At 44.2% G+C, this 144,179-nt stretch overlaps 2 protein-coding genes across 2 annotated transcripts; one reads left to right on the forward strand and one right to left on the reverse strand.

Annotated features, from left to right (window-relative positions):
• Positions 1-18,661: 18,661 nt before the first annotated feature.
• LOC141097517 (uncharacterized) lies at positions 18,662-107,502 on the forward strand. The gene is made up of 12 exons (XM_073584739.1): positions 18,662-18,853; positions 83,732-83,784; positions 85,573-85,725; positions 91,695-91,812; positions 92,347-92,397; positions 96,898-96,975; positions 100,071-100,127; positions 100,493-100,552; positions 100,634-100,698; positions 104,458-104,542; positions 105,730-105,797; positions 107,286-107,502. The coding sequence occupies exons 2-12, from the start codon at positions 83,741-83,743 to the stop codon at positions 107,500-107,502; spliced, it is 996 nt and encodes a 331-aa protein (XP_073440840.1). The 5' UTR covers positions 18,662-18,853; positions 83,732-83,740.
• Positions 107,503-136,513: 29,011 nt separating this feature from the next.
• LOC141097371 (endogenous retrovirus group PABLB member 1 Env polyprotein-like) lies at positions 136,514-141,938 on the reverse strand. The gene is made up of 2 exons (XM_073584491.1): positions 139,161-141,938; positions 136,514-138,550 (listed from the first exon to the last, which is right to left on the reverse strand). Exon 2 carries the CDS (start codon positions 138,206-138,208, stop codon positions 137,096-137,098), a length of 1,113 nt encoding a protein of 370 aa, XP_073440592.1. The 5' UTR covers positions 138,209-138,550; positions 139,161-141,938; the 3' UTR covers positions 136,514-137,095.
• Positions 141,939-144,179: the final 2,241 nt, after the last annotated feature.

The following is a 144,179-nucleotide window of genomic DNA, read 5'->3' on the forward strand; positions in this document are numbered from 1 at the left end:
TTTATGCGTACTCTGGGGAAACGTATCAAGGCAGCGAGTCTGGAGCACATCCCACTGAAACAGTCATTATACAAATTCAGGCGTAATTACCGCAATACGCCACACTCCACTACTAATGCTGCTCCAGCTCATTTAATGTTCAGCAGAACCCTGCGTATACGTCTCCCTGATGTGACCAGCCATCCCCGACCGAGTGACTCCTAAGTGAGATCCACAGATTTCTCCAACAAACAAGCCATGAAACGTTATGCAGACAGAAGGCGAAGGACACAGTCAAGTGCCATCAAAAGAGGGGATGTCGTGGTGGTACGTCAAAGACCAACCAACAAGACCTCACCTGTATATGGTCCTGCAAAATATTATGTTGCTAAAAGGAAAGGCAGCATGATCACAGCTGAACGAGATGGACACTCCATAACGCGAAATTCTTCATATTTTAAAGTCATACTGCAGAATGATGACAATGAACTCTCTTTGGTGGAAGATTTGGTATCCGATGGTGGAGAGGACCAACAAGAGGTAGCTGGTCCATCAATAATGAACCCTCTCAATGAGCCCAGACGTTATCCTACACGAGAGAGAAGAGCTCCATCGAGGCTTATTGAAGAAGTGTAACTACAGTTTTGTTTGTTTTGTTTTTTTTGTTTCTCTGGTTTTTGAATTGAACAAATAAGACAAAACGGACATATGATTTCTTTGGACGTTTTCATGTTGTTGCATTTATCAGTAATATGGGTTATTTATAGTAAAAAAAAAAAAAAAAAAAAAGGGGATGATGTAATGTATAATAATTAGATCTGTCTCTTTAAGCAAGCCAGACTTATGGGACTTGGGGGGTGGAGACAAGAAGGGTGAGAAGGGAAGTTTCACTTTCACTTCTGTGTAACATGGGAATGCAACTGTTATGCTGTGTGCTGGAGGACGAAGAATAAAACATATCTAAAGTTTAATACCTTGAATTCTTCATAACATGTGGATATTACAGTATTTGCCCAGGTTTTAGCTGAAAAATTCATAAATGACATAATTAGCCTCTCAAAAAATAACTATGAGCTCAATTTTTATAATACATGGAAATATTTAACAGTTACATTAAAATATGTGGAGAGCGGCACAAAAAATAAAGTTCATGAAAAACGCATCCGACATGCGGATAATATATGGGCAATATTATGCTCTGTGAAGAGTAGTTGGCTGTGTGTTGAAAGCGCAGTATTGAATAAGATAGATTCATTGAGAAAAGTATTCACCTACTAACTAGATTTATAAGGTATAACATATATAAATATCTCAGAAATAATTCAATGCAAGTTAGTACAAAAATACAATGTGTAAGAAGAGACTGATCAAGAGGTAAAGACTCCTGGACTCCAATGTACATTTCGCCTTGGCGTCTTCAAGGAGTTATCTCTCCAGACTCCCCCATGCTCAGAAACACTCGACTGAGAGCTCCCATCTTTTCTATGAGAAAGCCGCTGAAATCCTTATCTGGAGGACAATTATTCCCTGGTGAACAAAAGGATCAGTCATCAAAATTCCAATGGGTGGATCCTTCTATCTCCTGACATAATCAGTCCAGCGAGAGTCGGCAGTGGCACATCCTACACATATTAGAACCCTCCAAAACTGGTACTTTCTTACAATTTTTACCTAATATGTATGGAGGGCCTTTAGACAGACAAGTATATTCGGCATGTTGATGATTGGTAGATGATTATCAATGTACCACCATATGCAGGGGGCCAACATCAAATGAGATGTTTGAGCCTACAAATGTAATGGTCTATGCAATAAAAGATTGGTTGGGTGTGATCTTGGCATCCACATGGAATATCTAAATAAAAGTGATAGGGAGAGAGTTAAATTAACCCTTCACGGTTGAGCCAGTGATGTCCAGATTATTCCACAGAGTGTTGCTAGCAACTCAAATGACCAAACGGTGACGTGTCTCTGTATGGGACGATGCAAAGAGATCAGTAACCCGTTTATTGTAGTCACTTCTTTTAAAATATTTTGCTTAATTATGCAAAGTTCTCAACTACCAATAACATCATTTCACTTTATAAGCCAATAATATTGCAAGGAAACCGGAACTGCATATATGTCCGTACCTAGATAGCGTAGAAAGTAGTATAATGGCATATTCAGAGCAATACACCCCCCGAGCCCCTTATCTTTGTACCTGATGAAAACAGTCTGGTTTCATGACAGCCCATGCCAATTACAAAAATTTATCTTACAGCAACAAAAATGAAGAAACGAAACCTTCAGAGAAATGGAGAAGTGAAACTTCAGCTCTGATTTTAGTTTTAACCCTTCACAAAAGTGCTGTGTTGCATACAGGTCAATAGTTTTGGTATTGCAGTTGAATAGGCTGCAATACCAGACACAGCCACTACAGAATGCGTGGCGCTGTGCCTTGTAATCACTGGCGGGAAGGTGGAGATCACTGGTACCCTCAATCAGATGATCTCCCCACTGATCTAAAATTAATTAACGATCCCAAAGAGAAATTATCAATCCCGGAATATTTGGATATAATGCTTGCATATATTATTGGCTATTTTTTTGGCCCGTGTCAGTTTATTTTAGAATTTTTTAACAATAAATTGCCAGATTAACACAATTCTATAATATATTTTTTTAAATGATAGAGATTCTATAATTTAGTTCGCTCATATAACCTATTTAAATTCAAAAGTCAGAAATCATCGTTACATATCCAACTTTTTCTTAGGGCAAAGCTTTTCAAAAAATCAATAGTTTGTCAATTTGCCTAGACATTTGAATTGCAAAAATAATGGATTTCATCAGCAAACATCATCCGGGAGGCTTCAGCACATTTTCATGTAATTTTAATCGTGAAGCAGCAATATCTGATGCATTAGAACCGACAGATGAATATGCAATAATTTCTTATGGGACGTGGTGCGGAGTCTCAGTCCACGTACAGAATCTACGGAGAGACCCCTACTTCACACTTACAGTTAAGCCTCGCTTTCTGCCAGCAGTTTACCAAAGCACAGACAAAAATCAATTTTAATTAGTATTTTTGGCTTTAATGAAAAGTGATTATTGAATTGGCATTTTAGCTAATACCGTTGAGATTTATGGGAGGGTAATGTTAATTAATTTTCTTTTGGATTGCTATAAGCCATGAATAAGTGCGGGGAGATGGCACTTCTGCTGATACCAGGTCTATATCAGCACTTCCTAACAAAAGGAAGCTTAATGGGCTGCAGGTATATTTTCCATTAATTCTCATAAACTAAACATTATCATCTTTTTCATGAAATATATGTAAAAATAATGCCAAATGTGGAGAACTCATAATTATGCTAGCCGCATCACATATAAATTTCTGGCATGGGGAAATGAGAGATTTGTATCAAATGTCAAAATGGAAATCTGCTGAGTAAGGAATTCATCTAGAGACTTTTCAGGACAAATGGAGATAATATATGTAAAGGTGGAATATTAGTCTTTTTTTAGTTTTAAAGGAAATCTGTCACCATTTTTTGCCACCTAATCTGAGGGCAGAAAAAGATAGAGACCCTGATTCCAGCGATGTGTTGCTTACTGGGCTACTTGATGTACTTTTGAAAAAAACATAGTTTTAATCGCAGAAATCCTCCATATTCATGAGCTGTGTATAACTCCGCCCCCACCACTGATTGGCTGGCACTTTCTGCCTATGCACAGTGTACACAGAAAGCTGCTAGTCGATGTTGTGGGCGGGGTTATACAGAGCAGCATTCAGAGAATAGGGAGATCTGCAGTAGATGAAGCAGTGATTTTATCACATCTGCAGCAACTTAGCCCTGTAAGTGATACATCACTGGAATTAGGGTTTCTGCCCTTACCTCATACTGCTCTCAGACGAAGTAGCAAACACCAGGAGACAAATTCCTTTTAAAGAGGATATGTCAGCTATCTTCACATGTCTATTTTTTGTAATCTCCATGAAATAGAAAATTGTGAATTTCATGATTTATTCTGGAGAAGTTTATGTTTTCAGACAACTGATTCTTTCCCACATCAGTCATTTGCCTCAACACCAAAAACAAGACAAGTCGGTTTCCTTATGGTAAACTATCCCCAAGCACCTGACACCCAGGTCACATGTCCTATCAGTCCTCCTCTCAAATAATACCTGGAAAAATGAACCCTTGTAAGGCTGTGTGCCCACGATGCAGAAATGATGCGGAATTGTCCGCAGCATTTCCGCCACTCTCCGGCGCGGATAAACGCATGCGGAATTCGCATGCGTTTCTCCGCAAAACACAAGCGTTTTGCAAGCGTTTTTAGGTTGCAGAATGCTTGCGCTTTTCCAAGCGATTTGAAGCATCGCTTGGAAAAGTGATTGACAGGTTGGTGCATAGTGCTTGACAAGTGTGACCAACTTTTTACTATTGATGCTGCCTATGCGGCATCAATAGTAAAGGATACTGTAGAATGTTAAAAATAATAAAAATAAAATATATAGATATACTCACCTCCTGGTGGTCCCCGATCTCCTCAGCAGCGATCCCCGCCCTCATCGACACTGCCAGCAACTTCTATGAATGACCTCTGATGACGTAGCGGTCGTCATTCGCGCAATGCATCCATGGGAACGGAAGATGCTGGCAGCGTGACTGAGAGGCGGGAGGACTCCGGGGGCCAACAGAGGGTAAGTATATCCCTATTTTTTATTTTAATTCTGTTTTTACAGGAATATGGTACCCAGGGCATGGAGGAGGGTCTCCTCTCCTCCAGACCATGGGTACCATCCGCACATGAAGCGCTCACTTTACGCAAGGTGGGCATAGCAACATGCGTAAAGTGAGCATTTCAATGCAATTCCATGGCTGTGGAATCGCCGCAATTCCACAGAATTAATGGACATGCTGCGGATTTTACCGCTATGCGATTCCGCAGCAAGAAAATCCGCAGCATGGGCTCAGCAACTGCGGAATCTCATAGGATTGCATGGGAATGCGTTTTTTAAGCATTTCCGCCGTGTTTTTGCCGCTGCAGAAACGCTTAAAAAATGCAATGTGGGCACACAGCCTAAGAGGGTTTGAAAATACTTCCTTTAAAAAAAACAGAATGAGCATTACATAAATGCCACTTTCAGGTACTGAAGTGAGTGAATCACTTCTAAACAAATCCAAATAATTTTAGAATTTTTCAAAATTCATGGATTCATTTACATTTGAATTTGGGTCAATTCACTTCTTACAAATCCAGCAAAATAATGTCTGTCAGTTCCTCTCCACCCTGGTCCAGTCTTCAGGCATCTACCCTCTTCAACCTGGTCTAGTCTTCAGGCATTGTCCCTCTCCACCCTGATCCAGTCTTCAGGCATCTACTCTCTCCACCCTGGTCCAGTTTTCAGGCATCTTCCCTCTTCACCTTGGTCCAGTCTTCAGGCATCTTCCCTCTCCACCCTGATCCAGTCTTCAGGCATCTTCCCTCTCCACCCTGGTCCAGTCTTCAGGCATCTACCCTCTTCACCCTGGTCCAGTCTTCAGGCATCTACCCTCTCCACCCTGGTCCAGTCTTCAGGCATCTACCCCCTTCACCCTGGTCCAGTCTTCAGGCATCTTCCCTCTCCACCCTGGTCCAGTCTTCAGGCATCTACCCTCTCCACCCTGATCCAGTCTTCAGGCATCTACCCTCTCCACCCTGGTCCAGTCTATAGGCATCTACCCTCTTCACCCTGATCCAGTCTTCAGGCATCTACCCTCTCCACCCTGGTCCAGTCTTCAGGCATCTACCCTCTTCACCCTGGTCCAGTCTTCAGGCATCTTCCCTCTCCACCCTGGTCCAGTCTTCAGGCATGTACCCTCTCCACCCTGATCCAGTCTTCAGGCATCTACCCTCTCCACCCTGGTCCAGTCTATAGGCATCTACCCTCTTCACCCTGGACCAGTCTTCAGCCATCTACCCTCTCCACCCTGGTCCATTTTTCAGGCATCAACCCTCTCCACCATGATCCAGTCTTCAGGCATCTACCCTCCCCACCCTGGTCCAGTCTTCAGGCATCTACCCTCTCCACTCTGGTCCAGTCTTCAGGCATCTACCCTCCCCACTCTGGTCCAGTCTTCAGGCATCTACCCTCTCCACCCTGGTTCAGTCTTCAGGCATCTACCCTCTCCACCTTGACTAGACCTTATCAATTTCAAAGCGTTGCGGCAGCTCATGTAATGACATTGTGGGCAGTGTCACGATATTTTGAAATCTAATCAGTGTGTGGGGCTGAAGATTTCAGGATGTGGCGTCAGAAGATGCCTTAGGCCAGAGTCATGTGGCTTTGAATTCACTCATGTGAGAGAATCAGGCCGATTATGCATATGACAGTCAGCTCAAACTCAGTCAGACTTTAATCCCAGCGTCATCCTACTGTGATCCGATTCTCTCACATGAAAGAATTGCATTCCAGGTGCGAAGAAGACAGAACGTAATTTCTCCATCCTCTCTATTGTTTGTGTCCGCGGATGTCGGATTGCACTCAGATGACATCCAAGTGCTGTCCGATGTTTCTTACGCTCCCATAGACTTGCATGGGTGCGCGTGATCCAAGTATTGGAGCCACTCGTAGCATGCTGCAATTTTTTTCACATGCTGAATTGGCAAGAGAAGAAAAATAATCACAGATCCGCACTGTCTGGAGGGTGCCAGAGGGCGGTACTCATTGACGAGCAGCTGCTCCATGTCGCCCTGGTACTCTATAGGAAATGTGTGTCCCAGATCAAATGTGCTGTAGTGTGTGGGGTGCGTTGCACTCAATTGTATGCCGCAGACTTCAGCTGTCTCCAAATCTTCAATCTCAGGAGCTGCCACACATGAATCATGAGACACCTAGATTGTCTCATAACAAAGAAGTTTACTCAACAGTCCGTGTGCATCATGTTACAACTTGTAGTATCGGACATAACTCTAAGTTTTTTGTTTCAACAGCATAGTACACGTCCAGATTTTCTTTCCGTTCTACCTGGACTATCCCTACTTTCACTGGTTTTGTAAGTCCTAGGGATCCCCAGCCCAGTCCCGCAGTACGTCAGAGGTCCATTACTTTTCCCACCTGCGACTCCACATCAATCTTCCTCTGTATGGAAGGGATTAAAGTGCACACTGTAGCACCAGGATCAAGCCTAGTGCTCCAGACATTACAGGAGTGTATTCACCCAGAGAATTCTAATAAGGCCTCATGCTTCATAGAGCACTGTGTACTCTTTTGCTTTCAAGCCCTTGCTTCTTGTCCTAACACTAAACCCCTCCCACTATGGGTAAGTCCGAAACATTAACACTTACCTTACTCTAATGTCACTACCTAACTACAGTCAACTATTCCACACTACCTATCTTGTGTGCTACTCCGAAACTATGTCTTAGCCTTAGCCTTACCTTTACATTATTTATAGACTATACATTACTATATCACAATACACAATATGAACAAAAAGACGCAAAATATCATTTATATTACAATACAATGCGATTGTGTCTTCAGGAGTAGGAACACGATAGCCATTGTCCACCACCCTTATAGTCCCATAGTATAACAGTGGGCTGAGTGCTGGCCGATAAGGCATCGCATAGCACTCAGCCGTGTTATACACTCATGTGAGCGAGCCCTTAAGACCAGACTGGAGCAGAGTGGGGATGTGCAGCTGGACAAGTTGAGTATATCTATAGCGCCAACATATTCCGTAACACTTTACAATTGAGCTGTTACAAGTACAGACAATAAAGACATTACAGAGCAACACAGAGTTCAGCATTTAAAGGAGTGAGGGGGTGCACGCATGTGGGGGTGCACGCATCACAGAAGCAAAGCGTCACGAAGATAAGCGTCGGGATACAGCAGTTATTACATGGCAGTTAGTCAGGACAGGAGTCAAGTAACCCTCACTCTGCTGTCCCTTTTAACCATGTGCTTTATTCCTATCCTCCTATGTTCTCTTGCAATCCACTTTCACCGACCAATCCCCCCTCCATCACGACTCATATACATCAGCTCCTCTCTCTTTGCTTCTCCCATGTACAGCTCCCATGCACTTCTCACCTTCTTAAAAAGCCTCAGCCCATCTTGCCCAAACACACTGCACATAAAATCTTCATACAATTCCAAAAACTACTTGCTCTTTATCTTCCTGCTCCTACTGATTTCAGGGGACATCTCCCCCAACCCCGGTCCACCATCCCCCAACCTCAACCCCTACCCTACCTCACATCGAAACCTTAATAATCTTACTAATATCACTTGCACTCCTTCATCTCCTTCTTTCAATTGTGCCCTTTGGAATCCACGGTCTGTATGCAACAAGCTTCCTTTCCTACACAATTACTTTCTGAAAAACTCTCTGAATTTGTTGGCCCTCACGGAAACCTGGATTCAGGATTCTGACACTGTCTCTCCTGCTGCCATTTCCCATGGTGGCTTACAATTCTCCCATTCCCCGAGACCGACAAATAGACCTGGTGGTGGAGTCGGCATACTCCTGTCCCCACAATGCACTTTCCAGGTCATCCCCTCAGTTCCATCACTCTCGTTCCCTTCTTTTGAAGTCCACACCATCAGGCTCTTTCGTCCCCTCTCCCTCAGAGTAGCGGTCATATACCGGCCCCCAGGCTCACCCACCCACTTCCTGGACCATTTCTCTGCCTGGCTGCCGCACTTCATGTCCTCAGAACTACCAACCCTTATCCTGGGAGACTTCAACATCCCCATTAACAGCCCCACGTCCACATCTGCATCCCAGCTTCTATCACTAACCACTTCTCTAGGCTTCTCTCAGCTCTCAACCTCTGAAACACACAAAGACGGTAACACCCTGGACCTGGTTTTCGCCCGGCTCTGCTCAATCTCCTACCTAGATAACTCACCGCTTCCCCTCTCTGACCACAACATTCTCTCCTTTACACTCACAAATCCTCGCTCACCCCAGCACCCTCCTACCTACCATTCAGTCAGAAATCTACAAGCCATTAACCCTCATACACTTTCAGACTCCCTACACTCATCATTGTCCCCAATCTCTTCTTTGTCCTGTCCTGATCTGGCTGTACATCACTTCAATGACACTCTTAGAAGCACCCTTGACCAAGTAGCTCCCCTCACCCTCAGAACCTCCAAACACAGAGTGAAACAGCCCTGGCTCACATCGCAAACCCGATTTCTCCAGCGATGCTCTAGGTGTGCTGAACGCTTATGGAGGAAAACACACACACCAGAAGACTTCATACACTTCAAATTTATGTTAAGGACATATAACTCTGCCCTTCACCTCGCCAAACAGACCTACTTCACCACCCTGATCTCCTCACTATCCAACAACCCCAAGAAACTTTTTGACACCTTTCACTCCCTCCTCAGGCCAAAAGCACAAGCCCCTATCACAGACATTTGCGCTGATGACCTGGCCTCCCACTTTATAGAGAAAATAGACAATATCCGTCAGGAAATCCGCTCCCAATCACCAAGTTCAGTGACTCCCATCCCTCCCTGCATTTCCCCTGGCTCACTCTCCACATTTGCTCCCATCACAGAAGAAGAAGTCTCCAGGCTCCTCTCCTCTTCTCGTCCAACTACATGCACAACCGACCCCATTCCCTCACATCTCCTCCAGTCTCTCTCCCCAGTCGTCACAACTCACCTAACTACAATCTTTAATCTCTCCCTCTCCTCTGGCATTTTCCCCTCCTCCTTCAAACACTCTATCATTACTCCATTACTAAAGAAACCCACCCTTGACCCATCCTGCACAAACAACTACAGACCAGTCTCCAATCTCCCCTTCATCTCTAAACTCTTGGAGCGCCTGATATACTCACGCCTTACCCGTTACCTCTCCACTCACTCCCTCCTAGACCCTTCACAGTCCGGTTTCCGCCCCCTACATTCGACAGAAACTGCACTCATCAAAGTGACCAATGACCTTCTGACAGCAAAACGTAATGGTGACCATTCTCTGCTCATTCTTCTCGACCTTTCTGCAGCTTTCGACACTGTTGACCATCCTCTCCTACTCTCTAGGCTCCAGTCACTAGGCATTAAGGACACTGCTCTTTCCTGGTTCTCCTCCTATCTTTCCAACCGCTCCTTCAGTGTTCTGTTTTCTGGCTCCACTTCATCTCCTCTTCCTCTCACTGTTGGGGTACCTCAGGGCTCAGTCCTTGGCCCCCTTCTCTTCTCTCTCTATACAGCCCCAATTGGACAGACCATAAGCAGATTTGGCTTTCAGTACCATCTTTATGCTGATGACACACAACTGTACACATCATCCCCTGACCTTACCTCCGCTGTACTACAGAACGCCACTGACTGTCTGTCTGCAGTCTCCAACATCATGTCTGCTCTCTATCTGAAACTCAACCTCTCCAAAACTGAACTTCTTCTGCTCCCACCATCTACTAACCTCCCTAAATCTGACATTTCCCTCTCTGTGGGTGGCACCATAATAACACCCCGACAGCAGGTGCGCTGTCTGGGTGTTATGTTCGACTCCGATCTCTCCTTCACCTCCCATATACAATCTCTTGCCCGCTCATGCCGCTTACACCTAAAGAACATCTCTAGAATCCGCCCTTTTCTCACCATGGAAACAACAAAAACTCTCACTGTCGCCCTGATCCACTCCCGCCTAGACTACTGTAATGCTCTATTAATTGGCCTCCCTCTCACTCGACTCTCCCCTCTCCAGTCTATCCTTAATGCAGCAGCCAGGGTTGTCCATCTGGCTAATCGTTTCTCAGACGCGTCCGCTCTTTGCCAGTCGTTACACTGGCTGCCAATTCATTACAGGGTACAATTCAAAGTACTTGTTCTCACCCACAAAGCTCTCCACAGTGCGGCACCCCCTTACATCTCCTCCCTCATTTCTGTCTATCGGCCTAACCGACCGCTGCGCTCTGCAAATGACTTTCGACTAACCTCTGCCCTAATCCGTACCTCCCACTCCCGACTCCAAGACTTCTCCCGTGCTGCGCCAATCCTCTGGAATGCTCTACCCCAAAATATTAGGACCATCCACAATTTGCATAGTTTTAGGCGCTCGCTCAAAACACATTTGTTCAGAGCGGCCTATCACATTCAGTAATCAAAGTCATGTTTGTGTGTGTGTAGCCCATTCACTATCTCCATCTAACCCCCACCCCCTGAAGATGGCTGGACCGTCATTGTAAATACATCATTGTAAATACAAACCTGTGCTTTGTATCCCCCCCACCTCATTGTAGATTTTAAGCTCCACGAGCAGGGTCGTCTTATTTCGCTTTAATTATTGTATTGTTAACGTTGTTACTTATGACTGTTGTGTTTGAAACTGTTCAACTGTAAAGCGCTGCGGAATATGTTGGCGCTATATAAATAAAGATTATTATTATTATTATTATTGAGTGAGGGTCCTACTCACAATCTTACACTCTATAAGGAAATAGGGGACACATAATAGGTAAAAAGCGCTTGCCAGGTATGGCCCAGCAATCATGGTCCAGTATATATATTTTATTCTTGTTAACTCTACAATTATTATGTTCAAGTTCTGGAGGGATCTTAGGCTTTAACAATGCACAATCAATCCATGGCAAATAAATTTGATTTGCTCATCACTAGTACTGAACTATCAAATCCTTTAATGTTTTCTATGGGCTAAATGGGTTCTCCCACAAACAAAAGTTATTTTTTTTAATCATTAGATCTTGGAATTATAATAATTTCCACAATTGGATGTGTTTAAATAAAATGTTCCTGTGCTGAGATAATCTTATACATGTGCCCCTGCTGTGTACTGTGTAATGGCTGTGTCTGACCATGCAGGAATATGATCTGATCATACCACAGCTCCTGGGCAGGGGAGGAAGCAAAAGAGTGGATACAGACAGGGCAGCATGACATCACGGATGATTCTCTCTTTGAAGTAAAAAATTATTTAAAAACAGGCAGTGAAATGTTTTCCTCACAAAAAGAATAATCTGTGATCCCTGGCTGTCCGGTCTGTATATGCTCTTTTTCTCCTCCCCTGCCCAGGAGCTGTGGTATGATCAGACCATGTCCCTGCACGGTCAGACACGGCAATTACACAGTACACAGCAGGGGAACATTTATAAGATTTTCTCAGCACAGTAGCATTATTTTTTAACACATCCAATTGTGGAAGTTATCAGTCCAATATCTATTGATTAAAATGAACTTATGTATATCTAGGAGGAATAACAAAGGAACGGCACAATCTGGATATCCAAGTAAAGGAACGTTATTTATTGGGCAATAGAACTATCTACTTAAACACAAATGTCAGGAGAGCTGACTCTGCTATGCTTGTGCTAAGCAGTATATACATCAGCATCTTGGTATTAATACAGCAGTGCAGGGAATTTTTTCATATCTTACTATAAATCCGGGCAGTCAATAGCTCAGATGATACGTCTGGAGGCTCTGCCATCAGTTTATTGTTTTTCAAGGAAAAGAGCAACCTTGTCTATAGGCTGGTAGCGCTGTATATACTTTAACAGAGGTGTGCTGCATTATGAGGCGCTGCCTTTGGACAAGAGTTGGACTGTTCGTTGGGAAAAGCAAATTGTTTCGAATGCTATACAGTATGTCATGGTTTGAACAGGGTTCTTGCCCTGCACTCACAGGGTTAAGTGTTCGTGGCCTCTTTCTGGATCTGGGAGGGGTATTTATACTCACTCTTTACTAGGGTTCTCTGTCAGCTATACTGTTGTTCTGGTGTGTCTGACCCCTGGTGTGCGTGTATTCTGCGTTGCTTGTTTGCTTCCCGTGTATGACCCGGTCCGTTCCCTCACTCTGTACTCCGTCTCTCGTTTTGGTACTATTGTCTTTTCTGGTTCTGACCTCCTGGCTTGGCTATCGTTACTCTGTTACAGTTTGTCCCTATTGTACCGTCTATTGCCCGTTCTGGTTTTCTGATCTATTGCTACATCCTGACTATGCGCTCTGTCTAACCCTTTGGTACTGTATTGCTATCTCGTGCTTTGACCTGGCTTGATCTGGTTTCTGTCTCTGTCTATGCCCCTTGGTGGCATTGCCCTGTAGTTACCTTTCTAGGAGTTTCCCTGCAGCTCCTGGCTCTGTGGAGCTGAGGCCACGCCCCCAGCAGTCATGTGCTTCAGGTCCTGTGAGCTTGGAGCATGCATCGTCACCACTGAGACCCCGCTCCGCAGGTATCTTTGTGCACAGTCTTTGTACTCAGGACACGCACACTGGCTCAGTGAGCAAGTGCAGTGCGGGGTTCCTGACATTATAGCTGTCCATTTCAGCTTTTTTTTCCTCTGAAGAGAAAAAAAAAAAGTGTGTTATCCTCATGGATCCCATACAAGCTTTGGCTGATCAGGTCAAGCACCTGACCCAAATGTTCCACAAACTTAATGTGGAACAGCGCGCGATGGTCCATACCCAGCAACAGTTGGTGGATACTGTGCAGGGGGCTGTCGCTGCAGGGGCTCCTAGTGCTGGGGATAGAGATGTGTCATTGGCATCCCCTGAATCTCCAGTCAAATTGACAGACCCTTTCTCAGGGGATAAAAGGGAGTTCAGGTCTTTCAGAGAAGGATGCAAGCTTTTTTTTTTCTCTGAGGCCCCGCTCCTCCGGGGATGAGTTTCAGAGGGTGGGGGTCGTCATTTCCCTACTTCGGGGGGCTCCACAGGCATGGGCTTTCTCTCTCTCTTCCTCTGCTCCTGAACATATGTCTGTGAATTTGTCCTTTGAGGCTCTGGGGCACATTTATGATGAGCCTGATAGAGTGCGTCTGGCAGAGGATATGTTGATGAGTGTGACACAGGGGAGGCACTCTGCTGAATGGTTCTGCTCTGAGTTCAGACGCTGGGCAGCGGAGGTCTCCTGGGATGATGCTGCCCTCCGTGGTTTGTTCTGTAGAGGCCTGTTCGAACGTTTGAAAGATGCCCTAGCCCTTCATCCTCCACCGGATTAATTGGAGGATGCTATGATCCAGGCTGTCCGCATGGACCGTAGGCTGCGGGCAAGAGGGGTCATGCTGCAGGAGACCCCTTTATTCTCCAATCTGAGGGACTCTGCATCTAGTCCTGAGTCCATGGAGGTTGGTGCCATGTCATTGGAGGAAAAAGAGAGGAGAAGGCGTAGAAACAACCAATTGTGCTTTTACTGTGGATCCGCTGGACATTTGAGAAGGAACTGTCTGTCTTGCCCTTCTTCAGTGAAGCCGTCAGGAAAACGACTGAGTCTGGGTAACAATCGAGGAGGTTGCCCAGACTCCCAGGTACCCTTTTCCTCACTTACTAAAATTCTGCTTCCGGTGGAATTGGAACATACAGGCGGTCCGGTTGGGACTACCGCCTTTGTTGACTGTGGTTCTTCTATTAATCTGATCAATGCCAAAGTTGTGACTTTTCATAAGATAGGGACAGTCAGGTTAAAAGATCCTGTTAAAATTGTGGCAATTGATTCTTCTCCTATCACCCAGGAGGGAATTTGTTTCATGACTGATACCTTTTCGCTGAAAGTGGGTTCCACTCACGTGGAAAAATTAAGGTGTTTTGTTCTAAATAATCTGCCAGCTGGACTGGTACTGCGTATGCCTTGGCTTCAACGTCACAATCCTACTATTGACTGGGTCACGGGGGAGATCATTCAGTGGGGTTGTATGGCTAACGGTCTATATTGTAACTTGACAACTCTTGTCACCCCAGTAAAATCTGTGTCAGTGTCGTCTGTCGATCTGGAAGGTATTCCGGAGTACCTGAAATATTTTGAAGACGTATTTTCTGAAAGTGAGGCTGAGGCGCTACCACCACATAGACCCTTTGATTGTGCCATTAATCTAGTCCCTGGAGCCAAGTTACCCAAGGCTCGCCTGTTCAATTTGTCCAGGCCCGAACATCTAGCCATGAAGAAGTACATTACCGAGAGTCTCCGCAAAGGGCATATTAGGCCTTCTGTTTCACCTGTGGCGGTGGGCTTCTTTTTTGTTAAGAAAAAAGATGGTGGTTTGCGGCTGTGCCTCGACTTTCGGGAATTAAACAAAATTACTGTAAAAATACATACCCTCTCCCCCTAATTCGTGATCTATGTAACCAACTCACCGGGGCCAAGTGGTTCTCTAAACTTGATTTACTTGGGGCATACAACCTTATAAGAGTCCGGGAAGGGGACGAATGGAAGACAGCATTCCTGACGACTGAAGGGCTGTTCGAAAACTTGGTTATGCCCTTTGGTCTCACCAACGCTCCTGCTGTTTTTCAGAATTTTACTAATGTAATTTTCTCTGATTTAATTGGTCGTTTTGTGGTCATCTATTTGGATGACATTCTGGTGTACTCGGTGGACAGTCAATCTCACTTGCACCATTTGCAGATGGTTCTCCTGAGACTGAGGGAGAATCATTTGTATGCCAAGTTGGAAAAATGCTCATTTTTCATGCAAGAAGTATCCTTTCTGGGGTTAATTGTGTCAGGGGAGGGGTTCCGCATGGATCCTAGGAAGGTCCAGGCTGTTACAGATTGGGTGCAGCCTCATGACTTGAAAGGGTTGCAGCGATTTTTAGGCTTTGCTAACTTTTGTAGGAAATTTATTAAGGGTTTCTCGCAGGTGGTAAAGCCTCTAATGGACCTCACTCTCAAGGGAGCTGATGTAAAAAATTGGTCTGTAGCTGCAAAAAATTCTTTCATGACATTAAAAAAGTGCTTTTCTTCAGCCCCTGTATTGGTACAACCTGACCCGTCAAGACCTTTTATCGTGGAGGTTGACGCCTCGGAAGTAGGGGTGGGGGCAGCTTTGTCTCAGGGCCCTCCTACCCTTACTAATCTGAGGCCTTGCGCCTTCTTCTCTAAAAAATTTTCCTCTGCCGAGAGAAATTGCGATGTCTGCAATAGAGAGTTGTTGGCAGTAAAGTTGGCTTTTGAAGAATGGAGGCATTTCCTGGGGGGGGGCTATTCATCCCATTACAGTCATCACTGATCAAATTTGGCCTATATCGAGTTTGCCAAGAGATTGACCCCCAGACAGGCTCGGTGGGCGCTTTTTTTTTCTCGATTTCAGTTTACCATCACATTCCGCCCGGGATCTAAAAACATCAAGGCTGATGCATTATCCCAAAGCTTTGATTCGGTGTCCCCTCCAGAACCTCCCTCCTCCATTCTTCAGCCAGGAGTAGTAGTGGCCAAAATCTCATCTGAGTTACAGAGAGAGATTTTGGAGGCCCAGACTCGAGCTCCGGGTGGTAAACCCCCGGGTAAATTGTTTGTACCGGAACGTTTCCATCTCGGACTTATGCAGAAATTACACGATTCTTTGTTGAGTGCTCACCCTGGGATTGCAGCTACCCGGGGGGCAATTGTGAGGGGTTTCTTGGTGGCCCTCTATGGTAGATATTAAAAAGTTTGTGACTGCATGTGGGGTGTGCGCTCGTTCTAAAAGTTCTCAGGTCCGGCTGGCCGGGGAGTTGGTGCCTTTGCCAATTCCGGATAGACCATGGACTTTATCCATGGATTTTATCACAAATCTTCCTCCTTCCAGGGGCAACTCGTTGATATGGGTGGTGGTGGATAGGTTTTCAAAACGGGTCAGGTCCAGCATTTGCAGTAGGGGAGAAGGTGTGGCTATCCACCCGCAATATCAAGCTTAAGATTCCATCTATAAAGCTGGGCCCCAAGTTTATTGGCTCATACAAAGTTGTGAAGGTTGTTAACCCAGTAGCCTACTGACTGCAGCTGCCCACCTCCTTTAAAATTTCTGATGTCTTCCACAGGTCCCTGTTAAAGCCTGTGGGGATGGTGAGAGAGGATCCCTCATCAAATGCTCCGCCAGTGCTGGTAGAGGGGCAGCTGGAGTATGAAGTAGGGCGCATTGTCGACTCCCGGTGGGTGCGCCGGAGACTCCAGTATCTGATACACTGAAAGGGGTACTCTCTGGAGGATCGTCATGGGTTCCAGCCAGTTCGGTGCATGCCGATCGTCTGGCGCGGGCTTTTCACGCCAGATACCCAGACACGCCTGGGGGTCCAGTGGCCCCCCGTTAAGAGGGGGGTACTGTCATGGTTTGAACAGGGTTCTTGCCCTGCACTCACAGGGTTAAGTGTTCGTGGCCTCTTTCTGGATCTGGGAGGGGTATTTATACTCACTCTTTACCAGGGTTCTCTGTCAGCTATACTGTTGTTCTGGTGGGTCTGACCCCTGGTGTGCGTGTATTCTGCGTTGCTTGTTTGCTTCCCGTGTATGACCCGGTCCGTTCCCTCACTCTGTACTCTGTCTCTCATTTTGGTACTATTGTCTTTTCTGGTTCTGACCTCCTGGCTTGGCTATCGTTACTCCGTTACAGTTTGTCCCTATTGTACCGTCTATTGCCTGTTCTGGTTTTCTGATCTATTGCTACGTCCTGACTATCCGCTCTGTCTAACCCTTTGGTACTGTATTGCTATCTCGTGCTTTGACCTGGCTTGATCTGGTTTCTATCTCTGTCTATGCCCCTTGGTAACATTGCCCTGTAGTTACCTTTCTAGGAGTTTCCCTGCAGCTCCTGGCTCTGTGGAGCTGAGGCCACGCCCCCAGCAGTCACGTGCTTCAGGTCTTGTGAGCTTGGAGCATGCATCGTCACCACTGAGACCCCGCTCCGCAGGTATCTTTGTGCACAGTCTTTGTACTCAGGACACACGCACTGGCTCATTGAGCAAGTGCAGTGCGGTGTTCCTGACACTGTAGGGTTCAGCAAGAAGATCTTCAAGAGCCTCGTCCAGTGCTGAAATTAAGATGTTGCACCAGACCTACTACTTAGAGGAAGAGCCGGGCATGTTGCCAGCTAGGAGGAGGTTCACAGGGCTTTGGTTCAGTGGCCATTGACCACTGATGTGGTCACTGTACTTGGGTCCTGCTAAACCTTCTCCTCTACAGTTCCTTTAAAAATGAACCTCTCATCAGGATTTTACACCCCAAACTATTTATATATGTATATAGTGTAACACATGCACAGGGAACTGTCAGAGCATCTACCGGCATGACTCTAAGAAGAGTTTTGCAGTGGCTGTTAAACAGGGACCTACGGACACTAATCGTTTTTTTCCTGAGTGGCAAAAGACTACAACTCCCAGGGATCCTTGTTCCAGTGAGATGATAGAGGAAGGGAGGAGGAGGGACTTGGTGGAGGACGCTGAGGAGAAAGTGAAAGTAAAGAGAGAGAGGAGAGAAAACATGGCTGCTGCTGGTTATGAGAAACAGAGCGTTGTGGATCTTGATTCCCCTAAGTTGCAGAGTGTGGGGGACCCCACGGAGAAACCAGTGTTGCCAGAGAGAGCAAAGATCCAGAGAGTTCTGTCGGCACTCCCATCGGATAAAGGTCTAAATCCTGCAGCCCTCAGCTGGAGTCTAAAGAATCCCCCGATTGTTGGAGACACAGTGAGTGTTCTGCTGAGACTTGTGATTCTATCAGCGTGACTTACAGTGAGTACACTGCAACCGAGACTATTGACAGCAACATTCATTTAAGTGCACCTACGTTTTCTACTTTGCGCGCCAACCTTCCTTTGCACGCCAACATCCGCGGCAACTGGGCCCCAACGGTTGGACTGAGTAAATGCAAAAGAGGGGGAATTGGCCACGTTATATTTGCAGGGTTGGGGTTTAATTAGTCTGTGATGTGTATATGACTTTTATAGAGCACAGTTAATCGCATTGTATGTTTATTCCTGTAAATCCATTTTAATTCTGCTTCATAGCAATAAATCTGTTAAACTGTTTTACTCCTGCTTCCTGAGTGTGTACCGAGCTGTGGCAGGGGTTTCCCGAATCAGCCCCTGGCAGAAGATAACTGTCCTTCTGCAGCCCAGAGACAGAGCTCCAATCAAGATTCGGGTGGAGGCACTGCGTACAAAAGAGGTGAGACCCCCCATAACACCCAGTGTACATTGGTATCCATAAAGGGGTGTTACAATGGCTTTTGCACAGACTAGTCCAGCAATACCTTGACATGGCCATACCATTCCACCATTACTGAGAAGTCTGCGTTTGAATCACACTGAAGAGCTATTTGTAGATCAGAAGCCTCTGTCACTCCAACTCTATTCCCCGCATTCTCCTTTTTGATTGATGACTCCTTTGATTGTGGTCACACAATAGAGGCTCTCAGTCAAGTAGGAGAAGGCGGCGCTGGACCAGGAATAGACCTGGAGAGGCAGTGCCTTCAGATCTACCTTAGCTCTTCAGTCTCATTTGCATATTAATTAAAATGCTGATTTCTTGGTAAGGTAAGAATGGACTGACCATGTTAAGTATTGATGGTTTTGTCTTTAAAAGAGCTACATGCACATGAAAAAAATTCATTTTGGGGGAGAAATCCTGCCAACAGATTCCGCAATCTCCATGTATTTGTGTCCGTGCAAACTGAGTGCATTTCTTAATGTAAAAGCTTGATATGTTTATAAATGTTGTTTGCCTTTAAAATTCTGCTTTTTTTTTTTTTATTCGGCTTGAACGAAAATGAAGTCCAAATGTGAGAGAACATAATGCGGAGATTGAAAAAAAAAAATCTCATATATTGTTTAATAGCCATGGAGTAAAGCAATCCACTCGGATGGTATGGAGGCTCGTAATGAACATTAAGTGCCCGTGCAGTAATGCCGCTTCTGCAATCCATTTAACTGTTGCATTAGCTTCTTCGCTGGAAGATGCTTCATTTCATACACAGTTAATCCTTTTATTATTAGACCGGACTGATGGAAATAGGCCACAGTTCTCGTCTTTATGAAAAGCAATCCGTGTGGGAGTTTAAGTGATGGAAGAAACGTGCAAGGATGCTTTTAATAAAGATGGATCAAGTGATACATCTCAGCCTGAGACCTCTCACACACAATCATATTCTAGGAAGTCAGAATTCTCAGTTTTTATACACTACAGGTCCAGCATCAAAGTCTGTGCAAAGATTCAGTACTACTGCCCTTCTCACACGACTTTCTTAAAGGGAATGTGTGAAAAGAAAATGACCCTTTGTGTAAGCAAGGTTTTATTTTACATGGATTTATTTCCTTTTTTGGTAAGCTTTTTTTTTTTTCAATTTTCAAAAAGTGAAGTCCACAATGAGAAACCACAGAAAGAACTCATTTACTGCAGATTTCATGTGCAGATGAGATTCGACACTTTGGCGCTGTATTATGCTATTTATTGTCTTTCATAAAATCTTCACAAAAAATCCACTGCATGTGCATTTACCTTAGATCTTACTGATGATCTGTTCTGTATGTGCAATGATAGTAATAAAGATTAGGATGAAAGTGGATGTACACATACGGTGTACAGTGTAGGTGGAGGGTGGTCCACAGGATAATTTACTAAGTTCGTCCCAAGGAATCCAAGTCTGACACTGCCTGTGGACCTTCAGGGGATTCTACCAACTCTCTTAAACTCTCCAGATCTTTTCAAACCTGGATCTATAAGTATTGAAATTGGAAATGTCAGGGAAATAGTAAAGGTAGGTGTCAGAGCTGTAGCAAGGCAATATGGCTGGAACAGTGGTGGCAAATGTGGCAGAGCCGAAACACTGATGCAGCATAGTTGACTAAGGAATCGGCGAAGCAAAGCTGAATTTGGAAGGGAGACTCTATGTAGCAAAGCTGTCTCAGCGCTGAGTTTGAAATGTAGCGGAGTTGCCTCACCAAGGAGATATTGGTGTATCAGGGCTGACATTACAATAGAATTTCAATGTAATATAGAAATTTACCAGGATTTATTCAGTGAAGAGGAACTGGTATAGCAGAGCTGAGTTTGCAATGGAGACTTAAGCAGCTAGAGCCATGAAACGGCAGAGTTGTACAGCAAAGATTGATGTAGCCATGCTGAAATCATAAAATAGCAGATTTGTACAATCAAGATTTATGTAGTAGTGCCAGGGTTGCCACTAGAAATTTCAGGGCCCCATACTGGCAACATTTTCGGGCCCCCCTGAGACTCCGTCCAGGCTCCACCCCAGGTTCTCCTCCACCCCACAAACTTTCCACAGTCTCACTGACTACTCTTGGAAAATTCTACTTCTGCATCATGTTCTCACCAATCACACGTTAACAGTTCTCATAGAACACCATATCGCGTGCATAGCAGCTTTTGTTTTGGCCAAAAGATTTTTTAAGCCACCAGCATGACAAGATAGAATCTTTTGGCCAGGCCCTACTCTACTCTAACCTATTAGAAGTTGCTGAAATATCCAATATTCTTTTTAGGTATATTTTATTTATTTTTATTTAAGGGAATGTGTCACATACATTTTCTAAAATGACCAATAATACCACATACAAGGGACAAATACCGTCACATCATGGACGGACCACATACTACCACCAAATAGTGACCGAATAATATACCATACAAGGGACAAATACTGTCACACCATGAGCAGATCACATAAAACTACCACATAGTGACTGAGTACTACAATACTGATCATTAATAAAAAAACACAATACTAATATATTACCATAAGAACCATTATACACAGGAGCTCTGTACATAGTATACACTGTGAAAACCAAAAGCAAAACACAAAACAAATATCCTGGAATAAAAAAGTAAAAAAATATATTGCAAAAATTGCATGAAGGTAGTAATAATAGTAATAATAAGGGTATTTAGTTAACATAATTTTGATCAAAATAATGTAGAAGCCATCCCACCACGTCACGGCAACCCTTGTGGGACAGTCCTAACTCTTGTATTTAAAACCTTTCCACTTGTCAAGTGACGTAAATGTGAACAAGGACAGAGGGACTGAACCACCAGTAATAGTATAGGCCAGACAGGATGGATTTTCCAACTCAGAAACAGGGCGGTCACACCCTTATATGCGCAGAATGCACAATGAAACAAATGAGAAACTGGGTCTGAGCAGAAAAAGTAAATTAATGTGCATGCAAAATGTAATTGCATATGAACACATGACCTTTACACAGAGAAAACCAAAAGCAAAACACAAAACAAATATCCTGGAATAAAAAAGTAAAAAAATATATTGCAAAAATTGCATGAAGGTAGTAATAATAGTAATAATAAGGGTATTTAGTTAACATAATTTTGATCAAAATAATGTAGAAGCCATCCCGCCACGTCACGGCAACCCTTGTGGGACAGTCCTAACTCTTGTATTTAAAACCTTTCCACTTGTCAAGTGACGTAAATGTGAACAAGGACAGAGGGACTGAACCACCAGTAATAGTATAGGCCAGACAGGATGGATTTTCCAACTCAGAAACAGGGCGGTCACACCCTTATATGCGCAGAATGCACAATGAAACAAATGAGAAACTGGGTCTGCGCAGAAAAAGTAAATTAATGTGCATGCAAAATGTAATTGCATATGAACACATGACCTTTACACAGAGAAAACCAAAAGCAAAACACAAAACAAATATCCTGGAATAAAAAAGTAAAAAAATATATTGCAAAAATTGCATGAAGGTAGTAATAATAGTAATAATAAGGGTATTTAGTTAACATAATTTTGATCAAAATAATGTAGAAGCCATCCCGCCACGTCACGGCAACCCTTGTGGGACAGTCCTAACTCTTGTATTTAAAACCTTTCCACTTGTCAAGTGACGTAAATGTGAACAAGGACAGAGGGTCTGAACCACCAGTAATAGTATAGGCCAGATAGGATGGATTTTCCACACAGTATACACTGTGTAGTGTCAATGTACAGGTAATAGTGATTCACCAGTGACATTATACACAGGAGCCCTGTATATAGTGTAAATGTACAGGTAACACACTGAGTCACCAGTGACATCTCTAGTTGAAGATATTCACCTTTGCTTTGCTTCTTCATCCAGTGCAGACCGCCATCACTTCTTCCAGTCAGAATTAATCTGCAGAAAATAACAGTTATCTAGAGCAGTGGTCCCCAACCTTTTTTGCACCAGGGACCGGCTTCAAGCAAGACCATTCTTCCATGGCCCAGCAGGGCGGGGATGGAGGTGTGACAGGGGTGGGGCTTTGGTCATAAGGGGGCAGGGCTATGGACGGGGTTGTAGTTTAGTAGTGCATACTTATCATTTAATTATAACATTTATAATGTGAATAGGTTTTGAATGAGTGGGATCACCGGGCTTATTTCCCTGTATCAGTGGGAGCACTGGGCTTGTTTTACTGCAACAAGACGGTCCCATCTAGGGGTGACGGGAGACAGCGACACCCTTGTATGCATGGCTCTGCTCCCACCTTTGTATGCATGGCTCCGCTCCCACCCTTGTATGTATGGCTCCGCTCCCACCCCTGTTTGCATGGCTCCACTCCCACCCTTGTATACATGGCTCTGCTCCCACCCTTGTATGCATGGCTGGGCTCCCCCATCCTCCCCCATCCTCCCCCATCATACTTGCCCTCAGACTGTCGCTGAACTTCCCTGCATCTCTATCCTGGCGCATCAGCTTCTTTCTGTGCGGAGCGGCCACGTAGTACCGCTCATTAAGGTCATGAATATGGACGCCACATCTATGGGAGTGGAGTCGCGTCCATATTCATGACCTTATTGAGTGGTACTACGTGGCCGCTCAGCACTGGATGAAGCTGCCGTGCCCGACAGGGATGCAGGAACTGAGGGTGAATATCGATGTCTTCTGGAAGCCGGCGGTTGCAGCTGTCACTACAGTACTACAGCCACCGGCTCCCCTTGTGTCCAGCATTCTGAGCCGTGGCTCCGCGGACTGGCAACAGAACTGCAACGGTCCGGTCCTGGGCCGCGGACTGGTGGTTGAGGACCCCTGATCTAGAACACATTTCCTAATTTTTCCCTAACTTTTACACTACGCCAGATGAAGAAAAAAAGTGACAGTGTCACCCTGCATATTAACAGGAATCCCACTGAAATCAGTATCCTCACAGCTGTATTAATATCCCTTAATTAGCCCTTAAGGTAATAATGTCCTATATCCTGGCGCCTTCCCTTAATAACATCCCCCATCCTGGTCCCCATGTGTCTCATTCCTTGCCCCATGTGTCTCCATCCTGCTCCCACATGTCCTCCCATCATGGCCCCATGAATCTCCATCCTGGCTTTATATGTCCTCCCATCATGGTCCCATATATGTCCTCCTATCCTGGCACCATATTTCTCCATCCTGCCCCCCATATGTCCTCCCATTATGACCTCATATGTCTCCATCCTGGCCCCATGTTCTCCCATCCTAGCCCCATGTCCTACCATCCTGGTCCCATATATGTCCTCCCATCCTGGCCCCATATGTCTCAATCCTGCCCTTATATAGCTCCATCCTGCCCCCATATGTCTCCATTTTGTCCCCCCCATATGTCTCCCCATATTGCTGATTTCAGTTAAAAAAAGTTTATCTTATCTGGCTGCGATTTAGCAGTGTCCACTTCCTCAAACCGCGACATGTGCGCCAACATTAGCTGCCAGCCTCTTATTCGTTGGTGGCTCCTATTGCAGTGTAGGAAGCGGGCCCTGCATGGCAATAGATTTCAACTGAACGTTGGTCTGAGAACATACGTTCAGTTACTGAGCGAACGGCCAAAACCTGCCCCTGTGGCTCCATATGCCATTAATGTCCTAATGGTGATCCTGTGAAGTGCTGAAAGCAAGTTGTCTGGAATAGCAGAGTTGTACAGTGTAGCAGTGCTGGAACCACGGAATAGCAGAATTGTACAATGTAGGTCTGATTCCTTCCCCTGGGTCTGCTGATCTCTGGTGTGCTTCACATTGGGTTTTTAAAGTGGCCTGGTGTGCTCCCATGATATCATCTGCCTAGGCCTATTTAAGCATAGGAAATAGTAGAACCGCACCAGAGCAATAGCTTCAAGCACTGTTATAGATGTGGATCCCTTTAATAACAGAAATATTACAGCCTAAATTCAAACAATAGATGGTGCTTCAGCTGAAGAAAAATTCATATACATCCAAGATCAATGAAAAAGAAGAAAAACAGCGGCACTCATCAGTTTGAAAGCAAATATTCAGTCCTTCATTACACCCTTCACGGTTTGTTGAAGCTACATGTGGATGTGCAGGTTCAAAGAGGCATGCAGAGGGAGGAAAAGTGGACGAGAGCCGTTTTGTGACTGAACACTTCAACGGGTCCAGGTTTTCATTGATATAGGCGTATTTAAGGCCTACTAAGAAACACACCTGTGTCATGATATTAAGTGTCAGGACTCAAGCCCAGCAGCTCTTGTGCACCAGCTCTTCCCTCTGAGCTATTCAGCTGGCTGGACAGTTCCTTGCTAATCCAGATACTGTTACCTGTGTTGTTCCTGATTGTCTCCACCCTGAGTTCCTGATGGTCGCCACCCTGAGTTCGTGATTGTCTCCACCCTGAGTTCCTGATTGGCTTAACCCTGTGATCTCCTGATTGAACACCCTACTTAAACCTGGCACTGCTCTTCCTTCCTTGCTAGATTATTGAGCTCCCAGCCTTTAGTCTATCTTCTTTCCATCTGCTACTTATCCTCAAGACTCTACTGCTGCTACCGTGTTCTGACCTCTGGCTATTTCCTGATTACAATACCTGCTTATCCTCCCAACTATACTGCTGCACCGTGTACCAACATCTGACGATTCCCTGACTACGCTACCTGCTGGTTTTGCCCCTAGTGGTTTCAATATCACTACTCCAACTCAGGTCAGTCGATAACATTAAGACTTTTTGTCCAGTTTGTTTTGCTGTGTGCCGCTATCTGCTCCTGTCCTGCATCTGCGTGCAGTGGTTTGGACTTTCCTGGGTCTTCTCTGCACCCATCTGTCTGCGGTTTCTAGTGATCAAAGAAGCCCTGACTCTACAGGTGACTTTCTGCTGCTGCATCAACACCCAGGGTCAGTGTGCCTACTTGGACCGGGGCTTAGATGATGCACCTTACCATGGGAGCCCAACAGTAGCTTTATGTAGCAGTTCTGGAATTACTATGATCGAAATTAGAGATGAGCTTATGGTGGTGGTGCAATGTAGCGTCAGGAATGCCAACTACCTGAATCCTCAGGCAGTGTCCAGCTGTTTGTGTTATGTATAAATGTCTTGGGTGGATGATCTCCACTGAGTGCATCAAATTTCCATGGCAAACCAACATACAAAAGAAGAGACAGCGCTAGTCCGCAGTGCTCGACACTGGGACTAGAAATATAGAGTTGTTGCATCTGGGATTTGTTGGTGTCTGAGGATCTCAACAACCCCTCAGCCGCGTAAAAGGACACCAGTGTTAAAAATTGTTCATGGTGTATAGCGGGCTGTTACAGATTTTACAGTGGGGTTCAATAACTTTAAGTTGGGGAGCCAGAATACCTATGGTCTCTAATAAAGATTTTAACGGAAAGAAATAAAAAAGTCTCTGTTAAATTGTAAAGAATACAAGATTATCCATATGACAGTTTTCAATATGTGGACAATGGAGAAAAGAAATGCCCTAAATTCTATATCCAGCCCATTATTATCAAGACCAACACAAATGCCCTAAAGAAAGTTAGTAGCTAGAAAAATAAGATGAGATTCGGCCCATTAGCAGAGACGTGTACATGATACAAAATACCGAGTGCATCCATGTGTCGAAGAAATTGCTAACTCGGCTCAGTCATACTGCAGTCACCATCAATAAGGAAAGTGCTGCATTCCGGAGGGATGTCACTTTTCGCAGCCAGGTCATGCCATTAAAAAAATTGAAGTCATGATTCTGAGCTACATAAGAAAATGGATGTTTCACCTGAAAATCGAACTGAAATGTAAAAGGTGGAGAATGATCTGCTGGGTTTTACTCCATAAAGGGTTATTCTGCCAAATATTTGGATCAAAACACTGATGAAACTGAGACCAATTTTCTCATGTGAGAACATCACTGATGTCTGAATGAGCCCTTATGAAGAGGTAACGACAGTAGTGCTTTCGTGGCTCGCAGCTCACCCAAAACTATTTTTTAATGAAGTAATACGGAATCCTGTTGACATATGGACAAAGTGTATTGAAAAGAGGAGGAGATTATATTGACAAATGTCGTTTTGTTTTATCTGAAAAGTGGTTAAAATCTGAGTGTGGATTATATTTGATTTACTTTCACATCTTGAGAATGGAGGCTCATCTCATAGAGCTGCCTGTGGAGAAGTGGTCAGAGTTCCCATACAAATGAATGGGCCCCTTTCTTGCAATAGCTACAGGTCTCTTTCCTGGGGTTTTCAGCTCCTAGACGTTTATGACACAACCTGTGATTTTGCCTCAAATGTACAATATGAGATAGGAATATGTAGTCTTGGACTTGCCCACGTGAAGAGAAGGTGAATTTACCGGTGGGCTCCTGTGTACAGATGACACAGAAGTGCATTCAGCTATGGCACAGGATGAGCTCCACACCTTTCTACCTAAGCAGTAGTTGGAACAATCCACTTTATTTCCCTATGTGCACAAAACAAAGCATCATTCATTTACTGAACTACTCAACTAATGATTATACCGAAACAGAGGTACATTCGTGAAGGGTTAATGTAATATTTGCATCTTGCTGAACAGTGATCCGCAGAGCCAATGCTACTGGTAGGCCTTGACACCCCAGTCCAACAATGAAAATACCCATTTAATGGTAAATCTTCCTAGTTGTGCAGGGTTCATTTATTTGCTATTTAGGAGCCAGGGGAATCGTAGTGACAACCCTTGTGCTCAAACTTTTGGCCATAGTGGTTCTTTCTCTAATACCTAGAAATAACTAAACCGTAAGGCAAAAATTAACAGCTGATTGCTTTTCATTGTGTTAAAAGGGGAAATACAGCACAATTAACATACAGTAACCCAACATAACCTGACTTAAGGATGTGATGCCATAATGTTGCATTTGCATCTGCAGAATTGTGTCAGTGTTGTATGAGTAGAGTCTCCCAGTGGAGAAGATGATGATGTCAGGACGTCTTTTATATCATGAATCTTTGTTTTGTCAAGAAATAAGTGAGCAGAATATCTGGGAAGAATTGGACACATTTACCGGAACTCCATTGTGTTTTCTGTTGTGTTATTATAAATCACATTATACTGTAGGCAAGGAAGCAAAAAGCTGAGCCACGACCACGAGAAACTATGCAACCGCCGGCAGCTTTGGAAAGTAAAGTCACTAATTAATCATTTTCATCATTACACCAGATTTTAAGGATGGCCAGCTCCACTCATTATTGGCCTTGCAGATACTTAATTACAGTGTGTTTTTATACTAAATAAAATATACTAAATATCCACTTTCATTTTTTTTTTTAATTCTATGAAGAGCTTGTTGTATTTAATAAGTTAAAAAAAAGGTTTCTCTTTATTACTCACCTCTTGAGTGTTGGCATTTCATAAGGATATACTTTACAATTAGTGGTGATCCGATCTCTGAAACGCTCCCTGATCCTGAGAATGAAGGTGATGCTGCTCTGATGTAGTGCTGTGCCACCTTCACATTTGTTCCTCATGCACAACAAAGCTCCGATCATCCTGTGGTTGCAGAGAACTTCAGCATGGCCCCATTCAACCTCTGAGCCCTTGCTCTGATTAGAGTCAGTCTCACAACCTCATAGAATACTTGACCCCTGTGATTAAGACTACTAGGGTAGTGGAATCTGGGTATTCAGCTCTTAAAGGGCCTGACACACTAAGTGATATCTCTAGCAATATCGCTATAACTTGTGACGTTATAGCGATATTGCTAGCGATATCGCTGTGTGTGATACTTACCTACGACCGGATCCCCCGCTGGTTATCGCTGATCGCGCGAGAACGTCCTGGACTGTTTCTCGTCGTCAGCTTCCTGCGGCGCTTCCTGTGGAGAGACGAGCGACGAGCGTGGATCCGGGCGGGAGGACGCAGGATTGCCTAGTGTGACAGGTAAGTAGCGACCCCCGACCCCAGCGATGTCGCTGGTGAGATCTGCCTGTGTGGCAGCTCACTAGCGACCACTTAGAGATGCACCAGCGATCCTGACAGCGTCATATCGCTGGCCGGGATCGCTGGTGCATCGCTAAGTGTGAGAGTAGTGACACCAATGGTGTTAGTCAATTTGTGGTGCAATGGTATCCAAAAATTACAGGATTATTATGGTTTTCTGACAAATACAATTAAATATGTGAACTATGGGTGAACGAACGTGCTTGGTGCTAATCAGATATCACTTGAGTATCTGGGTGCTCGGATGTGCTCCGCACTCGGCAAGTATTAACTGGCGATCGAATTTGAAACTTGCATACCCACCCCACATGAGGTTATAAAAGGATCAGCACCGCTGCACTCAGCTCACTACTGCCATTGCCCAGCTCAGGTACAGTTCTTATTGGAGGGAGAGTGCTTGTCCAACCATGACGCTTACAGTTCTTCAAAGGAGTAATCTTGTGCTTTGCTATTTGTATCAAATATATTCTACATTTAATCTAAGGAGTGACAGTTGCAGGTGCACGAAGAGTGGCTGAACATAGTCTCTGGGCATGGCTTAAGGGCTTTGCAGTCCATTGCAAAATATATAGCTGCAACAGTTGACCACATTCTATTTTTTGAATTTATTGTCATCCATACAATATTAAATGCTTTGTGGTATATATTTCATTGTTATATAACACTCCCAAAAAGCACTGAATTTTTTTCTCTATTCAGTTACTCACCCATACAGTATTACTTGCTTTATGTTACATTTCAGTGGTGGTATATAACACTCCAAAGAAGCTTTGAAAAATATTTCTCTATTCAATTAGACATCAATAGAGAATTAGTTGCTTTCTGTTACATTTCGGTGTTACATAACACTCCAAAAAAGTGTTGAAAAATATTTCTGGATTTAATTACTCATCCATAGATTATTACATGCTTTCTGTTACATTTTGATGGTATATAACACTCCAAAAAAGCATTGATGTTTTTTTCTGGATTCTGTTAGTCATCCATAGAGTATTAGGTGCTTTCTGTTACATTCTGGTGGTATTTAACACTCCAAAAACAGAGTTGGAATAATTCTCTGGATTTAAATAGTCATCCATATAGTATAGACTCAAGAGGGAAATAATGAAGGAAGTTCAAAGCCAGACCAAACTGCAGCTACAACGTAGTGGACAGTAGCCTGTAGTTTTTTCCCAAAACCATCAAGACTCAAACCCATGTCGCTGCCTCACCGCTGGAGTTCTTGTGGACTGAAGACGGAAGAGCCAGGATCCAGCAACTAGTAAGCAGACTGTGAGGCCTAGGCTGATCAGGAGAGAGTAGGAGGTGGGCCCGCTAGCCACAAGAGACCGACAGTTGGCATTCTGGGGGGGGTCATTATGTATGATCGGCTGTGGATATTTGGGTCTATCAAAGAGTATGGTATTCGTCATCACATCTCATTCAACCAGCAGGCAGTAGAGACGGAACACTTACCTCTAAGGCTGCAAGAGCTGGAACCAGGGTCACTTTCCTCATAATTGGAGGGGCAACATCGCTGGTATGCGGTGGGTGTGATCCAGGAAGCAAGAGAGCAGGATAAATCCTTCTTAAGAAATGGGCTTGGGAGATCCTTGGGGATCCTGACGACTTATGCGGGAGTGGGTGATTTTACAGGTCTGTTGCCCATTTCTAAATGTTGGAGACTAGGGCACTATCCGAAGCTAAGTCACTTATAGCCCAGGTACCTGGAAACTGGGCTCCAGGAAAGAGGTGGAGGTAGTCTCCCCAGTCTTCTGTGGAAGGAGAAGATGAATTGGATACCTGAAGAGGATTACTGTATTAGCCTCCTTGTAATTTTTTCCTGGCTTTGCAAATTGGGCAAAGCCTTTATGAGTATAGGAGACTTGAGTACATCAATTACATTATTAAAATATTTGAATGAGGCTTGCCAGTTGTTGTCTTTCAGGAGTCTATGGATGACTGGATGACCCACCTTATAATTTTTCCTGGCTTTACACTTACTACTTCTATCAGGGAAGGTGGAAACTCTGCAGCACTACCTCAGTGAAGTGGCAACAGGTTCTGCTGAAGCAAACCACAGCAGACTTATTGTAAGGAATAACAGACCAGACAGATCTGTGGCTCTCGCCACTGAACCTCCAGCCAGGCAGGGTCATGTGTGATAATGGTCGTAACCTAGTGACAGCTGTGAAGCTTGGCAAGCTTACACACATACCATGCTTGGCCCTCATGCTCAACTTGTTTGTTCAGCAATTTCTAAAATGCAAACCCAGATTTGCCAGAGCTTCTGGTCAAGGTACGCTACGTCAGGGCCAATCTCCACAGGTAAGCTACAGTTGTCGCTGTTCTGGCAAAGATGCAGTAGCATGCATGTGCCAGATCACCGACTGGTGTGTGACGTTACCAAGTGCTGAAACTCCATACTGCACATGCTGGCAAGGATTTGTGAGCAGCAGAGGCCAGTTGTGGAATTCCAGCTCCAACACACATGCAGTATTTTGGTCAGTTTCTGCACATAACAACTGAAGAATGGGTGTGGGCATCTGACATTTGTTCAGTTCTCCAAGACTTTGAAGACTCCAAAAAGATGGTGAGTGGTGATAAAACCATAATCCGCTTAACAATCCATCTTCTGTGCTACTTGAACAATTACTGACAATTAAACATGAAGCTTTGCAAGCACACCAAGTGGAGATGGAGAAAGACATGAGACTGGGAGATACTACCCAGTCCAGCCTTATCTCACCTGCTCAGTGTGGATTGAGTAAAAATGAAGAGATGGAGGCTGAGGAGAAGGAGAAACAGGATCTGGCTGAACAGGAGCGTAATAGAGGCTAGTATCTACACAAGCTTCATCATGTCTTTCCTACGTGGGTGGGCTGATGAGGGGAATGTGGAGGAGGAGATGGAGGGTAATCATCATGGTGGAGACATGTAAGTGTTGGCTGTAGGGACCTTGGCACGTATGGCAGATTTTATGTACCGCTGTTTTTCCAATGACCTTCGTGCTACAGTCTTCTTGGCCAAAAAACAGTACTGGTTGTTCACCCTGCTAGACCCACGCTACAAGAATAACATTGCACTTCTTCTTAGGTGGAGAAGTCTACTAAAATGGTGCTCTAGCAAAAGGCCTTTGTGGAAAACACAGTGATAAGCAAAAGAATGATGATAAGCAAAAGCAAAATAATGTTGTGAACATTTGACTTTCAGGTTCCATATCTTATCATCAACTACAGTTTCGAACATAAGACTACCATCATTTTATAGACTATCATCTTGGCTATCTCATACATAAATGCTCTCGATCAGATTCAAGCATGTGTCAACCAAAATCTGATCCAGGTCTCTTCTACACAGTCCCAAAGTTGGTACATACTGGTCTATTCATTTGGGTATGTATACAGCTTTTTCTTCAACTGTATCCACAAGTGTTCCATTGGGTTGAGATCTGAAGACTGTTGGGTCAATCCAGCACTTCTACTTCATTGTCATTGAACTATTTCTTTGCCATTCTCGACATTTGCTTCAGGTCATTGTCCTGCTGGAACATTAAGTCATCCTTTTCATACCCATAGTACTTGAGGGTACGAAGTAACTGTTCTTGTAGGGTACTCACATATAGCTAAGCATTTACACCACCGTTGATCTTGGTCAAGTATCCAATGCCTTTGGCTTTGAAACCACCCCATATCATCAGGATTCCTAAACCGAACTTGACAGCTCCTTCGATTTATCGATCCATTAGCCTCTTTTTCCCTTGTTCTTCAAGACTCATTTACACCCATCAGAGCCTAGTCTATTGACTTTCATCTCATTGCTTCGAATCATCTGTTTCCAATCTTCTACTGTCCACTTTTTGTACTTTTTTGCAAACTCGAGCTGACGTTTCTTATAACGATATTGAAGTCGAGGCAACTTTACCTTTTTTTGGGCCACCATTCCAGGCTTGTGTAATGTGTGTCATATGGTGCTTGCATAGATGCTTGTGATCTCACTATTACGAAGTATGCGAGTCTCCTCCACTGCCGTGTTTTTCGAGCCAGAACAGATAGACCTTGTGATGACTCCGATATTTTGCCTGGACATCCACCTCTTGGTCTTTCAGTGGATGGATGGATTTCATTTTGTTTTCTTCCACCTGTCATGGCACTCACATAATGCAGATTGGCAATTTTCTTGGCTGATAGCCTGTTATCAATGAGCTGAATGATGCTGTTTTTCTTTTCTTGGGAAATCTTCCTCATGGCTGCTCCTCGATTCGAATCAGTGACCTTGCGCTTTGGAATCAACCCTTATAACACACTGAGCTATTAGGGGTTGTGAGAACAGGTTGTATTTTGTAGTATATAGAAAGAAAAAGATTTCTCCACCACCGCGAGCAAAACAGTAACAATGCAGTAACATGACAAGAATCGAATCTGCTTAACTAATCATATGCAAAATAGTTGCAAGTCAAATTTATGTAGGAGATAGCCAAGATGATTGTATATAAATTAATGGTAGTCACACGTTCAAAACTGTAATGGATGGTGAGATATGGAGTCTTAAAATCAAAAATTCAAAACATTGTTACCCTTTGCTTCTCACTGTCTGTTGAAAAAATTCCAGACAATGCTAGCGGCAGGGGGCAAGCTTGGTTGCTCAACCAAGGAGGAGAGGCAATGGAGACACACACCAGGAATAGCAGAGTCAGGGGTGCACTTGTGGCGCCCCTGAGGCTCAGTCGCCACAGAGGTACTGCACCTTCTCCTAAGGTGTAGTGCCCCACCGACTAGGTAAGTTGGGAACGCCTTTCCACACTCCAACACCTGCATCCCACACACAGGATAGTTCAGTAGGTCCACCTAGCAGCTTCAGGCTGGGGGTAGCAGAGCACCCTTCGTGGAACCCTGCTTCGTAACACGAGTTGTGCTGGGAGGTGGGTGGAGTTAGTATAAGAGAGGGGGGAAAGTAGAGAATTACAGGTCAGTCTGACAGAAGGTCAGTCTTGAGGAGAGAGCAGGCTGACAGGAGGTCAGTCGGAGGGGAGCTCAAGGCGGAGGAAGGCAGTCAGGAGAGGCTGAGGACTGGTCTTAGTGGAACGAGCTCCCTAGAAGAGAGATAGAAGAGAGAGTGCTGCAGCTGTCTCTGTGATCTGAGTCAGCTGGCACTAGGAAAGAAACAGAAGGAGAAAGACGTAGACCTGCAACCTAAGCTTCCATAAGAGAGAGAAGGAACAGCATGGAACGAAGGAGTAGGAGAACAGAGAGGAGTTGTGGGTTGGAAGAGGAACACTGCCTATAGGTTCTCAGCGAAAGGCCGGGGCACGGTCCCCGAGGTTGTATGGACACTTATGGTTCTGCAGCAGACACCGGTGGAGCAGTTGGCTGTAAATGCACTACTCCCATCCAAAACTTGGGACACAACAGCAACCGATTCGCGAGCCAGGACTCTGAGAGGAGTTCCCGATAAAGGCTACAGCTGTCTGTCATACAAGTGAGGTTCTAGGAACATCTGACGGGAGGAATTCCAGAGAACTACGGTACTGGAGTTCTTCACACTAAAAGGCGCAATAGAGGAGTCGTTCAGGAAAGGCACATGTTGGCGGAGTGTTGGAGAGGAGAACCCTGACTTGCCCGGGAGGCTGATTGAGTCTCTACCCCGGAGGACACGGCACAGAGGCAGGCACCAGTGGGTACCACGAACTGTGAGTAAAGCTTTGAAACTGCAAGCCCAGGTGTCCTCCATTCATTCGCCGCTAACACCATCAGCACCGCTACATCTGGGTACCAGCATCTATACCATTCTGCGCCTCTCCTCATCCATTGCACCTACACTGCCCTGGGACTACAGCTCCACCTGTGGGGAGCTACACCATCTTTGCTGCACCACACCATCAGTCCCAGCGGATCTGCATGCAGCGTTGGCTTACCATCTCCCTTGCCAAACACCACGGGTGGCGTCACAAACTATTCAAATAAACCTTAACACCATTAACATCATCGACATTGATAATGGGCTCCCAGGGCCACGGACCGGGTCACTGCTGCTGTGACACATTCCCCCTGACACCGGCCCGGTACCGAGTACCCCGCTGCCCTGGGTGTGAGGGGTGACCCACACTGTCAAAGGCCTGGGCAAATTAAATGACACCCTCCCAGCATCCAGGCGTTGATGACCAGGTATTTTTGACAAGGAGGGAAAAGTTTTTAAAGCTGGTCAAGGAATTCCTGCCCAACAAAACCAGCATAATCCCTAATTCCTCTGTGACCGCCAGCTTTTAGTGCCAAATAGGTGCTTTTGTTAAGCAGAAAGTGGTGACTGGCTCACTCTGATAAAAATAAATAAAGCTTGGATTAGCCCCGACTTTTCCACACCACCAGATAACAGCAGCAAATAAAGTGTTTTTCGTCTTCAATATTTGAATGAGGCCCGCCAGTTGTTGCCTTCAAGGGTTTATAGATGACTGTATTAACCTCCTTATCATTTTTCCATGGCTTTGCACTGTATGCAGCCACAAGTACCTGGCTTAATATTTGAATGAGGTACCACAGTTGGTGCCTGGAAGGGTGTATGAATGATCCTGCTTGATCCTGCTTGTAATTTTTGGCAGGCTTTGCACTGTGTGCAGAGCTTTAATGAGAGTAGGAGTACTACAACTATGTTTTTGTTCACAATATTTGAATGAGGCACTACAGTTGGTGCCTTCAAGAGTGTATGGATGACCCTACTTGTAATTTTTGGCAGGCTTTGCACTTAGTGCATAGTCTTTACAAGTCTAGGAGTACCACTACTTGACAATTTGAACAGAATGTCTGTATGTCTAATACAGGGTATATCTGAGTCCCTCTTCCATTTAATTTTTTTAATAAAAAAATAATATAAATTAATAAAAAAATCAATTTTGGTTTACTTAAACTATTTTTAGGCCCTTTTTAATTGTTTACCTATATAGAAGTTAATTATTTTACAGGAAAAAATGTTTCTTAACATTTTTTCCCTGCAAACTCCAATTTCTCATAGATTTTGAATGTTGTACTGTCAGTAAACGTGTGGCACCATTGTTCTCAGCAGGGATCTGGGAGTCAGAGATGCTTCCTGCTGCTCTCCTTTTATTCAGCACTTTTTCCATCGATTTCAATATTTTCACTGCCCTCAGACCTTCTTGTAGGGTTTGCTGGAAAAATGCTTAGATTTCCCATTGACTCCCAATATAGTCGTTACTTTAAATAAGCATCTGAGCATTAGAAATTGCTCGGTTCAAGTATTGAGGATCAGAGCATTTTAATGCTCACTTATCCCTACTATGATCAGTTAAAGTTATAGATATCTGACACTTTTGAGACCTCTGTGATCACTGGAATGGGTACTCTGAGTCACCATTTTTACGATTGGGTTGGTATAGTCGATTTTCATACATGCTCGCTTCTGCTCTATTAATTGCCTATGGGATTGATGGAGATAGCTGAGGCGACCATGTGCGACCATTAGCCCCAATTCAGTTGTGATAGGAAGAATGGTGGTTTGGTATATTCATTCTCAATCCCAATCTCAGCTAAAAGGAATTAAGCCCCCGTCACACAAAGCGAGATCACTGCTGAGTCACAAGTTTTGTGACGCAACAGCGATCTCACCAGCGAGATCGCTGTGTGTGACAGCTATCAGCGACCGGCCCCCCTGCCGGGTATCGCTGATCGCTGTGGAAACCTCTGGACATTTGGGTCGCTGGTCTCCTGCTGGCCAGCACGCATTGCTGCGAATGACAGGCGGGAGACCAGCGACCAGCGAGCAGGAGCTGGTAACTAAGGTAAACGCAGGTTTTATAAGGGGCGCGCAGTGCCTAGAAAACCGATGTGTACCTTAGGTACCAGCGCGCTGATGCAGGGAGCTGGTAACCAAGGTACACATCAGGTTTCTAAGTGACGCAAGTCCCATAGAAACCCGATGTGTACCTTAGTTACCAGCTCCCTGCATCAGCGCGCTGGTAACTAAAGTACACAGTGACGCCTCGCGCTCGGTGTAGCTGGTGCTGATCGCTGGTGAAGCTGTCTGTTTGACAGCTCACCAGCGATCATGTAGCGACTCACCAGCAATCCTGACACGTTGATATCGTTGTCGGGATCGCTGGTGAGTCGCTACGTGTGACGGGGCCCTTAGACTTCTAGAACCATGTTCCAGTTATTGGTGAAGGTCTCAGCAGACAGATATTTATCTCCTACCCTGTGGATAGGTGATAAATATTATTTGTGTAAAAATCTCTGTAAAATAGTATCCTGAAAGACAAGTCACACTGACATAGCATTTTTTGTTTGGTGCTAATTAAGTTATGTTGATAATGTTGATACTGTGACATAAAGGAGTTTACAACTGACCCTAATGTTGTACAGGTTGTAGAGCAACAGTAAAGATGTTGTAGTTAGGGATGAGCGAGTAGTGAAATACCCGGACTCGCTGTACTCGTTACCAGTAGCTCCTAATACTCGGGTACTGGTAATGAGTAGTGAGTCCAATGTAAGTCTATGGGAAATGCGAGTAATGGGCAGAGAATGTGTGTGGGCGGATACTATGTGTGCGTGGAGAATGTGTGCAGGGGTCTGTGGGGCTGTGTGTGTTCGGGGGGCTGTGGGGCTGTGTGCGTGGCCTGTGCGGGCATCGTCAGATAGAACTACTTGTCCCATCTGGCTATGCCTGCTACAGTGACAGTGTGGGGAGAAGGACCCCCATATACTGATTGGGCCGGAACCAAGGGGACTGCCATCAGGGTTCCTGAAGGAATCACACCAGGGGGATGACAAAGGGAGAGACACGACTAAGGGTGTCAGGGCAACAGGGGGCGGGGCTAGGATAAAAGGAGCAGGGGGCACACTCAGGTGTCAGTTGACAGAGAGCCGGACAACAGGCAGGAAGCTGTGTGAGACAGAGAGGACCGAGGGAGCGGACGGTGTGTTCTGGAGAGACCGACAGGGGTCTGTGAAAGGAAAGCTGCGCACTCACCGACAAGTGACACATGAGAGATTTTCACCGGCGGCCGCTCCCCTCATATGGTCGCAGACAGCTGCCCCCGCTGTTTCCCTCCCTGCTGTGACAAGTCCGCGACCTCCAGTGCCCGCTGCGAATACAGACCGTTCCGTTACAGCGGTCAGGACACTGCCCCCCTGCCTTCTCCCACAGTTGTGGCCCTGTCATCACCGGCCCCTGGGGACGCGATCTCGCTACAGGCGTCATAACTCGGCGGTGAGACAAGAAGCCGCAAGGAGACGCCTGTTGCACCCATCGGCATCGTTTCTTCAGGGCCTGTTGCCCCCCACCGTCACCGTTTCTTCAGGGCCTGTTGCGCCCCACCATCATCGTTTCTTCAGGGCCTGTTGCGCCCCACCGTAACTGTTTCTTCAGGGCCTGTTGCGCCCCACCGTTTCTTCAGGGCCTGTTGCGCCCCACCGTCATCGTTTCTTCAGGGCCTGTTGCGCCCACCATCACCGTTTCTTCAGGGCCTGTTGCGCCCCACCGGGATCATTTCTTCAGGGCCTGTTGCGCCCCACCAGCATTGTTTCTTCAAGGGCCTGTCGAGCCCAGCTCCATCCCGGAATATCGAGGCGTCAGGGCAGCCACATCAGCTACCTCTATGCGGCCACGCCTGTGATCCTGACAGACCCCTGGAAGAATAAGTTGTCCATAGGAAATAAGGACCCTTAGTTCGGCCGTACGTGGCCTGCAATAACCGGACTAGCCGGAATAGTCACATTTAACATAAGAAAAAGTGTTGTAAATGTTATTCAGTCCCTGCGAGGACAGTTTGTTGTTGCCTATTTGGTTTGTTCAGCAAAGCCCCAGCGGCACCAATTTATAAACGTTTATTTTACAAATCACACCCAGTCTCGTGTCTCGTCACTGCATCCTGAGAACCTGTCTGAACCCTACACTTGGCGTAGTCGGCAGGATGCAGTCTCCGAATACGGACAGTGGTGGCCCCGATCAGGGCAGGGCTGTAAACTTTACAACTAATGAGGGTCCCCGTACGAGCATTTCATTGGGGGCCATGCTGAACAACCTGCCTAGATTTTCCGACTCCAATGCTATGTTATGGAGCTGCTCAGAGCAGATGCGGGGGCTTTTTCGGATACACCCAATGACCCCTGACTTGGAAGCCGAAGTGGCACTCATGGCCCTAGACGGGGAGGTGCGTAGGTCAATGATGTTGAAACCTCCGGGGCACGGCAACACTTTTGAAAAAGTGTTACAGATAGTGGAACAGACCCAGGGGACCCCACTAATGTGGGAGAGTTAAGGACCCGTCTGTTTAGTCGGATGCAGGCAGAAGGGGAGACGATCACTCAGTACATGAATGTCCTCCAAGAATTGCATAAGGCTATAGAAAGAATGGACGGGGTAGGGGCAGGACCTGTTGACATTACCCTATGTGACCTACTGGTGACTGGACTGCGAGATCCACTAACAAAGTAGGCATTACGGGAGCAGATCAGAATGAACCCCCAAATAGACTTTTCAGAAGTGGGAAGTCAGGCATGGGTTCGAGAGCAAGAATAGGGGATGGCGGTCCCCGTAGGGAAGGTCCGAGGTGTATAGGCCTCCTCGAACGCAGTGGAGGGACCTCAGTGGTGGAGGAGGTGAAGCGAGAATTGAAAAATATTAAGGGCGAGTTGGCCGAAGTAAAGAGAAGAACTGAATCTGGGACTGGATGACCAAGCTTTAACCCCGGCCCCTGGGGGTCACGCTCCCCACGGGGTGGTCAGTCTATGCCGGCCTGTCGTTATGAGTGTGGAGAGCCAGGTCACTTTGCCCAAGAGTGTCCGCGGCGTGGGAGATACCCACCCCGGCGGCCATTAAACTAAAGGGCTCCGGGCTGGGGGGATGCCGCTCGGAGCTAAAAACCACAACTAGGGGTGGTGGAAGTCCCGAAGATTTAGTAGAAAAATGTCCGGTGGTTTGGGCAGAAATGGAGGGCCGGGCCGTCCGGTGTCTGGTGGACACGGGGTCACAAGTAACCACTATGCCCGTAACGTATTTTCAACAGAACTACCCAGAAGCAGCAAGGCCTCAGTGGGGGCCCGTGATCAGACTAGTAGCTGCCAACCAACTGCCGGTCCCAGTTGCTGGGGTGGTGTGGGTGCAAGTGACTCTGTACGGTAAATCCCTTGGTCGCAGAGGGGTGGTACTGACTCAAGGAGAAGCTGACAAGCAACACCCCGTCACCCTAGGCATGAATGTTCTACAAGAGTTTGGCAACCTACTGCTCAATGACCCTACACAGAGGATTCTGAAGCAGTGGGGTTCTTGCACAGCCCAGGGACAGGTATTCCAGCAGCTGGTGCGGGGAACATGGGTACATCAGGACCGTCAGGAAGGCGAGGCTCTGAGAAAGATCATCATGCCAGCGACTCCCCTGCTTGTGTTACCTCCTGGACAGACAGTGGTGGCCCTGCCAATTCGAGCCCCGATACCTTTGGAGGGCGTGGAGGTGCAGGTGGAGCCATGTCACTCAGAGCGCTTACCTCCTGGCATACTGGTGGCCCGTTCCCTGGCTACAGTGCAAAAAGGAACCGTCCTGGTACGGTGCGTTAACCTTGAAGACCGAGACACCGTTCTGAAAGCACGGACTGTACTGGCCAAACTAGTAAGGCCTTTAGAAGAAGTGCTGCCAGCTCCTGCAGTTCAATTACGAGTACACCCCGAGGATCCTTGGGAAGTAACAATAGGAACCTTACAGGTCCACAAAGTCTCGGCACAAGAGAAGGGCCGAAATATTTTGGAGCAAATGCGCGCCGAGCTTTCTGGATTAACTGCAGCCCAACTCTCACTGATAAAAACATTGCTTGGACAGTACCATGAAGTATTTGCTAGTCATGAGGACGATTTTGGGTGTACCACCGCCATCACTCATGAAATCCCCACAGCAGGAGCGGCCCCTATCCGGGAACGATATCGACAGATTCCGCCACAACTCTATCAGGAGGTGAAAACTTTGCTGGCCCAAATGCTGCGAAAAGGGGTGATACGGGAAAGTCAAAGCCCCTGGGCGGCCCCAATCGTGTTGGTTCAGAAGAAAGATGGTACACTACGATTCTGTGTGGATTATCGTAAACTGAATGCCTGCACTATTAAAGACTCATATCCACTGCCCCGCGTAGAAGAATCCCTGTCCGCCTTGGGAAAAGCAACATATTTTTCAACCCTGGACTTGGCCAGTGGGTACTGGCAGGTGCCCATGTCAGAAGAAGATAGAGCCAAGACGGCGTTCATATTGCCCATGGGACTGTTTGAGTTTAATCGGATGCCGTTTGGGCTGGCCAATGCCCCCGGGACCTTTCAGTGATTGATGGAGCTGTGTCTGGGAGATCTTAATTTTGAGGCTACGTTGATCTATCTGGACGACATCATCATCTATGCTACCACCTTTGAGGACCACCTGCAGCGGTTGGGATAGGTACTCAGCCGGTCGCAAAAGTACGGGTTGAAGGTGAAGCCTCAGAAATGCCACCTATTTCGCTCTCAGATTGAGTATCTGGGTCATGTCGTTTCGGCAGAAGGTGTGAGGCCATCCCGGGAGAAGGTTGCTGCTATCCAGGAATGGCCTACCCCCAAGATGGTGAAAGATGTGCGGGCTTTTCTGGGGTTAGCCGGATATTTCCGTCGCTTCATAAAGAATTTTGCATGTTGAGCTCAAGCCCTGCACGACCTGCTGAAGGGGGCTCCCGCTGGGACCAAATCAGCGAAAAATCCAGTGGCAACAACCCCAGGAAGAGGCCTTCCAAGACCTCAAAGCTGCGCTCTCGGATGCCCCAGTGTTGGCTTACGTGGATTTCTCTCAGCCGTTCATCTTGCACACTGATGGGAGTCTTCACGGGCTGGGGGCTGTGTTGTCACAGGTTCAGGATGGCCGGGAGAGGGTGATCGCATATGGAAGTCGCTCACTCCATGACTCCGAGCGTAACCCTGACAATTACATCTCCTTTAAGCTCAAGCTCCTCGCGGTAGTGTGGGCTATGACAGAGAGATTCGCAGAGTACCTAGCGGGCTCCGAGGTGGTAGTGCGAACTGACAACAACCCGCTGGCTCATTTGGAAAATGCCAAATTGGGGGCTCTGGAACAGCGATGGGTGGCACGGATGGCGAAGTACAATTATAAGATTATCTACAAAAGAGGGGCCGAGAATGTCCATGCAGACGCCCTCTCCAGGATTCGACATACAACTCCAGGACGGAATCGAGACGAAGAATTAGGAGAGGAAATACCGTTCGCTCTCACTGCTGCCGTGCTCACAACTGACAATAAAAAAAATCTTCCTCTGAGACCCCAAGGGGCATATTGGACCAATCCCGGGATAAGTGGATATAACAGCAACAAGAAGATGAAGAGGTTGGCCTCCTCAGGACATGGGTCGCCGTTGGGCAATTACCCACTGACTCCCAATGGCAAAACTTGACTCAAGACCTGTTGCTTATGCTGCGACAATGGGAGAGGTTGGTTCTCCGAAAGGGATTATTGTATCGTAAAATAACATCACAAACAACCTCGATGATGGTTTGGCAGGTGGTTACGCCAGGAGCCCACCTTCACATACTGGCTCGGGAGGCACACAAAAAAGGGGCCCATTTCGGAACAAAAAAAAACTTTGCAATGGCTGCAACAGAAAGCTTACCACCCGCGCTTGCCGGAGTGTTGTTGACGAAATTTGCCGTACTTGCCGCTTGTTTGAATTAGCCAAACCACCCGCTCTGCGAGCCACAACACAGACTATTGTGACCTCAGCGCCCCTTGAGCTCCTGATGGTGGATTATCTGACCATTGGGCCCGCATTTCAGGGATACGAACACTGTCTCGTTATGGTAGATCATTTCACCAAGTTCGCTGTGGTCACCCCCACTCGGGATCAGACCGCAGAGTCAGCTGCCTCCGCAATCTGTAGAAACTTTATACAAGTATACGGCTGTCCTCAACGAATACATTCTGATCAGGGAGCATGTTTTTTTGGGAAAAGTCATGGAAGAACTACATCACCTCTATGGAATTGACAAATCCCGGACCACACCGTATCACCCGCAAGGGAATGGGGCTTGTGAACGATTTAATCGGACATTGATTCAGATGTTGCGCACTCTGGAGAGTGACAAGAAGGCCCGTTGGCCCGAATATGTTTCTGAATTAGTTTGGGTCTATAATAATAGGGTACATAGAGTGACTTGCTATACCCCCTATTCCCTGTTGTTCGGACAAGAAGAAAAAAGGATCATGGAGGTGGAGTTAGACCCCGAAGAGCCTCAGCCTTGGACTGGAAGGCACTTTAATTATATTTTTATTTAGTGCCTTCCGCCACTCCTAACAGGAGTGTCGTCTTGGGTCCGAAATCATCATCACCGGCTGCAAACTCTTCACCGAATTGCACTCACCAAGCACCGAGACTGGGAGCACCCAGGGAAGAATGCAACCCCACCTCCTCACCTCCAAAGCGGGTACCGGGTGCTTGTACTAGATCAACGCCCCCAGAACAAACTGGAGCCGTGTTGGGAAGAAAGTCCTTATCGGGTCTTACGCCGTATCCATCCAGACGGACCGGTGTACGAAATACGACCTGAGGAGGATAAAACACTGCCCACCCATATTGTGCATCGTAATATGTTACGCCCATGTACTTACTCCGACCCAAAGCAACCAGAGCCTACCCCGTCGACATCCGCACCGTCTTCCGTATGTTGGGACCTGGACGACGACGAAGATTGTCTCCCAGGACACAGAGGCCCTCCACTCAGTAATGAATCATCTGACACAATTAGCCCGGCCGCACTAACCAGCCCACCGATGTCCACCACCCCAGAAGACTCTACCCCAGTTGAACTTAGACACTCCGAGCGGTCAACAGCCGGTAAACCCCCTGAACGATATGAAGACCAGTTTGTATGGCAACGAACATTGACACCTCTGCAGATTCATTTCGATAGACTAAGGCCCTCGCCCGAGGACTGGCGAGCTTACAGGGTGGAGGACCCCCATATAGTGATTGGGCCGGAACCAAGGGGACCGCAGTCAGGGTTCCTGAAGGAATCACACCAGGGGGATGACAAAGGGAGAGACACGACTAAGGGTGTCAGGGCAACAGGGGGCAGGGCTAGGATAAAAGGAGCAGGGGGCGCGCTCAGGTGTCAGATGACAGAGAGCCGGACAAAATGCAGGAAGCTGTGTGAGACAGAGAGAACCGAGGGAGAGGACAGTGTGTTCAGGAGAGACCGACAGGGGTCTGTGAAAGGAAAGCTGCGTACTCACAACAAGTGACACTTGAGATATTTTCACCGGCGGCCGCTCCCCTCATACGGTCGAAGACAGCTGCCCCCGCTGTTTCCCTCCCTGCTGTGACAAGTCCGCGACCTCCAGTGCCCGCTGCGACTACAGACCGTTCCGTTACAGCGGTCAGGACACTGCCCCCCTGCCTTCTCCCACAGTTGTGGCCCTGTCATCACCGGCCCCTGGGGACGCGATTTCGCTACAGGCGGCCGTAGAGACCCCGTCCGGTTTGCTAAGGGACCCTGAGCAGAGGTGGGTGAATAGTTATATTTAGAGACTGCGTCATAACTCGGCGGTGAGACGAGAAGCCGCAAGGAGACGCCTGTTGCACCCATCGGCATCGTTTCTTCAGGGCCTGTTGCGCCCTACCGTCACCGTTTCTTCAGGGCCTGTTGTGCCCCACCGGCATCATTTCTTCAGGGCCTGTTGCGCCCCCCCAGCATTGCTTCTTCAAGGGCCTGTCGAGCCCAGCTCCATCCCGGAATATCGAGGCGTCAGGGCAGCCGCATCAGCGACCTCTACGCGGCCACGCCTGTGATCCTGACAGACCCCTGGAAGGATAAGTTGTCCATAGGAAATAAGGACCCTTAGTTCGGCCGTACGTAGCCTGCAGTAACTGGACTAGCCGGATTAGTCACATTTAACATAAGAAAAAGTGTTGTAAATGTTATGGAGTCCCTGCGAGGACAGTTTGTTGTTGCCTATTTGGTTTGTTCAGCAAAGCCCCAGCGGCACCAATTTATAAACGTTTATTTTATAAATCACACCCAGTCTCGTGTCTCGTCACTGCATTCTGAGAACCTGTCTGAACCCTACAGCAACATTAGCGGATGATGGGAAAGTAGTATTCCCATCATCCGGCTAATGTGAATGTAATAAAAAAAAAAAGACGTACAGAACATACAACGCGTAACATAGAGTACGTACTCACCGCACACACCTAATTTCCCGAAGTCATTGATCAACTGTAATAAACATAAAATAATAAAGAAACCTATACTCACCTTTCCGCCGTAATCCCATTAATAACGAGGGTCCCACGTCGATCTCCCGTGGAGAGCAGCCGCATCAGCTGATGCGACCTCTCTCCAGGGGCTCCAGCGCTACAGTGACGCTGCATGGCCAGCCAATCACAGTAATTCCACAGCCTTCTTTGCTGTGAATTGGCTAACACATGCCGTTGGGAGATCAGACTATTGCGAGGCGAGTAGTGAAATTTACTCGCTAGGATTTGAGTACCGCGAGTACCTCATTACTCGCCGAGTACCGAATCCTAACGAGTATACTCGCTCATCCCTAGTTGTAGTTATCCGTTGTGTCAATGCTGAGAAATCCTCATGCAAATTAGCCTGGAAGTGCATTGAGGGAGTGTTAATACACTCTCAGTCCATCGATACGGCCCAGTGCCATTTCAGGCTAATTTGCATGTGGCTTCAAAGCTTCATATCTCCCCAGTGGCACAGCAGGTATCATCATTTGTATTGTTGGTCGCTGACTTATACAGCCATACTATTACTTTGGTTAGTAAAATCATCCTGACCCTTTAGAGACCCTCTTTGATGGCATTCCCATATTGTAGGTATTGTGAACTATGGATCAGGAGAAGAAAATATGGAGATGTATTTGCTGGAAATCTAAGTAACAAGGGAAGAAACAGTCATGGCCAAAAGTTTTGAGACTGACACAAATTTTGGTTACCACAAAGTTTATCACTTTAGTGGTTTTTGATCGTTTCGATAGATGTTTCTATAGTTACTGAAGTACAATTAGAAGGATTTTATTCTTTAAGGCTAAGTGCCCACGTTGCAGAAATGCTGCGGAAATGTCCACAGCATTTCCGCAACTCCCTGCCGTGGGTAAAGCGCATGCGGAATTCGCATGCATTTTCCCGCAAAACACAAGTGTTTTGCAAGCATTTTTAGCTTGCAGAATGCTTGCGCTTTTCAAGAGATTTGAAGCATCGCTTGGAAAGTGATTGACAGGTTTGTCACACTTGTCAAGCATAGTGCTTGACAAGTGTGACCAACTTTTTACTATTGATGCTGCCTATTTGCACATGAAGCATAGCCACATGCGTAACGTGAGAGTTACAATGCAATCTTATGGCGGCAGAATCGCTGCGATTCCGCAGAAATAATGAACATGCTGCGGATTTTACAGCTATGCGATTCCGCAGCGGTAAATTTCGCAGCATGGGCACAGCAACTGCGGAATCCCATAGGATTGCATGGGGGTGCATTTTCGCTGTGGCAAAAACGTGGCGGAAACACATAAAAAATGCAACGTGGGCACACAGCCTTAAACTTTTATTGACAAATTCATCAAGGGTCTGCAAAGACTCAATATTTACAGTGTTGACCCTTGTTTTTCAAGACTTCTCCCCTTCATCTTGACATGCTGGATATCAGCTTCTGGGCCAAGTCCTCACTGATGACAACAGATTCTTGCCTAATCAGCGATAATCACAATCTCTGTAGTTTTGTTTATCCACCCACTTTTTAGGAGTAACCACAGGTTATTAATGAAATTGAGATCTTGGGAATTTCCTGGCCATGTACCCAAGATTTCAATGTTTTGGTCTCCATCATGCAGGAAAAAAGAATTGTTCATCACCAAGTTGCTCTGGAAGGATGGTTAGATCCCGTTCTTTAATCATGGTAAAATCAGGATTGAGCCCCCTCCAGATCTGTGCCTTGCCACAATTCTGTCTCTGAGCTCCTTGGCCAGTTCCTTTGACCTCATGATTCTCATTTGGTCTGACATGCACTGTGAGCTGTGAGGTCTTATATAGACAGGTGTGTGCCTTTACAAATCAAGTCCTACCAGTTTAATTAAACACAGCTGGACTCCAATGAAGGAGTAGAACCATCTCAAGGAGGAGCACAAGGGAATGGACAGCATGTGACTTAAATATGAGTGTCTGAGCAAAGGGTCTGAATACTTATGGCCATGTGATATTTCAGTTTTTCTTTTTCAATAAATTTGCAAAAATTTCTACATTTCTGCTTTTTTCAGTCAAGATGGGGAGCAGAGTGTACATTAATGACAAAAAGTTTTTTTTTTAATTTACCAAATGGCTGCAGTGAAACGAGTGAAAAATTTAAAGGGGTTTGAATACTTTCCGTACGCACTGTAAACCTCCCCACACATGAATGATCTCAAAATGCTGTACTTTTGGTAGCGCTCACCTTTTCTTCTGCAGGCAATAATTCTTCTAGATGTTCCCAATAGTCTGAAGATGGTTTCATCAGAGATGTTTGTGACATCTGTTGAAATGACTGTCCACCGTTAATTTCTACGTTGCTTTACAGACATCATCATCATCAGTGTTTCCACTGCTCCACTGGGGATAACAATCTAAATTCCTTACTACTAGTACATCTTTAGAGGGGGCTTCATTAAAAAGATAACAACTTCAAGGATTTGCCTGCAGAGGATTTGGGGTAAAGTAATTTTCGCTAATGAAAATTCCTTAGGGTTGTTTTGGACATCCGGATGAATGATTGTCCGGAAAAGAAAAGGGGAACGCTAACATGAGTCTTGTGCCACGCCAACAATAAAGCATCCTGAGACCATTCATATGTGGGGGGTTTTTCATCCACGGAGGGGGCTCACGCACAATTTTGCCTAAGAACACAGCCACGAATAACGATTGGGATCTTAACATCCTCCAAAAAAGCAAGTTCACCAAATGATCAAGGAGAAATTTGGTGAAGAATATTTACTTTTTCCAGCGCGATGGAGCACCTGGTCACTAGGGAACAGTGATCTCGGTGAGCAAGACATTGAAACGTTGTCAGTATGAAAACTTTTGCTCATGACTGTACAGTCCCCCCATAAATGCGCTGGTCCGGCTGTGCGGTAAGATAACAATACTCTATAATAACTGATACAACTGATAACGAGACTTGTCGTTTACGTGTTACTGGACAATGCGGATCACATTTCGGTTATTATATTTTCTGATAGATTATTGATAATAAAACATTGCACTGAAGATCCCCCAGGAAATCAGATGCTGTTAAGCAATTTAATCATTGCTTTTTCTAATCCTTGCGCTCTCCGCAGTGTCGGGGAAGGTTTACAGGATCGGCCGCGCTCATATTTTTAATAAATTCTTCCACATTTGCGTGAGTCAGCACAATACCGTCATTTCTTTAGGCCCATCAACCTCTTTCTGCCAGTTACATATTTTCTGAATAAAGTTGGCAAATGAAGCAGGCGATTTATCAAACGGAATTAGTTGGCAGTGAATTACAATTTCTCTAATAAAACATTTCCTCAGATGTACAGATTCTGGAGAACTAATTTCTGCATTTGGCTTCGATCGTGATGCTGCAAAACAGGTATCTCAGTCTAGTTGGACTCTGTGATAAGATCTTATATATATAGAGATAGGACGGTGATATTCTAAATGCTTAACGGAGGAAAGCAGCAGCTAATAATACTGAAAAAAAAAAAGATAATGCAGCGCTGAAGCTTTCACCCGATGCGTCTTTTTGACTTTTTATGGGATCATTTAAGTTCTGCTGTGGTGTTAATATTTTTTTTCTGAAAAACTACAAAAAAAAGAACTATTTTGTTCATCAGTTGGAATCAAGGACCAATTTACCTGATTATTTCCTACTTGGCCAATGATCTTCAATCTGTCGTGAAATATTCACTAACCGGCGTATGCGCAGTGTGAAGTGTGCACAAGCTATTTCACATGATTTGTGTTGATTAGTAGATATGATCTTGTAAAAGGGCACTTACAGTGCAAGATATTCATGAATGAGTGTTATTAAAGGGAATCTGTTAACAGGTGTTTTCTGTTTAATCTGAGAACAGCATAATGTAGGGCACAAGAGCCAGATTCCAGGGATGTTTCATTTATTAGGCTGTGTGCTGCAGTTTCAATACAATCAGTATTTTATCAGCAGGAGATTCTCACTGCCAGGACTAGAGCTCAAGCGACCAGCAGTCAAGCTAAACTATGTAACCACACCCCCCCCACTGTGCTCACAATGCACAGTGCACAGAGGAAACTGCCAATCAGAGGTGAGGGCGGGGTTATTTAACAATCTAAAAGCCTTACCTCTACTACAACTACAAGGATTCTATCAAAACTACATCAAGCAGCCCAGTGAGAGACGCATCCCCAGAATCAAGCTGTTAACCTATTAAATGCTGCTGTCAATCTCTTAAGGCAGCATTTATCTTGTGCTTACGGGAAGCGCATGGGAAATCCTGTCCATTGGTGACCCCGTCACGTGATCGCAGGTCACCGATGGGTTGGCATGACAACCAGAGGTCTGAAGCAGACCTCTATGGTTGTCATTGCCCGATTGCTCATAGCAAGTGATCATTTCTGCTACACACAGGCGATCCGATCATCATGTGTGTGTAGCAGAGGCGATTAGACAACTGCAGCTTCTAGCATGCAAAATGTAAAAAAAAGTTTATAAAAATATTAAAAAAATATATATATGAAAGTTAAAATCACCTCTCTTTCGCCCCCTTCAAAATAAAACAATAAAAAAAATCAAATATACAAATATTTGGTACCGTCATGTTCAGAATCACTATAAAAAAAGATTAAACTGATCGCTAAACGGAGTAATGAGAAGAAAAATAAAAAATGCCAGAATTACGCTTTTTTTGGTCCCCATTACATTGCAATAAAATGCAATAACGGGCGAACCAAAGATCATATCTGCACCAAAATGGTATCAATAAAATCAATAAACTCCAAATCACTGACCCAACTCCAGATCATGAAAAATGGAGACGCTAAGGGTCTCGGAAAATGGCGCCATTTTTTTTTTCTTTAACCAAAGTTTGGATTTTTTTTTTTTGTCTGTGAGCTGTGTTCTGTGCACGTCCACTTATCTGTTGCACACATGGAATATTTGGTAGCATCTGTATGGGGTTTCCCATTTGCACCGCTCTACTTTTCATACCTTTTTATACCTGCACAGTCCTAATTTATATAATTCTGGATTTGTGAATGTGAATTGTGTCCGTTGTTCAATGCCTTATTTTCAGAAGCAGCTGATGTAGATAGGATGGTTGCATTGCTCTCAATACCATGTGCTTCAAAAGTTGATATTCCAGCCTGGCGCCTGTTCTCTGTTTCCGGCAATCATTGGACATGTATATTAGGAATACAGAACTAATTTCTGAATTTGCCTTTCATTAAAACTGTATGTCAGGCTCGAGGGAGATAGGATTTTATGCATTAACTGTGGACGTGAAAAGGTGTGACTATATTTTAGGCTGTTCACATCGGCATTGTGGCTCCTGCTAAAATAAAATGCAGTGCTGCATCTTATTAAGGATCTTATAATGTTATAATGGTGTCTTTCAAGTTCTGTTTCGGTGTCTATTTCGTTTTTGAAAAAACTAACCCTGAGGAAGCCACTGGCTGGTGGCGAAACGTGTGAGGCTTTATCCAGTTCTATCACTTTCGCTTAGCGTCCCCTTGCATGTATGATCTCCATCATGAGCTTGACACTTTTTGATTCTTCATTCCTCCTGCTGTTGATCCATTTTTGAGGCAGTTTTAATTATTTAAGATTGGGATTAAAAGGTGATATTTTGGTTATTTTGTTTGGCACATTGTGTGCTGCTACAGACTGATAATTGGGATATACTTACACACTTGCATTAGAATTGTTGTAATTTATTGGTTTTCACCTATAAGGCAGTGACTACAAGTATTCCTTTGCATTTGGTTTCTATAGTTCCTTTAGGTTCCTATCGGGTCAGTGGCTCAGTTTCTGAGTGATTTCTCTCTCATGGCCATCCCATTTTGTTTCTTGGATGTACCTGTAGGTATTTTAAAGCACCACTCCAGCGTTTTTTTTTACTTCAGCACTGGAATGGTGCTTCTAATCTAAGTTCCGTGACACTAGAATTATACTCACCAGCCACTGTCTTCAACTCTTCCTGATGCCGCTCCTGTCCCGCGCCGCCATCTTGTGACTGTAACTTCTGACTGACCGGACGTCAGAGATAACAGTCACAAGCTTTCAATGTAAGGCTACCAGGACCTCTTTCTGGCCTCGTTCTGGCTCTCATAAACTTACATAGCGACGTGACCTCCGAGTAGGTGCAGGGAGCTTAGATTAATGGCATTACTCGAGTGGTAAAATAATTAAATCCCGCTGGAGTGGCACTTTTTTGAGTATTTAATAAAAGGTTCATGTACTTTTGAGATCCTCAGTTTGTTTTTACTTTTCTTCTCTTTGCTTTTTTATCAAGTACATTGGTCTCTTTAGTGTGGTGGCCGCCTTTCCTCCAGTGTCTCATTGCTGTCTTGCACCATGAAGCTCACGCAGTGTGCGCATGCGCCCTTCCAACTGTCACTTGCTGTTTTACCTCCTTATGGTACGTACCGGTATGTTTTCCTTCTCTGTATTACAGCTTCGATAGTGGTTACTTTTTAAGATCTCTGTGTTGTTACATTACTGATTTGTAGATTGCATATATGATTGGATCGATTGCTCATGCACACATGTGATGATATAACTAACAGACACTAACGATATGGGAATTCTTGATAAAGACCTATAGGCGGCTGCACCGAGTAAATACACAGATTTTATTTCAAGGTTTTCCTTTCCTACAAAGGGTATGAAATATGACAGCAGGTACATTTTATTTCAAGTAAAAGAAAGAAACCTGAGTATTTCTTATGAGTCATCACTAAAGACCCATCTGGAGAACGCCAGCTCCGATATTCCCTCAGTGCCACTCGTACTTAGGCCCCCTTCATACGTGCGTATAAACCAGTAGACTTTGGTCACACATTCAGTATTAGGTGAGTATCTTACATCAGTATTTATAAGCCAAAATCAGGAGTGGAACAGTCAGAGGAAAAGTGTAATAGAAACACGTCACCACTTCTGGATTTGGCTGACAAATAAAAGACTGACTGTCACTTTCAAACAGAAGACTGGTGTGTACAGGTGTAAACTAAGAGCAGCCATTTCCATACATAACTAATAAATAAAGAGGCACTCTGTAGCGCTATAGCATGAAAATATGAAATATATGAAATATGAATTGCATTACTGCTCTAGATAATAAGAAAAAATGGAGGTGTTTAGCAGAATAGATTGCCTTGTTGGCTGCTTGGCATACATGAAGTGGCCAAATTACCTGTTTTTCAGACTATAAGACGCACCTAGGTTTTAGAGGAGAAAAATAGAAAAAAAATGCAAGTAAAAAATAGTCATCATGATGCACCGTTATGGGGGGTTCTGCTGCTGACACTGTTATAGGGGTAATATCCCCCAATTCTGTACTAATGTCCCCCATCCTGGTATATATGATCCCCATTCTGGTGTATATGGCCACTCCATTGTGATATATATTCCTATTCAGATATACATGCCTCCCATCCTGGTATATTTGGCCGTCATCACACTGTACACATAAACAAATAAATGATTATGCTCATCTTCCCTCTGCTCTCTCGCAGTGCGGCGTCCTGTTCCAATGCCGGCATCTGACTTCATTTCTATCAGGCACATGTGTAAGCCACAGCTGTCAGCTTCTGCCTCCTGTGACCCGCTCCTTTGCCGCTGCCACTCCCCCCCACATCCAGACTATAAGGTATATCTGTACCATAAGATGCACCCCCCCCACTTTCCTACAAAAATTTTTGGGAAAAAAGTGTCTTATAGTCCGTAACATACAGTATGTGCTAACAGGGCCGGCCCGAGAGATTGCGGCGCTCTAGGCAAAACTATTTTGTTGCGCCCCTACTATTCTTGGCAGTAGATGAAAACTTGGGATATAAATTTAGGAGCAAAATAAACCACAACAACAATGATTAATTAACTCTCTCCTAACTCTTTAATCTTCTGAGAAGTTGTATAGGACAAATATATACAAAGTAATCAATAACACAAAACAAAAACGACCATAGGTAATTAAAATTTTTGTTTCCTTGCCTTTTTTTTTGAAAAGGATGACACTAAGGCCTCTTTCACACATCAGGTTTTCGCCGTCAGGCGCGATCCGGCGCTTTTGACAGAAACCGGATCCGGCGAAATGCAATGCCAGATCCGGTTTCCCCCCATTGACTTGCATTTGCGCCGGATCGCACCGGATGGCCATGCGTTTCATCCGGTTTTCGCCGGATCCGGCAATGTGTCGCGATCCGACGTCTGGAAAAAACGGCTACTGTAACGTTTTTTGTCTCCGGCGAAAAAGCCGGACACGCCGGATCCGGCGCGTCCGGCTTTTTCACACAATGAAAGCCTATGAGCGCCGCAATGCGCCGGATCCGGTTTTTTGGTCTGAGCATGCTCAGTAGCTCTGCCCACAGGAGATATATAAAAGCAAGACAATGGGACCCTCAGCCACACCCAACATGCCACCCAAGCCAAGAACCAGGATCAGGAGAAGGCAGCAGACATCTGCAGCAGCAGCACCATCAGCACCACCCCAAATGGAGCAGCAAATGGAACATGCTGAGGAGGGGAGTCCAGCAGCAGATGAGAGACGGTAATTATCAAATCCCCCATTCCTCCAAACTAGGGCCATGGAATATCAAGATATTCATTGGCCCTTTGTTTCTCTTTATTCAACAGCCGCCAAAGAGATGCAGCAGCAGCAGCAGCAGAAATGGCATCACTGGCAGCAGCAACAGCAGCAGCAATACCCACAGCCATGGAGTCTGGCCATCAACAGGACAGCACATCTTCTTCTGGGAGCCCTCCCTCGCATCGTCAGCGTTTGACGGTAAGTTTTAATTTCCAAAATCCATCATCTCTGTAATATATGTCTATTCATTGCCTTTTATTTCAAAACAGGAATCACAAGATGAAGAGGAGCTCCCAGAAGAAGAAGGAAGGGGTGGACAGACACCTGGAGTGGGCTCACAATTGGTAAGTTTTTTGCATCAAACGCAGAAACACAACATCACACTACACACAACACATAGAAAACAATGTTCTGCAGACCACACACAGCAAACAAATGCCTACATCCAAAGACATAACATTTTTTGTTTTCTTCTCTAGTCTTCCCAATCTGGTGCTCGGCCAAGAGGTCCTCGCAGTGCCTCCCAGGGTCGTCGGCGACAGCAACGCGGCGGTCACCAGCGTGTAAGTATAAATATTTTTGCTTTGTTTTTTTGCACTTTTTATTTCATTTCTTTTGTGGAGGCTAATGTTATTTTTGTCTTTTTCTTTAACAGCCTTCACAGCGTGCTCCCGACTCTGACGGTGAGGATGGAGGACTCGATGTGGACCACCTCATCGATCTCGTCAGACAAAGGGAGCCGCTCTGGAATATGGCTGACCGCCGCCACGCTGACCTTATCGTTACCCGACGACTCTGGGAGGAAATCTGTTCGCTCCTTGTGGGCCGCTGGGAGGACCTCGATGTTCGGGCCCAGATTAAAGAGCGTAAGTATATACAGTACCGGTTGCTTGATGTAAACCAGTGTTTCCCGAACTCCAGTCCTCGTGGTCCCCACGGATCATGTGTTCAGGATTTCTATTTACTATGGAAATCCTGAAAACATGACCCCTGGGGACCATGAGGACTGGAGTTTGTGAAACACTGATGTTGTATACTAACCACTCCTTTCTCGTTTCAGGGAACAGAATTGTGAATCGGTGGCGGTCTGTGAGGGATCGTTTCAAGAAGGAGTTCAATAAAGAGATGCGGGCCCCGAGTGGATCTGGAGGACGCAGGAGCAAGTACAAGTACGCACAAGCCCTGTCGTTCCTCCGGGAAACAATGCTCACCAGAAGGTAAATATTACACACCACATGTGAAAAAAAATGTTAGATGTAACTTTTTGTTTTCAGCCAGGGCCATACCATGTCAGTATTTTAATTGTTTTTTTTTCTCTTTATTCCACAGCACGGTGAGCAGCACTCGGGAGCCTGCACGATTGGACCCTTCTGAGGCGATCCCTGAGGAGACCGGCACCGAGGGACACTTCGACCGCCCCGGTACATCTGCACCTTCCCAGCCTTCCCACACATTCGACCCATCTGTCCCATCCACCAGCACAGGAGCATCGTGGCCGCCTACATTACATGAAGCTGCTGGTGAGGAGATCGCTTTCCCTTTACCCCACCCTTCTGCCCCTGCCACCTCTAGTACACCTGCGGGTACTGGGCGGCAGCGGCAGAGGGGTCAGGAAAAGAGTTATGCGCAAGAGTTCTTGCATCTGAATGCATCTTTCCAGAACTGTCTAAAAATCTTGTCAGAGCAAATCTCCGCAGGCTTTCAGCAGATCAACTCCAGCATTCTGGAGGTGAAGACACTTCTGCAAACCATGCATTCAGAAGCAAGATCTTCGCCAAACCACACCTTTTTCAGGTCTGTTGTGGAGCGCATGGCAACACTATCTCCTACCCAGCAGATGCATGTAATGCATTCGTGCCACGGTGCTCTACAGCAGGTTACCTCCCAACCTCCACCTCCCACCACTGTAGTTCCTCCACCTGCACCCCCTCCAGCCACTTTCCATCCTCCCCCTCCTATTACATCTGCACCCCCTCCAGCCACTTTCCATCCTCCCCCTCCTATTACATCTGCACCCCCTCCAGCCACTTTCCATCCTCCCCCTCCTATTACATACCAGCAACCTCACCAGTGCCAGCAACCTCCCCAGTACCAGACATCTCCCCACTTCCAGCAACCTGCCCCGTACCAAACTCCTTCCCCGTACCAAACTCCTTCCCCGTACCAAACTCCTTCCCCATACAACTTTCCATCAACATCATCTGCTCCTACAGTCCCTGCCCAACCCTCCACTCCACCGCCCACCACCTCTTCTGCCTCCAACATGTCCACCCATTCTGTAGCTTTTTCCACACCTTCACCTCTAACTGTTCCTTCCCCACCACGATCCCAGTCCTCTCTCCACACACCCAGTGTCGAAGTGTCCCGCAGCCCCTCCAGCAGTATTTCCACCCCACACTACACAGATTTGTAATGTGTGTTTTTAGCCTTAGGCTACTTTCACACATCAGGTTTTCGGCGTCAGGCGCGATCCGGCGTCGTGCCGGAACGCCGGATCCGGCAAATGTTTAGTAAAACCGGATGTGACGGATCCGGTTTTCTGCCGGATCCGTCTTTTTCTTGACAGACAAAACCGGATCCGTCTCATCCGGTTCATCCGTTTTTCTATCCGTTTTTCGACGGATTACGCCGGATCCGGTTTTTAAAATTGACCCTTGTGGCCTTCCGAACGGGATTGGCTACTGGAAAACTAGATATAGCATGTTCCTACAGCCCTTCTTTGACAGGTTGTAGAGAAGAAAGTGCAGGTTGGAGAGAAGAGCAAGTTACTGGCGAAGATGGATGTTGTCATTGGAAATATTACCACTAGAAGTTCTGTGACGGTTTCAGGGACAATTTTCCACTATACTTTATGTCACCTCAAGGCAGAGTACACTGGGATGACAGAGTATGAGAGATTTTTGCCCTAAACTTGTGTACCTTCTGGACCAACAGTATATACCTTTGCCAACCAAAGTTGGCTATCTTGTCATGGTCTTACTATTTTTACCTTTAGGCCACAGGTGTGTACCTGGTTGTGTTTTATGCAAAGTATTTCACCTTTTAACAAAAGTTGTGTACATTGGTAGGAAATCACCAACAATAAACACAACTTTTTAAGTGAAATACTTTGCTTCAAACACAACCAGGAACACAACTGTGGCAAAAAGCTAAAATTTACCCACAGTTATACCTGGTTTTGAATACCTTTTTACCTTTGAAATACCCTGTATTTAACCTTTTTTTAAAACATAGTTCGCCGCAGAAAGAAATGACAGACAACCATTGTGAAACGATAATTTAACTTTTATTTAAATTTTTTTTTTTTTTGTAAAATGTTTTTAAAGTGCAAAAAACTTTTTTAATAAAGGTTTTAAACCCAATGGGCATTTTTATTACAAAAAACACACATTACAATTCTGTGTACTGTGGGGTGGAAATACTGCTGGAGGGGCTGCGGGACACTTCGACACTGGGTGTGTGGAGAGAGGACTGGGATCTTGGTGGGGAAGGAACAGTTAGAGGTGAAGGTGTGGAAAAAGCTACAGAATGGGTGGACATGTGGGAAGCAGAAGAGGTGGTGGGTGGTGGAGTGGAGGGTTGGGCAGGGACTGTAGGAGCAGATGATGTTGATGGAATGTTGTATGGGGAAGGAGTTTGGTACGGGGAAGGAGTTTGGTACGGGGAAGGAGTTTGGTACGGGGAAGGAGTTTGGTACGGGGCAGGTTGCTGGAAGTGGGGAGATGACTGGTACTGGGGAGGTTGCTGGTACTGGGGAGGTTGCTGGTACTGGGCAGGTTGCTGGTATGTAGTAGGAGGGGGAGGATGAAAAGTGGCTGGAGGGGGTGCAGATGTAATAGGAGGGGGAGGATGGAAAGTGGCTGGAGGGGGTGCAGGTGGAGGAACTACAGTGGTGGGAGGTGGAGGTTGGGAGGTAACCTGCTGTAGAGCACCGTGGCACGAATGCATTACATGCATCTGCTGGGCAGGAGAGAGCGTTTCCATGCGCTCCACAACAGACCTGAAAAAGGTGTGGTTTGGCGAAGATCTTGCTTCTGAATGCATGGTTTGCAGAAGTGTCTTCACCTCCAGAATGCTGGAGTTGATCTGCTGAAAGCCTGCGGAGATTTGCTCTGACAAGACTTTGAGACAGTTCTGGAAAGATGCATTCAGATGCAATAACTCTTGCGCATAACTCTTTTCCTGACCCCTCTGCCGCTGTCGCCCAGTACCCGCAGGTGTACTAGAGGCGGCAGGGGCAGAAGGGTGGGGTAAAGGGAAAGCGATCTCCTCACCAGCAGCTTCATGTAATGTAGGCGGCCACGATGCTCCTGTGCTGGTGGATGGGACAGATGGGTCGAATGTGTGGGAAGGCAGGGAAGGTGCAGATGTACCGGGGCGGTCGAAGTATCCCTCGGTGCCGGTCTCCTCAGGGATCGCCTCAGAAGGGTCCAATCGTGCAGGCTCCCGAGTGCTGCTCACCGTGCTGTGGAATAAAGAGAAAAAAAAACAATTAAAATACTGACATGGTATGGCCCTGGCTGAAAAAAAAAAGTTACATCTAACATTTTTTTCACATGTGGTGTGTAATATTTACCTTCTGGTGAGCATTGTTTCCCGGAGGAACGACAGGGCTTGTGCGTACTTGTACTTGCTCCTGCGTCCTCCAGATCCACTCGGGGCCCGCATCTCTTTATTGAACTCCTTCTTGAAACGATCCCTCACAGACCGCCACCGATTCACAATTCTGTTCCCTGAAACGAGAAAGGAGTGGTTAGTATACAACATCAGTGTTTCACAAACTCCAGTCCTCATGGTCCCCAGGGGTCATGTTTTCAGGATTTCAATAGTAAATAGAAATCCTGAACACATGATCCGTGGGGACCACGAGGACTGGAGTTCGGGAAACACTGGTTTACATCAAGCAACCGTTACTGTATATACTTACGCTCTTTAATCTGGTCCCGAGCTTCGAGGTCCTCCCAGCGGCCCACAAGGAGAGAACAGATTTCCTCCCAGAGTCGTCGGGTAATGATCAGGTCAGCGTGGCGGCGGTCAGCCATATTCCAGAGCGGCTCCCTTTCTCTGACGAGATCGATGAGGCGGTCCACATCAATCCCTCCATCCTCACCGTCAGAGTCGGGAGCACGCTGTGAAGGCTGTTAAAGAAAAAGACAAAAATAACATAATTAGCCTCCACAAAAGAAATGAAATAAAAAGTGCAAAAAAACAAAGCAAAAATATTTATACTTACACGCTGGTGACCGCCGCGTTGCTGTCGCCGACGACCCTGGGAGGCACTGCGAGGACCTCTTGGCCAAGCACCAGATTGGGAAGACTAGAGAAGAAAACAAAAAATGTTATGAGTTTGGATGTAGGCATTTGTTTGCTGTGTGTGGTCTGCAGAACATTGTTTTCTATGTGTTGTGTGTAGTGTGATGTTGTGTTTCTGCGTTTGATGCAAAAAACTTACGAATTGTGAGCCCACTCCAAGCGTCTGTCCACCCCTTCCTTCTTCTTCTGGGAGCTCCTCTTCATCTTGTGATTCCTGTTTTGAAATAAAAGGCAATGAATAGACATATATTACAGAGATGATGGATTTTGGAAATAAAAACTTACCGTCAAACGCTGACGATGCGAGGGAGGGCTCCCAGAAGAAGATGTGCTGTCCTGTTGATGGCCAGACTCCATGGCTGTGGGTATTGCTGCTGCCAGTGATGCCATTTCTGCTGCTGCTGCTGCTGCTGCATCTCTTTGGCGGCTGTTGAATAAAGAGAAACAAAGGGCCAATGAATATCTTGATATTCCATGGCCCTAGTTTGGAGGAATGGGGGATTTGATAATTACCGTCTCTCATCTGCTTCTGGACTCCCCTCCCGTTCAGCATGCTGCTCCATTTGGGGTGGTGCTGATGGTGCTGCTGCTGCATCTCTTTGGCGGCTGTTGAATAAAGAGAAACAAAGGGCCAATGAATATCTTGATATTCCATGGCCCTAGTTTGGAGGAATGGGGGATTTGATAATTACCGTCTCTCATCTGCTGCTGGCCTCCCCTCCTCAGCATGTTCTATTTGCTGCTCCATTTGGGGTGGTGGTGGTGCTGATGGTGCTGCAGTGGTCTCCTGCCTTCTCCTGCTTCGCTTGGTTGCTTTCTTGGGTGGCATGTTGGGTGTGGCTGTGGGTCCCACTGTCTTGCTTTTATATATGTCTTGTGGGCAGAGCTACTGAGCATGCTCAGACCAAAAAACCGGATCCGGCCGCCGGATCCGGCTTTCGCCGGATCCGGCGCATTGCGGCGCTCATAGGCTTTCATTGTGTGAAAAAGCTGGACGCGCCGGATCCGGCGTGTCCGGCTTTTTCGCCGGAGACAAAAAACGTTACAGTAGACGTTTTTTCCAGACGCCGGATCGCGACACATTGCGACACATTGCCGGATCCGGCGAAAACCGGATGAAACGCATGGCCATCCGGCGCGATCCGGCGCAAATGCAAGTCAATGGGGGTGAAACCGGATCCGGCATTGCATTTCGCCGGATCCGGTTTCTGTCAAAAGCGCCGGATCGCGCCTGACGGCGAAAACCTGATGTGTGAAAGAGGCCTAAGTCACCGATAATAATTTGTTTAGCAACTTCAGATTCTATCGAAATTGTTGCCAACCCAACCAACCTCTCTTGCGTCATATTTGCCCTTAAATATGTACACTTTTCTTTCCATCCCTAAAACTTTTTGCCTTTTGAAAAGATTTTTTATAATTTTTTCTATTTTTTCTCTGGCGCCCGCCTGGTTCGCCTATACGTTCGGGCCGGCCCTGTGTGCTAAGCATCTCCATTCTCCTTATTATCTAGTGCAGTAATGCAATTCAAATGTAAGATATTTCATGTTTACATGTTGTAGCGCTACAGAGTGCAACTTTATTTGTTGGGGTTTGACTTACAAAAACTGATGTGAAATACTGACCAAATACACACCGTAGCCGTACTGGAAAAAACAGTACCAGTGGATCAGTGTGCCATTAGTGTATCATCAGTGTGTCATCAGTGTGTTACCAGTATATCATCAGTGTGCCATCAGTGTGTCATCAGTGTGTCATCAGTGTGTCAATAGTGTTCCATCAGTATGCCACCAGTATGCCATCTGTGTGCCATCAGTGTGTCATCAGTGTGCCATCAGTGTGTCATTAGTGTGTCATTAGTGTGTCATCAGTGTGTCATTAGTGTTCCATCAGTGTGTCATTAGTGTGTCATTAGTGTAACATCAGTGTGTCATTAGTGTGTCTTCAGTGTGCCATCAGTGTGTCATCAGTGTGTCATTAGTGTGTCTTCAGTGTGCCATCAGTATGCCATCAGTGTGTCATCAATGTGTCATCAGTATGCCCTCAGTGTGTTACCAGTGTGTCATCAGTGTGCCATCAGTGTGTCATTAGTGTGTCATCAGTATGCCATCAGTGTGTCATCAGTATGCCATCAGTGTGTCATCAATGTGTCATCAGTGTGTCATCAGTATGCCATCAGTGTGTTACCAGTGTGCCATCAGTGTGTCATTAGTGTGCCATCAGTGTGTCATCAGTATGCCATCAGTGTGTCATCAATGTGTCATCAGTGTGTCATCAGTGTGTCATCAGTGTGTCATCAGTGTGCCATCAGTGTGTTACCAGTGTGCCATCAGTGTGCCACCAGTATATCATCAGTGTGCCATTTGTGTGCCATCAGTGTGCCACCAGTGTGCCATCAGTGTGTCATCAGTGTGCCATCAGTGTATCATCAGTGTGTCATCAGTGTGCCATCAGTGTGTCATTAGTGTGTCATTAGTGTGCCATCGGTGTGTCATTAGTGTGTCATTAGTGTGCCATCGGTGTGTCACCAGTGTGCCATCAGTGTGTCATTAGTGTTCCATTAGTGTGTCATTAGTGTAACATCAGTGTGTCATTAGTGTGTCTTCAGTGTGCCATCAGTGTGTCATCAGTGTGTCATTAGTGTGTCTTCAGTGTGCCATCAGTATGCCATCAGTGTGTCATCAATGTGTCATCAGTGTGTCATCAGTATGCCCTCAGTGTGTTACCAGTGTGTCATCAGTGTGTCATTAGTGTGTCATCAGTATGCCATCAGTGTGTCATCAGTATGCCATCAGTGTGTCATCAATGTGTCATCAGTGTGTCATCAGTGTGCCATCAGTGTGTCATCAATGTGTCATCAGTGTGTCATCAGTATGCCCTCAGTGTGTTACCAGTGTGTCATCAGTGTGCCATCAGTGTGTCATTAGTGTGTCATCAGTATGCCATCAGTGTGTCATCAGTATGCCATCAGTGTGTCATCAATGTGTCATCAGTGTGTCATCAGTATGCCCTCAGTGTGTTACCAGTGTGCCATCAGTGTGTCATTAGTGTGCCATCAGTGTGTCATCAGTGTGTCATTAGTGTGTCATCAGTATGCCATCAGTGTGTCATCAGTATGCCCTCAGTGTGTTACCAGTGTGCCGTCAGTGTGTCATTAGTGTGCCGTCAGTGTGTCATCAGTGTGTCATTAGTGTGTCATCAGTGTGTCATCAGTATGTCATCAGTATGCCATCAGTGTGTCATCAATGTGTCATCAGTATGCCCTCAGTGTGTTACCAGTGTGCCATCAGCGTTTTTCCGGTATGGCAAAAGAAAAAGAAACGATAAAGCTTCTCCTAGACCTGTATTGGCCTTTGTCATCTGTGCTGCTGGCAAAAAACGGACACAGCAGCAAGGGTTGAAATAGGTATGTGTGGCATTAATGAAAAGAACGGATGCCACACGTACTGCAAACATGGACAAATGAAGGAGGCCTCATACAGTATATTGAACTTTTAGCTATATTAAATGCTTTTGTCCTGTATATAGACGCGCTGTCCAAACATTTATATATGCAAGGCAATTTTTCATAAAGACATACAACACACACATACCACAGGTGCATGCAGTGCACACTCTGTAATATGAAATACACATATACAGTATGCAGAAAACATACTATCCCTGATTATTTATGGTATTGACAGCAGAATTCTGGAGTAAATCACCTAAGTCACAATATTTTTATGATACTCAGAAGATGTGCAAAAAATTTGCAACTTTGACATTTATACTTTAGTCGTTCTAACCAGTTACAGTTGTGGCCAAAAGTATTGACACCCCTGCAATTTTGTCAGATAATACTCAGTTTCTTCCTGAAAATGATTGCAAACACAAATTCTTTGGTATTATTATCTTCATTTAATTTGTCTTAAATTCAAAAACACAAAAGAGAATGAAGCAAAAAGCAAAACATTGATCATTTCACACAAAACTCCAAAATGGGCCAGACAAAAGTATTGGCACCCTCAGCCTAATACTTGGTTGCACAACCTTTAGCCAAAATAACTGCGACCAACCGCTTCCGGTAACCATCAATGAGTTTCTTACAATGCTCTGCTGGAATTTTAGACCATTTTTCTTTGGCAAACTGCTCCAGGTCCCTGATATTAGAAGGGTGCCTTCTCCAAACTGCCATTTTTAGATCTCTCCACAGGTGTTCTATGGGATTCAGGTCTGGACTCATTGCTGGCCACCTTAGAAGTCTCCAGTGCTTTCTCTCAAACCATTTTCTTGTGCTTTTTGAAGTGTGTTTTGGGTCATTGTCCTGCTGGAAGACCCATGACCTCTGAGGGAGACCCAGCTTTCTCACACTGGGCCCTACATTATGCTGCAAAATTTGTTGGTAGTCTTCAGACTTCATAAAGCCATGCACACGGTCAAGCAGTCCAGTGCCAGAGGCAGCAAAGCAACCCCAAAACATCAGGGAACCTCCGCCATGTTTGACTGTAGGGACCGTGTTTTTTTCTTTGAATGCCTCTTTTTTTCTCCTGTAAACTCTATGTTGATGCCTTTGCCCAAAAAGCTCTACTTTTGTCTCATCTGACCAGAGAACATTCTTCCAAAACGTTTTAGGCTTTTTCCAGTAAGTTTTGGCAAACTCCAGCCTGGCTTTTTTATGTCTCGGGGTAAGAAGTGGGGTCTTCCTGGGTCTCCTACCATACAGTCCCTTTTCATTCAGACACCGACGGATAGTACGGGTTGACACTGCTGTACCCTCGGACTGCAGGGCAGCTTGAACTTGTTTGGATGTTAGTCGAGGTTCTTTATCCAACATCCGCACAATCTTGCGTTGAAATCTCTTGTCAATTTTTCTTTTCCGTCCACATCTAGAGAGGTTAGCCACAGTGCCATGGGCTTTAAACTTCTTGATGACACTGCGCACGGTAGACACAGGAACATTCAGGTCTTTGGAGATGGACTTGTAGCCTTGAGATTTCTCATGCTTCCTCACAATTTGGTTTCTCAAGTCCTCAGACAGTTCTTTGGTCTTCTTTCTTTTCTCCATGCTCAATGTGGTACATACAAGGACACAGGACAGAGGTTGAGTCAACGTTAATCCATGTCAACTGGCTGCAAGTGTGATTTAGTTATTGCCAACACCTGTTAGGTGCCACAGGTAAGTTACAGGTGCTGTTAATTACTCAAATTAGAGAAGCATCACATGATTTTTCGAATAGTGCCAATACTTTTGTCCACCCTCTTTTTTATGTTTGGTGTGGAATTATATCCAATTTGGCTTTAGGACAATTCTTTTTGAGTTTTTTCATTTAACACAAATTAAATGAAGATAATAATACCAAAGAATTTGTGTTTGCAATAATTTTCAGGAAGAAACTGAGTATTATCTGACAGAATAGCAGGGGTGTCAATACTTTTGGCCACAACTGTACATCCATATGAACTTAGCATGGGCAGAGCATGGGTGGCACTTAGTGTGGCTGTGCTTGCCCATCAAATTCATGAAAGTTACCCCACTTTAGAAAATGTTTCTATTATTAAGCTCTGTAACTTGTCATCAACACGACTTGAGTGAATAGTTCCTTTTCTTCAGCATTATGTCAGTATTATAGTTGCTGGAACTTCGTTTCCCTTGCTTACCGGCATTCATAGCTGCTGCCATTGCCTGATAGCTTCTCTGTCTGAAATGAAAGCCTGTCTCTTTGTTATGCCTAAATTCGGCTTGGCAGACAGGAGAGCAAGAGCAGAGAGACAAAGACCTGTCCCCTCCCCTCTCTGTAACTCTATATATTCCTATGTCCCTTTTTTATGGTATCAAGAATAAAAGTGTTGTAAATAGTAGGAGAGTCGTCTTTAGTAAATCTGATTTTTTTTAATATTTAAAGACACCCTTAAAGGGAATCTGTCACCTCATTTTTGGCCTATGAGATGTGGCCACCGCCATCAGGGGCTTATCTAGATAAGCCCCAGATGTAACCTGAAAGATAAGAAAAACGAGTTATATTATACTCACCCTGAGGCTGTCCGGTCCAATGGGTGTCACATCTTCTAGTGATGGCGTCCTCCTTCTTACTTCTGCCATGGCACCTGTGCAGGTGTGCTTTATCTGCCCTGTTGAGAGCAGAGTAAGTACTGCAGTGCGTAGGTGCCGGGAAAGGTCAGAGAGGTCCGACGCCTGCGCACTGCAGTACTTTACTCTGCCCTCAACAGGGCAGATAAAGCACACCTGCACAGGAGCCGCAGCAGAAGTAAGAAGGAGTACGCCATCGCTAGAAGATGGGAGGCGCCGGACCAGACCACGACACCCATTGGACCGGCCCCCCGTGTGAGTATAATCTAACTCGTTTTTCCTATCTTTCAGGTTACATCGGGGGCTTATCTACAGCATTACAGAATGCTGTAGATAAGCCCCTGATGGCGGTGGCCGCATCTCATAGGCCAAAAATGAGGTGACAGATTCCCTTTGAAGGGAACCTGTCTATATTTTTTTGCCTTGTAAACCATACCCAACACCATTAAAATCATGTAAATGGGGTTCCAACAACCCCTTCATATCCTCATAGGTGGCCCAACATGTGTTTTAAGCTCCCGAGATCGCTGCTGAGTCACAAGTTTTGTGACGCAACAGCCATCTCACCAACGAGATCGCTGTGTGTGACACCGATCAGCGACCGGCCCCCCTGCCGGGTATCGCTGATCGTGCTGGAATGGCGAGGACATTTTTTTGGTCTCTGGTCTCCCGCTGGCCAGCACGCATCGCGTGGCAGGCGGGAGACCAGCGATCAGCGAGCAGGAGCTTGTAGCCAAGGTAAACAGAGGGTTTCTAAGCGCCCTGCGGCGCTTAGAAACCCTCTGTGTACCTTAGTTACCAGCACGCTGATGCAGGGAGCTGGTAACCAAGGTAAACATCGGGTTCCTAAGTGCCGCGCGGAACTTAGAAACCAGCTGTTTACCTTGGTTACCAGCTCCCTGCATCAGCACGCTGGTAACTAAGGTACACAGCTGCACCAGCTCTCGTCGTCGCTGGTGCTGATCGCTGGTGAAGCTGCCTGTTTGGCACGTTGATATCGTTGTCGGGAACGCTGGTGAGTCGCTATGTGTGACGGGGACCTTATTCATGTCCCACATTGAATGTAAATTGTGTGGTCCGGTCTGATGGGCGAATACAGATTACGATCTGTACCTTCAAGCGCTGTGTATTCTATCTGAATGAAAATGGATGACATCACCACATTATCCACATGGTGCTCAAAGTCTCGTGCTGGCCCGGTAAAATCAGACTAGCAGAGCAAAGTCCTGTAATGCTCATGCGCCGGCTTCACTTGCGCGTCTCCAGCTCCCTGGCTGCGCGTCTGTGCAGGTTTCTGATGCACCTATGAAGATGCAAACGCATTGCAGGAGCCTCATTTGCATGATTTTAAAGCTGTTGTGCACGGTCATGCTGATTGCACCCATCTATACGTACCTCCAGCTCTTCTGCTCTGGTCACCACTGGATCTCCATGGGAAGGTATAAATTTAGGGTATTCACCAACTTGTATAAACCAAAATGATGCAGAAGCTCCATTATTTCCAGTTTACTGTATCTACAAGTCTTCTCTTAAAGTGTATCGTGGCATTTTCGTAAAAACCAAAACTGATCATGGCAGCATTAGCGGCACTACTGGCCCTGATAATTCCTGCTTGTCATAAGATTTATCCAGCAATATCAGAACACAATGAAACCTGTTACATCCAGGTAATGTCTCCCCCTTTTTTTCTGACACTCTTATCGTTGATTCTTATGACAGCAGATACAGACACAGCTATCTCACTTTGGAGGAGCAATCTACGCTGTATCTAATTATTGCATCCCACATGTTCTCCGCACCACGCGTCCGCCGCGTAGCTATATCCTCAATTCACGATGATACATCAATCACATTTCCAACCTTCAGAAACCTCTATTGTCACCTCACACAACCAGGAACCCAAGACGCGGCTACAGGCAATTTATTCTAATCTGAGAAGATAAATATCTTTCTAATCAGACATCTGTGGGTGAAATATATTTGTCTTGCTTTGAAGCCTGAGACCTACGATGATAACGTATCTGCCAGGAAAAGCTTTATCGGTAGGATATGCCTGGAAATGCAGATCATTAACATTTAATTACAGTGATATGTAGATGTGCTTGGTATGTACTATAATAAATGACACAGATTCATGTTAGAAATGCAAATACATCCCAAGCACATACCTTTATTACATGGGGCCAGCATTTTCTGCACGCACACTGCTATTCATGTGGGAAGAAGGTAAGGTCTAAGCTGTGGAGCTTTTTCACAAATATCTGTCAGGTAATTGTCTCTGCAAATCTCATAAAAGTTTATTTACAGGCGATTCTTTGCGGATTTAGCATCGTTTGTAGCAGTTTTCCTAATCAGGGTAAAACCACAATGCCTTTCCAAAAAATGCAATTAAAAAAAAACATTGCTATGTTTATAAGAGTGTTTACATAAAACTGTGCATTTTTTGTCTGCAAAACTTATCTTTTGGATAAAAAAGTATAAATTATTCATATAAGAAAACACAAAACAAAACCAGGAATAAAGTCTTATGTAAAAGCAACATAAGGCTATGTGCACACACAGCAATTTTTTTTATTTCATTGCAGCCATTTGGTAAATTCAAAAAAGTTCATTTTTTTCTAATTAATGTACACTCTGCACCCCATCCTGACTGAAAAAAATCAGAAATGTAGAAATTTTTGCAAATTTATTAAGAAAGAATTACTGAAATATCACATGTTAGGGCTAGTTAGGATAGGATATGGGTTGAACTAGATGGACTTAAAGTCTTCCTTCAACCTTAATAACTATGTTACTATGTTACTATGTTAGGCTAGTTTCACACTTGCTTTTTTTTGCAGCGCATTTTTCCCGCAAAAAAACGCATTGAAAAAACGCATACATAAGCATACAACTGCTGCGTTTTTTTCAAGCATTTTTATGAGCATGCATGAAAAAAACGCAGCGTTTTTATGCGTTTGTATGCGTTTTTAGTGCGTTTTTACCGCGTTTCCGTTTTTTTCCAACATTTTTAGGTGGCCCCTCACACTACCCAAACCATGACTTTACTAACCCTAACCCTGACCCTAACCCTAACCCTAACCCTGACCCTAACCCTAACCCTAACCCTGACCCTAACCCTTAACCAAATCATACTTAACCCTAACCCAAACCCTAAACCCTAACTAACCCTAACCCTAACCCTGACCCTAACCCTAACCCTAACCCTGACCCTAACCCTAACCCTAACCCTAACCCTGACCCTAACCCTAACCCTGACCCTAACCCTTAACAAAACCATACTTAACCCTAACCCTGACCCTAACCCTAACCCTAACCCTGACCCTAACCCTTAACCAAACCATACTTAACCCTAACCCTAACCCTAACCCTGACCCTAACCCTAACCCTAACCCTAACCCTGACCCTAACCCTTAACAAAACCATACTTAACCCTAATCCTGACCCTAACCCTGACCCTAATCCTTAACAAAAGCATACTTAACCCTAACCCTGACCCTAACCCTAACCCTGACCCTAACCCTAACCCTAACCCTGACCCTAACCCTAACCCTAACCCTAACCCTGACCCTAACCCTTAACAAAACCATACTTAACCCTAATCCTGACCCTAACCCTGACCCTAATCCTTAACAAAACCATACTTAACCCTAATCCTGACCCTAACCCTGACCCTAACCCTAACCCTAACCCTAACCCTGACCCTAACCCTAACCCTAACCCTGACCCTAACCCTTAACAAAACCATACTTAACCCTAATCCTGACCCTAACCCTGACCCTAACCCTTAACCAAACCATACTTAACCCTAACCCTGACCCAAACCCCAACCCTAACCCTGACCCTGACCCTAACCCTAACCCTAAACCCCCTTAACTAACCCTAACTCTAACCCAAACCCCTAAATTCCATGGTTAAAAAAAAAAAAACGCATATGCAAAAAAACGCATACATGAGCATGCCAGTGCGCACATATGCGCATCCATAGGCTATAATGACCCCAAAAAAACGCAGCGCATGAAAATCGCATACATGCGCTTACCAGCGCGCAGGTATGCGCACCCATGTTAAATATAGGGGAAAAAACGCATGCGCAGGTATGTGTTTTTTTCCAGCGCTAAAAAACGCAAATGTGAAACCAGCCTTACATGGTCATAAGTGTTTAGACCCTTTGCTCATTATTGAGTAGAAGCACCTTTTGAGCTAGTACAACTATGAGTCTTCTTGGGAATGGTACAACAAGTTTTTCACACCTGGATTTGGGGATCCTATGCCATTCTTCCTTGCAGATCCTCTCCAGCTCGGTCAGGTTGGATGGTGAACGTTGGTGGACAGCCATTATCAGGTCTCTCCAGAGATGCTCAATTGGGTTTAGGTCAGGACTCTGGCTGGGCCAGTCAAGAATGGTCACAGAGTTGTTCTGCAGCCACTCCTTTGTTATTTTAGCTGTGTGCTTAGGGTCATTGTCTTCTTGGAAGGTGAACCTTCGGCCAAGTCTCAGGTCCAGAGCACTCTGGAAGAGGTTTTCATCCAGGATATCTCTGTACTTGGCCGCATTCTTGTTTCCTTCAATTGCGACCAGTCATCCTGTCCCTGCAGCTGAAAAACACCCCCATAGCATGATGCTGCCACCACCATGTTTAACTGTTTGGATTGTATTGGGCAGACAAGAGAATCATATTTCTCATAGTCTGGGAGTCGTTCATGTGCAAACTCTATGTGGGCTTTCATATGTCTGGCATTGAGAGTGAGAGGCTTCCGTCGGGTCACTCTGCATAAAGGCCCCACTGGTGGAGGGCTGAAGTGATAGTTGACTTTGTGGAACTTTCTCCAATCACCCTACTGCATCTGTGGAGCTCAGCCACAGTGATCTTGGAGTTCTTCTTTACCGCTCTCACGAAGGCTCTTCTCCCACGACTGCTAAGTTTGGCTGGACGGCCAGGTCTAGGAAGACTTCTGATGGTCCCAAACTTCTTCCATTTAAGGATTATGGAGGCCACTGTGCTCTTAGGAACCTTGAGTACTGCAGAAATTCTTTTGTAACCTTGGACAGATCTGTGCCTTGCCACAATTTTGTCTCTGAGCTCCTTGGCCAGTTCCTTTGACCTCTTGATTCTCATTTGGTCTGACATGCAGTGTGAGCTGTAAAGGTACTGTCACACTTAGCGATGTACCAGCGATCCCGACCAGCGATATGACGCGGTCAGGGTCGCTGGTACATCGCTAAGTGGTCACTAGTGAGCTGCCACACAGGCAGATCTCACCAGCGACATCGCTGGGGACGGGGGTCGCTACTTACCTGTCAGACTAGGCGATCCTGCTTCCCCCCGCCCGGCTCCACGCTCGTCTCTCCACAGGAAGCGCCGCAGGAAGCTGATGACGAGAAACAGTCCTGGACGTTCTCGCGCGATCAGCGATAACCAGCAGGGGAGCCGTTCATAGGTAAGTATCAGACGCAGCGATGTCGCTAGCAATATCACTATAACGTCACAAGTTATAGCGATATTGCTAGCGATATCGCTTAGTGTGACAGTACCTTAAGGTCTTATATAGACAGGTGTGTGCCTTTACAAATCAAGTCCTATCAGTTTAATTAAACTCAGCTGGAATCCAATGAAGAAATAGAATCATCTTAAGGAGGATCACAAGGAAATGGACAGCATGTGACTTAAATAGGAGTGTCTGAGCAAAGGGTCTGAATAGTTATGACCATGTGATATTTCAGTTTTTCTTTTTTTAATAAATTTGTAAAAATGTCTACATTTCTGTTTTTTTCAGTCAAGATGGGGTGCAGAGTGTACAATAATGAGAAAAAAAGGAACTTTTTTGAATTGAACAAATGACTGCAGTGAAACAAAGAGTGAAAAATTTAAAGGGGTCTGAATACTTTCCGTACCCACTGTATATCACTAGTAGGATCTGGAGCAGAAACTAACATTAATACTCTTATTGGTCACTGTACTTTCACACAATTTGATCTCCTTTTATAGATAATATAAAAGACCAGGTGTCCCCAACCTGTGACTCGCGGGCCCATGATTTGTGGCTCGCGTCTGTCTGTCAACTTGGTGAGTTAACACCAGGTCTAGAAAATAGTTATTAAGAGCATGTCTCCAGATGGTGACTTTTGTGATTAGCTTTGCACAGAAAAGCAGATCTAGATGTGCATATAGTGACCATGAGGGTGTTGGGATAAGGGAAGCTGGAGATAGGATGATCCTAAGTTAGAGGAGGTGACTGAAGCTGGATGCGAATATGCTTAATGCAAGAATACCAAAGGTGAGTAAGATGGGAACCCCTGGGTGTAAGTATGCTGACTCCGTGTGTAAAAAGGACTTGGGTGCCACAACTGTAGGAGAAGGTGGCAAGCAGGAGATAGATGTCACTACTCATGGGACTCTGGATGTACAGTAGCTTGCAACCCTCTATCAGAGCTGAGTGTGGCTTTTGAAGCAACAAAGGTTGGGGATCACTGTGATAGGCAATCTGAAAATCATTTTATTTAAAGAACTATGTTGTCCTAACAGTAAAAATCGCTCTAAAGTGCCGATCACTAGGTGTCTCCTTTCTGAATCGCTCCACTCCCTGTTGTCAGGTGTAATCCATCTCAAGCAGAAGAGATGGCAAAACAGATGACAGAAATTGGTAGTGGGTCTATGTCTCTGCTCCTGAGCTACAGTGATGAGCCCACACTTTTGAACAGGGCTGTGTTGCAATTGAGAACCTGCACCGGTGCTACCCCATGACTGAAACCCAAATGCTGCCAGGTGGAATAAATTTCATTTTGTCCCTGCAGCACTTGGTTGCATGCAGGTGTGGTAAGGGTCCGGGACTGGGGGGGGTGGTCCACTGCTTACCACGTCCGGACGCCACAGACACCAGGCGAAGCAAGGACAAGACGGAGGCAGAGTTCAGTTGTAACAGTTCCGGATTTTATTTGTCGTCCTCCTGACGACCTCAACCACGCACCGCAGCCTATTTACAGTTCTCCGTCCCCAGGCCCGGGTACCTGCACCTTTCCTCCAGTCGAAGTAACATCCCTCGCGGATCTTTCGCTGGGGCTGTCCTAGACCAATCTACCGCCAGCGCTACACCTGTTCGAGGTCGTTGTGCAATTAGTACCCCCGGGGCCTCGTCTGTCCTGCGGTCCGTCGGGTCAGGGCCACCCCCTGACTGTCTCTTTCCTGTCAGTCCCCTAGTTGAGCGCTTCGCTGTTCTCCGTCTTCTGCCGAGCTCCTCCCGGGACTAGCCTACCTGGAACCCCAACCAGTCCTATTTATCCCCTCTCTCACGGGGAATTCACCTCCTTGGTTCCTATCTCCCCTCCCCCTTGACTAAGCATTTCTCAAGCCCTAAGGCCTGTTTCACACATATGTTTTTACCTGTCAGTTGCCATCCGCCAAAAAGGCGGAGGACGAATCCGTGTCCGTCAACACACCAACAGGTGCCACCGGACTGTAGATTGATATGACTGGATCCGCCGATCTAGGAATGTAAAAGGAAACGCGCTTAAAAAAAAAAGGACAGCCGATGTGCCGGGGAAGACAAGTGTCGGAGGGACCGCGAAAAGAGAGCGGGGTCGTGGGAAGACATGTGCCGGGGGAAGCTTGCGATGTCGCGGGAGGTCGGAGCTTGCGATGTCGCGGGAGGTCGGAGCTCGCAATGTTGCAGGAGGTCGGAGCTCGGGTGAGGAGACGGCGGGAGTGATGGTCGGAGCTCGGGTGCGGAGACGGCGGGAGTGATAGTCGGAGCTCGGGTGAGGAGATGGCGGGAGCGATGGTCGGAGCTCGGGTGTGGAGACGGCGGGAGTGATGGTGAGAGAGAGATTTTAACGGCTCCCGGGACGGCAGTAACGGGTTAAAATGCTTCCCGGGGCTATAATTCCGGGCATGCGCGGTTCAAACTGACGGTTTGTCAGAGACAAAAAATGTTGGAGGGTCCGTCTCATCCGCCCGGGAGCCGCTAAAATTTTGGCGGATCCGTACAAAAACGGGTATGACAGATGACTGTCAGTCAAGATCCACCAATAATGTAAGTCTATGGGGAAAAAAAACGGATCCACCCCTTTTTTGGCGGATCCGTTTTTTTTTAAAAAATTGGCGGATTTTGACTGATGGCAAATAACGGATGTGTGAAACAGGCCTTAGCTGCTGTTGAGTCCTGAACTACTGCCCCTGCCATCTTGTGGTCATTTCTAGGTACTGCACTCTCTTGTCTGTCTTTCCCAGCTATCACCCTGCTGTCCTTTTCAATCTCCGTCCATAGTGCACCAACCGTTCCCTCCTACTTCCAGTCAAGTCTGTCCGTCAAGTCACCTTCCCCACACTGGTGCCGGGTAGGTTATTAACACTAGCAACATGCAGATTAACACCATATCTGCAGGTTAATAGCATTTTTTTTCTGGTGACAGGTTCCTCATAAAGCAAAACTGTCACCTGGTTTTCCCCATATAAAGTACGGCCAGCATCTTTCAGCCCTTTGTTACATCATTCTAGTATGCTGTATATATGTCTCCAATCTGCTCTGCAAGGCACAAAAATTGCTTTTACTATACTCACCTGCGGTCCGGTCCGATGGGCAGACAGAAGTATGACTTTGGAGGCAATGGCGGATCTCAATAGGGGCGGATGGGGCGGTCGCCCCGGGCCCAAGGTTTTTTGGGGGCCCAGGGAGCAGGGGCGGGCTGGGCCCTGTGCTGTGACGCCGCCGGCAGCAGACAGCTGCCCGCGTCACATTCTATGAGGCCGGCCGGGGCCGGGAGCTGTGCACGGCCGTCACCTTGACGGCTGCTCAGCTCCGGCTCCCTCCGGCTGTACTTCCGGGTTAGGTGTCGGGCGTGCGCGATGACGTCATCGTGCACGCGCCGACATGTCCCAGACGACGCTGAAAGCAGAGGCGCTGCTGGGGAGCCAGCCAGCTGTGAGGTAAGTATGGGGAACTTTTTTTATTTTTTTATTTATAAAATGAATTAAATGGTGGGAAGGGGTGAGTGGGGGCTGTACACAATGAAGGGGTGGTGACTGGGGCTGTACATGATGAAGGGGGGGTGACTGGGGCCTGTATATGATGAAGGGGGGTGACTGGGGGCTGTATATGATGAAGGGGGGGGTGACTGGGGCCTGTATATGATGAAGGGGGGTGACTGGGGGCTGTATATGATGAAGGGGGGGTGACTGGGGCCTGTATATGATGAAGGGGGGGTGACTGGGGCCTGTATATGATGAAGGGGGGTGACTGGGGCCTGTATATGATGAAGGGGGGGTGACTGGGGGCTGTATATGATGAAGGGGGGTGACTGGGGCCTGTATATGATGAAGGGGGGTGACTGGGGCCTGTATATGATGAAGGGGGGTGAGTGGGGCTACACAGGATGAAGGGGGTGAGTCGGGACTACACATGATGAAGGGGGTTGAGTGGGGCTAGACATGATGAAGGGGGTTGAGTGGGGCTAGACATGATGAAGGGGGTGAGTGGGGTTGTACAGGATGAAGGGGGTGAGTGGGGGCTTCACATGATGAAGGGGGTGAGTGGGGCTGTACAGGATGAAGGGGGGTGACTGGGGTTGTACAGGATGAAGGGGGTGAATGGGGGCTTCACATGATGAAGGGGGGGATAAGGGGGACTGCACATGATGAATTAAGGGGTAAGTGGGACTGCACATGATGAATTAAGGGGTAAGTGTGGCTGCACATGATGAATTGGGGGTAAGGGGAACTGCACTTGATGAATTAAGGGGTAGGTGTGACTGCACATGATGAATTAGGGGGTAAGGGGCACTGCACATGAAGTGGGGGTAAGGGGCACTGCACATGAAGTGGGGGTAAGGGGGACTGCACATGATGTGGGGGTAAAATTAACTGCACATGATGATAGGGGAGTGGGGCTGCACATGAAGTTGGGGGGGAAGGGGACTGCACATGATGAAATGGAAGGGGGGATAAGGGGCTGCAAATGATGAAGCGGCACTGCAGATGAAGTGAGTGGGTGATAGGGGACTGCAATGGATGAAGTAAGGGGACTTCAAATTAAAGTGGGGACATTAAAGTGGATCCCCTATGGCCAGGATCACGTTGGGCGATTTTGTGCGTATTGGCCGTAGGCCTACAGCTTATGTGCAACGTCTTTTTAGGCCATGTCCACACATGGTGGAATGGTGGCGGGTTTTCTGTATGGACCCGCAGCAAACCAAGTGCTGCGGTCCGTATGGCTGTCAATTCCCGCACGGGGACCGCAGCGCTCAGGTGGGAAGGGGGATACAGGGGCCCAGGTTTTATGAACAGCCCCGGGCCCATAGTCCACTTAATCCGCCACTGTTTGGACGTATGCAATGGGTACACTATGTGTGATATAGGATGTGTCAACCACATGAAGCAGGGAAGGAGGACGGTGATCGTAAGAAGAGAGGAGATGCCGGATCAAAATCAGAGACACCCATCAGACCGGACTGCACTGTCTATGAGTATAACAAAAACTATATTTTTGGTGGCAGATTCCCTTTACGAGCAGTCCTCCCCTCTGACTAATAGAGAAGGGTATCAAATAGAGGATCTCACTTTGTTACATCCATATATTTTAAAGGGGCAAATGGAAAGGGGTTGTCAAGAAGAGGTTTCCCCTTAAATGAGAAACTGGCACTGAAAACAGAAAACAAAAAATAACTAATATAACGTAAAGAACAAGGTGCACCTCTATACGTCTAGAGCCGCACAATTTCTGTATATTATATCGGTTACTGGCATAAAAAGGAAAGGGTTAATAAGGCAAGCATTAAAGTCTGCAGGATGGAAATGAACCTGCGCTGGTTGCACACTTTGTCACCGCACTCTTACCGAAATGAACTACTGAAAGAGACGTTAAGCCTTCTTCTTACTCAGAAGCGCTGACCTTCATTTTTCATGTCAATGATTTGCATGGCTTTTCCTTAGCGCCTTCAGCTGGAAACCTTTTTAAAGTCTTGGAAATGACATTAGGCGTGCCGTTCGCCTGACAGTTGTAACAGACTTCATTTAATACACAATGGTCTAATTCATCTCCACCGGCTGCATCTTCACTCAGACTTTCATGCCGGGACAGTCCAGGGATGATTATTTTAATAAAAGTCGACAGAGGTCATGGTGTGGAGGGAAGGAGATATTAGTATAAATCGGAAAGGTGGACAGAATGGTCCGAACACAGTAATTTATAGAGTAGTGTCATGACTATGCCAGGCTTTATGGCGTCTGATCTCCAGAAAAAAGCCCTGGACCATGAATTAACAACTCCATAATTGATAGTCTAAAACCAGTCATAACTTATAAGTGTGCGGCAATGCTGCTTTTTTTAGGCAAAGTTTTATGTGAAAGGTACTTTGACCGCCACTTATTTTGAAGAGCAAATCAATAGGCTCAGCACCCCCAAAATTAAACATGGCCAAAGTAGAAGATGATCCTAACAGTCATCCGTACACACTATAAGTAGATTATATAGGGGTAAGAGTCATAAAAGGTGCCTTTTTTTCTAATGATATTGATGGTAGTGGTGGAGGGGGTAATGGAAATGAAAGGTAGATCATTTGAGTGGGGACAATTTTTTAGTGCAGCTTTCCTCAAAAGTCTTTAGCCCCAATTTCAAACACTTAAGTAAGAAAAAATGTCTATAATTATTTTGCTGCGTGACCCATGTTCTTTTGGGACTCAGCTCATGGACAGATGTCCTGACATTTCTATTTAGAATTTTAAGGTATTATTCACAATTCATTGTTCCATCAATGATGCCGACCCTGGACCAGATGCAGCAAAAGAAGCCCACACCATGATACCACCACCACCATGTTTCACAGATAGTATGAGGCTTTTCTTTCACCAACCATAACGCATCTCCTAAAAACTACAATGCTCTATTTTGGCCTCATCCATTTACAAAAAATTGCTGCAATAGCCTTCTGGGTTTTCTAGGTGGTCTTTAGTAAACTGCAAATGTTCTTTATGCAGAGCAGTGGCCTTCTCCTTGTAATTCTGCTATGCAAACCATTATTGTTCAGTGTTCTCCTAATGGTGGACTCAAGAACATTAGCAATAGCAAATGTGAGAAAGGCCTTTAGCTGCTTAGAGGTTACCTTGGGTTCCTTTGTGACCTTGGAGGCAATTATAGATCTTGGTTTTGGAGTGATCTTTGTTGGTTGACCACTCTTGGGAAGGGTAATGATGGTCTTAATTTTCTCCTTTTGTACATAATTTATCAGACAGTAGATTGACTCTTTAGACAGCAACGCTTCTAATCATGTAAACGATAGATAAAACAATGCTTAAGTTTTCCTATCAACTTTTTTTTTTTTTTAATGGGGATCTGTGTTGTAGTTTTACTGCAATTTTGTGGGTCACAAAGTGTCAATGAGGAGTTCTAGCCTAAATCCCCTGTGCAGGGAGAAGATTGTATGTGTTCAGCAAGATGCTGCAGGCAATTTGTGTGTCATAGAATGTATGCTTTCAGAGGTCAAGAAGAAAAAGGAAACTGTGGAATGGATGGAAGTGGCCCTGATTGTTGAGCTGTATGGGACCCGAAATGTTATAATAGTTGCTATGGTGTTAACAATTGATTGCTTGGAATATCAGTTGGATTAACAGTAGGTCATTATTAAGGCAGTAGCCTTTTTAGAAAGTTTTATTTATTCATATTTTTACCATTAGCAGCAAAAAATAGTAAAAAATATTTATTTTAAATCATCATGACTCACGTCTTCTTTGCTTCAATGATACAGTATATGGACATGGAGCCTAAATATACATTTTTCGGCAGATTTTCTTTATAAAATGGATACCTAAGAGAGTGTTTGCTTAGCAGCTTAGAAATAACAAATTTCAATTTAAAATAAAACAGATGAGTCGCAAATAGTCCGTCCAGAAAATAGTCTGTAGACTTCGTGCTGCGATAATTTCATCTGAAAGTAATGCAAATATTGAGCTAAGATCTGTATAATCAGCAGTCATCACAGAAGTAATAAAACAATGCTTCCTGCCATCATAGCAAATAATTATCCAGCTTCCCAGAGTCAGCAAAATGAAGAGATCTATGAATAAAATTGCTGCCTCATCACTCCCATCCTCACAAAATCACTTAATTAATAAAACAGGTTGCATTAATCCAGTAATTGGAAATTAAATTGCAACTATTACATTTTTTCCCCCCAAATTGAATATTTTGTACTGCATTGGAAGTATTACACAGAAAGGGTTCATTTCCAATCTTTACTTGATAATATTAGAAATCTGAAGACATGGCTGAGTGCTAAGCCAATGTTTTATCGGATAGCACTCGGCCCAGTGCTACATTATGGTGCAGCGCCGATACAGCATGAGAAATCAATCACAGCCTGCTGCAAGTGCATCCGAGAACCGGAACACACTCACCCATACAAGTCCATGGGTGCGAGTGAAACATCGGACTGCACTCGGATGTCGGAATTTCTGCGGACGCCGGCAATGAAGGAGATGGAGGAATTACTTTCTCTGTCTCCTCCCCACCTGTGGTTTGATTCTCTCATGCGAGAGGGTCAGAGCACGGCGCGCTCACACTCAACTCACGCTCTGACAGAGGTTTAGCCCAGTGTAATATGCATAATCGTCCCGATTCTCTCGCACGAGAGAACATGCGCTCGTGTGACCACGGCCTAACAATGGACTTGGATTCCACACTCTTCCTTGGTTCTGCAAGAAGCCCAAAAGGACCCATATGATACGGCTGGTGGTGCATGTGCCCTGCCACTCCATAGCACTAAACGGGGCGCACATGTAACCTCATCAGGAGAAGCTTCCACCAGTCTGAGCATGCTATACTGGTCACATCATGCAATAATGGCTATAGGGTTGAGTAAAACATACTTTTGCTTTATTAATTTCTCCCTCCATTGTGGAGATAATAGCTGGTAAAGTTTAGGCAATAAAATAGGAAAAATGAGATTTGTTTTTTTTTCTCTCTTCGTCTGTTTACGTAGTTTTATTGACGTCCCTCGCCGGTAGGTGCCGGGATACATTCATTTCCAGGATGTAGTCTTCGGTTTGCGTTTGTATAAAAATCCAATCTTATGTGCTCAGTGAAAACACGGAGAGAAATTACTGCAGCGGAAACCATCGCTCATCAAGTGTAGCCAGAAATCATTGTGACAGTCCGGTGACCGTAGAGTTATTGATAGTCTTCCCTGAGGGTATAAAGGTGCAGAAAGGGCAGTCTGAATACTAGTCCTGACATGATATCTATCTATCTATTATATCTATTATCTATCTATCCAATATCTATCTATCTATATATCCATCTATCTCTCCCACTCTCTGTTGCTAACGGAAACCAATCAGAGCTTAGCTTTCATTTTTAAACTGCTGTAAACACATGAAAGTTGAGCTCTGATTGGTTGCCATAGGTAATAGGTAGTGTTTACAGATGAAACTCATTTCCTCTTTGGCCGGTGTTGCTGTTCCGCCCCGCTCACTGATTTATGAACATTTGTGCATCTGACCTCAGTCCTGAAGAAACTTTGCTGGTGTAAGATGAGCCAAATTGATTCGGGGGACACATCACTGGCGTTACATACATACCTCCCATCATTAGCCATAATCTATTGGAGTAAGGTGCACCCAATTGATTAGGAGGCATGTGACATGTGAGAAAATGACTCCTACACCCACTATGGCCACATGTAGATTTTAATGACAACGTACTCCAGTTTTCTGTTAAACATTATAGCAAATTTGTCTCCCTGCCATTAGCACGCCCCTTTTATAAGCCGTGTCCACTTCTAAAGGGTAGTGACAGGCCCAGCGCAAAAGGACTTCTGGTTCCAACATTTTTGCCCCAATGCTCCTCGTGCCGAAACGAGAGACTTTTTTAAAGAAGGAAACTGGCATAAAGCGAATAAGGGGGAAAAAGGACACGTCCAGATGTTGTTTCTATGTAGGTCCAGAAATCCAACAAGTCTTTCTAGAGTAATCAATCTGTGGGAACTCTGCATTTTCTTTAGTTTTTGGAGGTTTTTTTCCTTTAGACATGGTGTTTTGCAGCCGTTTGACCTGACAGTGTCAAGTTTGGAGTAGATTTTAACAATAAATCTTCCTCAAAGAAGTGAATTTTCCCTTTTTTTCTTCCTGCAGTGAAAATGCGATCATTTTGTTGGAGAAAAATGCTCCTAAAAGTCCCCCTAATTTCAATTTTCATTGAAAGGAATAGAAGAAAATTTTAAGTGTTTTTCTTTAATGGATTTTAGATTGAATCTATGTCAAAATCCTCTAAAAAAAAAACCCAAAAGCCCTCCATGTTAACCGAGTCTTAGGGTTCACAATAAGCATCTTTCTTTTGAAGTGGAATATTTCCCAGAAGAATTGTGTCCCGGTGGTAGAGCTGGAGACAACAGCTATGGAAGTCCGGTTATACAGGAGATTGAGACCATGCAGTGGAAATTGTGGCCCAAAGACAGAAAGCACCATTGTGCGCTTATGGTTCTTGAGGCCAGGAGCTTGCTTGTAAATAAGGGGTCATTTTCAAATAATTAGCTGTTGACACAACAAGTAATTATTAGTGATGAGCGAGTATACACGTTGCTCGGGTTTTCCCCAGCATGCTCGGGTGTCTTCCGAATATTTTGGCGTGCTTGGAGATTTAGTTTTCGTCGTCTCAGCTGCATGATTTGCGACTGCTGGACAGCCTGAATATAGGTGAGGAATGCCTGTTTGTTAGGGAATTACACACATGTATTCAGCCTGTCTACAAGTCACAAATCATGCAGCAGAGATGACGAAAACTAAATCTCCGAGCACGCCAAAATACTCGGAGGACACCCGAGCATGCTTGGGAAAACCCCGAGCAACGAGTATACTCGCTCATCACTAGTAATTATGCATACCATCCGCCATCATTATACCGTGTAGGTATGTAGAGTCGGCCACAAGGGTAGCGGTCAGGATCAGGTGCAGACTTCAACTGTCACTACTGGAAACTGCAATTACCAGAGGTTACGTTACTGAAAGCTGTGAGAAACTCTACATAGTGGTCGTCCCCTTTACAGATTTTTATAACTTGAGTGCCAATTGTAATAAGAGTGAATGCTATACTTTATCAAACTTAGGTTTTTCTGATTTGGATCTGGATTTCTGAGTAGTAAGCAGAGTAGATTTTGTTGGGACTCCTTGAAGAGACAGTGAGAGTCCTGCTTAACCCGCCCACACGATGATTGACAGCTTTGTCTCTGTTTGTACATCTATCTATACCTATGTCAGTTAGCCCCTGTAGGTAGAGTAATCAGGACTCTCACTGTCTCTACTAGGCGTTCGGGTTTATTCTCAATGTTCTATAATTGTAAAGAGACCTTTTAATATTTATATATCAAAGTTTGGGATAGAATTAAAACATTTTTATAGCATAATCGGCATGTAAAGAAATAAAGGATGGCACTCACCGTTCAAACGTGCAAGGCTTTATCCAGGAATAAAAAGACATCGGCACGGGAGACGTGTAGACTACGGACTACAGCCGTTTCGCTCTGCTGCGCTTCAACGGGTCCTGATTTTTATGACATAATCTGTTTTTATTTTCAAGGCTGTTCTCCCAATCTTAAATTTTTCCTGTGTTTTAATATAATTTACTACTTTGCTATCTTATAACATAACTCTATTGTATAGACAGAAAACTGATATATTGTGTGAAGCTAAAGATAACAGACTGCTACAATATACCATAGCTACACGGTGGGCACAGATATTATGCAATTTGTAATTTCGACATTTAATTTTATTATTGAACAACTGCAGTCGGTCATTCCAAAAGGTTGAGAAACCGGAATATTTAAGGAAGTAAAAGGGAGGTTTTGTCTTTCACATTGTATGATTTCTGCATAATTAATTTGCATTTTATTGCATGAAGTGACACTGTGCGGAGAGGTGACTGTGTTCTTTAACCATAAATCTCCCATATGAGAAGGGCCCATAAGTTCCCAATCGGGTTTAGGTCTGGTGAGGAACGGGTCATGTAATCATTCTTTCATCTTGAAGGCATTTAATGGCAACTGAGCAGTGGAGACTTCGATGCATGTGACAGAGCATTGTAATAGTTTTCTTGCAAAATTTCCTGTACCACTGCTTGAAGAAAGTGTCTTCTAAAAACTGGCAGTCGGTTTTGGAAATAATTTGGAGTCCATTTTCAGTCCAACGGTCCAAGGAGCTAATTTTTACTAACATCAGTTCATAGCAGTTCTCCACATTTAAGTTGTTGGCGTCTGAGAGGAAGTGGAGGTCTGTGCGCGTTACTGATCCAGCCATGGGCACGTCCATCTGGTCCATCAAGAGTCCATCTCAGCTCATAAGTCCATACAATTTTGAAAAATCTGTCTTCAGATACTTATTGACCCAGTCTTGACTTTTCTCCTTCTGTGTCTAGTTCAGTGGTGGTCAGGGTTCAGCTTTCCTTACCTCGGCCATGTATCTGAGCACCGAACACCTTCTACTCCTGGGAACTCCAGGGAGGCTGCAGTCCTGTAATATGACAGCACTGGAGGATGATGCATTTCTCATCTCTATGTGTTTGATTGGTCTCAAATCTTTGGTAATGTGTGGCTTTTTTTTTTTTCAACATTTTTTTTGTGACGGTGTGGACCATTTGCAACAAAACTTTTGATGGCTCTGTGATCATGCTCCATTGCCTTTCCAATTTCTGGAGCACTGCATCGCTCTGTAAAACTTTTTTAACAATTTTTGACTTTTCGGAATCAGTTAAATCTCTTTTTTGGCCCCTTTTGCCTGACGAAAGCAAGCTGCCTAATAATTCTTCACCGCATGATAAAGGGTGTTGTATCCGTAGGACATACCCTCCTCATAAGACAAAGACACATTACTTGATATGATTCACACCAATAAACATTCAACATTATACAACTTGGAATTGGAAAATGTGCAAAAAAATGATGATATGGTCAAAATACTCACTTGTTTAATAATTCTGCACACATTGTAAATGCTAGAGATTAGCACGCCTCCTAAAATATGCTTCGAATGGTCAGGAAGATTTGACTAAGTACAAATAAAACTGGTCCATATCAAAAGTGCCCCATTTGCAGAGTGGTCTTTTATTCTTTTTATAATAGAGCACATGCTCGACTGATGCTGCATTCATTTTCTTTGGGGCTGCCGGAAAAGTTGATCACTGATTGGCAGAACCATGAGAATGAATGGATCAGCGATCAGTGATGATTGCGCACTGCTGCACCATTCAACTGAGATTATAAGTGTAAGTGCCCTATTGGGGATAAAGGTTCCCAGTTTTGCCAATTGATGTGGGTTTCCGTGGTCAGTAAATAAGGGGTTGTCCTGTGAAAATAAGTTATCATCACCTATCCATTGACCTTTTTTTTGGCAGATCCATAGACAATGAGTCGAGAGTCGGTTGAGCACACATTGCCTCTCCATTTTATTGTGGGTAAAAATCCCTTGCTTCCGAATTTAGGTCTCAGCTGTCAGACCCTCCCTGATCTGTTGGTTATCATCTATTCGATGTATTGGTGATGATAACTTATCTTCACTGGGAAACCTCTTTACTCTTATGGACATCCCATCCTTCCTAGCCCTATGCATCCCCCCCTTGTCCACCAGTGAGAATCACTTTTGGGTCTCAGATACTTTATTTTCATTTTCATTAATTGTTACATAAAATAATAAAACCTTGTTTTCTGTCATTACTAGTTGGAGACCATGGCTTCAGTCACTTCCAATCTAGATGTGGATGATACAACTTTGTAAGTCAGTCCTCACTTATACCCTGGCAAATTGATGGGCTTTGATACAGAAGCTGTGCCCTGAAATACTAATGTTCCTTAACAAGGTGTAAAATAAACTTAATGTGCCCAAAGTAAAGTCAGAAATGGGTCCCACCACTCAGACAACTATTACCTGAACCATAGTAGTGCAAACAATCCAACCTTAAAAAAAAATAAATAAAACAGCAGCAAATGTTATAAAACTGCAAAAGAACATCATTGTTCTTCAATGTCTTCCGGTCCTGTGGAGAAGCCCCGGCGTTCTCTGGCCTTTATAATCCACTGACATATAAGCCACAGAGGCCTCAATAGTCGCGTGTTGTACTAATGGTAGATAACGTACTTGTGATATGTAAAGGCCACAGGGAGCAACACAGCATCTGTGCTGGATCGGCAAAGGAGGCGTAATTAAGGAGTGAGCAGTGTACTGTTTTTAATTATTTTATAACATCTGCTATTTTATTATTTTTCCAAAAGTCGGCTAGCGCCTTTATTTTTTTTTTTTTACATGAGCAACACTCATGAAATAAATAGTAGTATAATACAGAATCATAGAATCCTTGACTGTTAGAGTTGGAAGGGACCTCCGGGATCATCGTGTCCAACCTCCTGCTCAATGCAGGCTTCACTAAACCATCACCATTCTCAGACAGATGTCTGTCCAGCCTCTGTTTGAAGACTTCCATTGAAGGAGAACTCACCACCTCTCATGTCAGCCTGTTGTACTCATATACCACATATTTTAAATAAAGAGGAATCCACTTAATAGAACTTGACAGCAGTTAGGCGCCAACTTAATATTCCCTACAAAAAAGAATAATGTTCTCTTTATGTGGCCTCCCGAACCACATAGCATCTGTTATGTCAGCTTTATCTATGCCTGTTTAGCATACAAAAAGCTCAAATGGACACGACCACTTTGTCAACATTCTCACTTTATAAAGTCAATGTGCCTTTATAAGTAGTGTAATCTTGATATATATATATATATATATATATATACACACACACAAGCAGCAAGTAAGCTTTTTATTTTGATGAGAGGGAGCTACTCTCTAACTTGTATGGGAGTCTCCTGATGCTTTCCAACAGATAAGTTTTAGGGGGAAAGAGGATTAGGCAAGTTGTATTTCAATATATCCAATGCACACATTTAAGGCATCAGTTAATACTGTCATGAGATCACTTCTGCACATAAGACTTTTCAGCAGTCTCATTATCATTACAGCCAGAATTGCAATAAAAGGTAACACCTCTCTCTATATAGTAGATAACACTGGATCCACCTTTCACAATAGGTGATGTTCACAGCTCGAGTTCCCATCCAACAAAAAGTCCACTGCGTAGCTCAGAACATGCCCAAAAAGCTCTCCTATAGACAGAGCTCAGGGCTGGAGTTTTGCTGTCTATGGCCATGTGATTGGTTAAAAGAACCATAACTCTAGTATTAGACTTAGTGTGATTGGCCAAGATTTCAGATTTTGTAATATAGATATTATCATGGTGAATGTAAAATATAATATGTTCAAAAATAAAAAACTGCCTTTAACAATGGGTCATTTTCCCTTTAAGTCTCTGGCCCCAATATCTTCGATATGTGCTGATATCAGACTGCTAATCATTTACTCATGGCTCCTGTGGACAAACTCCTGGATTCTGCAGATAATCCTGGAGGATTTGTACTTGCTCATCTCTTGTATTCTTCTTCATACACATGAGTGACTGTCTACATTTTACCTGCATCTTCTCCGTTCCTGCACTCCACAGGGATACAACAACTAACCTACTCCAAGAAAAGGAAAAACAATGGAAAAGGCTGAAGATATTGCACGGTAATCTACAAGAGGACCTGGATACAGCAGAAACAGAAGTGCAGATGCTTATGCAGCAGCGGTTATCACTACAGGAAGAGAACAAGAGGTAGGAAAGAAAAGAGACTCCATAGACAGGACAGGGAAATGTCTAATATTCTAGAGTTTTTCTAGGGTCTCAATAAACTTTTCTTTCATTTCAGTAAAGTCTACTGCTAACAATTGATTCTGAATTTGTCCCTATATTAATAATAATCTTTATTTTTATATAGTGCTAACATATTCCGCAGCGCTTTACAGTTTGCACACATTATCATCACTGTCCCCGATGGGGCTCACAATCTAAATTCCCTATCAGTATGTCTTTGGAGTGTGGGAGGAAACCGGAGTACCCGGAGGAAACCCACGCAAACACGGGGAGAACATGCAAACTCCTTGCAGATGTTGTTCTTGGTGGGATTCGAACCCAGGACTCCAGCACTGCAATGCTATTCACTGAGCCACAATGCTGCCCTATATTCACATGGTTCACTTCTAAGCCAGAACTGGGCAAAGTGTGGCCCACAGGCCAAATGTAGCCCTTTGACTGGTGCTGTTTGCCGGCTGGGACAACCAAAATGTTGAAGACAGTGGCGTTCCCACACCACCTGGTTGCCCTCCACCTGTCATCTCAATTTTACCAGTATCAGCTCCCTCTTTAACCATTGAACCTGTGTGTATGATATTATTTACTAATACATTTTCGTAATCAAGACTAGCATATGCATAAAAATACTCAAAAAAAAGAAAATCTGCCAGGAACAGAATAATACACTGGTATTTATAAAATATACATGTTTAATTAACAAATATTAAAAGACAATGTGAAAAGACAAATAACAAAAATGACAGGCATAAAAGACGAAGCAGCGGTGAAACGTGCGTCGGGTCTTTTGGTGGGTGAGCTGATTACTTTTATGCACTCAGACATTTGAACCTTTGACTTGTACTTCCATATACTTTTTCACTCCTTATTTACTGGAAAACTTCTATATTTGTGTCAAACATTAAAGTGTAAACATTCTTCCATTGGAAAATTAGTTAAGTACACGGACATGTGTACATATATGTGTATATTGTTGAATTATTCACTGTATATGTATGATCACTAAATGGCCATCTGTAATCTGTAGCCTATGCATTTATATATCTATATATCTACAGTGTCTTGTGAAAGTATTCGGCCCCCTGGAACTTTTCAACCTTTTCCCACATATCATGCTTCAAACATAAAGATACCAAATGTAAATTTTTGGTGATGATGAATCAACAACAAGTGGAACACAATTGTGAAGTTGAATGAAATTTATTGGCTATTTTACATTTTTGTGGAAATTCAAAAACTGAAAAGTGGGGCGTGCAATATTATTCGGCCCCTTTACTTTCAGTGCAGCAAACTCACTCCAGAAGTTCATTGTGGATCTCTGAATGATCTAATATTGTCCAAAATGACTAATGATGATAAATATAATCCACCTGTGTGTAATCAAGTCTCCGTATAAATGCACCTGCTCTGTGATAGTCTCAGGGTTCTATTTGAAGCACAGAGAGCATCATGAAGACCAAGGAACACAACAGGCAGGTCCATGATACTGTTGTGGAGAAGTTTAAAGACAGATTTGGATGCAAAATGATTTCCAAAACTTTAAACATCCCAAGGAGCACAGTGCAAGCGATCATATTGAAATGGAAGGAGTATCATACCACTGCAAGTCTACCAAGACCCGGCCGTCCCTCTAAACTTTCATCTCAAACAAGGACAAGACTGATCAGAGATGCAGCCAAGAGGCCCATGATCACTCTGGATGAACTGCAGAGATCTACAGCTGAGGTGGGACAGTCTGTCCATAGGACAACAATCAGTCATACACTGCACAAATCTGGCCTTTATGGAAGAGTGGCAAGAAGAAAGCCATTTCTCAAAGATAGCCATAAAAAGTGTTGTTTAAAATTTGCAACAAGCCACCTGGGAGACACACCAAACATGTGGAAGAAGGTGCTCTGGTCAGATGAAACCGAAAATTGAACTTTTTGGCAACAATGCCAAACGATATGTTTGGCATAAAGGCAACACAGCTTATCACCCTGAACACACCATCCCCACTGTCAAGCATGGTGGTGGCAGCATCATGGTTTGGGCCTGTTTTTCTTCAGCAGGGACAGGGAAGATGGTTAAAAATGATGGGAAGATGGATGGAGCCAAATACAGGACCATTCTTGAAGAAAACCTGTTGGAGTCTGCAAAAGACCTGAGACTGGGACGGAGATTTGTCTTCCAACAAAGCAATGATCCCAAACATAAAGCAAAATTTACCATGGAATGGTTCACAAATAAACGTATCCAGGTGTTAGAATGGCCAAGTCAAAGTCCAGACCTGAATTCAATCGAGAATCTGTGGAAAGAGATGAAAACTGCTGTTCACAAATGATCTCCATCAAACCTCACTGAGCTTGAGCTGATTGCCAAGGAAGAATGGGCAAGAATTTCAGTCTCTCGATGTACAAAACTGATAGAGACATACCCCAAGCGACTTGCAGCTGTAATCACAGCAAAAGGTGGCGCAACAAAGTATTAAGTTAAAGGGGCCGAATAATATTGCACGCCCCACTTTTCAGTTTTTGAATTTCCACAAAAATTTAAAATAACCAATAAATTTCATTCAACTTCACAATTGTGTTCCACTTGTATGTTCTTCACCAAAAATTTACATTTGGTATCTTTATGTTTGAAGCATGATATGTGGGAAAAGGTTGAAGAGTTCCAGGGGGCCGAATACTTCCGCATGGCACTGTACATATATATATATATATATATATACTGCTGAAAAGAATAAAGGGAACAATATGAAGGGAAAAATATAAAGCTCAATGTGAATGTGTGTGTATGTATGCATGTGTGTGTGTATGTCCGGGATTGGCATTGGCACCGTCGCAGCTACAGCCACAAAATTTGGCACAGTCACGCGTCTGGACCCCGAGAGCATTATAAGCCATGTTTTGAGGCAAAATTTTAACCCCGCTCGTTCCAATTCACCAAACAATTTTGCCCCTATCTACATAATGGGGAAAAAGTGTATGTATTGGCATCTGCACCGTCGTAGCTACAGCCACAAAATTTTGCATTCTAGTTGGCACTGGGCAGCCCCCCTATATGGTGTTACTAAGAGGTTGTGAACCAGAAGCCCTGCATTCCCTGTGTGAACACTGCCACATGCGGATTATTTCTTCTGCACTGGTGTACCACATGCTCAATCCCTGATTGTAGGCTGGCTGTTTCATTTGGTATTTATGCACCTGTGCAGCTGCCATTTTACTTGGGTCCGCTGCACCTTGTATTAGTGCAGATGCATTTAGGCCTGTCTGGTTTGTATCTGAATTTTTTGGAGGATTTTTTCCTCTTTTTGAGCCACAAAATTTTGCACAGTCACACGTCTGAACCCCGAGAGCGTCATAGGCTATGTTGTGAGGCGAAATTTTAACCCTGCGCGTTCCAATTCACCAAACAATTTTGCCCCTATCTACATAATGGGGAATAAGTGAAAGGAAAAGTGTTGGAGGCAAATTGACAGCTGCCAGATGTGAACAAGGGGGACTGAAAGAATGAGAGCGATGGCGCCAAAGAGTATATACCGTACAGTTGCTAAGGTGGGGCCCTGACATGGGATACTCACCACACACGGGGATATGAACACACACACAAAATGCGCCACACACTACCACATGCTTCAACACGTATACCACCCTCAGCACACATTTCACCACACATACACCAACCTCGCCACATAAAAGCTGTGATTGGTTGCTATCAGCAGCAGTTTTCTTTGTAGACAGTTGTGGTAACTGAGGCCTATTATTCTTACCATTTCTATGGTGTTATCGCCCTTCTGTAAAGCTGGAAATAACACAACTTATTACCGTGCCAACACAGACCACCCTCTGACACAGACTGCAGGGGGAGCCCAGTATCACACAGGATAGGATTAGATACACGGCTCAGCAGTCAGTATCACACAGGAGTGGATTAGATACACGGCTCCGCAGTCAGTATCACTCAGGATAGGATTAGATGCATGGTTTTTATGTGCAATATACCGTAATCATTATAATTTGTTATAACTAACCACAGTTGGTTACTATGCCCAGGCAACGCCGGGCTCTTCAGCTAGTATAAGTATAAATATCTGTGACTCTTTCCTTGATTAGCTCACCAACTAAATTTTAGTCTTATGTCTGTCATTTTGGTGTTTGTGTTTTCACATTGTCTTTTAATATTTGTTAAATAAAAATAGATTTTTTTTTATCAATATTGGTGTATTATTCTGTTCCTGGCACAAATTTATTTTTTGGGTATTTGCTGTGTGGATCTCAGTACACTACATAGACCAGAGAAGTGATGGAAAGGGGTTAGGTGAGTAGTTTTATTTTATATTATTTTACTTTGTCAGTACTTGTGGGTAACTGGTGACTTCATACTGCATGGAGACACCATATTATGTGATAGGCTGTGTGGGGACATAATTCTGTGTGGAGGGCTGTGCGGAGACCTCATACTGTTGGGGGACTATGAGAGGACATTATACTCTGAGGGGAGCAGTCTGTAGACGTCAAAAAGTATGGGTGGACATCATTCTGTGTGAGGTGCTTTAAGGGGATATCATACTGCTTGAGGGGGCATCATACTGTTTAAATCACTGTGTGAGCACATCATATTCTGGGGAGCTGTGTGGGGACAACATAAGATGTGGGGGCTTTGTAGGGACATCATACTGTGTTGGACTTTGTAGGGACATCATGCTGTAAGGGGACATCCCACTGTTAGAGGGTCTGTGTTAAAAGCTGTTGATGAAGGTACAAGGGCTGAATATATGCAGTAGTGTGATTTATAAACGTTGTGAAAAGTAGTAAATGATATGGGATTGATTAGTTGCTACTGATAAAGACACATGTTACGATAAGCCCTATCACAGCACGTATTAGCAAAAGCAACAAGTCAGCAAACTTGATTCTTTTCAATATTAAGTGATAAAATAATAAAAATGAACAGAATTATGTTCAACTAGTGATGGGCGGCCCCGTGGATGTTCAGGTCTGTTGGGTTCAGCCAAACATTTAAAATATAGTTCGGTTCAGGTAACAGAACAATGTCAGAACTTGAACCCGAACCCAGACCCATCAAATGAATGAGGAGGCTGGACTATCTGGTGTTTCCCAAACTGCCATCTGTGTGTCAGTCAGTGCAAGAAACACTGGCTCTGATTGGGGGTAAGTTTGTTACCGCCAGTCATAGCGCTGCGGTTTATACGCTTTCACACAGATGACGGCATGTGATCCAGCAGCTATGACTGGTGGTAAAACGGTTACCGATGGTCACATGCGTTGGATGATGAGAATACTACTCTCATCCTCATACAGCTGGTCTCGCTGATAGTAGGCATACGATGGTGAGAGTATTCACCATTCGGCACCTGTGCAATAAATAAAAGTAAAAAATGGCATAATGACTCCTCTATTTTTTCTAACCAGCGCAGGTAAAGTGGACAGCTGTGGGCTGCAGCACCCAGCCGTCAACTTTATATTGGCTGGTTATCAAAAATAGAGGAGTCCCTCGCAAGTTTTTTTTAAAATAATATAAATAAATAATTTAAAAACCAGTCAAGCTAAAGCAGACAACTGAGGGCTGATCTTCTCAGACTGGGAAGGGGCCATGGGTATTGGCCCTCTCCAGCCTAAAAATAGCAGCCCGCAGCCACACCAGAAAAGGCTTATCTATTCGATGTCCCAATTCTGGCATTTTGACCAGCTCTTCCCATTTGCCCTGGTGTGGTGGCAAGGAAAGTAATATTTGTGGAGTTGATGTGAGGTTTGTAATGTAAGCTGACATCAAGCCCACAGGTTAGTATTAGAGAGGTGACACCTCCATTATCGTTCAGGTTTGCCCATCCCTAAGTTCAACCTGTTGTTAAAAAATGAAACTTCGGAATCATAGCTGTACCACTCCAGTAAATGAAAGCTATTCTTACCTGGCACTTTTCTGTATAGTCTGCAGAAAGAGAAAGCTAAGTTCCTGGATCTGTTAAAAGAGGCAGACAAGCTGAAAATAAGGCTGGAGATGTACAAAACTTCAGAGAAAATGGCTCACCAAGAGAAGAAGCAACTGGTATGATTGACATCTACAAGTATAGAATATATACAAATATGTACAGTACCTATTAAAAAAAGCACATTACGTTGGGACAAAACTCCATGACTACTTTCTTAGTTTCGATTTAAAGTGCACCTGTCAGATTTGACATGTGGACATCATAGTAGGAGGAGCCGAGAAGATTGATGTATAGGTTTCGGGGAATAGATTCAGTATAACGTGTTTTTTAATCATGTAAATCACTGCTCTTTGTACATTGGTGTCCAGTGGACAGTTGCTGTCAGTCACAAAATAGAACTGCCTACTGAAGTGCTAAGGAACGAATGGTAGATCCATGACAACCAAGGATCTGCCATAGATATCAATGCTCCACTGAGTGTAGAAATACCCACTAAAGGCATATTTGTGCCTTGTTTGTATGGAGAGAGTATACTAGACATGGGGTATTATCTCTGGGTTTGTCATTTTTATTGAATTATTTTCATATGTTAATAGAAGTTATAACTGTATATGACTGTCTCAGATACTTACTGCTATGTTTTTGGCCAGGAGAAAAGATGTATTCAGATGGAGGAGAAAGCCGATGAGCTCTTAACTAAGGTAGGCGTTCCTCAAACCTGTGTTTTTACAGCATTGTCTCACCTCTCCTAGGTAAAGCCTTGTGATTTTCTAATTACTGACTTTTTTTTTCTTTACATGAAGCTTTCTCTTTTTATTTCACCCTTAAATGGAATCTATCTTCCAAGTGTCTTTTTTTTTATCTAAAAATGTTCTGTGCCAATTAATTTCATTATATAGCTTTATACTAAGAAATTGTAGACCCATATTTCTAACACACAGCTCCAAATCACCACCATAAATTTTGTCATCAGATTTCACAAGTCAAAACTGTATTCTACATTATTCAATAGCTCTATTTGATTTGCTTTGCATACTTTCAAAACCCACATCAGACTGGCTGTGTACTCCTAATGTTAGGAACAGTATTTTATGAGTCCAGATAAAGAATAAAAGAGCTCATGGGTCCAAGAATATTCAATCACCTGTATGTATGTTGCATGCATGTGGTATATATGTAGTATGCATGTAGTATATATGTTGTATATATGTTGTATGCATGTTGCATGCATGTGGTATATATGTAGTATGTATGTATGTTGCATGCATGTAGTATGTATGTAGCATGTATGTAGTATGTATGTAGTATGTTTTTTTTTTTTTTTTACATTCAACACATAGGCCGGATGATGGGACTACTACTGTCCCATCATTGGCTAATGTGTCAATCACCGTCATGGTAGCAGGCATCGCCCGATGGGACTTGTAGTCCCATCGGACGATGCCTGCACAGACCCCCGCAGCCTGCACAGACCCCCGGACAGTCGGCACAGCCCCCCGGCAGGCCGGCACAGCCCCCCGGCAGTTCGCTCAGACCCCCGGACAGTCGGTACAGACCACCGGCAGGCCGGCACAGCCCCCCGGCAGGCCAGTACAGACCCCCGCAGCCTGCACAGCCCCCCGGCAGGCCGGCACAGCCCCCCGGCAGGCCGGTACAGACCCCCGGCAGTCCGCTCAGACCCCCGGACAGTCGGTACAGACCACCGGCAGGCCGGCACAGCCCCCGGCAGGCCGGTACAGACCCCCGCAGCCTGCACAGACCCCCGGACAGTCGGTACAGACCCCCGGCAGTCCGCACAGACCCCCGGGCAGTCGGCACAGACCCCCGGCAGGCCGGTACAGACCCCCGGGCAGTCGGCATAGACCCCCCGGAAGGCCCGAACTGACGGCGCATCATGATGACGTCATTTCGGCAGCCAATCAGAGCCACAGCAGTGGCTCTTTGCATTATGGGAACTTCCGATTCCGATATCCGATATTGAAAAAATATCGGTACTCGGTATCGGAATTCCGATACAGCGAATATCGGCCGATACCCGATATTTGCAGTATCGGAATGCTCAACACTAATCACCACATATCCAGACTGACTGACAGCTGCAGATTGTACTGAGCAGTGTGAGATCTCACCAGGGAGGAGGGACACTGAGGGCCTGTCAATCACGCAATGTAGGCAGAGGTTGGCATAAAATTATCATAAAGGATGTAGCCATTTTAACATGGATTTTGACCAAGTACACCAGCCTCATCGGGTCTAAGATATCTATTTAATAATGTATTCAAAATGTATTGTGAAATCTGGTGAGAGATATCTTGAAGTAAAATATACTGGCTACCTTCAGCTGGTTCTAAATGAAACTTACAGTGTATTGATTAATCCCAAGGTTTCTCTGCTTTCTGCTGTTGATCAGAGGTGCAGCTTCTGTACCTGCTCCATCATCCAGATGCACACTAGATAAGATATGTGGATTATCTAGCCTTTATGTAATGCAATCCTTGATGTACAGGAATGTTGTGATGTTTTAAGATGTTAAAAAATACCACAACCAATGTTATCATCTAATTGTAGTGGTTTGGAGCTTTATAGCCAAACCCCCCCCCCCCTGAGCTTGGACCACTTTAAAGACATATTAGGAAATTAATCAGCACAGAAAATTGGACCTAAAAATGAGATGATGCTGAAAGGTAAAGAATAAGATTCCTCTCTATATATAAAAATGAATGTGTGTGTGTGTGTATCATCAACCAATCATGAAGCATCTTTCATTTCACCAGAGCTGTTCAAAAGAAGCTGAGATGTGATTGGTTGCTATGAGCAACAGTTTTCTTTGCAAACAATCACTAAGCATCTCTCATTTCACCAGAGCTGTTTAAAAGAAGCTGAGCTGTTATGAATGAGTCACCGTAGGAGGCAAAAACAGAAATACTAGCCAAGTCCAGAAAACCAGAGAAGTTGGCAGCTATCGGATTGCAGACCCCTGAACCTATCAACAACAACTAGCAGTAGCCGTGGGAGGTTCCTACGGTGCCCTAGACCCCTCGATCACAGCCGGAGAACTAAATAGCCTAAAGACAGAAAGAGAAATCTAAACTGCCCCAGAGCAGACCCCAAAGCAATAGGCAGCCCCCAACATATAATGACAGTGAAGCAAGACATATAATGACGGTGAAGCAAGATGAAAAAACACTCACACAGATAGGCTGAGCAAATGATGGGGCCCAAGCTAACTAAATAGGACAGGATAGAAAAGCTGCTGTCTGCAATCCGCCAAAATCCTATCAAAACAAGAGCCAACAGACTGATAGGGAAAAAAAGCCCTGAAGACGCTAGGCTTCAAAAAGACTATATCAGTACTCAGGTATTTTCTGAAGACAGCGCAAAAAGGAATTCAGCTCACCCCAGCAGGGAATGGCAGAAATCCAGAAAAACAAGGCAAAACAAAACCAAAACACAAATGCAAAAAGCAGAGCAGAAAACTTAGCTTTTGAGGAGCAGGAATCAGACTGGTCTCCTAGAATCCCTCAGAGAAATCACCAGCCAGGCAGAAGGGCATCGGCTGCCTTATATCCAGTCAGCAATTCCCGTTACCCAGTCATCATCATCCAGCTCAGGTGCTTGGTAATCAGCCTCACTACCTTCCTTCACCAGAAGAGGGAGTTCATCAGTCCTCAATGGTGAAAGGGAAAATGAACTCACAACACTGAGCTGTGATTGGATGCTATGACCAACAATTTTCCCTCTTGACAACACCTCAGCAGACACTGACATGGTGGGAGAAATCTAGCTTCCCTGGGAACATAAGCTCCCAGCCATTGTCTACCCCCCTGAAAGGAGCAGAGAGCACATGACAGAAATGAATCCCCCCTCCGGTGCCCATATACCCATCACACATCCTCCATCCCATAGGGACATCTTCCCTCTTAAAGGGATCATTGGTATGGAAGTCAGAGCAAATCCATCCAGCGCTTTGGTTTTGACCCCAGGCCTCTCTTAAAGGGATCATTGGTATGCAAGTTAGGACAGTTCCACTCAGCTCTGTGGTTCTGACCCCAGGGTCTCTTAAAGGGATCATTGGTATGAAATTTAGGGGAAATCCACTCTGCGCTCTGGTACTGACCCCAGGCCTCTCTTAAAGGGATCCCTGGTATGGAAGTCAGGGCAATTGCCTTCAAATGCTCTGGTACTGACCCCAGGCTCTCTTAAAGGGATCTCCTGTATGTTAGTTAGGGCAAATCCCTCGGCACTTTGATTCTGACCCCAGGGTTCTATTAAAGGGATCACTGGTATGCAAGTCAGGGCAAGTCCACTCAGCACTCTGGTTCTGATCCCAGGCTCTCTTAAAGGGATCCCCGGTATGGAAGTTAGGGCAAATCCACTCAGTGCTCTGGTTCTGACCTAAGTCCCCTCTAAAAGGGATCCTCGGTATGGAAGTGAGGGAAAAATCTACTCTGCGCTTTGGTACTGACCCCAGGCCTCTCTTAAAGGGATCTCCGGTATGGAAGTTAGGGTAAATCCCTCAGCGCTCTGATTCTCACCCCAGGCTTCTATTAAAGGGATTATTGGTATGGAAGTCAGGACAAATCCACTCAGCGCTCTGGTTCTGATGCCAGGCCTCTCTTAAAGGGATCCTCAGTATAGAAGTTAGGACCGTACCACTCAGCGCTGTGGTTCTGACTCCAGGCTGATGGCATGATGTGGGATATTAGTGGTAGTTGTCCGGTGGCTATGGCTGATGGCATGATGTGGGATATTAGGGGTAGTAGTCCGGTGGCTCTGACGGGATGATGTGGGACATTAGGGGTAGTAGTCTGGTGGCTCTGATGGGATACTGTGGGATATTAGGGGTATTAGTCCGGTGGCTCTGGCTGATGGGATGATGTGGGATATTATGGGTAGTAGTCCATCGCTCTGGCTGACGGGACAATGTGGAATATTAGGGGTAGTAGTCTGGTAGCTCTGGCTGACTGGATGATGAGGGATATTTTAGTGAATGTGGCTATGCGGAGTGGGCGAGGCTCTACACTCTCCTTTATATATATAGATATAATCATTATAATTTGTTATAACTAACCGTAGTTAGTTACTATACCCGGGCAGCGCCGGGCTCTTCAGCTGTTTTTTTTTATAAATATAAAATGTATGAAAGCCACCTAACAAGTTAGTTTTATGATTTGTTTTGTCTATAATTCTTTTCTTCATAGATCTATGCCTCTGAACTGGAGAACAGTTTATTACGCAAGGATGTCACCAGGTTGGAGCAACAGTTACTGAAACTAGAGGTGAAATTAATGGGGAAAGCTTCAAGAACTTGTGAAACAACTACCCCATTAATGCAAATTTGTGGTGGCCAGTAGGAACCAAGAGATCCAACAGCAAAGGATTAAATAATGGTTGACATCATTCAGCCTTTCATTCAGTCATTACATTTACTGATATCACTAATGATCCACACAAAACTGAACACCTTTCCAAAATCAATGTCTTAGAGCATGAGATTATTTTCCAAAACTTTCAAGGAGTTACATTTATGTTTTTTCTAACCATGTCATATAACCTGTCAGCCAGATACTTATTAAGCTTCTCCTTGACTATCCGTATACATGCAAGTCAACAGTTCATCTTTTTACATGGAGGAAAATGGAGTACGCTAGTGGCAGATATCTCTGCTTGCGGCATTTTCCTATGAAAACAAAACATACCTGACACGTCTTTCCTCAAAACAGATGTGACGCAGATGGGACACCTTTATATAATTCACCTCTCCATAATTTTTACCTGTAGCTGAATAAGTGGGTGAAGACTAGTTGCTATGCTATCTCCCATACACAGCACACACAGACATGAATCCTGCTCTCCTGTCTTTTGTAACACATGTTCAGAGGTAGCAGTATTATGGAGTGCAAAATCAGAGATACTGAGCAGTGTGGCTGTGAATCCAGCTTTGTTGTGAAATAAACACTTACTTTAGAGCAGCAGCATTGTTTGTGTGACGATTCCACCCCTGAATGTGTCAGAGAGGCAGTTACTGACAGCTCAACCATCCAATCTGGTAGAGGGGCATCAGTGTGTTAATTAACAACTCAGCATCTAATCTGAGACTGGCAGATGCTGGCTCTCTTAAGGTGTTCATTATTCATGGTGATTGCCAGGCTACTTAACTGGACTGTTAGTCTCAAACTACTGCCAGACGTACACTCAGCTATTTTGACATTTGTCTCTCTGTGCCTTGCGTTCTGTTTGATGATCTTTCATTGCCTGACCTTGGACCTCGCTCTGTCCGTCTATCTGTTTAACCACTTCTGCTCTGATCCACTATTCTCCTGGTATTCTGACCTTGGACCATTACCTGTTATGAATGAGTCACCGTAAGAGGCAAAAGCAGAAATACAAGCTAAGTCCAGAAAACCAGAGAAGTTGGCAACTATCAGATTGCAGACCCCTGAACCTATCAACACAACTAGCAGTAGCCGTGGGGGGTACCTACGATGCCCTAGACCCCTCGATCACAGCCGGAGAATTACATAGGCCTAAAGAAAGAAAGGGGAAATCTAAACTGCCCCAGAGCAGACCCCAAAGCAATAGGCAGCCCCCAACATATAATGACGGTGAAGCAAGATGAAAATACTAACACAGACAGAAAGATAGACTGAGCAAAGACGGGGCCCAAAACTACCTAGATAGGAAAGGACAGGAAGGCTGCTGTCTGCAATCTGCCAAAACCCTATCAAAGACATAAGCCAACAAGCTGATATGAAAAAGGCCCTGAAGCAGCTAGGCTTCAAAAACTAAATCAGCACTCAGGTATTTTCAGAAGACAGAGCTAAATGAATTCAGCACACCCCAGCAGGGAATGGCAGAAATCCAGAAAAACAAAGCAAAACAAAGTCAAAGCACCAAAGTAAAAGGCCAAGCAGCAAACTTAGCTTTAGAGGAGCAGGAATTCAGACTGGTCTCCAAGGATCCCACAGAGAAATCACCCGCAGGGCAGAAGGGCGTCGGCAGCCTTGTATCCAGTCAGTAACTCCACTCAGCCAGTCATCAACATCAGCCTCAGGTGTTTGATAATCAGGCTCACTACCTTTCTTTACCAGAAGAGGGAGTTCCTCGGGCCTCAGTAATGAAGGGGAAAATGAACTCACAACAATTACCTGATTATGCCGTTGTCTCTTCTTTCTGTTTATGACCTACCCTCCTTGCTTTTGACCTAGGACTCCCTGACTATAACATATCATGGCTTGCAGCTGAGCAGTGACTCAGCATCACAGTCTGGGGGTGTCTCTCTAACTCTCTCTTTCAATGTGCTTCACCTCTTCAATACGCACATGCAATCTGATGCCTTTCGGGCAGCACAGTGGCTCAGTAGTTAGCACTGCAGCCTTTCAGAGCTAAGGTCCTGGGTTCAAATCCCATCAAGGACAACATCTGCAAGGAGTTTGTATGTTCTCTCTGTGTTTCCTTGGGTTTCTCCGGCTTCCTCTCACATTCCAAAGACATACTGATATGGATTCTAGATTGTGAGCCCCATTGTGGACAGTGCTGAAAATGTATGTAAAGCGCTGTGGAATTAATGACTCTATATAAGTGAGTAACATAATTAATTAAATTTTCTTTGAACAAAGATAGGACTTCAGATATATTTCAGATCAAATTATGAGTTCACGATCAAAGGGGGTGGGTGAAAGAAGTGTCTCTTATGTGGAAAAGAAGCATATTTCTATAAGATATATCACAGCGTTTCTTATATTCCCTTATGTTATTATTTTATGCACAGTTTGTTGACCATGTAAGAAAAACTTATTGAGTCCAGCAATAAAAATTCCTTTTCTTGAGATGTCAACTAAAGTTAGCCACTGTATATTTAAGATACTACAGCTCACAAGTGGCTGGTTCCATTATAGACCTGCTTCTTAAAGGGAATCTGTCACCCCTTTTTTGAGATCATATAATGATATCATTCAATTGTGTGTCACATAAGGATTCTCTTAGTACTTTTGCTTCCCCCTGACCCCGCACCTTTCATGCATAAATACCTTTTTTATATTGGTTCAGATGTATGTAAACTGCCGTTGTCCGGTCCGCTGGGCGGGGCTTATTCAGCTGCTCCCCCCTCCTCCCTGTCCTGCTCTACACAAGAAGAAATGCATAGATATCTCAAAAAAGGGGTGACAGATTCCCTTTAAAAGGACGTTGGTCAATACTTAAAATGGTGTTCTATAAAATGGATCAAGATAATGCATGAGTGTTGGATTATTTCATCCTAATTTTGTGCTGTACAAATCTGAAAAACGTTTTTATAGTGTATTGATTGCAGCGGGGTGTTGTGCGATATCATTTTCAGCTTCATCAGTTATAGAGTATCTGATTTGTTCCACAGAGCTATTTTGATGCAATGAATCTGGAGCTCAAAGAAAAGGAGAACAACTGTCAAGAGGTCAGTGAGCAGTTGGTGGTCAGTTTCTTCTTCCCTGTACTCGAAAATCATGGTTATTTTTGAAACAGTAATCAATGTCGTGGATTTCAAAACCATTATATGATGAAACCACAGTAGGCAAACGGACCAGGCTTCCTTGGAAGCTAGAAGAACTAATTCTGAGGTCCAGCCTTCCATTTATACAGGACTTGTGCATACAGTAACTATATTTTAAACTTTGTTGTGATCATTGTGCACAGTCTAATCAATTGTCTCCAAGGTTCCTTCCAAGTGAGGATGTCTTCTGCTTAACCTCAATATTGTGTCAGAGACTTGGTCACTGGAGACTTGGTCATGTTCTAATATATTCATTTTATTCTTTCTAGATTGACTCCATCATAGAAGAAATGACAGTGACAATGGACCAATACATATCTATTAATGAGGTGAAGTACATCACTATAATACTGATAGAACGTATGCACTTTGCTGGGAGACTCCTTGTTAAACTTCAACATTTTTTCCAGGTTCTACACAATAAAATCCAAGAATTACAGTGCCAGCTGGAAGAATCCTACCAGGAAATCGCAATGTCAGTAATCACCCTGTGGTTCATTTGTTGTTGTGGTATTGCATATTTCTATAAAGTTAAATAATATTTGATAAGCCAGTGTCTGAGTAATATCCAGATTGCAGAAATTGGGCACAATTGGTCTCTAAAGAAATATGCAGCCATAACCAATACTTGATCCCAATACCAATATATTTATGCTGCAGGATGCAACAACCCCATGATAATGGTGGAGACGGCATAAGTGATGAACAATTTTTTCATCTTTAAATGGTCACTCCCATTTCAACAAACTTATGCTTATTCAATTGCCAATTTAGCCAAAAGTGAAATATACTTTCGTTACCAAAGAAAGATTGCTTTAAAGGGGTTATCCAGGACCATAGGGCTAAAAATTAACCGGCAGGTAGTTGCTAACAGAGGAAAATACCTGCCTGTTCAATCTGACGCTGGCTCCGAGCGGTCACTGACTGCTCCACATCAACAGAGCAGCTCTTCTTCTGCCATTGGTTTTTCACATTTGTTTTTTCATTTGAAAAAGACGCCAGTACGACGTTGAATAAAAAGCCTTTTCCTCATCATCATTTCTGAAGACTTGATTCCCTCCTACAGGGCAGCCCTTCCAGGTGTTCATCCAACTGGATCTTAATTTCTTACAGCATATTTGCGCTTCTGTTCTCCCGATGTTCTTCTCCTTCCAGGTTTATTGCAATGTCTATCTCTCGTCCCACCATTACTCCACTTGACTCCTTGTTTCTTATAGCACATTGGCATTGCAGATTTACAGTGGTTTTCCACTACTGGACAACACCTTCATATTTGCTTCATAAAATAAAATAAAAGCCTCATACTTACCTCCCAGGGCAGTTCTCTTCCTTCAATCGATGCACTGTGTCTCCCGGCTGTATTTGAAAATGGCATTTCATGTATTTGATAATTGGCTGCAGAACTCCACTCTGGTAGAATTGAAAACGCTGCAGCTGATTAGCGGGTGTTGATTGGCTGAATTGAGCATAGGATAAAATACGAAAAGGGAAGTTAGAACCCAAACTGCTGGCAAACTCAGCCAGCACACTACAAGAAAGCCACTCTTGAGAGAACTGCAAGAAGTGGTGACAGTAGGCAAGGCAGCTAGGGAGGCATAAAAACAACAGGGAAGCACAAAAAGTGTCAGAATAGCACAGATACTGAGTGCTTTATAGGAATATGTATTTGTTACATTTCTAACCACATGGTTAGCCCACTTTATGTATATCAAAAAATATTTAAAAAAACTGACTGGCATTTCCAAACAGAAAAAGACAAATGTGGTCAGGGACAAGCTAAGATAGCCACTCTATACATAACTAACAAACTAAAGCTGTACTCTGAAACGCGATGATATGCACATTGAGTGCATGAAATTGGAATTCCATTACTGCTGTAGAAAATAAGTTAAAAAAATGAAGGTACTTAGGGCATAAATTGGCCAATTCATGTGAGCCCAACCACCAGCGACAAAGCATACCCCTTTGTTGGGACCCTAAATCTAACAATTGCCTTTCCAGGGCTGAAAACATAAAATTCTATATGGAATGTCATGACTCTCTTGTTGGGTGTCCGGGGACCAGGGGCTCCTTCACTGTCCCTGATGCTAGGGGCTCCATAGCCTGCCCTGTTTCCCTTCCCAGATTACTTCTGATGGTGAAGACACCTGGGCCATATACATTGCCTTAGTGTCATGATCTGAAGTGGATCTGACAGTTTTAAAAGCACAGAGTGAACTTTTTTTCCTTTTGGCAAGTTGCCAAAGTGACTTGACTGTCCCCGGCGGTGGTTAGTGGTATTGCACTTTAGGTTTAATGTGCACGTAATTATGAGTCAGGTGTGGGGCTCTATAAATGAGTCTCAGGGTGTGCAATCACTGCTGGTGATATTCATTCATTGATTGATTCTGAGTTTGTGAGAGCCTGGTTGAAGGATGGAGCTGAAGAGGAGCCCTGCGCTGTCAGCCAGAGGAGACGAGTGGCAGCTAATGGTGTCTGCAGGAATTGCTGGCATGGCATGGAGGAGTCGCAGTTTATGGTGTTGGCGGGAAGTGCGTGCATGGCTTGGTGGAGTGGTGACTATGGAGAGAGTTGCACTCTGCATGCTCGACTTGGTTGCCGAGAGCTGGACTCAAGCATGCTTAGATTCTTGGCAGAGGCTGATTCATCCTTGGGACTCTGTGACTGGACTGCTGCAACTGGTGATGGACTCTGCTCCAAGGCTGCACTATGGTGAAGGATCCTGTTATGGTGATGGATCCGGGTGGAGGAGAAGACGCACGCAGGTGGTGGGGCTCTGTTGCTAGGAGCGTACGCAACAGAGCAAAGCTAAGTGGTGTTTCCCCTGTATTGTCTTCTTTCCTTATGTGTTGTTAGTGCAGCGGTGGGATTAGTCTCCGCACCGACCTACTCCCTAGTGAGGGTTTAGGGTCAGGGCGAGCAAGGGTTTAAGGTTCGCGTGCGGCAACAGGTGCGGAGTCTGTATAGGGAATGTGAGGAGTGCAGGGACACTGGCTCAGGGGAGTGCAGGAGGTCTCCACGTCCCCATTCCCTATTGCAGGGCCCCCGTTGTTAATGTTACCCAGGTTCCCCCTTATTATTTAAATTCGCCACTGGAGGCGCTGTATCCAGGGTCACGTGTGTTGTGGGTTCGCCTTGCGGTAACATCTGCGTCCAGACACACGTTGACCGTGATACTTAGCTCCTGAATCCGCCCTAAGTCTGTACCCTTCCCCCACCCAGGGAAGAGGGGAGTAGTAGTATACCATAATACACCAGCCAGACTAACAAGGTAATACGAACAGGAATAAAGGAAACTACCAATCATACAAACATACACAAGCAGCAGAGGTAAATACTGTGGAGTGGAGGATGGGGTAAAATCAAAGTAGGAGAGAAGGAAGGGAATTAGCACACACCCAAAACCTAGCAACAGTCTCAGATAAATCCATCAAATGACTTCTCAAAGAAGAACAACAAACCACCATCTCCTAACCATGCAGCATAAGCTAGCTCTGACAATGAGTACTAGCCAGGGCCAAGATTATATAGGTGTGATGGAAGCAGCGAACAGTGAAAAGCTGAGAGTCTTAATGCAGGAAAGTTTCCAAGAGATCTCAAGTGAGCAGATTAAGCCTTGCACTGCTAAAATAAACCTGCACAGTTTAATATGAAGGTGAAGTGCTTCTAAACAGTGCAGGAGTAGGAGAAATCAGACGCAGCGGTTTTCTGGCTCCTCTCTGTCGCAATAAACCCATGACAGGCAGGTAGGATCAAGCTCTATTTAAAATCATCTTGGGCTGATGGGAGGAGGAGTGCTCAGTCATAAGGCATGTACTACAAATATCAGTGAGCTAAGTACCTTCATTATATAACTTATTTTCTACAGCTGTAATGCAGTTACAATTTCATATGTTTAATGTACATATCATAGCGTTTCAGAGTGCAGCTTTAATTTGTTAGTTAACACACATTATGTATGTGGTTGTGCAAATGGTATAGTAATACCCATTTGTCAGTTCATTCGTAAGTTTCAAGGAGGAATCAAACAGGGATAAAATGTAAAGTTCTAAGAAAACATGCGCCAAAATAGTTGTTTTATGAGGAGTACACATATTTATTTTATCTATTGGATCAATACCAGTTACCCTATGTTATCTTTTGATAAATGGCTGGAGAAGTATAGCCTACCTTAAGGGCACCTGTGATGACTGTGAAAAGACTACACGGTTTGTATAACCGACCTCTCTTTTAGGAGGAAGGAAATCGAGGAGCGCGAATTTATTCAGAGCACAGGAGCCAGCGATAGAATAATGACAGAGATAATACAGATCAAGCTGGTGAGTGGAGACCGGTCATTTTAATAACACTGATTTATAATGGTGGCTTTTATGACCCACCATAAAGTAACCTGTAATTACTGTCACCCATTTATTATAGGGGTTAGCCCAAATTTTATAGGGAGCCTGTCACCAGAAAAATGCAATTAACTAGCAGATATGGGCTTAATCTGCAGGTTAATAGTGTTACCAAGCTGCACGCATCTGAATGGTGCCGGGAGAAAATTAACTTTGTTCTCCCCGGCAGCATTCGGTTGCATTCACTGCTCTGTATGGCGGCTGTAACCGCGTCCCCGGAAGCGAGGTTACAGCTGCCGTTCTGTATACTCAGAGCTGGAATTGTGTCAGCATAATACAATAACCAATAGTTTCCCATACAGTTTCTAGAACCATCACTTATGAGATACTCGCGGGTCCTAAAGTGGTGATTCTTCATCCTTCACATGACCCTCAGCCGCCATAAAATCATCACCTTAGAGGCAAGGGATGGCAGTTGGCCATTCTCAAGATGGCTTCTAGAATGCACCGATGCCCTGCCTCCTTCTGCTTTGTTTGCAGTACCGGCCCAAACTGCACGTTCTCCAATGCAAACAGAGACAACTTTGCTTGTGCAGCATAAGAGGAGCAGAGTAGCATGGAAACCGGACAGATCCAGCTATCTTGTTAGCTTCAGAGCCAGGGCTTGCAAGCTCATTGCAAGGAGTTTGTCAGTTCTGCGCTTCTCACTGATAGGCAATGAGTAGTAAATCACAAAATTAAAAAATCTTGAGAACAGAGAGAATTTTAAATAATAGGTAAATAGCGAACGGTGCTTTTGGGAAAACCCTTTTAAATAATGGACCTGCTGTAATTACTGTTGGGCAAGTGAGGATCATCTAAGGAGGCGCTTGAGTGGCAAGGAAAAATAAGTATGTAATGGGTATTTTACTGTGCTAACACTGAATACAGATTTTAGCTATTTTTTTCTTAAATTCAGGACAACCCCTTTAAGTTAAGTGTGGTTGAAAGGACTGATTCATCAGGGTAAAGGTAATAAACTGTAATCATGTTTTAGCCCCTGCTCAGCACTGTTGTTCGGTAAGATTCCTCCTCCGCAGACCCCAACTAATATTGTAAACCAAGGGGCAGAAGAGTTCAGTTCATGCAAAGTGGCATTCGCCATTCAGAGCGTCTGCTATGTTTTCCAGGAGAAGCAGCTAGAACAGGCACAAAAGAAGAAGCAGGGTCAGGGGATTCTGTTTTTTTTCCGCCAATGGTAAGATAATTATAAAGTTTATTTTTATTTAGTGCTAACACATTCCGCAGCGCTTTACAGTTTGCAGACATTATCATCGCTGCCCCCGATGGGGCTCACAATCTAAATTCCCTATCAGTATGTCTTCGGAATGTGGGAGGAAACCCACGCAAACATGGGGAGAACATACAAACTCCTTGCAGATGTTGTCCTTGGTGGGATTTGAACCCAGGACCCCACAATCCCCCGTAAGATCATTTGGCTGTGATCTATCTCTCCCTACCAGTGTTGCCAGCTTGACTTTTTAGTTTTTCAGGACGGCTTATTAAAAAATTATGGACAGACAATATTTTTCACTGACACATTGGAAAACCATAAGAAATCCTTATGATTATAAGTGATATTTGTCTACAGCTTATAATTCAGATAAGACATCAGGTGCATTCTATGTTATCTGTAAAATGATGAAAATTACAGTCAAAATCATCTGCATAAGTTTCTTCAGATTTTAAAAAAATCACGGGCGCAAACAGACAGGGCAAAAAACAGACCTATTTTTATGGAGTTCAAAAAACTCAAAATTAAACTGCACCTCATATCCGTCACAGTCTTAAGACAAGCATTAAGGCTAAGTGCACACGTTGCAGAAAATTTCTGCTCAAAAACCTGAATCCCTTCCCAGAAACTGCACCTCTTTTTCTGCGGCGTTTTTTGCGCGGTTTTGATGCGTTTTTGATGCGTTTTTTCCGCAGCGGTTTCTAAAAGCATGGGAGAAGCCTAAACCGCGGAAGAATCTGCAAAATTAATGAGCATGCTGCGTTTTTTACCGCAATGCGCTTTTTTCACGGTAAAAAACGCATCAATGTGCACAAAAAGTGCAAAATGCATAGAAATGACTGTGCAGCTTATTTTTAGCGGTTTTATAGTGGTTTTATAGTGAAAACCGCGGTAAAAACCGCTAAAAAAACGCTGTGTGTGAACACAGCCTTAGACGCACGTCAAAGCCAGGGAGTCCGTCCCGGAAGAAATTCCATAACAATAAGTAAAAATACAGCGCCTCAAGCGGTGGTGAAGAAAAAATCTCACATTTATTCTGCCTCCTGTGGCGACAATTTGATCTGAAGATCTAGATCTTCGGATCGAAACGTCGCCACAGGAGGCAGAATAAATGTGAGATTTTTTCTTCACCACCGTTTGAGGCCCTATTTTTATGGACTGTCCTGGAATTTCTGGGCGGTTGGCAGTCCTGCTCCCTACTCGAACAACCTGTCTTCTCAATGAGGGTGCGTCTCCTAGACTCCTACGACAGTAACTTATCTCTCAGAGACCAAAAGGATAGTCCCTCTAAAATTCAGCAGGCCAGGTCCTTCTCTTCACTGCCATAATCTATCGGAGGAGAGTCGGCAAACCCCCATACACATTAGACTGTCAGGCCATCCCGCCGACATCAGCTAATTCTACTGACCTTGATCTATGTATGCACGAGCCTTAACACTGAGTCTTTTTCAGGTTATACAACATGGCGCTGGAGTTTCTGTGGTGTTCTTTCTCTGTTGGCATCTCCCTTCTGCTCTTCTTCTTCTTGATGCAACACTTCCATGCGCTATACCCTGGCTACCTGCTACTGGACTTACGCCGCGTTTTATCAGAACAAGCCATTGCGGCTATACAGAACATTCTGCGTCCCTTTATAAAGCTGAAAGGAGTTGGAGTGCTGCCAACATAACGAGCATATAAATAAAATGTTATTCTGATCTGAGAAAAAATGACTGATTGATCCTATCATATAGAAGAAATGAGTTATTTTATGTATACATGAAAACATTTACAGAATGTATAAAGAAGACTTAAAAATTCTGATGCTCCAGATAAGTTTGGAGGACTTAAATGGAATCTGTCAGCAGGGTTTTGCTACCTCATCTGAGAGCAGCATAATATAGAGAAAGAGACCCTGATTCCAACAATGTATCACTTTGTATCACAACTGCTGCACCCAGTAAACTATCAGAATTCTTAGATGTAGCATGATAGCAGAGCTCAGAAAGCTAACTCCGCCCACACCCCTGATTACCAGCTTTGGGGCAGAGTTTGTCCAGGATGCAAGGAAGCTGTGCTCTGGGTACTGATAATCTCCTGCTAATTGTATTGAAATAACAGCTCCCAGCCGAATAAGTGACACATCGCTGAATTCAGGGGTCTCTGTCCCTACATCATGCTGCCTTCAGATTATATATCAAAAACCTGCTGACTGATTCCCTTTAAATGAGTGTATTTTTTAGCTGAAGTCCATTTTTACAATAGGGTTTAATTAGATTGTGTTGCCTGCGTACCCAATGCTAAATATAGGGTACGCAGGCCACATGCAGCGGAATGCGCCCATAGGCGGAGCTGACCGGAGGAGGCACGGCAGGGGGCGGAGCTTCATGGTGAGCGTCCACTGCGCCTCCAAACGCAAATGTGAAACTAGCCTTAACTTGTCAGCAAATTTCACCTGACTCCTAAACCACCAAGAGGCCATTTCATACCTTAAATGGACTCGACCACCATCAACCATTTCTACGTGCTATGGAAAGACTGTGCCTACAAGTTACACAATTCCAGAGCTCCAACAGAATAATTTTATCAAAGCAACTCTACCAAATTATGATCGATAATACTGTAAGGCTGTGTGCACACACAGCGTTTTTTTAGCGGATTTGCCAAAAAATCCGCTCAAAAAACGCTAAAAATAAGCTTCCCATTCATTTCTATGCATTTTTGTGCATATTGATGTGCTTTTTTACCGCGAAAAAAACGCTTTGCGGTAAAAAACGCAGCATGTTCATTAATTTCGCGGATTTTTCCACATTTCTGGCTATTTCTATGTGTCAGGAACCGCGCGGAAAAAAAAACGCATAAAAACCGCGCGGTTTCTGGGAAGGGAGTCCGGTTTTTAAGCAGAAATTTTCTGCTACGTGTGCACATAGCCTAACTAAAGCAAAATAACAGCGACCAGACATCCTGCAAAGAGGATCGCATCATGGGGAATGTGAAAAGATACCCATAATAAAGGTGGCAGCCACAGTCTGAATACCTGTATAATGACATCTGTCATGCCTCAAAAACTATTATGCTGCATGTATCGTAGCCAGCTCTAATAATTCACCAATTCATAGTTTTTTGGTTCTAGAAACCACCACTATATACAGTAGCTGTTCTGTGCAGGAATCATTTCTTAAACCCACTTACTTCTACTACTACCGGAAAAGTGATGAGTATATATAAAGATAAAGATACTAAATAAGGCGTAATTAAAAGCTATGCACAATATATCAAAACCATAACTTTCATAATATTTGGACATAGTAATTGAAATAAACCTATAACAGAAAAAATGTATGAATGCATTATGAATAACCCTGCTACGCCATTGTTGATTGTTTTAATACACTTGACGACATTCTCTGTTAACCACTCTAACTGGGTCAAAATCATCAGGGAAAACATCTTGCTTGATTACTTCACCCTAAGGGTCCCGTTACACATAGCGACGCTCCAGCGATCCCGACAACGATACGACCTGGTAAGTATCGCTGATGCGTCGCTACATGGTTGCTAGTAAGCTGTCAAACAGGCAGATCTATTGAACGGCGCAGCAACGATACGGCGATCCGTATAACGACCTCGGCGGTCGTTGGGACATTGTCACACAGCAGCTATTCTGACGATTCACGCTTGCATCCCTGAGTTCTGCATCACCAATGAGGTTGCTCGTCGGTGTCAAACACAGCGATGCATGCTGGCCAGCAGGACGCCAATGATCAAAAATGACCTAGGACATTCGAGCACGATCAGCGATATCCAGCGGGGGCGGGGCGGTCGCCGCTATGTGTCACGCGTTGCGAGATCGCTGGCGAGGCCGCTGTTGCGTCACAAAACCTGTGACATTTCAGCGATCTCGCTAATGATCTCGTTATGTGAGACGGGACCTTTAGTCACTCCCCACTGACTCAAGGGCACACAGATTAGGTATATTGTTCTTCAGTTTCATGCACTGCTTTATCCAGACGACAGCCTTAAAACAAACAAGAGTTGGTCAATATAAACAGTCAAAATTCGTGTCTCAGCATTCTTAAGTCACATGAACAAAAGAGATGGTCCTTGAAGTGACAGATTGTATTGAATGGCATGTTTTTTTTGCTTTTTTTGCTTTTCTCTTTTTTCTTTTTCCCTCCCCTCCAGTCGCTGTTCCTAGCTCGGAGGAGCCAATTGCAATTTATTTATTTATTTATTTTTAAGCGTGCAAAATATGATTGCCATGACCCCAGGGACTTTACCCTAACAGGGTCTTATAGGCTATAAATGCTTCTGAAGACCAGGGGCCATACTGTAATGGTCACCCTGGATAATAAGGCCACAGCATCCCTGTTTATTAACATATTTATATTACAAAATTAACATATCAGTATAACATTGACAAATAAGGAAGCGGATCTATGGAAGCCGCACCACACCAGTTTGAGTACCCGCCTGCTTATGCCCTCAACCGAACCAGTTTGAGGACCCTTGTTAGCAGCGGATTAATCAGCGTAACATCCAGAGTCAGCAACACAGAATGTAGATTTATTCATATCCAGGTTGAACAGCTTACAGCATGAAATGTGATCAGTCTGGTATCTGCTGTGGCTTGCAGCATGGGAGCATTACAACAGCAAGAAGGGAAGAGAAGGAGGGGGCATCCTGTCTGTTTTTTTTTTTTTTGTCACTGAACTTTGTTAACAATCTCACAATATGCACAATATATAAAACAGTACAGTAGTAGTTGTTGCAATACATACAGATCAATATGCATTATTCCAACACCCCCACTCAACAACTACTTATCCTCTTAGTCACAGTGTGGTTCTGTTTAGCGACTGGAGCAAGCATAGCATCGTAATCTTCACCATACTTTTGAGAATATCCTTTTGCCACCAACCTTGCTTTAAATCTGTGGACTTTACCTTCAGAGTCATATTTGGTTTTGAAGACCCACTTGCACTTGATTGCCTTTTTGCCCTGTGGCAGCTTGGTGAGTTTCCAAGTTTGAAGTTGATGAAGCGATTTGATTTCCTCATTAGCAGCATTGATCCACTTTGTTCTTTCATGGACAGGTAGATCTTGCATTTCATCCCATGACTACGGCTCTGATTCAGGTAGTGTCTTGACTATGTAGGATAGACGTCTAGCTGGTACGCCTCTGTTTGATCTTGAAGATCTCCTGATTTCAGATTCACCTGATTTTTCTGTTGTTCCTTCATTGGTTGAAGAATCCAGCCAGACCTCTACATCCTCCTTGTTATTGTCTTGTAATTGTGACTTCAGCTGGACTACTGGCGTGATGTCACAAAACTTGGGGGACACAAAGTTCTCATCAATCACTACATCTCTACTTATTGTGACCTTGTTTGTTTCTGGGTGTAGAATCCTATAACCTTTCTGGGTTTCACTGTAGCCTACCAGGATCCCTTCCTTAGCGTGAGATTCCCACTTAGTTCGCCTTTCTTTGGGAACATGTACAAGCGCTTTACTTCCGAATATTCTAATATGATGTAGTTTTGGCTTTCTGCTGTTCCATTGCTCAAACGGAGTTTTCTCTGTAGCTTTACCTGGTAGTCTGTTCTGAAGATAGCAAGCTGTCATGATTGCTTCACCCCAATATGCTGTGGGCAGATTTGCATCAAACAACATACTTCTTCCACTTTCACAGAGTGTTCGGTTCCTTCTTTCCACGACACCATTTTGGTCAGGATTGTACTGTACAGTGGTCTGAAATAGGATTCCATTTTTCTTTAAAATGCTCTGTGTCTCATTACTTGTGTATTCAGTCCCATTATCTGCACGTAGAATCTTTGGCATTCTCCCAAATTTATTATATACCTCAACTAGATATACTTCAAGTTTCTCTGGAACTTCTTTCTTGCTGTGAAGCAGATGGACAACTGTATATCTTGAATGATCATCAATAAATGTGAGAAAATATCTCTTCTTCCCAGGAGTCTGAGTGCTCATTGGACCACAGACATCTGTATGTATTAAATTTAGTGTCTGTTCTATTCTTGTAGTACTTCTCTTAGGAAAAGCTTTTCTAGACATTTTCCCTTTGATGCAGCTAGTACATTTCATTATCTGGTTACATAGATCAATTGTAATGTCCTCAGCTAGTTGCTTTTGAACTAACTTCCTTATTGCTTCTGGGTCTCTGTGTGCTAGGCGCCTATGCCATACATGAATGCAGTTATTGCGCCTTTCTTCCTGAGCAGTGTACACACACTCTTTGCATTTAAGCTGGTAAAGTTCATTTGTGATTTTTCCTTCTGCTAGTGTGTGGCCCTCTTTTGAGATGATGCAGCTATCATGCTTAAATGTAACTTCATTTCCTTGTTTTGTGAGTTTCTTCACAGATAGTAAATTACTCTCAAGACTAGGCACATAGAGCACATCTTTTACTGGGATCTTCTTGCTTTGTGATGGTGAGATTTGACAATCAATATAACCATCTCCTATACCTTGTGAAGTCATGTACTGACCATTAGCCATAATCACTTTCTCTGACTTACTTTGGTTAAGCTTAGAAAAGAAGTCCCTGTTATTAGTCATGTGACTAGTTGCTCCAGAGTCTATACACCATGCATGCTTTGATGTATCTACACTGACAGTAAATGCAGTTTCAGTATTCACAGAATCATTTTCTGCAGACACAGCACTTTTAACCCCTTGAAGACTGCTTTGCTTTTTCAGCTGATTCATTCTAACTTTCCAGACTCTGCAGTCGGCTTTCAAATGTCCTGATTTCTTGCAAACAAAACATTCACGTGTTTCTCTTAGGTGCTTTCTGTTATCATTTAGATTTTGTGTCTGTAAAGCAGATTCTGCTTCGCATGTCCTGCTGTTTACACCTTCCGCTTTCCGCTTATATTCATCTATGAGCTTCCCTCTGACATACTCCAATGTAAGCTCATCATCTGGGCGCGCATCTAGTGCGGTTACAAGCGTGTCATAGTTTTCTGGAAGACCACTAAGCAGTAATGCGGCTACATGAAAGTCCTTCAAATCTTCCCCAATGCCTCTCAGGTGTTCTACAATCTCTAGAATGCTTGTTATGTAGTCCTGCATATCCTGGCCATTCTGTAGTTTAGACTGGTACAATTTTCTCATGAGATAAAGTTTATTGCTTAAATTTATCCTCTCATGCACCTTTTGCAGCTGCTCCCACATTTCTCTTGCTGTTTCACTTTTACACACATGCACAATCTGATCATCATCTATACTGAGTGATATGGTACTTTGTGCTTTCTGATCCATCTCTAGCCACTCCTGTGATACTGGGTCAGGTTTAGGCTCTTGTGTGTATTTCCACGTACCTTCTCTTATCAGCAGCATTTTTACTTTGAATTTCCAGGATTGATAATTCTGGTTAGTGAGACTTGGTACTGTAAACTTCATGGAGTTACTGCTGCTGGTGGCCATCTTTGCTGTCTTCCTTTCTTTTCTTTTCTCTGTGCTCTGGGGATCTGGGACTCTAGGACTCTGGGCCCATAACCTGTTAGCAGCGGATTAATCAGCGTAACATCCAGAGTCAGCAACACAGAATGTAGATTTATTCATATCCAGGTTGAACAGCTTACAGCATGAAATGTGATCAGTCTGGTATCTGCTGTGGCTTGCAGCATGGGAGCATTACAACAACAAGAAGGGAAGAGAAGGAGGGGGCATCCTGTCTGGTTTTTTTTTGTCACTGAACTTTGTTAACAATCTCACAATATGCACAATATAAAAAACAGTACAGTAGTAGTTGTTGCAATACATACAGATCAATATGCATTATTCCAACAACCCTACTGGATGGCGCTACCAATTAAATTGTCCCGCTGAGACCTCAGCCCAGTAGGGACCCCTTTTATTTAAATTATACTCTGACCACCAAATGAAGCAAAAAGAGGGGAGGGGTAGGTAACCACCCCACCAAACGACCCCCCTACTCCCCCTTCTGCTACCATCAACTGGCTCTCCACAGACCCGTTTCCCCACCCAAGATGGTTACCCCACCACAGAACAACATTAAACAATATTAACTTCACACTGAAAAAAGGAGGAGGGGAATTGAAGGTTCAACCATTTTGAAACTGCTACAACAGTTCCTCCATGCCACCCCTAGCCGCACCACAACTGGCCCAGGGGGACTGTTGCTCATACCAAAAATTGTCACGTTGAGACCTCTCTCAGGATATCTTCTCCATTTCATCTGGTGAAAGAAAGAGGTAGAAAGACAATTTACCTCCTCTATATAAAAACCCACCCCCCTCACAGAGAGAGGCCAGCCCTCACCATCCTCACAAAAGAGACAGAGTTACCTCACCTAAATAATCCCCACCCTCCTCACAGAGGCACACCAGGCACGAACTCTTGCTTAAAATCTACACCAATATACACACAAAAACTGCAGGAGTTAAAAGATCTGCCCATCCCAATAGTCATACCCTCCTGCGCCTATTGCTCTGGTGGTTTCTATAACTATACCTGGAACACAGTAAGTGTACTATGCCCCCTAAGAGGACCTAGTCATATTATGGCGGCAAATAGTACCACGGAAAATATCTGAGTCAGGTCAAAAGCAATCAAATACAATACTAAAAGATTAGTGTGGAAAAAATGAAAGATAAGGAGCAGCACAAACCATGGTAGTGGCGTTCACACATACTATGTAGGAACGATCTCACCATTAGAAGTCTAGAAGACCTGGTGCTCCCTTATCCCTGATAGCATGTTAAGGTCCCTTTAGGTCATCATCTTGTCCAGGAATATATATAAACATGGACAGGATGATGACCTAAAGGGACCTTTCCATGCTATTAGGGATAAGGGTGCACACTGGACCTCCCTTTGTCCAGTAACCGTGGGCGACTGCAGCACCGTATTAAAGTCTCTTTACTCACAGTCGTACCCAGTCCTTGATGTCCTCCGGATTACAGCAGAGAACCATATCCTCCTGTTTGCAGCCATTAAACATGCTAGTCCTCCTTTGGGCACAGGACATCCTCCTCCAGTTCACCTCCAGGCACAAGACATCCACCTGAGAGACCAGTTACCGTGGACGGCAGCACTGCTGTGTACACTGCGGGTGCCAGGCTATTCAGCTGCCCTGGCTGCTGGCTCTGCTGGCCTGCGTTGCCACACACAGGTATAGCTCTGTAAAGCCAACTGGTCTGCACACTAGCACACACCAGACTAACTCTGACATTATACCTGACACACCCATATCCTTCCCTATAGGGCTTTTAACAAAGAAACCTGTGGCCTTCAGCCACATGGAAAACCCGGCCTGGAATGAGACGGACAGCACGACCACCATCCTGCAGTCTGTTTCACAACACAACATCCCAGATAAGGTTTTCCCTTCATCTGCCTTGGACACTAGCATATCCAAGGCTAGCACTTATTTTATTTTTTGTCTGCATAGCAGTCACAGCTATACTTGTGACTGCCATGCACTCCTGTGGCCTTCATACGGCTCCTTGCACATCCTGGGGAGAACACACAGTGACCCCTATCTGTGACATCGGTCACTGCTTCACCACTGCAATCACAGCTACGCTTGCAACTGCAATGCCCCCTCATGGCCTCAATACGCCTCCGTGCGTATCCTGGGGAGAGCACACAGCGACCCCTACCTGTGACATGGGTTACTGCCTCACAGTAGCCATGTTTTTCTACACCGGGATTTAGTTTACACATAGACGGAATTCAACTGGATGCCAATGTAATAGAATTCTAGCCATATGGTGCACAATACACTCTATAATATCATACAACAATGATACATGCTAACCTTTATCTACATAATGTAGACATATGCAGCCTCTCATTATTTTCCATTGTTGGCAGAACAGGCTATATTTGTACAGGAGTTGTTTTTTTCCTTTTTCCATTCTGCACTGGTAATCATGTCATCTTCCGGTATACTGGCTTTCCAATAAAGTGTGGGCCTCCCTGTGGGCAGCCGTGTGTATTGTAGAGCGCTACATCCCCGGTGTTTTATTGTTGACCATTTTGGCTCTCCTGTCTTCTTGTTCAGTGGTGTGAACGATTTCACTTTCTATTACTATACAATTTTCTCTTCCTCTCAGCTGGCTCGCAGTGTGCTTAATGGTACATGCTGAGGTGCAGTTTTTTCTTCGAGCTTGGATGCAGTTTCTCCGGGAACTAGTAAAGGACACATGTCTACTGACATTGTAACTTCATTTTTCACATGGGCGACACACATTATTGAGCTATTTTTCTCATAAATAAAATGTAGGAGCTATGTTATGGGGTTACTGGAGTTTGCTTTGTCTAATATTACATCAAGTTTAAGGAGGAGCGGACATAGACAGATGGGGGCCCCTGTACAAGAAAAATATATGGGCCCTTTGTAGTCCAATAGCTAATCACAATGCAGAATTCCACCTGCTTTGGAGGTGGTAGTGGCCCCCTTACCTCTTGGGTCCCTTTGTAGCTAGCAAGGTTGCACCAATGGTATGAACCTTTAATAATAATAATAATAATAATAATAATAATAATAATAATAAATGTTATTTCTATAGCGCCGACATATTCCGCAGCACTTTACATTTCACATATTACACATATGCAGTAGGGGTAAATACTTTTCATAACCTTGTATGTTTGTTTATTTTTCTGAATGCTATCCTCCCCATTGTAATGTAAAATTTGTAAAGGTCCCGTTACATTTAGCGATGCACCAGCGATCCCGACAATGATACAACCCGGTCAGGATCGCTGGTGCATCGCTAAATGGTCGCTAGTGAGCTGCCAAACAGGCAGATCTCACCAGCCATGCAGCAGCGGTCGGCGGTCGTTACTTACCTGTCATACACAACTCTGATGACGTCTTCCGTCCGCGTCCATGCGTCGCTCGTCGGCACCAGCAGGAAGCCGGCGATGAGAAAATGGACCATCTCGTTCTCGCGCGATCAGCGATATCCAGCTGGGGGGCCGTTCAGAGGTAAGTGTCACATGTAGCGAGATCGCTAGCGATATTGCTGTTGCGTCACAAAATCGGTGACCCTTTAGCGATATCGCTAGCGATATAGCTATGTGTAAAAGGCCCTTAAGAGATTTTTTGAAAAGTTTTCAATAGGAAAAGGAATCGAAATCCAGTGAGGAAAATGTGATATAATTCAGAAAAAAATTTATTGTCAAAAATAAATAAAATACAAGAACAAGGGTGGAATCACCAGCGGCACACTGACCAACGCGTTTTGGCTAAGGAGCCTTATTCACCATTATTCACCAAGTCTCATACACTTTGCTTGCACTGTAAATAGAAATAAATAAAAGCACACAAAAAAGCTGCAAAAATGGCATGAGTGAACGTAATCATCAAATAAATTTGAAGATGCCCGGCCGCAGAACTTAAAGGTGCGGCACGCAGGAGAAAATAAACTTTTCTTCTTCTGGGACCAGCCATCTTTCAGTCATGCAGGCATGTCGAGAGCAATCACAGTCACTGTTCACTTTACTGTGAGTGATAACTGTAAGCACACCCCCGGATAAATAAATTTGTCAGATCCGATAACACTAGTAATCTACAGATATAGAGATAATCTGCAGGTTCATCGTGTTTTGAAGGTGCCAGGCTGCAGAACTTGAAGGTGCGACACCCAGGAGAAAATTAACTTTTCTTCTTCTGGGAGCAGCCGACTTTCAGTCATAAATGCAGGTCTAGAGCAATTACAGTCACTGTTCACTATACTGTGAGTGACAATTGTAAGCATACCTCGGAAAAATAAATTTGTCAGGTTCAATAATACTACTAATCTACAGATAGAGTTAATCTGCAGGTTCCTCATGTTTTGAAGGCGCCCGGCCACAAAACTTGAAGGTGCAGCATCCAGGAGAAAATTAACTTTTCTTCTTCTGGGAGCAGCCGGCTTTCAGTCATGCAGGCAAGTCCAGAGCAATTACAGTCACTGTTCACTTTACTGTGAGTGATGACAGTAAGGACTGATTGACAGCCAGCTGTGCACTGATGCACAGCTGAGTGAGCTGTCATTCGGTGCCAGGGTGTGCAGCTGTCAGCGCTGTGAGCAGAAACTGTAATTGCTCCAGGCACATCTCCATGACTGAAAGCCGGCAGCTCCTATGAGGAATAAAGTTCATTTTCTGTCAGGTACCGCATTTATAGTATGGAAACCGGGTACCTTCATAATGTTATTAATAGTGTTGAGCATTCCGATACCGCAAGTATCGGGTATCGGCCGATATTAGCGGTATCGGAATTCCGATACTGACTTCCGATACTTTTGTCATATCGGATTCCGGAATCGGAATCGGAAGTTCAAAGTTGATTGACAGCCGAAATGACGTCATCATGATGCGCGGTGTGTGCGCATCATGATGTGCCGTCATTTCGGGCCTTCCGGGGGTCTCTGCCAGCCTGCCGGTGGTCTGTGCACCCTGTGGGGGTCTGTACCGGCCTGCCGGGGGGCTGTGCCGGCCTGCCGGGGGGCTGTGCTGATGTCCGGGAGTCTGTGCAGGCATCGTCCGATGGGACTACAAGTCCCATCGGGCGATGCCTGCTACCATGACAGTGATTGACACATTAGCCAATGATGGGACAGTAGTAGTCCCATCATCCGGCTAATGTGTTAAATGTAAAAAAAAAAATAAAAAAATAAAAAAAAAAAAATACTACATACATACATACTACATGCATGCTACATACATACTACATGCTACATACATACTACATATATACTACATGCATGCTACATACATACTACATGCTACATGCATGCTACATACATACTACATGCTACATACATACTACATACATACTACATACATACTACATGCATGCTACATACTACATGCTACATACATACCACATATATACTACATGCATGCTACATACATGCTACATGCTACATACATACTACATACATACTACATACATACTACATGCATGCTACATACATACCACATATATACTACATACATACTACATACATGCTACATACATACTACATGCATGCTACATACAATACATTCATACAATACATACATAGACATACAGTACATATAACATAGAGTAACATACTTACCAATACTTGTCACATTGTTCCCCGAAGCCATTGTCGTCTACGGAATAAATATTAACATAACAAACCACAAAAATACTCACCCATGATCCGAAGCAGTCCACGAGTGTGTCCCACGACGATCTTGGGTAGAAAACTGCAGCATCAGCTGATGCTGCCACTCTCTACGGGCTGCAGGAATCCAATGACCGAAGGTAGGTATCCTTCCGCACTGTATTCCTCCGCCACTTAAAAAAAAAAAGTCCCTAGTCTCACTTTATGGTAAAAGCTGTGTGGGAATTTCCCACACAGCTTTTACCATAAAGTGAGACTAGGGATTTTTTTTTTTAAGTGCCGGAGGAATACAGTGCGGAAGGATACCTACCTTCCGTCATTGGATTCCTGCAGCCCGTAGAGAGCGGCAGCATCAGCTGATGCTGCAGTTCTCTACCCAAGATCGTCGTGGGACACACTCGTGGACTGCTTCGGATCATGGGTGAGTATTTTTGTGGTTTGTTATGTTAATATTTATTCCGTAGACGACAATGGCTTCGGGGAACAATGTGACAAGTATTGGTAAGTATGTTACTCTATGTTATATGTACTGTATGTCTATGTATGTATTGTATGAATGTATTGTATGTAGCATGCATGTAGTATGTATGTAGCATGTATGTAGTATGTATGTAGTATATATGTGGTATGTATGTAGCATGTAGTATGTGTGTAGCATGTATGTAGTATGTATGTAGTATATATGTGGTATGTATGTAGCATGTAGTATGTATGTAGCATGCATGTAGTATGTATGTAATATGTATGTAGCATGTAGCATGTATGTAGCATGCATGTAGTATATATGTGGTATGTATGTAGCATGTAGTATGTATGTAGTATGTATGTAGCATGTATGTAGCATGCATGTAGTATATATGTGGTATGTATGTAGCATGTAGTATGTATGTAGCATGCATGTAGTATGTATGTAGTATGTATGTAGCATGTAGTATGTATGTAGCATGCATGTAGTATATATGTAGTATGTATGTAGCATGTAGTATGTATGTAGCATGCATGTAGTATATATGTAGTATGTATGTAGCATGTAGTATGTATGTAGCATGCATGTAGTATATATGTAGTATGTATGTAGCATGTAGTATGTATGTAGCATGCATCTAGTATGTGTGTAGTATGTATGTAGCATGTAGTATGTATGTAGCATGCATGTAGTATATATGTAGTATGTATGTAGCATGTAGTATGTATGTAGCATGCATGTAGTATATATGTAGTATGTATGTAGCATGTAGTATGTATGTAGCATGCATGTAGTATATATGTAGTATGTATGTAGCATGTAGTATGTATGTAGCATGTATGTAGTATGTATGTAGTATATATGTGGTATGTATGTAGCATGTAGTATGTATGTAGCATGCATGTAATATGTATGTAATATGTATGTAGCATGTAGCATGTATGTAGCATGCATGTAGTATATATGTGGTATGTATGTAGCATGTAGTATGTATGTAGCATGCATGTAGTATGTATGTTGTATGTATGTAGCATGTAGTATGTATGTAGCATGCATGTAGTATATATGTAGTATGTATGTAGCATGTAGTATGTATGTAGCATGCATGTAGTATATATGTAGTATGTATGTAGCATGTAGTATGTATGTAGCATGCATGTAGTATATATGTAGTATGTATGTAGCATGTAGTATGTATGTAGCATGCATCTAGTATGTGTGTAGTATGTATGTAGCATGTAGTATGTATGTAGCATGCATGTAGTATATATGTAGTATGTATGTAGCATGTAGTATGTATGTAGCATGCATGTAGTATATATGTAGTATGTATGTAGCATGTAGTATGTATGTAGCATGCATGTAGTATATATGTAGTATGTATGTAGCATGTAGTATGTATGTAGCATGTATGTAGTATGTATGTAGTATATATGTGGTATGTATGTAGCATGTAGTATGTATGTAGCATGCATGTAATATGTATGTAATATGTATGTAGCATGTAGCATGTATGTAGCATGCATGTAGTATATATGTGGTATGTATGTAGCATGTAGTATGTATGTAGCATGTATGTAGCATGCATGTAGTATATATGTGGTATGTATGTAGCATGTAGTATGTATGTAGCATGCATGTAGTATGTATGTAGTATGTATGTAGCATGTAGTATGTATGTAGCATGCATGTAGTATATATGTGGTATGTATGTAGCATGTAGTATGTATGTAGCATGCATGTAGTATGTATGTAGTATGTATGTAGCATGTAGTATGTATGTAGCATGCATGTAGTATGTATGTAGTATGTATGTAGCATGTAGTATGTATGTAGCATGCATGTAGTATGTATGTAGTATGTATGTAGCATGTAGTATGTATGTAGCATGCATGTAGTATGTATGTAGCATGCATGCAGTATGTATGTAGCGTGCATGTAGTATATATGTAGTATGTATGTAGTATGTATGTAGCATGTAGTATGTATGATGCATATATGTAGTGTGTATGTAGTATGTATGTAGCATGTAGTATGTATGTAGTATGTATGTAGCATGTAGCATGTATGTAGTATATATGTAGTATGTATGTAGTATGTATGTAGCATGTAGCATGTATGTAGCATGCATGTAGTATATATGTAGTATATATGTACTATGTATGTAGCATGTAGTATGTATGTAGCATGCATGTAGTATGTATGTATGTAGTATTTTTTTTTTTTTTTTTTACATTTAACACATTAGCCGGATGATGGGACTACTACTGTCCCATCATTGGCTAATGTGTCAATCACTGTCATGGTAGCAGGCATCGCCCGATGGGACTTGTAGTCCCATCGGACGATGCCTGCACAGACCCCCGGACATCAGCACAGCCCCCCGGCAGGCCGGCACAGCCGCCCGGCAGGCCGGTACAGACCCCCACAGGGTGCACAGACCACCGGCAGGCCGGCACAGCCCCCCGGCAGGCCGGTACAGACCCCCACAGGGTGCACAGACCCCCGGACATCAGCACAGCCCCCCGGCAGGCCGGCACAGCCCCCCGGCAGGCCGGTACAGACCCCCACAGGGTGCACAGACCCCGGGCAGTCCGCACAGCCCACCGGCAGGCCGGCACAGACCCCCGGCAGGCCGGCAGAGACCCCCGGAAGGCCCATACAGACCCCCAAGAGGCTGTACAAGGGCAGGAAAGGGTTTTTCCAATTCCGATACCGGAAGTCTCATAGACTTGAATGGGACTTCCGGTATCGGCATCGGCGATACCGATACTTTTTTTAAAGATCGGCCGATCCATTCCGATCCGATATTTTGAAGTATCGGACGGTATCGCTCAACTCTAGTTATTAACCTTATATCTGCAGGATTATAATGTTATTGGAATTGACAGATTCTCTTTAAAGTTTAATTCCCAGCATCAAAAGTTGTCATCTATTGAAAAGATAGGTGACAACATCAGGATCGCTTGGGGGGTCTCACCAATTAGACCCCAATTAAATCTAAAAATTAGGCTGTGAAATAATGGAGTGGTGTCTGCGCATACCAGATATAGCCAATCTCTGAACTCTTTACTGACCGTTTTCAAGGGCCCAACAATCTGAGCCACCGTCCACTATCTTTTGGATAGGTCATAATCATAACTTTTAATGTTGGGAATAACTATTTTGTGTAAGAAATTATAAATACAAATGTTCTTCATAATAATATGACTGAAATAAAAGAGTATATAGTACTTAATACTTCAACTGTAAAAGGGTTGTCTTGGATAAAAAAAAACCCTGGTCCTGAGTGTATATGGAAGCCACAGAGTGGGGCACCTGCCCATTATGCACCAAAACAGAAAATGGCTATGGAAAACCCAACTGATCACACAGACATGCATGACCAGACATTTATATATAAATGTGCAATGAAACATAATAATTGGCTCAATCAATCATGGGCCCCTGCAGTGAGGGGTCATATATAGCGATGTATTGTCTCTATGGTTAGGGATCCACACAAAAAGAGCAAAAAAAAAAAAAATGAAGAATTGTAGGGTGTTTATTTTTGGAAGCTAGTTATCATAGTAAAGCGAGCAGAGTTATACTTTATCATCCACATAAAACCGTATTAATTAAAATTATTTCTACTACATATTGCTAATACATAATATAATGCTTCTGCCATTAAAACATAAGAAATTAATCATTGTAATTTTACTTATTACAGAGCAGCTAATTATTCTATTTAGATAATATGTTTTATGTTGCGGTTTTATATCAGAACCATTCACATCATGTCATGATAAGCCAAGGGAATCAATTTTTTTTCTTAATACATTTCATTTCTCATTAAGCAGAGTCAATTAATTGTTTCATTTAGCGAGTGACTCGACTCTGCCATATTAAATACGATCTCCAAAGTGGCTGAAAAAGTTTCCTTCACTCCAGCAAGTTACGTTTTCACGGAGGTTTCTATGGCGCAGTTTTTCACAATCCACATGTTAATGACAGTTATGGTATCAACATTTCATTTCCCTTTTAAATTTCACTAAAGTGTCATTTGTTTTATAAAGATCGCTCACAGACATGGGAAAAACAATCTCACAGTTGTGAAAAATAGACAGGTATGAGTGTTTGGATTGCCACCTGTTGCGTAACATAAAGATGTCTTCTTTTCACCTTATTATCATCTTTCTTCTGTCTCCAGTCCTCTATACACTATGTAAAAGGCAGTGAAAATATTATTTTCTATGAATGCCCACCCCTGAACATTTTACATATTGTAGTGTAGAATTTAGGGATGAGCAAGCGTGCTCGTTGATACTGTCGCTACATGGCAAGCATTAGCAGGTACTCAATTTCAAACTTGAATCCCTCCCAATCCCTCCTGTTACACAGCCAATAAGCATGCAGGGATTGTCTGCAAATCACTGTAATGCCGAAGCCATCTTGGTAGGGTCATTACTGTGATTGGCTGGCCATGTGACTGTGGCATCCTGCGTCTTTACCACCACAAAAGGGTTAAATATGTACTGTTTTGTTTGTGTTTTGTGAGCAATGGGAGTTATGCTTTCTCTGCTAGAGACCACAACACACACACAATTTACCTCACTCCCTTACTTGTCTAAAGCTTATAGCTTTGCAGACATGCCCTAATTGGGAGGGGGAGGAGTCGAGAGTTGTTGTTTTCAGTAAAGAAGAAGGTGGAGAAAAGATGGAGAACGCTCTTGGAAGCCATGACATGCGCTTCCTTCAGGAGCAAAGCTAAGAAGCATCAGGGAATCAGCCCCTAGGCCATCCATGCTTTCAGAGCAGGGTCGTAAGCTGAGAGATTGTGTGAGTTTATACAACCAACAGCGCAGTGTTTTCACTGGGAAGACTGCAGCCAAACTAGGATCAGTGAAGGATTGTGCAAGAAGGAACGTGAGCTTCATAAAGGATCCAAGCTGCAAGTTGCCATAGGAGGAATACACAGTGAGTAGTGGCTATACTGGAAAGTTCTAGACTCCGGGAAGCCTTGGTCCCAGAAGGGATTAGAATAGCAGGAAGCTTACACCAAGTCACAGCAGAGAGAAGGATAACTCCCATTCTGCAGAGCAGACTGTAACCTGGTGAGAGTTGTGATAGCTCCTCTGAACTGCACCTGAACTACAGTAAATGATAAAGTGACTTTCCTTGTCTCCTGCCTTCTTACTCCGTGCCTTCTACTTTCAACACAATCTCTGGGGGTCAGCCCTGGTTGGAGAGGGTTAAACATCTGCACTGCCAACACCATCTACTCCCCCAGGGATCATCTGCAGTGCCGGCTATACTACAGTCGAACACTCCAACTGGCATCATGATCACTACATAAACTTTATCCCTAATCAATACTCCCCTTTTACATGACCGCCTGGGGCCACGGACCGGGTCAGTGCCACTGTGACACATCCCTTTAAAATGACCGGCCCAGTACCGAGTATCCCACGGCCTCTAGGGCATGTCATTTTGTCATGACATCATCAGGGATTATAAAAGGACAGTCGCCATCAGGCTAAGCATGCATCATTGCATAGCTCTGTGACAGTTCGCATTGGAGGGAGAGAGTGCTTGTCCAGGCATGCATGTGCACAGTATAACGAATCAGAGCTTTGTTGTGTTGAAACTGGGGCTGAAGCTGAACTATCATATTAACAGCCCTTCTAAGAGTTAATCACTTGCCTTGCTGTTTGTATCACATACGTTCTGTATCTAGTCTAGGAAGGGAGATAGAGTTGCAGGAACAACGAGAGTGGGAGGGAACAGTCTGTAGACAGGGATTAGGGCTTTGCAGTTCCTTGGAAAATATAAAGCTGCGTCAGTTTTTTTTGGAGGGGGGGTGAAAAATTAATTATATATTGTGTGATCCACAGTTTATTCCATGTTTTTTGGTACAATTTGGTGTTATATAACACTAGAAAAAAGTGTTGAATTTTTTTTTCTGGATTAAATTACCCACCCAGAGAGTATTGTGTGCTCTGGGGTTCATTTCTGTGATATCAAACACCAAAAAAGAGATAAAAAGGTTGCTGGGCTAAGTTACTCACCCATAGAGTTTTTCGTACTCTCAAGTACATTTCTGTAGTATCTAACACTTCAAAAAGTTTTAAAATATGTGGCTGTGTTAAATTACTCAACCATGCAGTATTCTTTGGTCCGGGGTACATTTCTGTGAATTCTGCTCAGCATTTACTGGGTAACAATGAGGAGGTGGATGATGATGATGAGGAGGAACAGGAGCTATTCACTAGCACAACAGAAGCTAGTACCCACACAACCTTCATCCCGTCTCTCCTACGTGGAAACAACGACAACACTTGCCGCAAGGGGCAAGCTTCCTTGCCCAACCAAGGAGAGAGGTGATAGAGGAACACAGCAAAGGCAAGGGTACACTGTCAAAGGCCTGTGCCAATTTCATGACACCCTCCCAGTGTCCAGGCCCTGATAACTGGATATTTTTAACAAGGAGCGAAACGTTTTTAAAGATCGTCAAGCAACACCTGGCCACAAAACCTCCTTAATTCCTCTGCGACCTTCAGCTATTGGGTCTCAAAGCTGGACCCCTGGCATGAGCTGTCCCTCTATGCCTTGGAGGTGTTGTGCTGCCCTGCCAATAGCATTTTGTCTGAATGGGTTTTTAGTGCGACCAGGGGAGGGCCATAACAGACAGGAGCTTTCGTCTGTCAACAGAGAGTACTGGTAGGCTGACTCTGATAACCATGAACAAAGCCTGGCTTAGACCCAAATTTCCATACCACCAGATCACTGCACATAAAGTGCTTTTAATGTTCAATATTTGAATGAGGCACACCAGTTGTTGCCTTCTAGGGTCTATGGATGACTGAATGACCCTCCTTATAATGTTTTCCTGGCTTTGCAAAGTTTTTATAAGTGAAGTACCACAGCTACTGTTTGTTAATTTTTTATGAGGCACTCCAGTTGGTGCCTTGAAGGGTATATGGATGACCCTGCTTATTGGCAGGCTTTGCACTGTGTGCATAGCTTTTATGAGTCTAGGAGTACCAGTACATGGCAATTTAAACCTAATTTGTATGAGGCCTTCCTTTATGTCTAATACAGAGTGTATCTAAGTCCTTTTTTAACGCTTCTTGCTTCCTTCATTAATTACCTTGAAATTTCCATTTTTTTCATAAATAATTAAATTTTGGTTTAAAGAAATTATAGATTTTTTAACAGTCCTTTTTAAGTTTACTCTTATATAATATACATTATACAGGAAAAAATGTTTCTTAACATTTTCTTCCAGGAAACTCCAACTATTCATCAATTTTTAATGTTTTATTATCAATTGTTAAGAATTAAAAGTGTGACACAATTGTTCACAGAAGTGATCTGGGAGTCTGAGATGCTTCCAGTGGTCTTCCTCATGCTATTCTAGTTCCATTTAGCACTTTTTCCATCCATTTCAACATTTTCACTGCTCACAGACCTCCTTGTAGTGTCTGCCGGAAAAATGCTCTGATTTTCCATTGGTTTCCATTACACTCATTAGTCGAAACGAGCACCCTAGCATTAGAAATAGCTAGAGTTGAGTAACGAGAATCGGAGCATTTTAGTTTTCACTCATCTTTAGTGAAGCTCATCTTCCTGCTTTGTAGGAACAGTTTGGGGAAGTTCCCCATGACTGTTTCCAGTGCATGAGCTTCATAAAAAATATGGCTGGAGGAGTTTGGTGTGGAAAAACTTGCCCGGCCAAACAGAGCCCGGACCTCAACCCCATTTAACACCTTTTGGCCTTTGGGACGAACTAGACCAGAGATCGTGAGCCCGGTGTCTCCTCCAACATAAGTGTTGTACCTCACAAACGTATTCTGGATGAGGGGCAAAATCTTGCAAAAATCCTTCCCAGAAACCTAAAACTGCTATAACTACAAATGAACAAACTCCATATTAATGTCTATGGGTTTAAAATGGGATGGAATAAAAGCCCCTAGAGGTGTAATGCGCAGTGTCCCAATACTTTTAGCCATGCAGTATACATTAGTATACTACAGATACTGTACTTCTGGAGGGCTTAGGCCTACAAATTTAAAGAATAGGTAGGATCCAGATTTAATTGAAACAGTTGTTTTTGTATGTTTATGTTCCATATCTTATTGGTATATGGTCACCCTATTCTATGGCACCTATTATTAGTGACTGCTACTAGTGCTAAAATAAATGCACCATTGTCTTAGGTCAAGATTCAATGTAAGACCAACTCTGGTCATGGGAATAGGAAATGCTTTACATCCTGGAATAAGTTGAGGGAGCATTCCAGATGACTAGAATCAGCTCATGAAACTAGAACATTCAAAATCATAAATCTCTATAACAAGGAACCCAAAGTGTGTAAGTGTCGGGGAGAAGGTGTTACCTGAGGCCATACATTAGCTCTGCTCTTGCCTGAAGTTAAACATATAGAGATATAATGAACCTCATGCTAATCACTGGAGTGTTCATATTTGATCATCACGCAGAAGTTGGATGTGGTACTTAGAAAAGATTTATACACATTGTCCTCAAAACTACTGCAGAATCAATATTCGTAAATGAATTCCTTATGTTCAGGGTGATTTATACGAGCTGCACCACCAGTAAAGGCATCTAATCATTAATCCACTGGACAGATAATAATCGGATGATGCTTTATGATATCCAGCAGTCGCGAAGAACAACATTTAGTGGGTAATGAGTTTGTTTAACATGTTTGTGACAATCTATAATTTATCTAAATGGTTCACTAAAATAAAAAAAAAATCTGCAGCATTTTGTAGAATTATATTTTTTGTGCCGTATACAGGATTTGAATATTAAAGAGGCATTTTGTGATGTTATATAGATGGCCTATGCTTAGGATGAGGCATAGGTCTCAACACTCAGGACATCTACCAACTAGCAAAAAAATTGTTATTGGTGTTTCTGGTTACTTTGAATTGAAGATTGGTAGCAGTACCTTTGGTCTGATTTCCACCAGTTACACATTACTGCCCAGTTATTTTGCAAACCATAAATCTAAAGTCCAGAAATATGTATAAAGGGAATCTGTCATTAGGATCAACCCTTCAAAGCTGTCTGTATGGGCATGTAGGTCATAGAAAGATGAATAAAATGATGCATTGATATCTGTGATCGGACCACTTATTCTGAAGAAATCCACGTTTTTCTTAACATGTAAAGAAAAACATTAAGGACAGGCTGCCATTCTGCAGGAAATAGAAAGAATGGACTTCAGAAGACTGAGACACAGTTATTTTTTCTGATAAAACCCAATTCAAACTGGGTTGTTCGGAATAATGATTGCCCGGAGTTGTTAAGGTGAGTGCTGCCGTAAGTCCTGTGTAATGCCAACTGTAAAGCGTCCTGAGACAATTCATGTGTGGGTTTGCTTTTGATCCAATGGAGCGGGCTCAATAATAATTTTACCTAAAAGAACTGCCATGAATAAATAATAAAATCTAAACATCTTCAAAGAGCAACTTCTTTCAACAATCCAAGAGCAATTTGGTGATGAACAATGTTTTTTTCCAGTATTATGGAGACAGTATAACAAGGCAAAAGTTATAACTAAGTGGTTTGGTGAACAGAACCTTGAATCCTTGGCCACTAAACTTCCCAGATCTCAATCACATTAAGAACCTGTGGTAAATCCCCCAAAATTTTGGTGGACAAACAAAAACACTGTAATTGTCTTAAACTCCAAACATTAATTACTAGAGATGAGTGTATAGATATAAAGAGGCACCTTTTTCCACACTGCTGAAGTATCAGAGAGGGCTAATGTCATTTTGCGTTGCTGCTCAGGTTTCCACATGATACCCTGCAATGATAACATCTAGTAGATTATCATACCTTGTACAGTGGTGGTCAGTACCTGGGCCATCACAGATCAGCCGTTCTCAGTGGAGCACAGTTTGTACGACAGAGTCGTTTTCCATCTCCAGAGTCACTGGGTAAGTCTTTCTCTTCTGTAGAGTGTAAGCTCTTATGGTCAGCAGAGTCCTCTTTCTCTCTCCTGTAGAGTTTAAGCTCTTATGGTCAGCGAGGTCCTCTCTATTCTACAGAATATAAGCTCTTATGATCAACAGGGTCCTCTCTATCTACTGTAGAGTGTAAGCTATTATGCTCAGCAGGTTCTCTCTCTTCCGTAGAGTGCTCTTATGATCAGCAGGGTCCTCTCTCTCTATCTCTCTCTATTCTGCAGAGTGTAAGCTCTTATGATCAGCAGGGTCCTCTCTATTCTGTAGCGTGTACGCTCTTATGATCACTAGGGTCCTCTCTGTCTTCTGTAGAGTGTAAGCTCTTATGGTCAGCAGGGTCCTCTCTCACCTGTAGAGTGTAAGCTCTTATGATCAGCAGGGTCCCCTCTATTCTGCAGAGTGTACGCTCTTATGATCAGCAGGGTCCTCTCTATTCTGTAGAGTGTAAGCTTTTATGGTCAGCAGGCTCTTCTCTCTCTCTTTCTCTTTATCTCCTGTAGAGTGTAAGCTCCTATGACCAACAGGTCCACTCTCTCTCCTGTAGAGTGTAAACTCTTATGGACAGTGGGGTCCTTTCTCTCTCTCATCTCTGACACGTGTTTATTCCGAGCAATTACAGGCTTTACAATATTGGGATTTGCGCAAATGTATTTACCGCAAATTAAATTTTGTGTGAAAATTCTCCAAAGTCTGTGAATTTGAATTTCAAAAGATCTGCTCATCTCTACTGATAGGCATGAAGCTCTTGCCACTTGCTATATAGTCCCAATATAATTGCTACTGTCATGAAGTTGTACTTCAGTAACCATAGAGCCATCTGACTAAAATATCTAAAAACACGGAAGTACCAAAGCTAGTCTCAAATCTTTTGGCCATGACTGTACCATCCAGCAGGGTGGCTCACAGTGGTAAAAGCTGTCTCTTAAATAATGTCCATTATGGGTCTACACCACTGCTCTCTTGCGAGTGAGCCCTCATGTAGCATCATAGCAGTCAATGCCACTTCCTCACCCTCGATAGGTGGGGGTACATTTTCTTATCCTATTTTAGAGCAGATAACATTACAACGCAGATAACAATAATCTAATCTTAAATTAGACAGCGCCTCTCTGCAACTATCATCTCTTGCCATAATATACTGCAAAGTAAAGTGAATGAACACATATTTTCAGGAAATGACAAGAAGAGCAGTGAGTTCCTATTGTAGAACCCCTTTCACATCTCAGTGCTCAAAGAAATAGTAAATTGTAAATTACAGATATCTCTCGACTTCATTTTTAACTTTCTACACAGGGGTGCAATTTAGCTACTTCCATCATGCACAATTGTTATATGCGCATCTAGTCTCATGGATGTCAAATGATCAGAGCATGCTGGGTTAATGGTACGATATAAACACTCTCAGGCTATTACTGCAGATTGGGGGCAGACTATACTCCCAAGCAAATTCACACCTCGTACCAGATAGTAAAATTTATTTAAGCCATTAGAAATCAAAATTCATTCAGACCTTAGAACACAAAATACATTCAGATCCCAGACCAGACCCCAACATTAACTCAGACCTCGTGTCAACCACAAAATGCCTTCATGCCTCAGAGCAAATCCAAAAATTAATTTAGACCTCAGAGAAGACTCCAAATGGTTACAAACCCCAGAGCTAAACCAAAAATTCATTCATACAAATCAGGTTCCAAAATAAATTTATACTGCAGCCTAAACTTCAAAATATATTCAATACCCAGATCAGACCTGCAAAAACAATTCAGAATCCAGATGACACCCCAAAATCAAATTTAGACCTCAGACCGGGCCCCTAAATTAATTCAGATGCAAAATTAGACTGGAAGATAATTCAGCTTCAATACCATGCTCCTCTACTCTTCCTTGCTTTTGGATAATGATGCATAGAAGCTCATGAGGATAATTAGGGTTACAACATTGTATGTACTGTAGGACATTGCACACTAGTGTGTTGCATCCCAAATAGCTTGCTAGGGGAAAATGGTTTGCGGAGGATACATGTAGACAAAAAATGTCTGGTTGGACCTGTAACTGCTTTGACCACTAAACATGGTTTGACCATAGACTGCAAGAGACTGAGTATAAACCCATTCCCATTAATTTGGGCCAACACCCTACCAATATGCTTGAATCTTGCTTCAGATAGCAGATTGCCACCAATAGTTATATGATACTTGTTGAAGAGCCCGGCGTTACCCTGGCACAGTAACTAACTGCCACCCCACTCTTTCCCTCCACAGCCTGCTCTCCACTTGCTGTCCCGCATTCTCCCTCAGTAGCCCCTCTCTCCATCCACCATCCTGCTCTCTTCCTCTGCAGCCCCTGTGTTATGATTGGGTCACCGAGGAGGAAAACAAGACCAAGCTAAGCAACAGAAAACCAAAGAGGTTGCTAACTAAGTGGATTGCAGACCCCTGATCCTATCCACACAACTAGCAGTAGCTGTGGAGCATACCTACGATGATTCTAGACGCCTCGACACAGCCAGAGGACTAAATAAGCCTAAAGCAAGAAAAGGGGAAATCTAAACTGCCCCAGAGCAGACCCCAAAGGAATAGATAGTCCCCAACCATATATTGTCGGTGAGACAAGATGAAAACACAAACACAGGTAGGAAAATAGGCTGAGCAAACGATGGGGCCCACACTAACTAGAAAGGACAGGAAAGGAAAGATACTGTCTGTAATCACGCCAAAAAACCCTGCAAAAATGTCCAACACTTCTGATAGCAAAAAAAACCCTGAAGTCACTAGACTTCACCCACTATATCAGCACTCTGGCATACTCTGAAGACAGAGCAAATAGAGGCCTATCTAATAAGGGGAAAAAAGCAAACTGGCACAAACAGTAACATAAGGATGGAAATTCAGCACAGCCCCAGCTGGGGCTGGCTGACCACACAAAACTGAATAGACAAAACCAAATCAAATGTGAACAATAGCAAGAACACTTAGCTTGAGAATGCAGGGACTGAACTGGAAACTAAGACCTCAGGAGGCAGGAAAAATCACCAGCAGGGATAGAGGGAGTCGGCTGTCTTAAATCCAGTCAGAGACTCCAGATGTCCAATCGTCGTCCTCATTATCAGGTGGCAGGTCTCTGTTAATTAGATCAGCTTCATTACCTCCTGCAACCACCAGAGGGAGCCCGGAAAAAGAACTCACGACTCCTCTGTCAATACAACCAGCTCCACCACCCTCACTAGCAACCAGAGGCAGACCAGAAAGTGAATTCACAACACCCTGTCTCCACTGGTCATCTCGCTGTCTCCCTCAGTAGCCCCACTTTTGCTCTGCAGTCCCGCTGTTTCCCTCCGCAACCCAGCTCTCCATCCACCATCACGCTCTCTCCTTTCATAGACCCACTATCCAGTCATCTTCCCACATTCTACCTCCACAGCCCCCTCTCTCCCTCAGAAGCATCTGTCTCCACTGGCCATCCCGCTCTCTTCCTTCGCAGCCCCGCTCTCCACTTGCCATCCTGCTCTCCACTCGCCGTCCTTCTGTCACCGTCCACAGACCCTATCTCCACTGGCCATCCTGCTCTCTCCCTCAGCAGCACCGTTCTCCACCCACCATCATGCTCTTTCCTTCCGCAGCCCCACTCTCCACCTGCCTTCCCGATCTCTCCCTGTGCAGCCCCACTCTCCCTGCACATCCCGTTCCATCCCTCCACAGCCCCGCTCTCCACGCACCATCCTGCTCTATCCCTCCACAGCCCCGCTGTTATGATTGAGTCACCGTAGGAGGCAAAAACAGAAATGCTAGGTAAGTCCAGAAAACCAGAGAGGTTGGCAGCTATCGGATTGCAGACCCCTGAACCTATCAACACAACTAGCAGTAGCCGTGAGGGGTTCCTACGATGCCCTAGACCCCTTGATCACAGCCGGAGAATTAGATAGCCTAAAGACAGAAAGGGAAATCTAAACTGCCCACAGAGCAGACCCCAAAGCAAAAGGCAGCCCCCCACATATAATGTCGGTGAAGCAAGAAGAAAGAACACAACACAGACAGAAAGATAGACTGAGCAAAGACGGGGCCCAAGCTAACTAGATAGGAAAGGACAGGAAGGCTGCTGTCTGCAATCCGTGAAAAACCCTATGAAAATAAGAGCCAACAGACTGACAGTGAAAAAGGCCCTGAAGACGCTAGGCTTCAAAAAGACTATGTCAGTACTCAGGAATATTCTGAAGACAGAGCAACAGGCAAAAGGAGAATCAGCTCACCCCAGCAGGGACTGGCAGAATCCAGAAAAGCAAGGCAAACAAAAACAAAACACAAAAGCTAAAAGGCAAAGCAGAAAACTTAGCTTTAGAGGAGCAGGAATCAGACTGGTTTCCTAGAAGTCCACAGAGAAATCACCCGCAGGGCAGAAGGGCGTCGGCAGCCTTATATCCAGTCCATGACTCCACTCAGCCAGTCATCATCATTAGTCTCAGGTGCCTGATAATCAGGCTCATTACCTTCCTTTACCAGAATAGGGAGTTCACCAGACCTCAGTGACGAAGGGGAAAATGAACTCACAACAGTACCTCCCCCTTGAGGAGGGGTCACCGAACCCTCAACCACGCCACCAGGGCGATCAGGGTGAGCCCGATGAAAGGCACGCACCAATCTTTTGGCATGAATATCAGAGGCAGAGACCCAGGATTTATCCTCCTGACCATAACCCTTCCACTTAACCAAATACTGGAGTCTCCGTCTAGCCAGACAGGAATCCAGTATTTTCTCTACCTCATATTCCATGTTACCTTCAACCAATACAGGGTCCGGAGGTGCCACCCCAGGAACAACTGGTTCAACAAACCTCTTCAGCAAGGACTTATGGAACACATATGGATTTTAAATGTGACAGGGAGAGCCAAACGAAAAGAGACCGGATTAATATTCTCCAAAATCTTGTAAGGTCCAATAAATCTAGGCTTAAACTTAGGAGAAGCCACCTTCAAAGCAATATTTTTTGATGATAACCACACCATATCACCAATCTTAAACTGGGGACCAATGGTCCTATGTCGATTGGAAAACCACTGGGCCTTTTCCTGGGAGAGAGATAACTTATCCACCACTTGGTCCCAGATTTGGTGCATTCTCTCCACCACAGTGTCAACACCTGGGCAGGCAGAAGGCTCCACCTGCCCTGAAGAAAATCAGGGATGAAACCCAAAGTTACAAAAAAAGTGACATCAAAGTGGCAGAACTAGCTCTATTATTTAAAGCAAATTCGGCCAAGGGCAAAAATGAAACCCAATCATCCTGATCAGCGGAAATAAAACATCTCAAATACGACTCCAAGGTCTGGTTTGTTCTCTCTGTCTGCCCATTGGTCTGAGGGTGAAAAGCAGAGGAGAAGGACAACTGAATTCCCAGCTTGGAACAGAAAGTCCTCCAAAATCTAGACACAAACTGAACTCCTCTGTCAGATACAATGTTCTCAGGAATCCCGTGCAAGCGAACCACCTGTTGCAAAAACAGGGGCACCAACTCAGAGGAAGACGGCAACTTAGGGAGTGGTACAAAATGAACCATCTTAGAGAACCTATCACAAATCACCCAAATAACAGTCATTCTTTGAGAGACCGGCATATCAGAGATGAAATCCATTGAAATATGGGTCCATGGCCTCTTGGGGACCGGCAAAGGCATCAACAACCCACTAGAGCGAGAACAAGATTTAGACCGGGAGCAAGTCCCACAGGACTGCACAAAATTCCTGACATCATGAGACAAGGTGGGCCACCAAAAAGAGCGACTCACCAGATCTCTAGTACCAAAAATACCTGGATGACCAGCAATGCAGAGCAATGAACTTCAGACATCACTCTCTTCTTCCACTGGTCAGGAACATACAACTTTCCACTGGGACAACGCTCAGGTTTGTCCTCCTGGAACTCTTGCAGAGCAAGTCTCAAATCAGGCGAGATGGCAGAAAGAACTACCCCTTCGCCTAAGATGGTAGCAGGCTTGGTCACCACAGGAGAATCAGCAAAAAAGCTCCTAGAGAGGGCGTCTGCCTTGACATTCTTAGTTCCAGGAAGAAAAGAGACCACAAAATCAAAACGTGTAAAAAACAAGGCCCACCTAGCCTGTCTAGGATTCAAGCGTTTAGCCGACTCTAGGTAAATCAAATTCTTGTGGTCAGTGAGGACCACAACTTGATGTTTAGCTCCCTCCAACCAATGTCTCCACTCCTCAAATGCCCATTTCATGGCCAACAGTTCCCGATTCCCCACATCATAGTTACGTTCAGATGGAGAGAACTTTCGGGAAAAGAAAGCACAGGGATTCATTTTAGATCTTACAGGATCCTTTTGGGACAAAACAGCTCCTGCACCAATCTCAGAAGCATCCACCTCTACCTGGAACGGGAATGAGACATCAGGTTGCCGCAAAACTGGGGTGGAGGTAAATCTTCACTTCAGCTCCTGAAAGGAAGCAACAGCCTCCGGAGACCAATTCAACACATCAGCACCCTTCTTAGTCAGATCAGTCAATGGCTTGGCAATACTAGAAAATTTTGCTATAAATTTCCGATAAAAATTAGCAAAACCCAAAAACTTCTGGAGGGCCTTCAAAGAAGTGTGCTGAACCCAATCATAAATGGCCTGTACCTTGGCCGGGTCCATTTCAATAGTTAATGGAGACAAAATAAATCCCAAAAATGAAATTCTCTGTACTCCAAAAAGGCATTTCAATCCTTTGACATACAGGGAATTCTCCCTCAAGATCTGGAACACAGTCCGAATATGTTCCACATGAGAATCCCAATCCTTGGAGAAGATCAAAATATCATCCAGATAGATAATCAAAAATTTATCGACAAAGTCTCGGAAAATATCGTTCATGAAGCACTGGAAGACAGAAGGGGCATTAGTGAGCCCAAAAGGCATCACCAGGTACTCAAAATGTCCCTCCGGAGTATTAAACGCCGTCTTCCATTCATCCCCCTGCTTAATGCGGATAAGATTATACGCCCCCCTGAGGTTGTCGGGGTCGTAAACGACAATGAATCCTCATTCACCAGTCATTCCAAATCATTGTGCGAGCGCAAAACATCTGGTACCGATTAAGAATGACTCAGACACGTAGCTGATTCAATCTTAGCTAATGTCCTGCATCCACACCTGTCAGGAGCAGTACAACAACTGGCTTTTATTTAAAAATACACAATACTATATTGAGTGTTAGGGGAAGGCGTGCACTAGGCGGGGTTTATGCATTATACATCTAGTGTCCAGTCTCTCTCTGATTCGTCAAAACGTCTCCCGATGGTTACTCCTTCTTCACATTCCTGAGTTATCTTTTTTTAGGAGAAATGAAACTTAGGAGAAATGAAACTTAACTTAACTCTTTAGACACTGAATTTAAGTGAAAGTGAACACTGGCAGCCATCTTTAATACAGTTACATTTGCATTAGCAAGCAATTAGGAAAAACTTATTGTTTCACAGTATAAAAATCTAAAAGTTATATAAGAAAATATATTTTCACCTTGACAATCCCCCCTAAACACTAAGTTTTTCCCTTAATGAAAGATCCTTCGAGACTGTCCATGTGATGGGAAAAGGGGAGGTGGATTTCTTCATCCAGACACCTCAGAAGCTCTCCCCTAGCGAGAGGCCTCCAGGCAGCTGAACCCTTCACTAACCTCACATGGAGTTCTCCCGCTGTCCCTAAACTAAGTCTCTTAACATCATCTGAGAATGGGGGGTTTTGTCTACTCTCTTGAGGGGAATATACTTAGGGATCTTCCCTAGATCAGTACCATCGTACTCTGGTGGGTCTACTTCTTGATTGAGGAAGGTGCCAGTCGGAGTTGCTTTGGCAATAACCTTTTTATACAAGGGAATAACACAACAAAGAGTTATTGATCCAATTACAAGGAGGGCAATCAGTACTATACAAGCTTGTTGAAGGAATCCCTTGAGTCCACCCAACCAGCCGGAAAAGAAAGATGTGTCTACTCCAGCATTAGTTTTCAATTCTGCTGCTAACCCAGTTATCTTTTTAAGGGCTATCATGGTTTTTCCATTCACTCCAGAGTTCTGAGGGATATAGGTACAACACTCCTCTCCCACCATCCCACAAACTCCTCCTTTCTCAGCTAATATCATATCAAGGGCTAGTCGATTTTGGAGTGTCATTCTAGTGTTAGGGCCCAATTCTTCAACTATACCTTGGAAGGCATCTTGGCTGAAATTGACAAACCTTTGTTCACTGTAATATATGTAATTGATCCATTCAACATTTTTATTAATCTGCACCTGTGGGATTATAGAAGCAAAGCCAGCATAGATCTGGTTCTGGGCTTTAAATTGGTCAGGCACCCCCCTTGGCACTCCAATAGCATCAATATATACTAGTGGATCTTCTTCATAACTCATATGGAGCTGATCGAGGCTTCTCCTTTTCCTGGTAGGTTCATCAGGTATCTTTGGATCCCAGGGTAGAATCTTGAACTGCATAGCTAGTTTAACAAGGGTGCATTGGCCTGTCCAGGCATTTGGCAACCTAGGACGGAGCTTACCATCTCCACATAACCAATAAATGTCATACATATATTGTGTATGTTTGATTAACAAGTCAGTATCTAGAGAACTATTCTCTTTGCAGAAACCTGTCTCGAAGATCCCTACTGGTGTACCTGTGGTGTCGTGGGAATTATAGCAGGTGTAATTGTCAGCTAATACAGTTACTTCTCCTGGGACCTTTAGTTTGGGTTCCTTATGAATTAGTGGGACATAATCTGGGCAATCAGTGGGCTTCAAACCTTTCAACAAATTCATGACACAGGCAGTGGTGTTTAGGTATGCTCTGAGTATTCAACTGGTCATTCGGAATAACAAAGGTAGCTGGAGTCAAACGACCCAGAGTACAAGCACCTTTTACCCCTACTGGCAACCATTTATATGCATTGTCTCCACATACCCAGAACATGTCACCAGGTAGGTCCCATAGGGCTGAATGTTGTAATACCAGTCTATGAACTAAATCTATGAACGCAGATACATTCTGAAGCATACACCAATTTGGAAGTTGTCCTAAAGGGCTACAATACCCTACATCGGGATTTCTACAGGTGGGAGTTCCTTTCTCATATCCAGATGACTCGTTGCAAGGTATATTACCTGAAATATTAAAACAAGTTTCATTATTGCCCTGGGGAAATAAATTGGAATACTCCCAGGACGTATTATGCAACCTTCTTTCTAGCAGTATTGGTTTGAAGGCATCAGTAGAGTGGGAAGTTACATTAAAACTAAGTTGTAGGCCATACATTGGAATTTGCCCCAGGTAGGTTAACCGAGTTCTATTCCTGGGTACCCAAGCCCCCCCTTTATATGCCAGATATTGAAGGTATGTGTTACTTCCTGAAAGATTACCCTGCCACCAAGGGTATCCTACCCATCCCACAATAGGTATTCCAACAGTTGTGTTCCATAACTTCACATTATTTGTGGCATTATTAGCAAGTGTATCAGAACAACTGGTCCAGGCAAATAATTCCTCGGGTGGCACAGGAATAACAAGGAACGGAATACTAGTGGCCGATATTGGTGAATGTGTGCAGATCCAGCAATCTGCTGGAGATTGAGTGTCTTTTTGACCTATCATTCAGTATTTTTTTCATGATGTTGTAGAAACTTATTATTCAAGGACATTGGAGAATTTAGATTGTCCCACGCAGCTACCATTATTACAGATAATGCAACAAAACCAAACCAAAACATTATGCACTCTTATGCTTTGTTAATTCCTGTGGCTAGTTTGCAATGCGATGCGTGGATCCAGGTTGGTCGTCCTTCCAACTTAACAGAAGTAGGCGTTGTCAGGAGTACTTGGTAAGGTCCTTGATATCGGGGTTCAAGGGTCTTTCTGGAGTGTTTCTTGACATATACGTAATCACCAGGTTGTAGACAGTGAGTTCCTTCCACACTATCTGGATCTGGAATGGAAGAGAAAACTAGAGAATGCATTTGAGTTAAATGCTTTTGCAACTGGATTACATAACTTGTCAAATTATCCACATTGAGTGTTAAGACCTGTGGGTAGTACAACCCTGTGTTCGGTGATCTTCCAAACAGTATCTCGAAGGGTGACAGTTTAGTTTTCCCCGTGGGTGTGTACCTTACTGAGAATAATGCTAATGGGAGACACTCTGGCCATGGTTTATGGGTTTGCTCCATGGTTTTCTGTATTTTCAATTTTAGTGTCCCGTTCATTCTCTCTACCTTCCCTGAACTCTGTGGGTGGTAGGGTGTATGAAATGCTTGTTCTACACCTATCATTTGCATTACATTTTGCATTACCTCAGCAGTAAAGTGTGTACCTCTGTCTGATTCAATTGTTTCAGGGACACCGAATCGTGGTATTAGTTCCATCACCAGTTTCTTTGCAGTGGCTCGAGCTGTAGCCGTTTTCACCGGGTAGGCCTCTGGCCATGCAGAGAAGAGATCTACACATACTAGGATATTTGCATACACTCCTACCTTGGTAGCTGTATGTCGTCAATCTGCCGTCTCTGAAACGGGTAGAGAGGCCTAGGTGTCGCTTTCTTAGGGACTTTTACTGTTTTACCTGGGTTGTGCTGTGCACAGATGAGGCATGATTGTACAAGTTTCGCGGCTGCGCAACTGAAGCCAGGAGCGATCCAGAAGGCATCTACCATGGCACACATGTGACTTTTTGAGGTGTGATTGGGGCCATGTGCTGCTTGCGCCATGATTGGGAACAGGGACTTTGGTGGGCACATTTTATCCTTATTCTCCCATACTCCATTTGAGTTCAGCTCAGCTCCCAGTCTCCCCCGGTGTACCTTCTCTGTTTGGGCAGCCTTTTGCTGGAGGGATTTCAGGACATCTAGACCCAATGTGGCTGGAATACGCTGACTCCCCGCCACCGTCCACTGCTCTCTCTAGGCCGCCTTGTGCTATTTTAGCAGCCTCGTTCGCCCTTCTATTGCCCTCTACCTCCACGGAGTCACCTTTGTGTGTGCTTTTACCTTGACAATGCCAACCTGGACTGGTAACATCAATGCCTCCATCAATTGTTTCACCAGCTCTGCATTTTTAATGGGCTTCGAATCTGTGAAAATATTAGCGACTTTACCTGCAGCGGCTCTACACGCCTCAGTGAGTGCCTTCAACTCTGCCTCCTGCGCCGACATGTGAGGAGAGAGTGGTTCCGCTCGGATTACCTCATGTGAGGATACTACTGCATATCCAGTGTAGAATCGTCCATCCTGGTGGTATCTGGGGCCATCTACAAAAAAGAAACTCAAAGTCTGCATTAGGAACAGGTTTTTCATGAACGTGTGCAAACCCAACTGTCTCTTGACTCATCAGTCCTATGCAGACATGTTCATGCGTCATGTCAAAGTATCCTTCCTCACTCGCTAATACGGTCACCAATTCCCCCTTTTCTGAATCCACAGGCAGGAGGGTGGCTGGATTCAGAACGTTACATCTTTTGAGGAGTGACATACTCAGGAATTAGTAGAGCACACTCAAGTCGGAGCTGTCTGGCCATAGACAGATGTTTTGGTTGAACTTGTAGGAGTATGGCATGGATGTCATGTGGGGAATAGATTGTCAAAAGAAACGTCAGTGTCATCTCACATGCCTTTCCTATTACGTCTCCACTTTTTTCCTTGTGCTCCAGCATACATGACAGGTCGTTTTATTGTCCTTGTTTGCTCAATTTCTTTAGCTACCTTAAGGAGGTCTTTCGGATCTACATGTCTCCATTCAGGTCTGGCTGTCTGTACTGCGTCTCGTAAGTCTTTGTTCATACCGTCAATGAATGCATTCACCAGTATTCTAACATCAAGTGGGTTTATGCAAATGTACCCCATGTCTGCCCATTTCAGCTGTAACCGTCCAAGGTATATCTCTACTCTCTCTCCTCTTTGCTGTGTCACATTAGTCAGGAGTACAGACTGCTCTGATTGTTCCACTGCAGCCCATTGTCTTAGTGACTCACAGTACGTCTCCCCAGATCGTGCAGATTTATCATCCATGCCCCAAGCCTGATTCTTTGTCACATCTGTGTGTCTTAATTATATGATCTAGTGCGTCACCTGCCTTTAAACTCACCAACCTCTCTAAGTCTGCCCAGGTACACTTATATGTCTGCTGTACTTCCTTCTCTGTCTCTTGTAATTTGACACAATTTGCTATACAAATCAATCACACAACTAGAAGCAGGTTCAAACACATTAATGACCAAGCAATCACTTACAATTCCCTTCTAAATTAGGCACCATATCTTACTTTTAACTTCCAATCTTCAATTAAGTACTGTTGCTTTAAAATGCACAAATCTTTCAGCTTGTACCTTACGGATAGAATTACAGAGAATTTTGAGCACAGCTCACACTCAGCAGAGATAAGAGCGAAGGGAGAAGAAAAACTACGCAGCTCCATCCTTCACCCCTCCCATCAGAATGCAGCGTCGTCCTTCACAGAATTCTGTAGTTCTTTAGACTTATCAAAATCAATTTCTACAAAGAAACTCAAAATCACGGGATTTCACTGTAAGAGCAGACAACTGTATAATGAGATTAACCATGCCTTGCCCTTTTTCTGGCCAAATGCATTCAGGAAACTTTACAATGTAATGCCACATATAACACGAACTATATCATTACTCAATTCATTCAGTCTCAGATGTAGATTTGAAATATCTATAACGCATCTGTCCGGGATTCCACCACAACTAGAAAGGTCACAAATCTCTTGACACAAAAATGATGTGTGATGATTCATTCATACCTGCTCATTCACTGATTTTTTTTTTTTTTTATACTCAATTACTCATCTCTCATCTTATTCAGAGGTTCTCATAGACATATATACAAGGATTCACACAGCCTGCCTATCTTGCACTTTGGATTTGATTAATACTTTTTCCAGGTTCTTTGCTGCACTACTTCCATATCTATCCTCAATTATATCACATAACCGGTCTCCTTCTTCAGGTATCTTTCCCTGACTCTTCCCCATCAATCTCTTTCCATCCTTCATTCTTCAAGCCTCGCGCAACTCGCAGATGAGCTTGTGCTTGTTCTAACAATCCTTTATCTTTCAACATGCCTCGTTTGTTCTCTATGAGATTATGCCACATAGCCGGCTGTAATCTCCCTGACGAGGGCAATCCTACATGCTTATACAATCTCTCAACATTCTTGACAGCCTTCTTGCCTTCCCGTGACGCTACTATTGCCTTGACCTCCACAGCATCCTCATCTAACTTGTGGGGCACAGACTTCTTCTGCTTTAAGATACGCAGCATGACTCTTACAGAATACTATGGTTCTCTGCAGAAAAACCACTGGTAGCGATATCAACACTGATGTTCCACAGTACGGAGCCTCACGTTCGACGTACTAGGAAAAGAGCCTCGCGCTCAATATTTCCTTTCCCTAACCTTGAACAGCAGTGATTAACAGACTATCCTGCCACGATATTCCAACAGTCGGGAGGCGGTCTCCTAGTGAGAGCCCTCCACAGAAATACAGGTGGTCCCTTCTCGGGACGTCTTAATTACCTAGCTGGTACAATATCACAGAGGCTGCGTCTCCTATCCCTTCCTCTAGGTTGCCCCACAATCTGCAACTAGCTCAATTTATCACTCCACTTCACTACTAGACAATAGTCACGGGTAGGGTGGTTGAATGGAGTACAATGACCGGTGGAGGAGGTGTGGTGTACACGAGGACGCGCAGAATGCGATGGTCTCTCAGTTGCTGGTTCAGAGCGTGGCACAGGATCGCACTCGGTCTCACCACTCGACCGGTCACCCCTCAGACCCAAGGAGACCACAGACAAACCAATAACGGCTGAGACACTAGCAAGTGTGACACATACAGTGTATATGATCTCACTTACCGTGTTTTGGAGGGTGATCAGTCCTCAAGGTCAGCCACTACAGGTATCATCCACAGACATCCAAGCATGGGTCCAGAGGAGCCTCGGATCACTGTCCACGCCCCCCGTTGGGCTCCAAATTGTCGGGGTCGTAAACGACAATGAATCCTCATTCACCAGTCATTCCAAATCATTGTGCGAGCGCAAAACATCTGGTACCGATTAAGAATGACTCAGACACGTAGCTGATTCAATCTTAGCTAATGTCCTGCATCCACACCTGTCAGGAGCAGTACAACAACTGGCTTTTATTTAAAAATACACAATACTATATTGAGTGTTAGGGGAAGGCGTGCACTAGGCGGGGTTTATGCATTATACATCTAGTGTCCAGTCTCTCTCTGATTCGTCAAAACGTCTCCCGATGGTTACTCCTTCTTCACATTCCTGAGTTATCTTTTTTTAGGAGAAATGAAACTTAGGAGAAATGAAACTTAACTTAACTCTTTAGACACTGAATTTAAGTGAAAGTGAACACTGGCAGCCATCTTTAATACAGTTACATTTGCATTAGCAAGCAATTAGGAAAAACTTATTGTTTCACAGTATAAAAATCTAAAAGTTATATAAGAAAATATATTTTCACCTTGACAAGGTCAAGCTTGGTAAACCAGCAAGCACCTCTAACTCTAGAGAATAGATCCGAAATCAGGGGTAACGGATACTGATATTTAATAGTAATTTTGTTGAGGGCACGATAATCAATACAAGGCCTTAAAGAACCATCCTTTTTGGCCACAAAAAAAACCCGGCACCTAAGGGTGAAGAGGATGGTCTAATATGACGCTTCTCCAACGCCTCCTTAATATAGGACCGCATAGCCTCGTGC

The sequence above is a fragment of the Dendrobates tinctorius genome, unplaced genomic scaffold (genome assembly GCF_039654945.1).
Source record: "Dendrobates tinctorius isolate UK_male_01 unplaced genomic scaffold, ASM3965494v1 ptg000084l, whole genome shotgun sequence".
In the NCBI taxonomy this organism is placed as follows: Eukaryota; Metazoa; Chordata; class Amphibia; order Anura; family Dendrobatidae; genus Dendrobates; species Dendrobates tinctorius.

What these genes read in the sequence shown, in the direction of transcription:
- LOC141097517 (XM_073584739.1), top strand. Translation starts at nt 83,741, where the DNA reads ATGGCTTCAGTCACTTCCAATCTAGATGTGGATGATACAACTTT. An exon ending in GATGTGGATGATACAACTTT is followed by an intron (nt 83,785 to 85,572) that starts GTAAGTCAGTCC and finishes TGCACTCCACAG; the next exon opens with GGATACAACAACTAACCTAC. An exon ending in AATACATATCTATTAATGAG is followed by an intron (nt 100,553 to 100,633) that starts GTGAAGTACATC and finishes CATTTTTTCCAG; the next exon opens with GTTCTACACAATAAAATCCA.
- LOC141097371 (XM_073584491.1), bottom strand. Translation starts at nt 138,208, where the DNA reads ATGAATTTGTTGAAAGGTTTGAAGCCCACTGATTGCCCAGATTATGTC.